This window comes from Apteryx mantelli, chromosome 3 (genome assembly GCF_036417845.1).
Source record: "Apteryx mantelli isolate bAptMan1 chromosome 3, bAptMan1.hap1, whole genome shotgun sequence".
Classification (NCBI taxonomy): domain Eukaryota; kingdom Metazoa; phylum Chordata; class Aves; order Apterygiformes; family Apterygidae; genus Apteryx; species Apteryx mantelli.
Window position 1 is genome coordinate 136,931,814 of NC_089980.1, and position 115,387 is coordinate 137,047,200.

The 115,387-nt window shown below is 45.1% G+C and overlaps 3 protein-coding genes across 3 annotated transcripts; 2 read left to right on the plus strand and 1 right to left on the minus strand.

The window, feature by feature from the left end:
- The first annotated feature begins 10,722 nt into the window (after positions 1-10,722).
- On the plus strand, positions 10,723-74,932 carry PINX1 (PIN2 (TERF1) interacting telomerase inhibitor 1). The gene is made up of 7 exons (XM_067294423.1): positions 10,723-10,754; positions 15,616-15,725; positions 17,701-17,793; positions 18,537-18,615; positions 22,334-22,423; positions 25,177-25,253; positions 73,159-74,932. The coding sequence occupies exons 1-7, from the start codon at positions 10,736-10,738 to the stop codon at positions 73,762-73,764; spliced, it is 1,074 nt and encodes a 357-aa protein (XP_067150524.1). The 5' UTR covers positions 10,723-10,735; the 3' UTR covers positions 73,765-74,932.
- Positions 74,933-81,861: 6,929 nt separating this feature from the next.
- SOX7 (SRY-box transcription factor 7) lies at positions 81,862-86,235 on the plus strand. Its single transcript, XM_067294867.1, has 2 exons — positions 81,862-82,184; positions 84,321-86,235. The coding sequence occupies exons 1-2, from the start codon at positions 81,962-81,964 to the stop codon at positions 85,217-85,219; spliced, it is 1,122 nt and encodes a 373-aa protein (XP_067150968.1). The 5' UTR covers positions 81,862-81,961; the 3' UTR covers positions 85,220-86,235.
- An 11,813-nt stretch (positions 86,236-98,048) lies between these two features.
- On the minus strand, positions 98,049-113,075 carry C3H8orf74 (chromosome 3 C8orf74 homolog). Its single transcript, XM_067294625.1, has 4 exons — positions 113,067-113,075; positions 112,729-112,921; positions 100,160-100,560; positions 98,049-98,222 (listed from the first exon to the last, which is right to left on the minus strand). The coding sequence occupies exons 1-4, from the start codon at positions 113,073-113,075 to the stop codon at positions 98,049-98,051; spliced, it is 777 nt and encodes a 258-aa protein (XP_067150726.1).
- Positions 113,076-115,387: the final 2,312 nt, after the last annotated feature.

Consider the following 115,387-nt stretch of genomic DNA (forward strand, 5'->3'; position numbering starts at 1 on the left):
TTCTCAACCCCTGCATCCTTCCACAGCATCCTGCGGCAATGAGTACCACAATGGAGCAGCTGTGATATGGGAGGAAATGGTGGCAAACAGGAGGCTCCTGGGTCGACTCTGCAAGCAGAAAAGCAGGTGGGTTGGCAGGTGCCTGATTCAGCACCTCCAGTGATTCCCTGCTGCAGGAGCAATAAGTCTGGGTCTAACCTGCTCATGCAGGGAAGCACTTGGTTTATTTAGACCCACTTTGCCAAGCAAACCCTAGGTAGCTGAGCCTGAAGGTGCATTCCTGTACCCTCATTTTTAAGAGAAGGCCTCCTGCTGTAGAAAAGGCACAGCCTCTTTACTTTGATTGATGGGCATAATTCACACTTCCCTTCCCCCTGTCCTACAGTTTGCAGCCCAACCCAGGCTACAAGCCTTGGGGATGTTACTGGTGACATTAACAAAAGGCTGTACGGAGCTGCCTGCCCTCCTGCCGCTCCAGAGTCATGCCCATGAGCCCTGTGGCTGCCAGGGTGCTCAGCTTTCTCATGGTATAGCACACTAGTGGCCACCACAAGGCCTGTAGCAAGATCAGCAGCAGTAAGGCAAACAGTTCTCAGTGCTTCATTGCCCTCATTGTACCTTGGTCCAAAACAGGGTAGCTGTATCCACATTGCTCTTGGGAATAATTCCTGGCTTTTGCTGACTCCTAAACTGTCTTTGGGCAGTGTTTAGGTCAATGTTAGTTAGTCTGGGCCAAGGCAACTGGCCCAAGGACCATGCAAAGGACCATGCTAATAATTGAACTGTGTGGACAATGGCATTGCAGGGCCTGAGCTCAGGTTACTGTTTTAGAATTGGTGCAGTTAGCAAGTCAAAATGATGTAGCAGGAAATACCCTAGCCACATCCACTACATTGTCTAATTAGATCCCCTTAGGGTCACCTTTGTGCAGAGAATCCCGCAGTACAGAATTGCTTACTTGCAATATGTTATTCAGCCATAGCTGTTGAGTAGGATTTAAAACTGGAGTAGTCCCAGGAAACAACGGTCACACTGCTGATATTTAAGCTGTATGGATGTCTGTTTAGCTGGAGTCATGGCTGCTTCTTTAACACATGCCTTCTGTTGAAGACAACATGGATTTCATGTACTTGGACAAGCTTTGAGCACTTCAGAGGCTGTTACTGTCACTTCCTACCCTGTTCTCTCTGCATTTTCATCTCCTTGCTGCTTGCCTTTCCAGGAGCTTCACGGGGGGGGATCACATTCTTCCAGTTTTCAGAGAAGGGAAGGATAAGAAGATGGACTGGATCCTACAGAGAACTGGCAGTAAATTGTACTGCTGTCCACCAGCCCAGGACAGCTCTGAGCGCTCCCCAGCCAATGTCAGCGGTGAGATCACAGGGCAAAGTGGCAAGTGTAGATTAGAGAAGGGAAAACTAATGTGTAATTAAAGAGCTAATGAGCCCATATTGGCTATTTTTAGTGCTCTATTATTTTCCAGTGGTTGCTCAAACAGTCCCGAAATGACAGTATTGGGTCAGTCTTGAAAGCGCAGCTACGCTTTGAAAAGTGAGCAATGTCCTTGCACGTTTCCCTCTTTATTTCTGTTTAGAAGCTGTAAATCTAATCTGCTGTGTTTACAAAGATGAGCCCTGCTGAGAATGTGAGCAATGTTGGTTCTGACATCTTCAGAAGTAACCTCAGTCCTGCCATGAGAACTTAGCAGACATCCAGAGCTAATGAATAAAATGGGCTATAAACTCCATGCATTAAAACAATTTAAAAACAGTTGTAGATCCATTTATTTTTTCACTATTGACCCCCATTTGCTGCTGCTGGATTTTGACTATGCCTCAGCATATAACTTCTGGTGAATAAGGTATTAAACATGCCTAGCATTTTCTCTTCCTAATGGAAAGTGATGAACTTCCCTTACATCCATTTGTGAATCCAAAAGTATTCAATATCTGGGGGAGGAACGTTTTTTATTTCAGTAATTTCATCATGAATATTTTTTGAGGATCACGCTGAACTAAACTATTGGGATTGGTTACATGCTGCTCACCTACTCCCTTTCTTGCTTCCCGACCAGATGAGCAATTCTCATGATGAAAGTATCATTTGCTTCTTTATGCCAGGTGTGTGGAATAACACTTGAACCTTGCTGGCAGCAAAACATTCTGTGTGAATGAAATTTGCTGCCTAGCTGCTTCTCAGAAAATAAACACAATGATGGTGGAAGGGAACTCATTTTGAAATTGGAATGAGTATCTGCAGGAAATCCTTTTTTTCTTTCCCCTCTCATTTTGAGCAAAGCAAGTGAGTGTTTCACAGGATTAAATGGGACACTTTAATTTGCAGAAGAGTAAATGGCACTTACAGAGGAGTAAATAGCATAGGATTGGGTTTGTGGTTAAGACATTGCATTGGACCTGAGGAAATATGGGTTCTGAGAAGGCTTTCTGAATTACATAATTCATAAAAATGATAGACATGAAGAACTGGATGAACTGGAGAAGCCCCTGGGAAGCCACCTAGCTCATCTCCCCATTCTGCAGTAGGGTCAGACCTTCAGTGACACATTTGACCGTGATGCTCTTTACCTCCAAGAAAGGCAATCCCACCACCTCTTAGCCAGTCCCAGGGTTTCTGGTACCCCAACCACTTTCTGATGTTTTAAGTTAAGTTGATTTCTGCTTGTCCAGATCACAGTGGACAAGTAGAGCAATTGTTCATCCTCATCTCCAGCAGCCTGCACCAGAGCTCCTGTCTGCTTTTCATTTCTAAACCAAACAAGCCCAGTTCTGTCAAGCTGTTCCTCAGACTCCCCTTTCTAATCATCTAATTGTCCCAATTCCTATCCTCTCTATCTCCAATTCCTCCCAAATTTACTTAAAGGGCAGTGGCCAGATACAGATATGGTGCTACAGCTATGGCTTCTCCATCTCTAAGTCAAGGTACAATTATCTCTTCCGACATAGGTGATATTGCCCAGAACTAAATTTAAGTCGTCCTTCTGCAACAGCATTTTACCATAGATCTCATTTCTTTAGTTATCTTTTATTTCTGCTCCTTCCTCTTTCTTTTTTTTATTTCCTCCCAGTGCTGGCTCCTTCTGATAATTCCCAATTCCTGTTTGTGTGAAATTTCCCGGGCTTAGGGTTTCAGTCTTTTCCTGTTGCTTGTTACCTCATCTTTTTCAGGTTATTCTTCCACTTTAAAGTGATCCGTTGAATTTTGATACTACTTCCAAACTGCTTGCTGTTCTTCTATGCATGGATATCAGTAGATGGTCTGTCCCACACCAGGTTGTTCAAAAACTACTGGCTAGACACATTGTGCACGCATGCTACGGACATACTGTCTGGAACATAAGTCTGCATGTGGTATGGTGTTGAAAGTCTTTTAAGCCTTTTTTTTTTTTTTTTCACTAGAAATGCTCAACCTGTGACTTTTTGAGCTGCAAATAGCTTGTGGGAAGGCCAAGAGCAAATCCTGTACTGGAACTTTGCTACGTGATCGGCAGCAAGTTGATGCTGCTGTGGAGGCTGCTGGGATGCCCAAATCCTTGGCTGTGGAAGGAAGTCAGCACCAGGATCTGACACCCTTACGTCTCCTTGGGACCCCATCATGCCTCCTGGGGTTTCAGCTCAGACCTGTCCTGTCCTGAGGCCAGGGAACTGTGAAGACCTCCAGTCCTTTCCCATCTGTGGGTGACTCCAAAGCTCTCTTTACCCTTGGTTCTCTGAGGTGTGGGCCATATGTCTGTGGCTCTTGGCTAGAGAAAAACCTCACTACCTTAGTCACCAAGGCCAGCTTCTTGGTCAGAGATAGAAATTAGGTTGGTTTGTTGAGAATTGCTCCCAGCAGGTCATGTAGGCTGTTCTTCATCACTACGTTGTCCTCCAGTGGCCAAATATGGAATTGATTATGTAAGAACTTCTGCAGTATTTTCCTAGGGATTGGAGTCAAGGTAATTCATCCATGATTCCCTGACTCAGTCGTTACTCTCTTTCTCCAATGATAATGATTAGTGGTTCAGAGATTATTTAGTGCCATTTTTCAAAAGTTCTAGGCTGAGCCTTATCCAATTTACAAACCTCCAAGTGGATACATTTCAGCCCTCTCTTCCTGTCCTCAAACCTGCATCGTTAAATTGCACAGAATATTTGCTTGGGATTTGGGGGAATACTAAAACAAGAAACATACAAGTCCCTCATTCTCTTGACACTGCTTCATACTGGCTTGTTAATGTCCCATCTACATTAAGCATTGGCCCAGACTGACCCATTCTCCTCTTAATTCTCCTAAACTCCAACCCTATTTGTTGACAGTTGCATCCTTTGCCTGCTAATTTTATCTGTAGCTGATGGTTCCTGAAGGTGCATCTGTGCAAAGACTCCTGACCAGTTTGTAGAGCTTGCAGTCCTGGTCCATGTCTTCGTTTCCAGGCCTCCTCCCAACCTCATCTCCTGTCTGGTCAGCCTGGTCCTTACTGGTTTCTGACCCTGCCTCCCTTTCTCTCTTCTACACTAACCTGCCTGATGCTATTCTCAAGCTTTGAACTGCTGTCCATATCCTTGGGATCTTGACCTTCACTCCATCTCTCAGCTACACCTTGGCTTGCTCTTGGAGCCTGCTGACTCTGACACTTTGGCTTCTTGACTTCCTCCTTTGGGCCAGTCCATTTGGGACCCTCTGGTGTCTGGCCTCATCCTGCCACAACTACAGCCCATAGCACATGCTTCCAACCCAAGTTCAGTATGGTCCAGCCATGAAATCTGACCACCCAAAAACCAGCTGTAACAGAAATAACTCATAACTGTGACTATTGACCTGAGCCTAATCTCTCAGTAGTATCCAACTCTTTAGCACTCCTTTATTCTTTAAAATATCTCCACAAAAAATGCAAGCTGCTAGCTCCTTGACTTGCCTCAGTTTCCCTCCCTCCCCATAAACCATTGCTGCTCTTTCATCTGCTACCTATCTCCTTTCTCTGTTTGGACAACAAACTGCTTAGAGCAGAACTTCAGTCTCACACCCCATAAAGCCCGGGTTAATGAATAGTAATAACAACAAAAATAGTAAAAGTAATAAAAAAAAACACATTGTGGTCGTGGATAGAAGAAAAAAAAAAACTGTTTTTTTGGCTGCTGCCTCTTTTGCCCACACTCCCTCCAGTGTTCCCTGCCAGGCATTGCACCCTACTGCTCAGTTCTTCGCTGGCAGCATTTCTAGCAACATCACCCCCTTGCCTAGAGCCAGTTTCTGCACCTCGCCAGTAGCTGTTCTTTGAACCCCTTTGTCTCCTGGCTGCGGGCACTCGTTCTGACATCTTTTGCTCCACGGGTCAGATGTTGTTAATCTCTCGTTCCCTGCCTGGCGCTTGATGGGCAGCTTCTCTGCTCTGCTAATACAGCTTTATACCACAGCTCACATCTAATCTGCGTGTTCTTTTGAATCGTTGTCCTAAATCAAACGTGTCTTTTCGTTTTAAGGTCTCTAGGCAGTCCTTGTCCCCAGTCCTTCCATCACACCTCTCCCAGGACTTGCTCAATAAGCATTTCCAGTCTGGCCTCAGGCCATTATCACACATCACAGGCTGATTTGCCTCACAAATGACCTGTTGCACAGCCAGGATTCACATCCTGTTTCTTCACATGCCTTTCTCCTCCTTTTTTGCAACTTTTCATCTTTTCTTTTCCTGGATGCATCTCCTCTCCCTCCTCATATATCTCTGGTTGATGGGGCATTTGAATGGGTCAGAGAGAAATGGGTGTTTTGATGGGTGCTGGTTCTTCTCCAGTTGATCTCACTGTGATGTATTCAGGTCTAGACAACTCTTGCAGGCATCTAGTTAGTGTTAAGGGACCCAAACCCTGCCTGCAAATGCCTGTTTCTCTCTCCATCAGCTCCAAAGGGACTATAACATGTCTAATGTGACCAGCTGCTCATGGACCTCACTGCGGTGTCCTCAAGTGGCAAGTGACCAGTGTAGAGCTCTTTGTGGCATTAGCACATTGCTAGTGCCTGTGGCTGCCTTTCTGCTGGGCATGGGAACGGTCTGGATTTGGATAGAGAAAGGCACTGAGCCATGGCTCCCAGCAATATGAGAAGTTGTCACCTGCTGGATGCTCACTCTGCTCCTGGGAATAGTACAAGAGGGTACAAACCTGAAGGCACAAAGATCTGAGAGGGAAATGAGCCCACTGTGCAGACACCACATCCTCTGGTGGATCTCTTAACCCATAACTGAGGCTTTAGCAATCAGGCAAAAAGTACCACCAGCTGAAGATGCATTGCAGGGGTGAGGCAGGAGGGACTGGGGACAGTGTGCATATTGCAGGGAGCAACTCAAAGAGGAGTAGGCTACAGAGCCACGAGCCACAGTGGGTACTGCCGTTTTCCTGGCATAAACAGCTTTCCTTGCACTGATGAGTTCTCCACTAAGAAAGGAAGAAAAGAGATTAGCCTGGAGGAACACCCCCATATCTGGCCTATGAATCCCACCCCAGTGCTATCGTACACAGTAGCCTGTTTTCCTTGAACAGCAGGTTAGAAAACAGCAGAAAGAATTTCACTACTGCCCTTGGGCAAACAAAATGTTTTGGGTGAATATCCTATTTAACCTGCTCCAGAGCTGGCTGGGAAGTTTGACTCCCTCCCTCCTTCCTTCCAAGGATCTCCTCTGGGTGGAATGAGGCCACCAAGGTGGGAATCAGGCTCCAATGTGTTTATAGGCCGGGCAAATATTACACACACACACATGTATCTGCCATTTCAATTTGTCTGTAGTGTTGGATGTGCTCAGCCCAGCTGGATCCTGTTCATCTCCTCCAGTCTTTCACTAAGACCAAGACACTTAGAGCTGAAAGCGGCATCAAAGGAATTCCCCAAAGCTCTTGGGGACTTTGGAGCTGACACTGCCAGTGCAGCACAGGCTGAAGCCACCATGAGATCGATAGTGATGTACCAGGAGGAAAATACCCGACTCAAATCTCGGAGCCCTAAGTGATTTTTGCAGTGCTGGCTCCTGGGAAACACCTCTTCTCGAGTAAGTAACGCTCTTGGGAAGATTCATTGGAGAACTCTGAATGTAATGTCCCACCAGGCATCTTTACTGCTTTACTTTTCAGAGAAGAGCTACACTTCAACCACTCCAAGAACACTGGAAGTAGGATTTTCAGGATATTTTTTTCAGGATTTTTTTTGATATTTTCTTAGATGGTTATGACCACCCATATTAGCTGATCTTCTCTTGGATGAAAACATACTGGAATAGATAGACACACACATACGTATATGCATGCATATATGTGTGTATATATATATATATGTATGCATATATATTCATACCTTTTACTCAGGTATGTAATTATGAAATACAGCAATTGCCTGTGGATGGAACATTCTCTTTTTCCAGTGTATTGCCTAATTTCATTGCCCTTGTGCATGTTCACATGCTTAAACGTGGGATTAGAACCTTAAATTACTAATTCATAGGAACACATCTACACATCTGCATCTGTGTAGAACAATTTGGCCCCTGGACCTCAAGCCTATTTTAATGTAAAATACAGTGATCAATAATTAAAGCAGGTATGGTTTCATTTATTTGTTGAGCTGTGATTCTTTGCAAACAGGGGAGTAATATAATGATGGAAGTAGAAGTGCTTTGATGCTGTTGACTATGAAGTTTCAAAAACAAACAAGCAGCAAATCTCAGCCTCAAGGAGTCTTTTAGCTGAAATTACTTCCAATCTTACACCTTCACTGATTTCTTTAAGACCACAGTGAAGCTCACTCAAATGTGTGTAATGCTGCTATCTATTGGAGCAATAAGATATTACACCAACACTCTCAGCTAAGAGACTTTTACCTCTGCAGAATGAAAAATGGAAGCAGAATTTGGCTGGTGTGAAATGGCTAACCCAGGAAGGTGGCTGTTAAAACACTTACTGCATGGATGACACTACAATTTAATTGATGGAATAGAGACCTCGGAGAGATAATTCATAGAAATGGCTATTACTGTGGAGTACTTTGGTCAGAAAACACAGGTAGAAGGGTGACCGAGGTGAGGATACAACACCTTGTATTTCAGATCCAGACACTAGGTAAAGAGTGGCCCTTGCCGAGAGTCTCCGGGTGGTAATGAAAGGGGAAGAGGATCCTGGTAGGTGACCTGGAAGCGCTAGAAGGCAGACTGGGTGACAAATGATTTTTGAGAACTAGCAGAATGACAAAGTGGGTGGTGACAAGAGATTTCATCTAGCCTTGACTTCCACTAGGAAGGTACCAAGGAGGAGATTCAACTTTAGCTATTTGAAGAATCAGCTGGGTATCTAAACTCCCCCTGTGTCAGCAGAGAGAGACAGCCACCGGGAGTTGAAGTTAGAGACCTGCCTTGTACACAGTTAAGGGAGTAGATGGACCCTGTTCTAGACTGTCCAAGCAGGTCTGTGGTGTATATGATATTTTTTTAGTACAGGAGGTAAAGCAAATAGAAAGAAGGCTCTTCTAAGTGTTGATTCTGACCTCCAGGGATTTCCTCTTGGAAGAAAATTTTAAGTGAAAGTGACTTGAAAGCTACTAAGGCACCTGGTAATTTCCAGGTACAAATGATGATTCCTCTTCAAGGCAGGAGAGAGGAGCCAAATAAAGACGATAGATTTCAAGTAACTCAGTAAGCTCAGAGAATCACGGGGCAAAATAAGGAGCTTGGTCTACGAATTAATGGCAGCTAGCCATTCCTTAACCTAACATTGATAAGAGCATCAGTGCATAACACCTAGCTGTAAGCTGAAGGAAACAAGCAGAGTCAAGGCCAAGTCATGCAGACTGTATACAGACATATAGTATAAGGGACAAAATGTGAAAAGTCAAGGCATGGAATAAGATACAATCAGCAATGAGACACCTTTATATAATGCAGCAGTCATAACAGGAAGACCAAGGGCAAGGCTGATCCACTACATGGCAGAGGGGGCACGACGTGATTCATCCATCCAGTCTTCACTAAAAGAATTAACAGCAATCAAGTGGCTAACACAATTAGCAACAGAAGCAAAGGAAAAAGATCTCTGTCTCAGGTAGCAAAGGACTGGAAAGTATTTTACTTATTTTCACATCAGTCAAACCTGAAGAATGTGACCTGAAAATACTTAAGAGAACTGACAAAACTATCAGGTGAAAGTATGTATTGTGAGAACTTGTATAGGTTGGATGTGAGATTAGAAGATTATGAAAGGGCCAGTCTGATACCTTTCTTTAAAGAGGGAGCGAGAAAGGAGGAACTGGGGCAGTCAGAGCAGTCAGTTTAACAGGAACTGAAGTTAAACTATTGAAATAAATCAACAAATTATTTGTAAGGTTATAGACTTGCCAAGAACAAATCATACTCAATATTTTCATTAGTGACCTGACTTACAGTACAGAGTACACTTACTGCATTTGCAGGTGACTCCAAGCTGGGAAAGAGACAGCAAAGACACTGAAGGATAGGTCTGGAATTCAGAACAACATGAACAAAATAGAAACACAGTCTGAAGAAAATCAGTATTGATTCAGTAGGGGCAAAAGACAGCATTAATCCGCTGCATGAACACAGAATGCAAAACCCCTAATTAAGTAGCGCTTCCCTGAAGGGTATATGGAGGTTAGAGAATAAAACATTGAAAGATGAAAAATGTAGCCTCAGACAAAGAGGAAGCAGCCTACAGCTCCAGTAAGTGCTCTGAAGAACTCAGCAGCAACCCCTGTGTCGTGTTCTGGGTGCTATATTTCAAATAAGATGAGAAACAACTAGAAAGGGGCTAGAAAACAGAAGACATGAACAATCAGAGGGCTCCAAAACATGACCTGCAAAGAAAGACTGCTAAATAGGGGTGGTTTTGATTCAGTAAGTAAAGACCAAGGAGGCGACGTGCTCAGTCTTCAAATGCATAAAAACTTGTTGCAGGAAGGAAGGAATGAATTGTTTCCACATCTAAGGTGGGTAAGGCAAGAAGCAATGTGCTTATATTACAGCGAGGACAATCTGGGAAGGGAGGGGAGGAATCTCAGAATCTTAAAAATCATGAAAAGGAGATAAAGGCACAGTTTGCCTGAAGAGCAAAAGCTTCGGGAGGGATGTGAAGGAGATGTAAGGCAAGACAATGTCCTCACAGCACGATTCACCCTGCATTTGACCAATTTTCTAGGTAATTTCCCCGCCCTCCCCCAGCCCCCCTCACAACGGGCTCTGCCTGTGGAGACGGCTGAACGGCCCCGCCAACCCTCCCTCCCCAACCCTGAGGGGGCTGAGGCGGCTTTGGCAGCTCCCTCCCGTGCTCCGAGGCTGCCCGGGGCCCTCGGGACCCCCAAGGCGCCGGACAGAGGCCGCCGGGCGGCCCGGAACCTGCGTGGGGGCCGGCGACATACCGCTCCCCCTCACCGGCCGCGTTACCGCCCCCCCCCCACGCGCGAGCGCTTCAGCTGCCCACAGAAACGCCTGTCTAATATCCACAGCGATATGCGCGGGAATAGCCGATATTCGACAAACTACGTATTTTTTTTAAGGTTTACCAGTCGGAAGATAGGTTTACACCCTCTCTTTCCCCACGACTGAGGCTACGCTCGGCTGTTTTGTAGCTTTTCAAGCGGGCCGCGCCTCGGCCGCCTTTGACTGAGCCCGAGAGCGCCGAAGGCCCCCGCCGGCCTCCGATGCGGCGAGCGGGCGCCTCGGCGGCCGCAAGGGAGGGAGGCCCCCAAGATGGCGATGCTGGCGGAGCGTGAGTGGCTTCCCGGGGCTCCCCGGGGGAGGGGGGTGATAGCGCCTGCAGCGGGGGGTGATGGCGGGAAAGGGGGGGAAGGAGCCGTTAACCCGGTGGGCAGGGCGCTACCACTGTCCTCGCTGGGAAGGCTTGTGCTTCAGGCTAAGCCGTTTCTTGTAAGCCTTTCGCACGAGGGTGTTGCTGAATGAAGCGTTTGCGAAGGTTTTCTGTGCTGTTACGAGCCCCCTGAGTAATTTTTTTTTTCTCCTGACACTGGAATCAAAAAGGGCTTTTGCTCTTACCTCTGAGATGCTTGAAGGCTTGGGCTCCCTATATCTAACAGAACTGATTAAAGCCCTAGGGTGAATATAAATAAAAATAAATCAAATATAAAAAAAAACCCAAATAAATCAAATATAAACAAAAATAAATCAAAACCCGCCTGGATGCGATCCTGCACAACGTGCTCTAGGTGACCCTGCTTGAGCAGGGGGGTTGGACTAGACGATCTCCGGAGGTCCTTTCCAACCTCAACCCTTCTGTGATTCTGTAATATCCCGGTTGATAACTCTTCTTTGGGTGAAATTCATCTATTCAGGACACGGAACTCTCTTGGCATTGGCCCGAAGTGGGAATGATTTTTTTTTTTTTTTTAGAAACAAAAAGCTTTTGCTGCCTTGTCTTTCAAACTCAAGAAGCGTTTCTGTAAAGTAGCTTTCTTTAGTAAATGCAAAACTGTGTATAAATCTCTCAGCTACACACACGCAGTATTTCATCTTATTAACAGAGAGTGCAAAAATGACACAAATTTTTCTAATAATAATTATAGAATACTGCCTTCGTGTAGGTTTTTCTGTAACGGGTCTGGGATACTTGTGTGTGGTTGTTGTTAATGTTCTTAGCTGGTATTGGTAAGATGAACTGTCATCAAGACACTCTGAAAATCAGAACAGAAAGTCTAATAAATTTGTTTCCATAACTGTAGGAAAGATGGACACAAGTAATAATGGCTAAATAGAAAATCTGGTTTTCAGTTTCCATTGGGAAATATAGCTCTGATTTGTTGAAAATAAAATTGTTTTTTCGTATGTAGCTTTCTGATTATTTCAGATGTAAACTTTGTTGGTACCATTTTTGAGAAGTTCTTTTTTTTTAATTTGACGCTGCAAGTTTCAATGTTGTAATGCTATGTTAACGCTTCCTGGATATAGTGAAAACCAAAAAAAAAAAAAACAACCCACCCTTTAGGAATCAATTGTCTTAAAAACAAATCTAACTACTGAGAGCCAACTTTGTAAGAACCGTAAGTTTTTGTTCATCACTTGCAAATGCAGTAAGGCTGTGTTATACACTTGTATTTTTGTTTGTAACTCTGGATCAAGTTCAGATGCTCATATTAATCCCGAAAGAGAGTTTGGGGGGGGGACGGGGACAGTAATTGGTTTTACTACATTTGTGAAAGCATATGCATTCCAGGAACCTAAAATAACAGCTAAATTGAGAAAGGGTAAAACCAATCACTGTGTGCTTATGTACTTTGAATTTTAAAAGCTTATCAGTAGCAGAAATGGGCAAAAGGTTAGTTTTTATTTTTCATTTATTTTTAAGTCAGAGTTTTTAATAAACTTCAATAATTAACTGTCTGTCTTAGTGGTGCTCATTTTGGGGGGAAAAAAACTATATTGATGGGTTTAATAGCTTGGAATAAAAAAAAATCCCTGTCTGTGGACTGTATCTTTTTCTTTTCCTGGTCATTGAAGACAAAGTCAACCTATTTATTATTGTCCTTGTTATCACCATATGTAGGCCCACAACTCTAATTTGGATGGGAACCCATGATCTCAGATGCTATAGAGACGGCCAAAATTAGAAGAGGGGGTACTGGGTCAGATAGATTTGTGAATGAAAACATAGAATTTGGTCATTTGGGGGACTGAACTGGGTGAGCCAGAGCTCTTGAGTACCTCCTAGCTTACTTTCAGAAAATTATAGTTTAATTCCGTGTCTGGTGCCCATATTTGTCTGGGCAAAACAGTTTAGTAATTGATCTTTTCCAAATAGTGGGGCCTCTGGGTTAAGAGAGAAACAGAAGTATCTAAAGAATCACAGAATCACAGAATCACTGAGGTTGGAAGGGACCTCTGGAGATCATCTAGTCCAACCCCCCTGCTCAAGCAGGGTCACCTAGAGCACATTGCACAGGATTGCAGAAACGACACTTTTCTCCACTGGATGGTGCTATTTGCCCAGAGTTTCATTAATATCTCTAGCATCGTTTTTTAAGAGCAGCCCGGAACATTGGTGTTAACTTCAGAGCCGAACTTTTTGGCTGGAAGAGAGTAGATTTTTAAAAGACCTCTGTGAGCAAACATCTCTGACAAATTGTAGGCTAAATACCTTTTTTATCATTTGTTTGAAGAGGGTTGATGATTTTATGATTGCTGTATGTGGCATGAGATTGTTCCTGATTTTTCTTAAATACTTTTGATAGATATAAGCAACTTTCTTTAGTTTCCTGCAACGAGCTTATGACATTTGAAAATCAGACTCTGTTAACATGACAGAAATGTGAGGATTAATCCCCTTACAGTAGTCACAAGGTTTGAAGTGCACAGATTAAAAGTGCTGGGAAGAGGAAGGTCTCTTAAAATTTCAAGCTTGAGAAATCTCTGCATTAAGTCTCCTTGTGTTTTGTTACCAGGGTTCTCCTGGGAGTAAAACGTCTTGGGGCTTGTCTACGGAGAGATATGCAGGAGAATGAATCAAAATTAACTTTTAAAGTGGATTAGTTGAACTACATCAAACAATGCAGTTTGGAACTTAATTTAAATTCACACATTCAGTTGACATGGATTACCTCTACTGCACAGACAAATCCTTAGATACACACTGTACTTTACAAATGTGTGAATTGCATTGACTTTAATTTCTTGGGATTTGCAACCTCACCACCCGGGGAGCTAGTTACAGAGAGCAACATAGCAGATGAGTGTACTGAGTATGGTGTTATAGATAGATTAAAAAAAAAATTTGACCAAGTTGGTTTTAGTGACTCAGTGAAGGAGAGCTGTTGCTGATTGAGAGATTTTGAACGAAGGGACTAATTAAGAAATACAATTGAAAAGGAAGGCTGCTGCTCAGCTGGGGAGCATGACCTTCTCTATTAAATTGGTTCTTTTTATTAACCTTAATGTTGTCTGCTTCACACTCAGCTACTAAAGGAAGCAATGACCAAGATTTTCCCAGTTTCGGTAGTCCTTAACTTTTGGTGCTCAGCTTGATTGATATCTTTTTAATTCATTGCCCCTATGAACCCTCTGAAACTTGAGTCCCTAGAAATCATCTGTATCTTGGGTGAGGGAAGATGATAAAGCATGTGAAGCTGATTGCCCCAAGTTCCTAGCTGACTGTCTCAAACACCACAATAAATGAGTGAAGTGAACCACCTAGCCAGAGGTTTTGTTCGCAGTGGAGCAGTTGGGAATCCTAATTTGCTTGGGCCCATATAAAAATCACAGTCCCCAGTAGCACTTTACCACCTTGTGTTACCAGCACAGGGTTTGTAGTGGATGTTTGTTTCTCTGAAGGCTGCCTGATGGAAACAGGTCAATCATTTGCCTATAGAGAAGTGGACCAAATGAGCGCTATATGGATTTCTATCACAGCACTGAGTCACTTATACTGTAAAATCTTTTTTGTAGACTGTTTGATGTTTTATGAAATTCTTTATCAGACTCTTACTTTTTAAGGGACTGCCCTACTGAGCCTATTTTGAGCTTCAAAGCTTCAGAAGACTGTTAAAAAAAAAAAAAAACCACCATCATGCTTTCTAGTAGTATTGATTTTTATTTAAGAAATAACCACGATGAGGCTAAAAATAAATTGAACATTCCTATAATATTCTCTCCCTCTAGCCCAGATTGTAAGTACTGCATTTTAGGGAAAGATGACTTCCTGATTATTATGAAAACATCTCGATGGACATGGGTTCCTACTGACTTTTTGTGTCCTTGAGTTAATCGGTCATATTGATCCTCTATTTCCCATCTTGTTAATGAAGTTTGTAATCTTCCTGTCTCCCATTCTTTTCATCTTGTTTTATTTAAGTTCTCTTCCTGCATATGTTTAGGTGCACACTTAATGTGGCTGGTTAACTCTATTAACTTTTCTTCCTTGATTTCAGTGAAGCTATTTATAGTGATAAAGGCAAACATATGTATATGGGCATGGGGCTTTGCAGTTATTCAGTAGTATATTTAGGACAGAAGAGCCCAGATCCTGAGGATCTCTGACACCTGCAATAATTTCCATTGACTTTTGCAGGGTTTCTGAATAAGCCATTTTGTGGCAAATCCAAAATCTGAAATTCAATAGATTTCTGTTCTGTCATTCCATATCTGTGGTTAGGTCTTATTTTGGGTTTGGCTTTTTGTTATGAAGGCAAATACTAGATCTCCTGTATTCTGGATAAGAGGAAGGATGGACAGTAGACACTTGTCAGAACTAGGAAAGCCAGCTTTGACATCTCTTCTCCTATAGATTACCTGTTGAAGCCAAATGTAAAATAAAGTTCAAATGGAACTTAGGCCTGTACTTTTAAATGACAATCCTTAAAGCCTTTGCTAAAGTGCAGCCCATCCCCAGGGATCACAAATTCTTTAGCTATTTTCCTGTGGCATTATTCACATTAATAATAATAATTTTCACTGGACTTTTTTGCAATACATAGTCTGGTAAAAATAGCACCCCAAAACATGTTTGATCTGGCATAGGTTCTGTTTTTTGGAATGAAGGACTTCTCTTGAATTGATTAGAGATAAATAATAAGCACACTGTAAGCACGGTATAAATGGAGCCTAACTTTTCCTTCCTGCTGTAGCCCGTAGAAGGCAGAAGTGGTCTGTGGATCCACGAAACAGTGCTTGGAGTAAAGATGAATCTAAATTTGGCCAGAAGATGCTGGAAAAGATGGGCTGGTCCAAAGGAAAGGTATGACTTAAAGGAGAATTGTCTAGCTGAGAGATTGTCTCTAAATTGTTTCTGAACTAAAAACGCTGAGAAGAGGAGAGATCTGGGTGGAAGACTTGCAGGTGGCTCCTGGTCCCAGTGTTTAAACAGCCATATTCTTTTCATATGATTTATTCTTGAAGTCTGCTGAGAACGCAGAGAAAACTTGAGCAATGTTAATTTTGTATAGTTTTTTTTTACACAGATGCTCACTAACTTGTTGCTTTCCATTCCCCACTCCCCCCAAACGAGATAATGTCCCCCAGTAAAAGCAGGAGGGGGGGACATAAAATCAGGTAAGTATTAGAGAAGACTTTAAGTTGCCTTTATCCCCTCAGTTCTCTCCCTGGCCTTTTGTATTGTTTAAAGCAACCAACCCCAGGATCTGCTTTAATCTTTCACCTGTTTTTTAAAGGTTACTTCTGATGCGTTCCCTGAATGGCTGAAATGTAGTATGTGAGCTTTTTTCTTTCTACTTCCAGCCTATACCTGTGGGGTGAGGGGGTGAAGTGACTGGCTTTGGCGCTAAGAATAACTCTCTAGGTCAATGCAAACATCTCAGCTCTCCCTTAAAAGCAGTTTAGCTTTCCCAAAGGTGTCTCAGCAAAGCTGGGAGTTGGGCTTGCATGTCAGCGTGTTTTCAGGTCTTGCGTCACTAATGAAATGCACAAAGAAAATCCACAATATATCTTTAACTCTTCTCCTTCAACTCTTCTCCCTGCCCCTTTTAAAAGGAATAAAATTAGGACTATTTTCAACTCTGTGAATACATTAAAACTCACAGTGACAAAAATAAGCCTGCTCTCGGATTTCTCATTGTAGCCTACTGTTACCTCACAAAACTGGCTTATATTTAGTACATATAAATCTTCTGCTTGCCTTTAATTTCAAAAACAACCAGTGGTACCCGATTCAAAGGCTACCAAAATCAAGGAACTGGCATTGGTTTCACTAGACTTTAGACCAAACTGTTAAAGTATATGACTGAGAACTCTCTTGCTATGTAAAGGTGCATGCAAGTTTGTTTTGTGTGTAAGATGAAAACAGATGTGTAACCCAGAGTAGAAGAAATACTGTTCAATGTTCTGTTTATATTTTAGGCAGCCAGCTCATCTCAGCGTAAATAATGCCTTTGCCGTTACGAACACTGTCAGGGTGTGGAAGGAAGGCCCTGTGTTGCTTTGTGTCTATCATCTCCCCTCATCCTCCTCACAATAATTTTCCTAGCTTAGGCTGCAGGATCTTCCTTTCCAACAGCTGCAGCTGTACCAGAAGGTTTTATATCCCCATTTCATTATGAACTCAGACAAATGCTTTGTCTTTCCCCCCCGCCCCCAATCATACAGATAAAAAAGATAATACTGGGCCCAAAGATTGCTTCTGAGATGCGAATGCTTAGGGTTTTTAGAATAGACAGAACCAACATTTGTTTGCCACCATTTCTTTACTAAGTTGTGGGTGTGAGTGCTATAGAAGATGTTTTTAAGGTTCTGTTAGAAGCGTTCTGATCTGCCCCGCACCCCAACATAACTTCATTCTGCAGTATGAGCTACCCTGTGCCTTATAGCTGTATGTTGTTACACAGCTGCCTTCCCAATGGCGACTGTATTTTTGGTGAGACATGTTCATTTTGTGTAGTATTTTGTTTTAAAATAGTAAACACTTTGGAGTTGCCTGGGAATGTCAGGTGGCTTCCTGATTAATCCCCCAACTACATAATGTTGTTGCTATTTTAGTGTTTATGATATTTTGCTGGAGGCTTTAGTAGTAAATTAAAAATACTTAATATCTCATGTGTGCTAATGCCTGCAAATGAATTAAGTTGCAGGCAAGCAAATAAATAGTAACTTGTGGTTTATTGCTGTATTTCATTACAAATTGTCTTACAGTACAAAAGCTCTAGTTGCTTAGTCACTGCAGAAGAATCCTTAGGCTTTTGCCCTTAAATCCTCCTTAGGGTCTCGGGGCTCAGGAACAAGGGAATACAGAACATATCAAGGTTCATGTGAAAAACAACACGCTGGGGTTAGGAGCAACCATCAATTACGAGGTGAGCACTAGACTCAGGTAAGAAAATGCGGCTCCTGTTTCAGCTAAAGCACAGTCTTTGTAATGGGACTTCAGTGAAATCTGCTGTCACTCTTGGTGGCAGCATACACCTGTGAACATCTCTGCCGAAACTCTTGACCTTCAGTTTAGTTATGCTCTGTTGGGTGTTTTGGGAGAAAGTGGCTATTTGGGAAGGTTACAGTGAGTACAGGAGGCTGTTCAGAGAACAATTGCTTCCTAGCAAACTGCTGAAATACTTGCTTCCTCTGTGTCTCTTCTATGAAGGCTGCCTAGCTTAGCTTTATGCCTTCTGCCTTTCTTTCTGGAACAGTCACCTTCCTGAGCAGAGCTCAGGTATATAGCGAAAGCAGAATTTGGTCCTAAAGGTGCTGGACTCTGAGTCAACATCTCAAGTAACACTGTTGCCGGAAAATCATGTTAATGTTTCCTGCCTACTGTTGAAAACATCTTGCCCAGACTAGGGCACGCAGAGCCAACAGCAGCTCAGTATTGTTTGAAGACATGCGAACACAACCCCTATCAGTTGTGCGCTTTGGAGTGACTGTAGCGAGCTGCTGTTAGTGTTGCCAGCTGTGTAGTTTCAGAGGGTCGCTTCCACCAAGAAGGGCTGAGTACCTGCACTTAAGTTACTTCTCAGAGTGCAGAATCCTAATACACTTTTTAGCAAAATTTCTGTTAGGACTGAAAGCTCTTGCCTTGTATTCACGTGGGTGATATTTACAGGACAACTGGATTGCTCATCAGGATGACTTCAACCAGCTTCTGGCTGAACTGAATGATTGCCATGGACAGGGTGAAACAGGTAGGTTCATGCTTTGCTCAGTCAGATGCTGAAAGCTTGGCAGGGTTTCCCTTCTTTCTGTCTTAAAAGGCTAGCTGGGACCTAATCCTTTGGGCTGCTAATAGTATCCTTGCTGAGGCTGACAGCTCCCCTTCTTCCCCCTCTCCCTGAAAATCAGTGGGAGCAGAAGGACGTCATCCATGATCACGCTAAAGTTTGACTGGATGTGTAAATCTTAGCGTATTGTTTTTGCTCTGGGTCAGGCTCCTGTTAAAGGCTTTTTATTGAGAAAGCAAACATAAAATTTTGAACTTGTGCGTTTTACCCAAGACTGCAACATAGGGGACCTTTTGCTGGGCTGTGCTACAACAGCACTTGTTTCTTTGAAAAGCAGCCAGAGCGAGTATGAAAGCTCACAACAAAAACATCCACCATTGCAACACATTTGCCTTCCTTCAGCTAAGGAACTGTCACATCTGGCTTGCATGCCCTGGCGGTTTCTTAAATGCCTACTTTTCCTGCCCTCAAAGAACTGCTTTTTAGCTTTTGACTCAGGGTTACACATTTCTGTTTTGAATGTGGTATAATGTGATTTTTCTAGCCCCGATGTAGAGCACACAAGTGGGGAAACTACACAGCTTCCCCAAAAGACCTATTTATAAAGTCATCTAATTTTGAAAAGCTCTTGGTGTATGTACAGTCTGACCTTTGTTTAAAAAAATGAAGTAATGCTTAACTGGTGGGTGTAAGCTTACAGAAAGAATTGCACACATCAAAGTTGGTTTATCATCTCTCCTTTAGTTAGACTGGTACATCTCTCAAGTTCAGACTCTTAACTATATCTGAACAAGCCTCTGTGGAGTGTCATTAAATCAAGCGGATCTGTTTGGACATAGCAGCCTGTTTGCATGCTGCCAGTGGCAGAATTGTCACCCTAGTGAATTCAGCAACTGGAGAGCAGAAGGTTTTCTAGGAGAGGGAGGGTAGAAAGAGGAGGAGGAAAGTCAACTACAAGAAGGATCAAATTAGTTTTTTAGGGAAAAATTTCCTTCCTTGACTCTTGTAGTTGGTGACAGTCCAGAAAACCAGGATTAAAATTCTGGATCTAAAGCTTAAAGATTTTTTTTTAATTGCTATGTTAGTCATCTTTGTGCACTGGAGCCCTAATTGTGATCTGAGGCCACACAGTGCTAGGTGCTGTAGTTAAAGTCCTGAAGAGGTAAAATAGCATATCGTATGGAAATTCCAAAAGTTCCTGTCTGTCTTTATGTATAAATCCTGCCCAAGTTCCAACTTGAGCTAAGGGAAGATTGGTTAGGTGTAACTGGTGGGAAACCTGCAAACTGATGAGCAGAGAGCTGAAATGACTTGCCCAAGGACACAGTGAGTCAGCACAGAGGCAGGTTCATTGAGCAAGGCTGACTTGTTCCTAAACCTGTGCTGTATTCCCTGGGTCATCTGTACTGATGCAAAGTGGCCCCCTAAAGCCATATTTCTCTCTGTAGGGAGTTATTTTTTCCAAGGTCTTTTTAGCAACTTGTGACAAGAGATTTCCGTCACTGAGGATAAATTTGGGTGCAAGTTCAAAGGTCCCAGTAAGATTCAAGTCTGGTGATTTGCAGACTGCAAGCATTGCTCTGAAACTTGTTTTTTGGCAATTGTTTAAGCTGGCAAAACTCATCCAGATAACTCTGCCTGCAGCTGTGCTCCAAGATCAAATGTTATATAGTTGGCCATCGTCCAGTTTCAATTCGCATTAAAAGTCAGCTGAAAAACTTCATTGTTCTTAAACAACTGGTGTAGTTGCCAGAGTTGGATTGTAATTAGAAATCGGGAAGGAAGGGTCCTGTGGGCGTTCATATGCCAACATTGAAATACCCTTGATCTACACAGCAATAGCTTTCTTCACTTTTTCTAGCCGATCACCTAGTGAGGAGGTTTGGTTCCTGCCTCTTCTGCTGGGATACTGAGTGATGATGGTTGTGTCCCCTTCCCATTTGTAAAATGGCATAAACATGCCGGCCACGTAATGTGCTTTGGAATATTCATCTGTAGGAAACTTGCTATGGAAATGCCAGGGAACTTTACTGCTGTGACTGAATTGCTCTGAAAAGTGTGCTAATATACCTGCAGCACTTGCTCAGCTTGTCAGAGGTATTAGCAGTCACTAGAAGAAACAGTGATAAACCTCTTATTTGCAAACAAGAGCACGTTTCTATGCTCAGTAGTGAAGTTCCTCCTTAAAGCACAAGGCGGTGCTGGTGCCCCGTTTGCTGTAAGAAAGAAGTGCAGGAGGAAGCCCTGCAGAAACCCACTGCTGGGTAATATTCCCTTCAGTACAAGTGGATCAGAGAGCAGACTCAGAAGTACCTCATCTCTGGTCAGGATATTTTACCTTGTGATGCTCGCTTTCCCCATAGACCCTTTTTTTTAAAGGATTTTCCAAGCTGACTGCAGATTCTGCCTAAAACTGGATTTGCTAGCCCTTCCTCCTCTCATTAGGGTTTAGTGTGTAAATGCAGGAATAGATCTGAGCCTGCTTTCTGGCAGTAAACTCTCCCACTGCAAGCTGCAGATTTCATTTTTAGCTCAATGACTATCATCAAGTGGCACTACCTATCAAACCGTGGAAATCTGTAATTCCAATGTCAAAAAAGCTTGGTCTGCAGAGCATTCAGGCGTGGAATCATATGAAAAAGGTGACTCAACTTGGCCCTTAAGGTATGGGTTGATTTCCCTACCCATCCCAGCTGCCGCTGGGAGAAAAAAACATCACACCCGCATAGCTTTTTCTGAAGTCATTGAACACAGAATCCCATAATGCCTATTCCTTTTCAGGACAGCACCAATAAAGTAGTTCTTGTAGGACAGCAGGATACATTCTTTCAAGACTTTCTTGTAGATTAGCAGGCTCTGTGGATGCAAAGAGTTCATCTGTACCAGAAAATTAACCTGCCAAGGCACAAAAACTTGCTTTCTCTGCTGTTAAATAGTTAGACTAGTCCTTCACATGGTTTTGGCCTGCAGCAACAAGTGCTCTCCCAAGCGACTCCTGAGCAAAATTTGGGACTTAGCCGAGAGAGGTTCATAGACCATTCCCAGTGGGCGGTTTAGATGCAGCCCCTCTGTTCTGGAAGCTAGGATACATAATTAATACAGATATGGTAGTTTGTTCCAGTTGGCCTCAGGGATATTAAAGCTCTGCTGCTGTTTAATTTCCTTACGTAGATGTATCACGCTACATCCGGATAGAGGCACTTTGAGTACTGCTAGAAGTGGAAGGCCTATCTGCTGTGAGATAGATAGATAGATAGATAGATATACACACATTTTTTTCTATCCACTCATGTTTACTGTTTTATTTTGTATTGCCTGTTTCTTACAGCTTTCTCAGACTCTGGCAGTGGAGATGGTTTTGTAACAAACAGCACAATAGACCCTGACCTGATTAGTCTCTGCTCTGCTCATCATAGAAATGATGTTAAATCAGACTTTGCCTTTGACCTAAAGTACCTATATCTCCCTTTTCAAATTACATTAGGTTGGAAGTGAGAAGGGAAGAGAATGTGGCAAAAAATCATGCAGTAACATGTCTTAGGCAAGACTTGCCATGCTTTCTTCAGTAATATGCTGTGATATGTTATTGAGACTTAATTCTGAGGTGGAAAGTTAAGTATACTGATGTTTGAATTCTGTGGTTAGTGTTTCTCTAATGGAGTTGGAACCTGTTTTTTTTTAGAGTCCTCAGCAAGTGATCAGAAAAAATTTAGTCTTGAAGAAAAATCCAAATCTTCCAAGAAGCGTGTCCATTATATGAAGTTTGCGAAAGGTAAGAGGAATTTTGTTGTTGTTTCATAACCTGTAGCCAAGATTAGAAAAACACATATGTCAAGATGATCTGTTACCTTCTGAAGTCTAAATTTGGCAAGTAAAATCTTGGTTTAGAAATACCCCCTGCAGCAGCCTGCTTAAAGCTAATACACTGTTCCTTTCTTATTTTGGACAACTTTGGATAGCTTCAGGCTAATAGTGAATAAATCGATTTTTGCCTGTAGGAACCATCAGCTAAGCAGAGGAACGATAAATACTCTGGGTGATGTGTGGGGGCAAGCAATGAGAAGGGGGATGCAAAGGTGGTAACATTTACTTGGGCATCTGTACAGTACTATCCTCTGCAATCTCCAATAACCCCTGCTAAGAGATCATGTGGATAAGATCAGTGATCAGATTAAACCTGAATGCAGGAAAAGGAAAGCCCTCTTACGTCTACCAGATAATTTATTGGGTGAATTAGGACAGGAATCAGTGGCCAAAAAAAACTATATCAAGAATTCCTGGAGTTTTGTGTTTTCCTTCTTAGAGAATGATGGCTGAATACTTAGCTATCCCTGATTTCTGCTTTTGACCATTGTTCAATCACTTACTCTTTTTCTCTGCTGGTTGTATTCCCATATCACACAACCATGTACACATGGTGTGTATATATGTTTTTCTGTATATGGATAGGATCAGAGCTGTGCTATTTTCTGCTAATGGCTAATTTATTAAGCTTAAAGTTCTATTTAATGTTTTCCGATAGCAAATACCTCTGCTAAAACAGAGGTAATTTACTTCTGAATGGAGGCCAAATTCTGGTATCGAGGCTTGGATTTTTTGATGAAATAATTGAACCTAGAAAGTTAAAGATGTTAACATGACCCTGCCACTTTACAACATTAAACAATTGAATTGGTTCAGGGTTTTGAGTACGGAGACCATAGCCTGTTTGAGGCAGTAGCAAGGAGGATTTATTTTGATTTGGAATTAACTTTCTACTAAATATAGACAAAAAAAGAAAAAAAGTAGTTTGAGCATGTAAAATATGGAGCAAGGCTTTCATCTTAACAATGTCCCTTATTTGTTTGGCTGCGGTGTTTCTATAAGGTAGGTCCCTGTTTGACTGTAGCCTCTGTGGTGTAAAACAGGGAAATTGTCCTTTTTCAGGGCAAGAGGAAAAGTTATTTGAGAAAGGCTAATGTTGTTGTTGTGGCTCATGTTGTTAAAGTCCGATCCTGCTTCCTTGCAGACTAAACAAGACGAGCTCAACACAAAAGCGGGAGAAGGGAGCAGCAATGATAAAAAATACAGTTTCCGTTTCTGGTGCTGTTTTGCATCCTTGCTGCTGGAGGAACATAGGCACCACGCATAGTCTTAGCAACCACACAGGGATCTGCTGAATATGCACCAATACAAGAATGTTTAAGATGCTGATTTCAACTGCTTTTCTAGTAGCTGTTCCACTGTGATGCTGCAAAAGATTTGGACAGTCAATTAAGTTGGGTTTCTGTTAAAGAAAGCAAAAAGAGGAGGATTACATTCAATAAATAAATAAATAAATGCAAAGCAAGCATGAGATGAAAAGAGGAGTAGCAGAAATGCAAGTCTCATGTTCCAAGCCGTGGCCAAGATAAAGCTGAAAATAGCAGAGATACCAATCTCATCTGGCTCACTTGGGTAAGGACATCTCATGGAGGTTACTGCAGTGAGACATCAGAAATTTGAATAAAGCTTTTCTCCTCTAAGTCCATATATCTGCTTACCATCTGTGGGCAATTCTCAGTTTTCTGAGGAGAAAAAACAAGTGGAATAGCCAGATTTTTATTCTTTTATCCACTACTAGTGCTTAGTCTGTTTTTGAGGTCAGTGATTTTGGAATCAGACAATCAAGTGGAGTAAGATAAGATCCCAGCAGACTCTTTGGGTGATACCAGTAGACCTGTCTGGACTATGTTTTTTCTTTAGCTTTTGCTGACTTTTTTTTTTTTTTTAGGATTTTCTTAGACAAGCTGTGAACAACTGAATATAGAGGCTTTCTCACTGTGGGCCCAACTAAACTTTTGTTGACATCTCAGAATATCATATCATATTCTTTTTCTTCCCCCTCCCAGCTCCATGTCTGGTATTTGACCAGCTACACAACAGAGAGATAGGAATAATGCTCCTACTGGAAATCAGAGAAATTCTGTTTCACCCTTGAAATTATTTTAGTCAGGATAACCCAGTATGTTGCAGAGATGGGAGTTTTGCTTTTCAGAAGCAATTTCATGAATCAAAGGAAAGTCCCCACTGAGCAAAGATAGATTTTTCACTATCTGGAGGAGACTAACCTTGTCAGAGATAGGGAAATCTCATGAGAACCCCAAGACATGCAGTTTCTTCCTGAATTCTTCCTGTGTATAGGGAGATACAGCTTTTCTTTCCCTCTAGAGTAGTGCAGGCTGCTTCCCTCCTTTGCTCTGCCAATTACAGGGTCAGGTGGGGGAAAACAAGGACTTGTTAACAAGTTTCCCTGTGGAGACACACCAGCAGGCTGTGGCTGTCCCCTCACCAGCCTTTTTTTCCATATATTTCCTACTGCACAGTGGAGCCATACATTTCCTGCTGCATATGGACAGCCGTCCTTAAGTTTCTTTAACATTCTCCTCCTTTTTCACCTCCAAAAACAATTTCTCTAATTCCATGGGTCATACTTTATGTTACCAAATTTACCTGGGATCACCAGATGTGAAAATTGTGTTTTTTTTCCTCCCTTACCTCCTCCAGGTAAGGATCTCTCTTCCCGCAGTGAAGATGATCTCTCCTGCATTTTTGGGAAGCGACAGAAGAATATGAAGGCACAGGTAAACAAGAGGCTTCACCTTTCTTCTGAGTGTTTGCATGTTTTCCCTTTTAACAAAAACATACTTGTCTTTCTGCTAATAAGATTATCATACACATCAAAAACAAGGGATCTTTTGCCTGTGAACTCACTGTTTCTAGGTGAAGGCTGCGCTCTGGAGGGCTGTGGTCTGAACTCTTAGAGAATAAGAGTGTATTTAATAAATGTTTTTATGAACTGCTGTGATAGAACTTCTTCAGAATCAATTAGGAATCTCCATTATTTTAATTTTACACTGTTTGGCAATATACAGTGCAAATTAAATAAATTTTACTTGATCTGAAAGTTCCGTAAATATTACAAATACAAAATTTGGCATTCAGCAGTAACTAGCCAATCCCAGCACACAGCCCTTATTTTCACAAGGTTTGGGGAAGGCTGAGCAGCCTCAGAGGTTTGCTCGTCTTTGAACAAAGGATTCAAAGATGGGCTGAACAATGACAAATATTAAATGAAAAGATTCCCCAAGTTTGCATGTAATCCGATCAAGGTTTGCAGTAGCATTTTCTGAGCGTTTTGCACTTGCAGAGAATAGGCCTGGTATATTAGTATACAAAATGTCAGATTTACACTGGGACACGACTATTGTGTCCAAAACATTATTTGGAAAAGATAACATCTACAGAAGGAGAAATGAATATGCTTCTAGAATTGTACTGCTGATTTAAAAGGTCTCTGAAGTCTCTTACAGTTAGAGGAAAAGACACAGCCTGAAAACTTGAATGGAAATTTCTGAAATACATGCTGTGTTCCCAACACAATTCTCATTGCACAGTACTCTTGAAAATTGTTAACTTCACAGAATCACAGAAGGGTTGGAAGGGATCTCTGGAGATCATCTTGTCCAACCCACTTGCTCAGAGCAGGGTCAACTAGAGCAGGTTGCTCAGGACGTGGTCCAGTTGGGCTTTAAATATCTCCAAGGGTGGAGATATCTCCACAACCTCTCTGGAAAAATATTTATACACATTGATAGGATTCCCCCCAAAGCCTTCTCTTCTCCAGGCTAAACAGTTTCAGCTCTCTCAGCCTTTACTCATATGTCACATGCTCCAATACCTTAATCATCTGCATGGTCCCACTGAACTGTCTGCAGATGTCCATGTCTCTCTTGTACTGGGGTGCCCAGAGCTTGTCATAGCACTCCAGGTGTGGTCTCACCAGGGCTGAGTAGAGGGGAAGGATCACCTCCCTTGACCAGCTGGCAACGCTCTTCCTGATGCAGCCCAGGAGGCTGTTGGCTGCCTTTGCTACAAGGACACATTGCTGGCTCATGGTCAACTTGTCTGCCAGGACCCCCAGGTCCTTTATTGCAAAGGTGTTCTCCAGCTGGTCAGCCCATGACATGCATGGGGTTATTCCTCCCCAGGTGCAGGACTTTGCACTTCCCTTTATTGAACTTCATGAGGTTCATCTTTGCCCATTTCTCTAGCCTGTCAAGTTCCCTCTGAATGGCAGTGTACCCGTCTGGTTTATCAGCCACTCCTCCCAGTTTTGTATCATCTGCAAACTTGCTGAGGATGCACTCTGTCCCATCATCCAGGTCTTTAAAGGAGATATTAAACAGTATTGCATCCAGTATAGGCCCCTGGTGCACACTACTGGTGACTGGCCTCCAGTTGGACTTCATGTTGCTGATCAGAACCCTGGGAGCCTGCCACTTCAACCATATTTCAGTCCAGCTCTCTGTCAGCTTATCTAGTCTGTACTTCATCAGCTTGTTTATGAAGCTGTTATGGGAAAGTGTCAAAAGCCTTACTAAAGTCAAGATAAACAACATCTACTGCTCTCCCCTCATCCACCAGTCAGCCAGTCGGCTCATCTGGAAGTCTTATCAGGTTGATCAGACATGATTCCCCCTTCATTAATCCATGCTGACTATTCCCAATCACCTTCATATCCTTCATATGTTTGGAAATGTTTTTCAGGATTATTTACTCCATCACTTTCCCAGGGATTGAAGTGAGGCTGATCAACCTGTAGTTCCCTGGATTCTCCTCCTTGCCCTTCTTAAAGATAGGAGTAACATTTGCTTTATTCTGTCCTCAGGAACCTCCCCCAATTGCCATGACCTTTTAAAGATTTTAAAGATAATCAAGAGTGACTTCTCAATGACATCAGCCAACTCCTGCTGCACTTCTCATCAGGGCCTGTAGATTTGTACATGTCCAGTTTGTTTAAATATTCCCTGACTTGATCATCCTCCACTGAGGGTAAGTCTGCCTTGCCCTGGACTTTCCTACTGGTTTCAGGGACCTGAGATTGCTGAAGGTCGGTTTTAGGAGAACAGACTGAGGTGAAGAAGGTGTTCAGTACTTCAGCCTTCTCCATGTCCTTTATGACCAGGTCTCCATTCACATTCATCAGTGGATCCGCATTTCCCCTCGTCTTCCTTTTGCTGCTAACGTATCTGTAGAAACCCTTCTTGATACCTTCAGGCTTAGGCAGTGTCTCTATATTTCTTCTGGGTCAGCTGTCCATGTCTCCACCTCCTGTATGCTTCATGCTTCTGGTTGAGTTTTGTCAGGAGCTCCTTGTTCCTCCCTGCAGGCCTCCTGCCACCTTTGCTTGTTTTGCTTCTTGTTGGGATGGACCATTCTTGAGCTTGGAGGAGGTGATCCTTGAATATCATCTAGCTCTCCTGGTCCCCTCTTTTCTCCAGGGTGGTCTGCCATAGGATTCTTCCAAGTAGGTCCCTGAGAAAGCCAAAGTCTAGTGTCCAGAGGTGCAGGGTTGTGATCCTGCTTTTTGCTTTTTTCCTTCCTCTCAGGATCCTGAACTCCACCATCTCATGGTCACTGCAGCCAGTGCTGCCCCCAGCCTTTACACCCCTAACAGTTCTTCCTAGTTTGTAAGTATGAGGTCCAGCAGAGTGCCTCGCCTTGTTGACTTCTTGATCACCTTTATCAAGAGGTTATCTATCATCAATGCACTTCAGAAGCCTTCTGGATTGCTTGTGCCCTGCTGAGTTGTCCCTTCAGCAGATATTAGAGTGGTTGAAATCCCCCATGAGGACGAGGACCTGCAAATGTGAGGCTTCTTGCAGTTGTCTGAAGAAGGCATCATCTACTTCTTCTTGATCAGGCAGTCTGTAGCAGACACCCACAATATCACTCATGTTGGTCTGCCCTCTAATCCTAACCCAAAAGCTTACGACTGGCTCATCATCTGTCCTCAGAAGAAGCTCCACACGTTCCTGCTGCTCTCTCACATAAAGGGCAACTCCCCCTCCTCGCCTGTCCAGCCTGACCTTCCCAAAGAGCCTGTATCCGTCCATTGCAGCGCTCCAGTTGTGTGAGCTATCCCACCATGTCTCTGATCTCAGTGAGATCATAACTCTGCAACCGAAGGCAGACCTTTAGTTCCTCGTTTGCTCCCTATGCTGCGTGCAGTAGCATACAGGCACTTCAGAGAGGTGCCTAGCTGTGCTGATTTCCCAGAAAGGGTATAAGAGCTATCCCTATAGTTCTGTGTAGTAGGCACTTGTGTATGTGGACATGCTTGGGGTGGACCCCTTTCAGCCCTGTTCTGTTGATTACAAGGTCCTTAACTGTTTGCATCGCCCCACACACTTTGCTTGCCAACCTGATCTTCCACTTCCTCACGTGACTGTTGGCCATCCTTTCCCTCCTCCCTCGTTCCTAATTTGAAGCTCTCCTCACCAGGTTAGCCAGCCTGTTGGCAAAGATGCTCTTGCCTCACTTGGGTGGATCCTATCTCTTGAAAGCACTCCACTGGAAGCCAATGACGTTGAACTTTGTGGGAGGAGAGGGATGGGGGGAGAATGTGCTAAGAAATCCTGGGTAGTAGTGAAAGTAATAAAATGTTTCTAGGCTGTCTAAATGCTACTGGAATGACAAGGGAGATTGTGAAGAACAAAGAGTGATTCATTAGGAATTCTTCACAGGAAAGGTGTATTGATACAAAGTATTTCAGTAGGATGTCTGGGATTACACTGTTTGAAGGATTCGATCTTGCCACTATCCTATATAGTGCTATAATTGCAGTGAATATGGTGTAGGTTTGTAAATTATTAGCAGGACAGGGAAAAGTATCAAATCTGTGTTTTCTGAGTACTGTTCTCTAAACTACAAAAATACAGTTACAGTTAATTAAACCAGGAGGAGGCTGAAAGAAACGTAGACAAATTAAGAACTGTCCTGTCTTGTCTGCCACTGTGGATAACAGTACAAACCTTTGTTACAAGTCACATGGTTTGGCTAGAAAGGTAAGAGCTTGGGAAGAGGCCATCAGCCACAAGAGAACCCGTCTTAACTTATTGCTGTCTTGAAATAGGCACTTTTGGACTTGAAGTCTATGAGAGCTATAAGAGGTCTTAAATGCTGTAAATAAGGTTTCACCAACAGACTCCTCTTGATTAACATTTCTGATCAGACAGAATGTCCATGGATCTACTTCTCAGTTCTCTTGCTACCAGATCAATATGAAACAAGACAAGCTGGGATTTGATGCAAATGAATAGGAGACAAAACTATGGTTAGGGCAGTAGATTTTGTCTACCCACAAGCTGTCCAAATAATAGATCTTATTTTCTCTGCATCTCCCCATCTTTGGAAACTAAAGATAAGTTTGGAAAATGCTGTTGTATCTTCAGGGACTTTATCCTGCAGAGCATTTGTTTCTCTGGTGATAGAAGACACTGCAGATTGTGTGTGCTTGTGCCTGCTTGTGAAGTGTATAACAACTTGTGCATGATTTTACTAATTCCTTGACCAATCTGGTGGCTGAAGGTTTAGGTGCAGATTTTTCTCTTTCCCTAACTGAACACTAAGCTAATGGTTTGAAGTTCTGACAAAAAGTCACAGACTGTTCCCTGTTCAGTGCCCAGATTTCCACGTGCAAATATAGGCAGGAGGTAATGTGATTTGGAGCTGCCTTGCCATCTTCTGGCTACCGTCTGCTGCTAAGCAGCTACTAGGAGAGAAAGCCAGAGGCAGCACAAGTGCTCTCCTTCTCCTTCTCCTTTCTTTTTTCTTCATGGATCAGAGATCTGTGGAAGAAGAAAAATGCATTGCTCAGCCACTTCAGCTCTGAGCAATTTCATTTCATTGCACCCATGAACTCTTCTTACCCTTTCTGGCATGCAGAGCCTGGTGCTTAATGTGGCACTAACTGCCTCGTGAGGATTTGCAGTGCTGTTCGTTGTGTTTATTTGCATTTGGTTTTGAAATCCCTAGGCACTGGGCATTTCCCTGATGTGACAGAGAGAGCACTGCAGGAGCAGGAAGGTGCTGTCATTCTCCTGGAAGCTAGTTTTTCCTATCTGTTCCTGTGCAGAGATAACATAGGAAGAGTCCTGGTGTCCATCAGAGCCCTGGGGTATGCCTTCAACCTGTGGTAGTCTCTAGTCGCTTTTAACTGCAGCTCCTGCAACTGCTAGTAACAATTGTATGCTGCCATCTCTGTTCAAAGCAGGTGAGGACAGCTTCCATACTAGTGTATGTGCTAGAACTGCTGTTATCAATAAATCCAATTTTTAAAGCTTTATTGCAACAGGGATGCTTGCATTGCTCTCAGGAGCATGAAACGTCTTTTTGTTAAGGAGTTTAGTCACATTCCCAGCTATAGTTGCAACTGAGATGGTGTATGGAAATGCCTGTTAGGTATTGGTCCTGTAGATTGAAGTCCTGTCTTTAAAGCTCTTTCCCAGGTGTTAGATTCCTCTTCCTTTTTCAGAGATACAGTTAGAGCATCCAGTACAGATTTGATTTGGACTAAACTCTAGTTGGACTCACTAGTCCAAACTAGTGAGAGCTGACTAAATCAGCTCTCACTAGGGATATCATTCCACTCTCGATCTTTTGACAAAGATATTCACTGTAGTTTTTTCCCCAGATTTCTAATTGTTTCAGTCAAGGATCATGACTATTTTGGATATAACTTTATGCAAATGTGCAGGAACTGCTTTTCATAGAATCACAGAATTGTGGAGGTGGAAGGGACCTCTGGAGGTCTCTAGTCCAATCCCCTTGCTCAAAGCAGGGTCAGCTAGAGCAGGTTGTTCAGGGCCTTGTCCAGCTGGGTTTTGAATATCTCCCTTCCTTGAAAGCCTCCAATTTAAGCCTGTAACAAGATCAAGGGGATGGATGAAACAGATCATCAAGGAGCAGAGAACATTTTGGAATAAGAAAATGCTTACACTATAAATGGACTTGGTTGGGTGGACATTGGCAGTTCTCTAGGCATGACAGACATGAAAGTTTTTGAAAGATTCAAGTATGTATGTCGTTGTCTGATGGCATTAAGGCCATCTGTGAGGGTTATGAAGCTTCTCTTACTTTGTAAGAGATGTTGCATCCACTGCTTCTGAACTTTTCCATATGTACAAATGACCTAACTGGTAGTAGATCCTGGCAGTAGTATTATATTGATGCTAATCAGCACTGTGGTGCTAGATCTGATTGATAGGCTGGGGTTATACCAAGCTTAAAGAAGAAGAAAAAAAGAAGAAAAAAAGTAAAACTCAGGAAACTTTATCTGTGCTTATGGCAAAATGGAAACCAGTGGAAGGACTCAATGCCAAATAACATGGTCAGGACACTGACCCAGCAAGATAATCCTGCGCTCCACTGAACTCTGTGTCAAAAATATGTCCCCTCTGAACTGCTGTTGTGATAAATAGCGTCTCAGCAAATCGGGTATGTCAAAGAGACACTGTTTAGTGTCATATGCAGTCTCTCCTGGTATGATCATCAGCAGTCTCTTTATGGTTTTGACCTGTGAAATGCAGAATCTTGGGCAGGAGACTTTTTGTGCTGGTTTAAGCTGAGCTGCCTTAACTGGAGAGCCGATCTTGGACCCACATTTTAATTGGCTCAGTAGCCCAGGACTGATCTAGCTGATGGATCTTCTCTCTCTGTCACACTGACACCCGTGCAGTAAGTGGGGATGTTGAAATTTGGATTATCTACCTTATCAAAGGAAGGGGGAGTTGGCTAGAGGGTTGTAAAGATTGCAAAAGAGTGGAATTGCAAAGGATAGGGAAGGAAATTCTATTCACCATAAGGGTTGAAAGGAGTTTCTGTAGAAGTAATAAAATGAAGACACTACTTTAGCTATTGTTTTAATGGTGCTGGAATATGTGTTATTAATGTTAGGCACTTGCAACCTTTAATTCTCCTGAATGTTAAACATAAAGTAACTTTTTTTTAATTTTTGATAAATCATGTGTCCAAATAAAACCTCCTTAATAAACTATACAGAGACCTTTCTAAAAAAATACAAATTAAAAATAAAAAGGGGGGGAAAAAACAATGGCTGGGCTTAGGAGTGGACCTAAATTGGAAACGTCTGCAGTTTTTCCCAGGGAGAGTAAGTGATCGAAAATATTGAATTGTAATTATGATGCTCTCTGGAGACCTGCAGTGGGGACCTATTTTGCAGGGTAAGATCTGCCAGACTTTCCCCCCACAAACTTTCCCTCTAATTTTCTCGCTTGCTTAGGAACACTGGGAGCTGGGGAGACAGAAAAACAAATTCCAGTAGTTCCTATCTGGTTGAACTTCCTGGAACCCCCACTATTTTTTTTGCTTCTCAGAATTTCCTTCCTCCATCCAGCTGTGTTTCCTGATGAAGCCTTATCACTGGAGAAAATACTCCTGAGTGAGACTGAGGATTTGGGAATGAGTTACAGACAGTCCTAACTTGGTTGTTGAACAACATGATTCTGGCACTGATTTTGCTTTGGGGCCTGGGGGAGTAGTTCTGGTTTGCTGGCGCATTTAGAATAACTCTGTATGAGATGCATAGAAAACTGAATGTTTTGTGTCCATCTCACTTCCATGTCTTAGCCCATTTGGTGAGTAATCTGCTTCCTCCAAATTTCTGTAACTTGGGTGTAATCGTGCGTAAGTTCCCTTAAACCATCTAATCCAAGTAGCCTGAAAGTCTCAAGTTAGTGGTGATTTCTTCCGCGTTAGTCATTAGAAATGTAACTAACCACCCTCTTGCTTTTATTTTTTTTTTTTAAATCAGGAAATTGTCTTCTGACACATTTTGCAGAACTTCCTCAACTGACTTGCATTTCCCAGCACTTATCAGAAAAGCTTGTTGGCTAATCTTAAGGGACATAACTGAAAACCCATTAGAGTCTGGCTCTGCCCCTGGCTCGCTGAAGCTGTGGGTAAACTGATGTAATTCCCCGCACCTCGACTTTTTCTCTGCAAAATGCAAATGGTGATATTAATGTTTGTGGGCTTGACAGTTGTGACTTTTAGGCAAGTCACAACTTCAGTCTGTTATTTTTTCTGCCTGAAGCAAAAGTCACTGCAGAGGTAGTGTAAAAATTAATTTACTGTTTCTTTTTTTTTCAGCACTTTTAGGGTACAAAAGACTGCAAAAGAGGAAAGTTAGTTAAAAATTAACTTGGGTTATTATTATTCTGCTTTGGAAACGGCAGCTAGCATGAGGTATTTGGGACTGAGACGCAGAATAGAAAAAAGACATCAAAAACCTGGAGCGAGTCCAAAAGGACTCAGTAAAATGGGCAACAGGGTTAGAGGGCATGTCCTAGAAGGAGAGAGTGGAGGAACTGGATACGTTCATCTTAGAAAAGAGGCAGAAAAAGATGACCTCGCTGCCTATAAATATCTGGGGGCTGGGAGGAGGGAGGAACAGAGGAAGGGAAGGGATAGTAATCAGGGTAGGCAAAAGCCAAGAATGGGACTGGGGGCGAGAACCTTCAATTAGAAAAAGGAAGACATAAGCTTGCTCTTCGGCAGACTTCCTCGTAGTGATGTCAGCGGGACCGTGGAAGAGTCTCCTGAGGGAAATCCCGGCTCCTTAGGAAGCAAAGCCAAGAAAAAGCGAATTTAACACTTTTAGACCCTTTGGAATAGGGAGAGAAGAATTGGTTTAGATAAAACATCTCCCAGTAATGAAGCTTGGTTTCCTGTGGTTGTGCTGTGCTTGGATTCTGTGGTGTCTAAAGGAGATGAGCTCATGTTGAAATCCCTGTCTGTGTGCACTCTGATCTGTTGGCCTTCTTGGACCAGCCTGTTTTTATGAAATATTTTAGAGTGTTAATATCTTTGAAATCTCTAAGCTCTTGTCAGGTTGGATTAAAAAGTTGCTGGGGAGACAGGAGTATACGATGTACACGTGTTTGGGCAGAATGATCATGGAAACCTTGCTTCCTTAAGAAACCAGAACAAAAATATAATTGCTGCCAGTGTGTTCCAGAGGAAGAAGGTAGGCAAACCCTGAGACAGTGTTTTTCACATATTTCATTCTTATTTATTATACATTAACTATAAGAGAGAATGCTAGCATGTTAGAGGCACTGTTCCTAGAAGTTGTTTTAATTTTTACCAGGCTATTGAGTTTGTCAGATTTGGTGTGAAAATTTAGAACCGCATGGTGCTTATTCCTGAATATGACTTGGCCATTTCAGCTGAGAAGTAGGTAATGCTTTTTGTATCATTGGGAAGAGTAAATATAACAATACTTTACCCCAAGAATCAAGGGAAAGGAAAACCTAGGTAACAAAAGGTGGGATTTACCCCACCCAGCTTTATTAGTATAAGATCTAGGCATCTTCTTCAGGCTCCCTCCATAGTGGTGAAGCATAGGTGCCCACACAGAAGGATTCACTCTGTCAAAAGATGGTAAAAATGTGCAAAACTGAACCCTTCCTGGAGGTATCTGCTTCTCTCTTCACTGATTGTAGAGGGCATCTAGTCATCTAACAGTGAGGTGCATCCTGTCCAAAAAGTCATATTCTGGACGTGCCGTTTCAGTGCAAAAGCTTACTAAAAACTTCCTGTAAACTTGTGATTACTGCTTAACCCTCTTGAATCATCCAGTTCTTGTGAAGGCTGCATTTTTTTCTTTTTTTTTCTTTTTTTTTTGTGTGTGTTGGACCATGGAAAGAGACTGGTGAGCTAATGGCAAAGTCTGCGATACAATGTAATGGTGTTTTTATGCATTTAATATCCCCAGGAACCTGATTCTGATTAGGAAAGATTTCTGTGAGCCTCTAGTTTGCTACTACTTTGACCAGCATAGCTTATTCACTGCAGGTTTTAGATGCATGATTTAAGAAATAATTAGACTCTGCTCCCTTTAAAAACAATTACATAGTTTTCCTTGACTTCAATGGGAGCTCTCTGCTTTCTGCAGCGTAAATGTAAAAGGATATCCATAGGCTTTTGTGTTCACCTGTTACAGTCTTTTTTTCTGTCCATTTGAACCACTCACATTCAAATTACCATTAGCAAGTGCTTTTTACTAAATCTGTAGTATTGCAGTTACTTCTGTGGCCTCTCTAGTTTTGCTGTACTGCATGGCGTGGGCTGCTAACTCTCAGATAGACCTTTTTCCTAAAATCACAGATTCCGTCAGCAGTTAGCAGTACAAGGCCTTTGCCAGTACTTATGGGCTGACCAGTGCAGGGTAGCGATACAAACTCATGCGGACAGCATGACTATATAGTTGCAAGGCTAAATGTATCTTCATTGTATACAGAGCGGTACGGGTAGAGTGAATCTTCGTCTGGCAGCACAGATTAAAGTGCATCTAAAATGCTATTGCTCTGAGCTGGTAACTTGCAACAACATACATAGCAGGTCAAAACAATATTGAATTAGGCTCAAGGTGTTAATTTGGGCTATATTTTTAATACTTCTCCATGCAAGTGAGATTGTTCCAGGAACACTGGTAAAAATTCCTTTGCCTAGCATGGTGTCCTAGAGGTGCTTTTGATAAAAGGAGGAAGAGCAAAGTATTGATGTTTTGTTGCCTATTCTATAAGCACCTTGTTAATCAACTGAGGATAAATTATTGCTGTTGAGATACTAGCAGAGAGAAAGAGAGAGGAAGAGACATCTCCCGATCTGGAAGAAATGGTGCTTTTTCTTCTCTCTTCATTGGTGAAGAGCCTTGCCTCTAGCGTTAGTTCCTTGGGGGGGTTGTTAGGGACTGAAAGAAAACTGGGGGGAGCTCTTTTGATTTATCTTCTCTCCTTCCCTTTTGGTCACTTCGATAGGCTTAAAGAGCCGAGTTGGCTTTAATGTGTTGCCATTAGAGACCATGCATTAGCTGGAATAAACCATCATGCCTCACAGTGAAAAATATCCCCTTATTGGCTAATTAATCAGTCAAAGGGGAATGACATGGCCCTCGGCTTGAGGGACTCTGCTGCACAGGTAAACAGGTCGTTGATAAATGGTTTACCCACAAATTCATATATCAAGAAAACTTAGTCATTTTTTAACTACACTTTGTGTGAAAGCTGCGCTGCATTTCTGGAGGTATATTTTTGCTGCCCTTGCTTTTTGCATTGTGGGTTTTTTTAGGTTGTGAGCATTTTCAAGAGGAAAAGCCCAGACAAAACTTTCTGTTATGATTGTTCTTCTGTTTTCTGAATCATAAAAATGTCCCCCTTGGGTTTAAAGATAAAAAAAATCATTCTCGTGGCTTTGTATTGAAGAAGTTGAGTGGGTCTCTAATCGTAAAGTCTGATAGCTTTTTGTGATTTTAATATACTGAGACTGTTCAGTGGGTCATATCCAGTCCTCAGACATTGCACAGACAAAACTGACGTCCATAAACAGCCCTTGCAAAATAATTGGTGAAGTATAGGGAGCAAGGTGCAGATTTGAGTTAGCAAAAGGCTTCATTTTGCCCAATTCAGTTAGTACTGGCCTTTGGCATCTTTATGCTGAATTTTATCATCTGTATGGTGAATAACACCTTACCCTGCAAATATGATTCCTGAGCAGGATTCTTCACTGAGGGTTTTATAAAGGGGAGAAAAAAATCCTTAAATTTTGCAGTTCTAAATGAAATTGCATAAAAATTTGATCTGGAGCCACTCTTACACATAGTATGTGTAAATAAGGTTAAAGCAGTGTAGCCATACAAGAAGCCGTAAAACAGTGATGGTAGAAAAAGCAAAAAGGCATAGCTGTTTAATTGGGTGCACACAACAAATCCTTTTTCTTTTTTTTTTTAATTACAGCATGTATACTGTGAGAAAGTAACAAGCCAGTACCTAGGAATATGGGCTCAGGTACTGGAGAACAAAATTATCCTTAATTTTATCTTGTGCAATCCCTTCTTACCAAACAGCCCTTGTTATTGGCCTGCACTTTTATAGGACGCCTTTGTAGTTGGCTTTCCTTTTAAAAATATTTGGCTGATCAAAGACTTTTCTTTAAAAAAAAATTCCAGCATAGCAGTTCAAAACAAGGAAAAAGTACATTTTTGATCCTATCACAACAGGATTTGTATATGGAAGTGTGAACTAAGCAGGTGGCTTCCTGTTAATGTTAAAGCCAGGTGTGCAGAGGGGACACATTTTTGACAACCAGTTGATCTAGCAGGCTCCTACCTGCCCTGCTTTCCCTCATATCCTGGTGTAAGCGTGTGCTGCATACTCTCTCCTTCTGCCGTGTAGCACAGAGCCGAGGGGATGTGCACAAGGAAAAGGGATAGTGTGAGATGGATGGCATTTGGGACTGGTATCTTGTAGAAATAATACCATTGTGGGAATGAGAGGCAAATAGCAGCGTATATTCTCTCTCAGGTATCAGGCAATAAAATATATTTTATTATACTCTGTTGCACAAACAAGGTCGGATCCACTCAACTATCCTGCAGAAGGATTGGAAGCTCATCGTGTGATCTTATTTTTGCTAATTTTAGTTATAAAACGGCATCTAAACTTTCACCAAGAGTGTCTTCTGGATTTGGCTCGTCAAACTGATTGTGCTAGTTGGTTCAGATAGGTTGAGCAAGCCAGAAATTGGAGGAGAATAAATGATTCAACCTGAGAATATGCTTAAAATCAAAGAAACAAGCTTTTCCATTTCCATTCCATTTTTTTTGACTTCTCTGCCGAATTATTCTTTCTTCAGCTGTGAGCATTTGCTTTTTTTCTCTCTCATCAGGAGAAATATCTAGTGCTGGAGTGTGGCTTAAAGGTAAACTTCCCCAGCAGGGTAACTTTGAGATGCCTGGCATGTTTGAAAAGTTTGGCGCTTTGGACTTAATTTGGGCTCATTTGAGTTTTATCAAAGCAATAAGACAAGGTCAAGAAATCCCTTGTCTGTGTTTTTACCTACTTCTGCAGCCTCACTCTGCCAGCTCTCATTCATCCCGGTGTGTTTCCACTGAATGATTGTGTTGCTGCTATTTACAAAGGCAAATGTCACCTGCTGACTCCTGCCACTAATCTGGCCGTCTGCTAATGATTGCATGTGTCCCTCAGTTAAGACAAGAGTATGATGACGATCGTGCAACAGGATAGTAGGTAACTTTTAGTCTCTGTTTACTTGAGCATCATCCTTAAAATATGTCAGTTGCCAGTGTCTTGATGGTGCCTCGCTGTCCTCCAGCACACAATGCTTTTTTGGAGGGATCACAGTTTCGATGCTGACGATGAGTATTGTCCAACTTTGACTGCTAAGCCAGTGCGAGCTGGGTTTTGTGTTTTGGGGGACAGAGAGCAGGGAAGCAAGGGTCTAGCATCTGAAATAAGGAATAGAAAAGAGAATGGAGAAAAGCTCAAGCAAACCTGAGATTTGCTTGGTTGGAAAGTGTTTGGGCACCATACTGTGCAGATTCTGAAGTTTCCATGCATGTAATAGTGTCTGAACTCTTCCCAGCACTGGATTAAGTGATGTGACGTCTGTCTGTTGTGTGTGGTTTGTTCTTTCTGTCCTTGGGGGAAATTGGTTGTGCAGTCAAGTGTTTTGATTTGGCAGATTCTCAGTAATACAAACCCGCTGGGTATTAGTGAAGACAAGTTGAAGTGTGCTCTAGCTTTGGAGCAGAAGATGATGCTGTTTATGATAATTAGTTTCTGTGCAAGTTTGTTGCACAGTCTGCGACAGACCTCCAGAAAGTTTCGTGTAGATGAGCTTTCACCTCCTGGTAGAAAATTCTGGTGTGCCTCAGGACCTAGATTCACCAGGGCTGTGTTGGTGACCAACTCTCACTGACCTCAGCGGAAGTTAAACACTAACATTTTGCTGGATCTGACCCTTACCACTGAACACTAAGCTTTTGTGAAAGGGGCAACACCAGGGATGGTTTGACCAAGCAGACTGGAATGGACTGCGAGTGAGAAGTGTGACTATCCGTGGGGTTGTAAAGTTCTGCAAATTTAGTTTTTTACTTTTGTTATTATTTCTGTTTTGCTGAGTTTTATTTTGAATCAGCCGTGTTCTCACCGTGAGCTGACTGCCTCCGAGTACTGGGCCGTGTTGTTGACAGGAGCAGAGTTGAACCTGGCACAGGGTCACTAGATCCTGTGTCCCCTGTGTGTTACGGATTGTGTTTTAACAAATGAAGAGAAGATCAAAAATATTGTTTGCCTTAAAATCCTGTTTTCCAGAATACTGAAGAAGTTAAATGTTGCTCAATACTTGAATACTTGAAAGAAAATGATTTTTTCTAAATACTTTTTCCAAAGAAAGTTCTATAATTTTGAGGGGGAGAAGAAAGCTACCATAGTACAGCAAGATAGTCAGAGGCTAAAGCTAATTAGGAAATGTATTTTAGTTCCCAGAAAAAAAACGATCTTTTTTCTTTGGAAAGTATTATAAAAATTGTTTTTTATTTAAAATAGATAATAGATATGTTTTGCAACAAATATTTGTGATGAGAGAAATACGAATTACTACAAACATGTTTTGTTTAGATCAGATATTTCTTGCAGGTGCTTTTTTATTATAATTCACAAGACCACTATATCTCCTAATGGAGGAAAGAATCTTAGATGGGAAAAAAATCATCCAAACCTAGTTATTTATCATTTCAGGTAACCCTTTGTGTATGTATTTGTTTTATCTCTCATTAATCTGAATGTATATATTTCATACATGTCATATATTTCATTGATTTCTAGGAGAAAAAGAGGAACAGCACAAGTAATTAAGCAGGAGTATTTTTGTCACCCTCCCCACCTCTAATCTACTCCTTTAACTCTTACCTGGATTCAAAAAGCACTTTAGTCCTTTAACAGATGCTTCTTCAAGTCATGCTTTCAAAGCTGCCTGGAATACTCCCTGGGTTTACCTGTTATACAGTTAGAAAAACAGAATTTCTGCAAATACTAATGTATTGATACACTAAGAAATCTGGTATGAAAAGTGCCGCAGAAAGCAAAGATAACTTTTTGAATTCTGTTTTGATGCAAAGCGTATCAGGTGCTAATAAGTCTATATACCACTGCTGTCGCATTCAAACAAAAGCTATTTCCTCCACTAATGCAACAATTCTCAAATTACCTAAGGGCTTCAAATCCTTTTTTACTTGCTTGGCTCAGCTCTTCCTTGAATCAGGTCCTTAGTAAACAACATATTTAGCCCAGTGGTTATTAAACTTTCTATATATCTTCCTTTTTCTATGTTCTCAATCTGTCCAGTTATAACATCAATTCAAAACTCAAACTGTTCCATGAACACCACCATAATAGTCTGCTTATATAAACCTTTTGGTGCTACTCAGCTTAAATCTGGGGCAGTGATAAAATGAAACGTGTGACTGTCGGGTTATGCAGTTCTCAAGTTTGCTTCTACCTAAAAACGCTTATCTTCATGAATTGAAGAATGACTGTTCTTTGGGGAGCAATCCAGCATTGGCCAAAGTGGCCGGATTATCAGTCTCTTAATATTTGTGATTGTGGTGATACTGAAAGCTTAGGCATTCATTTACATTTCGTCTTAAAAGCAGTGAGAGTGCTGGGCCAAACTTTGAGGTGATGAGAGAATATTGTGTAATCTTACACGTCAGCAAGCGACTGAAAGAGGAAGTTTTTTGTTGGAACTTGCACACTAACGAGGTAGAAGTCAGGATGTCCCTATTTTAACTTATGCCTTGTTAAGCCTTCTATTAATCACTGCTCTTTACGCTCCTCTCTCCCAGCCCCTTGGCATTTTTATGCCAACATGGATTTGCGCGTGAGATTTGCGTGTCATGGACATCACCCTGCAGTGGACCGCAGGAATGTAGTCATCCTACTACACTTGCTGTGCAGCCTTGGGTCAAGTCTCTTCTCTGCACTCCAGCTTCCCATTCACTAAATTTAGAGATGATCCACTTGCCTCATGTAGGTGGTATTAGCCCAGTTTGTGTTAAGTGTGTAGTTCTTTGTTAGAAAGTGCATTGAAATCTTTAGATAAGTGGGAATGTTTAAATGCGACATATATCATGCATGTGCAGTTTCTCATGTGAGTTCCTTCTGGAGAACTGGAAGAGTTGTTTGAAGTGTGCTATATGTGCTTACCTATTTACCTTTTGAACTTTAGAGCCACAGTGCCTGTAAAAGCTATATTGTGGGTTTAGGACATTGTAACTTTTAATTAAACTTTCAGAGATTCCTGAAGCATGACTGTCTCCAGCTTTTCTGAAATACCTGCAAAAGTAAGGGTGTTTACATAAAATCTGGATGGGAGGAGGGAATGTGCTTCAGAGCACCAAGTTACTTACACATCTGAGGGTGAGGGTATGTTGCGCTAGCTGGATTTGTGAATCTTGGAAAGTCGAGGTCAAGCAAGAAGTGAAGAAGTACCTACCTGCAGGAGTGTTTGTATAATTGGTTGCTTCTGGTAAAGTGAAGTAGCAGCCCTTGTTTTGACAGCTAGTACTTAATGTATCATTTGGACTGCTGATTCTCTGACATCCATTCATTACAGCAGACCTCCTCTGACCAGTGCTTACCAACCAGAGCACCGCAGGGTGTTTTTTTTTTTTTTCTTTTTAATAAGCATAGTGTTTCTCAGTTACCAAATGGCAAAGGAATGCTGTGTGTAGCAACTGCGATGGATCGCATCCAAAGGCGCAAAATATGGCCTGTTCCTTTTTCCTCCGTTGTCGTAGGGAAATGGGTGTCTCCAAGAGACGCCCATCGGTATAGCCCTTGCTCTTCAGCAACAAAAGTCTGGGTGTTCTGATTTTAACACTTGCTACTAGAAAACAGAGGTTTGTCACTCCTGGCAACTGACTTTACAAAAACACCGATAACAATAAAGGGCTTCATGCCCAGTCCTAGCTTGTGCTTGCTTTCTGGGAACCTTCCAGCCTGGTGGTGATGCTGCCCCTCCGCATTAACCCGCAGAGCTGGCCCTGGGTGAGAGAACTCACAACATGGTTTGTAGGAGGTGGCACAGTAGCTTTATCACCTGTCTGCTCCAAGATGCCTTCTGTACCTCAAAGTCTGGTAACTCTACAGGCTTGATAACATCCAAATCATACAGTACAGAAGCTTTGCAGGGCTTCTGCAGATGTTGTTCAAATCACAGTTTAGAATTAAGTTGCATTTAATCCTGAATCTTCTTTCTCTCCTGTAAGTATTAATGGAATAAAATGCTCATCACCTGAGGACAGAAGAGCTTGGGTAAATTTTTCTGTGGGGCTGTACAATTTTTCTGTTCCCAGCAATCTGCCCTGCTGCAGTCAGCAGAAGAAAATGGTGTACGTATGCCTCAGCCACTCTAGTATAAGTGTGCCTTCCTGGCTCAACCCATGAGTTAAGTGGCTTTGCACTAGTGATTGATTTACAGGTAGATGTTTTCCAGTGCTGGTTTTGTGCTGTAGGGAGGACAGTAACCTTCAGCAAAGAGATGTCCAGAGAGCTGGATCTGCTGACGTGTTCAATTGCCACAGAAAGATTCACCAGTACTCACCTGTCAAAGTCCTTGGACTAGCACTGAGGCAGACCACTATGGGGCAAATTCTTGAAAGAACATGAATAGGAAGGTAGCAGAGATGGCTGAAGGGGCAGGAACCAGCAGCTTTCTCTGAGTTAGCAAGGTTGGCAACTAGGAAAAATGAGCTGGAGCTGATTTCAGGCAACAAAATAAAGAACTCTGCTATGGCATCTCTAAAGTACTTCTGTACTTATTTTTCCGAGAAGCTTTCCTTTTATGCTTAAAAGTTTTGAACTGTAAGCTACACAACTCTCTTGTGCTTCTTAGTAACCAGTTTCTCTGGAGCCTGTATTGTCAGGCTGGTAACAGAATTCTCTCTCTTCCTGGGTCTGAACTCCTTGAAAGAAAACATGAGGTTGCTCTCAAGGTAGAGTCATGGGGTTTAATATCTCTTAAGGGCCCTAACACACAATCATCTTCAGGGTGTTGTGAAAGAGGTACCCACTCTGCTTTCTTGTTTCGTCCTTCAGGTTATCTTGTTGCTGTGGAGACTTGCTGATAGGTATAGATTCAGGAGAGTATTCTTCAATTGTTTCAAAGTTAAGCTAGATGCCTAAAGTAGAGTGGGATTAATCCTGGCTGAGAGGTTGAATTTAGTGGTGTAACATCTAAGAAACGGGGGAAGAGAAAAGCACCAGCAAAGGGCCATTTAGCCCATATTAGGTATGACCTGCGCTTTTGAGTGTCACCTCTCTCCATTGAATATGATGATTTTGGCCTCCAAATTGAAAGCCTCCATTAAGTGTAAGTCCTTGGAATGGATTGAGCTTTGGATACTGTTCTCCATATCTATCTATCTATAGATATAGATAGCTACATAAAAAATACACTTTCTCAATTCTGTATAGATGCTTAGATAATGCATTATGCTTGTTGCAGTTTCTGTCTTACAAATTTGGTACTGTTAAAATGCATCAGAACAGAGAATGTATATAGAACCTCAAGGAACCTTGCAAGGGACCGCATGAATACAAATTATTCTGTAAATTGGTGTCATTTCCTAACTTCACCATAGAAAGATGATCCTTCTCTTTGTCTTTCTGAATTATTTTATCTGCCTTTATAAATAAAAATGGCTGTACATAGGAGATCCAAGCAGGAAACCTTCTTAAGGCAATAGTTTTATATGTCCAGTAATTTACAGTCGCCTTTTCCCCAGTGTGTTTCTCAGAATCGGTGCCCAGTTGTTATTTAGGAGGGCATATTATTCACTTTTTTCTAACATTTGGAAAAGCGGGACATATTACTCATTTGGAAATCGCACCAGCTCCTTTATCACTGCCAGTCATCGTCAGCAACGCTACATTCCCTGCTTGACATGAAGGAGGAGGCTTGCCCTGAATAAATATAGTAGATAAATGGTCTTTCTGTTCCTCAGAAGAATTTGGGCCACTTCTCAAAGTTGGTGCCAGAAGTACAGTAGCAGAGTGGCATGGTTAAAGTTAATTGCACTCAGATTTTAGTTAAAAGTCTAACTAGCTTGTCAGCTTTGAATTTATATTTTCACAGTTCACTAGGGAGTGATAATAGAGAGGCTTTGATGTAGCGTGCTGCTTTTTGCTTTGTACCAAATGCTCCAAAGTTTAGAAAATAAACCTTTTTATGAGAGTGCGTGGGGGAGAGGGAGGTGGGGACGGCATCTTAAAGCTGGCCAGAAGAACCATGGTATACTCTCACCACGGGGCAGCAGGGGGATCGTAGCTGCGTGGCTGGCACGTTAAAGGAGATTTGCATGGTGCATCAACCTTGGGCTCTGTCTAAGAAGCAGGTCATCAAAGATGTGTTAATTAGCAATCACTGGAGACTGTTGCTGAAGCAGTGAAACTGTGACTGCACGGAGTACTAACTGATTAACTCTCTGACATCCTTGTAATGTATTTGTTAGTCTTCTACACTGAGGGAAACTGAGGCATGCTGTGTTAATTGCTTAGGCTTCCCAAGGCTGTCCTGAGCGGCAAGTTTTGGGGAGAACTTAGATTTCTTGAGACTCATTCAGAGCCCTTAACACTAGACTGTGGCTTCTCATACAAGCCAAGCCTCTCTAAAGTAATCTTTCCGAAAGAAGTTGGGTTTAGCCCTAACTGGAACCAAAATGTCTTCCCCCCGTTATTTTTGCAAATTGTTGGAGAAAAAGGTTTTTGATGTATAGAGACTGGAAAAAAATATTTTGCCTCCCCCATAACCAGCTGGGAAGTACCTAAGCTGCTTGATCATCTTTCAGAATACCTAAACACAAAGCTATGTTGCTTGCCATTGAAAAACATAAATAGGGTATGCTGTATTTTATTCTAATATTGTTTGCTATCTTTCTTTTCAGCGGAATTAAAAAAAAATCTTATTACTAGGGTTGATATTGCCTCCCAGGCACCTATTATTTATTTGTAGGGTGGATCAAGTTCTTGTTAAAACCATTTTAAACGCTTATAAAACAGTTTAACGTAGCTTTAATTCTTCCTTTTTGTCAAATAAAGCAGGAAAAGAAGTTATTCCTCTTTACTTGCCTTATCTGGCAATGTGCAAACAAATCACTGAGCTGTTGGAAGGTGCAAGTGGTTTTCTTACAACGGTAACTAGTCCCATTCTCCTCCTCCTGTCACAAGGAAATGATTTCCATCACCTAAATCTTGTTGCAAGACAGACCTTGTCTCATACACAAGCTTCTCCTAGCAACCAGGAGTTTCCCTCTTGCAGTAGAGACTAACTGTCCTGAATGCTTGTTAATGGAAATAGTCTCCCAGGTATTTTAGGCTGATCCTAAGGAGGGCTATTGAGTATCAAGCCAGTGACCTTGAACTCTCTCTTCAGGAGGCTGCCAGGCTCTGGAGATCTGCTCACCAAGCTGCTATTTTCACTGCAGGCAGTTTTGCAAAGCGCGTTAGCTGCATGCAGACATGGATACTCGTAGTTTTTTACGGAAGTTACGCAAGCGTAGATCGCTACAGCCCAAGTCGGCTAACAGGAATGCGGTCTAATCTTGTTCTGGCTAACCCCAGTGAAAATGGGGTTGTGTATTGCCAAAACTATCGGAGCATCCAGTTGCTCTGAGGAGTCCGACAGGAACTCCAGGCTAGAGACAGGTCTGAACCGTCTGAGTGGGAAGTGACTTTCTGTTTTGCAAGCCCTGCAACATTGATTTCAGCACCTGTCTGGGATGGTTCGTAGGTAATGTCATCGCCTAGAGGAATAGCTGGGTTTGTTTGAAAGAAGCGTTGGCTTTGGCTAGTTCTGAACTGGAAACCGTAAGAGGAACCATAGAAGTCCATTGCCTTCAAAATAGTCTTGACAGAAAGTATCCCTTCATAAGCCAAACAAGACGAAATGTTTACTTGTAAGAACGATTATGGCTCTAATATACCATACATCAGGTGACTTGCTAAATTTCAGTGCAGTCTGCATTGCTTTTAAGAGTGCTGTATTTAATAGATCACACACAGCTTCTGTGTATTTGAAATAAGTCAGTTTTGCAGTGGAAAGAGTTAAACATAGTCCAGCATATTTTTTTCAATTAGTTTTTAATAAAATGTACATTTGAACTTTAATTATACTCAGAATTATAAAAAGTTTCACCATTACTAGGTGGCAAGCAGTGCGTTTTATTTGTTTTGTGGGGGGCTCTTTGGGGGTTTTTTTTGGGGGGGGGGGGAGGATTGACAGAAAATTCTCCAGTGGCTTTAAAAACTTCACGTGTTGTATTTCATCAGTGTGCTTTAACAGTACTTGAATTTTAAAAAATCGTCAAAACTTTGTTTTTTTCCTACAATAGGACATGCGTGGATGTCGCACGAGGGATGTTTAAGTATACAGTCAGCTGAATTTCATGTTTGTACTTAACATAAGTTTGGGATTGCATGTTCTTGCAGACAGAGAGTGGAGCTGGCTGCTGAGCGTGGATGAGAGTTGGTTGTTCCCTTAGTCTGCGTGTGTTGAATTGGATCAGACTGTGTCTGCTGGAAGCCTTTATATAACACATTTCTTTTACAATTAGGAGCTTGATGTTTACTTCATGCTCTTTCTGCACTATATAATGTCTTTTCTCAATGCAGAATGTATTATACCAAAGCTAGTTCAAATATTACTGTTTGTGTAAGTACTTAAAAATTAGAAAATGCTGAATCTGAGATTGATCAAGTAACTTGATTCCCCCCTAGTTCCGCAATAAGGTTACTTAGGCAGTAATAGTTGTTAACTACTTAATTATATACTGTCCATTCCTCTGGAAATAGCACTCTTATAATGAACAGCTATTCAGTATTTTGTTTTCATTTAGGGTGTGGCCTTGGGCTTTATTTACTACATACTGTTCAAACACTGCTCGGAAGACAGAATTATTAATATTCTTGCTGGCTTTCTACATTCTTTGCTACAGTAGTATCTAAATCCTTTCTTTTCTGTGTTTCCTCTATGTTCTGGGGAAGAAATCGGGTACTTCTAGAAGGCAAATCGTTATATCCTGAAGCTGTAGGATGAGTCAACCTCTGGAGGGGCCTGGGCAAGGAGAATTCCTTCCCCCCACCACCTGACCCAGTCTTCTTAATTTTGCTGTGAGACGGAGAAGGTGCAATCCTTGCTTGGTGATGGGGATTAGGGCTCAAAAGCTATATCTATTCTTAGCAAACTTCAAAGGCCAGGGTACCAGCCTGTTCGCTGGCCTCCAGTTGACCATGCTGTTAAACTGGGAGCAGAGTCCCTGGCCAAATAACAGTTGCAGGCAATGCCCAGGCATGTTTAGCACAGGACAAGATCTCTTCTTAGGAGGTATTTTGGGTGCAGCTGCCCCAGTTTGTAACATGTAGTATAGATGTTGTCTAAAGTACCCACTGATTTTAGGTTTGCAGCTTGAGGCATCTAGGACCTCAGCTTTTTTGCATTAATATCTTCAGATTATATAGGATTGCATGTATTCACAGTACTATTGCTGTTGACTTCAAGTAAAGCTCTGAATGGTTTTCTTATTGAGGTTTTCAACAGTTACCAATAAAAAGAGAAACAGAAATGAAAGGCTTGACTTCATGCCATGTGCTCCATGGCCAAGACCAAAGTAGAATACAGTTCCTCCGGTCAGTATTCAACTATCTTAACCACAAAGCCATCCTTTCTCTTCCCTGGTCCCTCTTGTTCATTTTGCTCTATGCATTTTGCACCAGATGAGACGGGGTCCTGTAGCGTGCCGCCTCCTTCACTGTAAACCCCTGATCCATCTCCAGACCAGTCTGTCTTACTCACCAGATGAGAGGAGGTCCTATGCAACAACATAACGTGTAGTTACATAATTGAAATGGTATCAGTATGCAAAAGCACAACAGTGCTGAAACCAATGAGAGCTAGACACCTAAGTATTCATGTGGATCTGGGTTATGGTGATCCCTAAAGCACCCACAGATTTCTGTGACTATTTGGAGTGTTCATTTCTTCTGAAAATTATCTCTATTGTAATAGAGATTTAGAAACCCAGATTCACACACCTAGACCTGAAAGGTTTTAGGTTTTTACTGTTAGTGAATGGCAAGAATAACTCTGAAATACTCAAGAAGAAAGTGATTTTGATATCAGTCTGGCTGCTTTGTTGTTGGTTGGTTATTCATGTGAATGTTTTTTCATCCTTCCATATATTCCTGGATTAAAGAAATATACCTTCTTTTAGATGATATTATTCATGACTGCACAGTGAGAAGTTACTGTGTTGTTCGGGAAATTATGTTTCAGGGAATCATGTTGGTCAAGTCACCATTCATTTGGAAGTCTGTTAAGTATCCAGCATGTCTGTTTGCATAGAAAACAGGCAAGCTTGGGATTTTTCTTCCTTTTCCTATTTGGTTTCATTTTTGATGCACTGACATTTCTGCCTTTTTTGGGTTACGGTTTCTTATATAAGTACAGTCAACTCACAATGGGAAATGATATAAATATCTGGGTAGAAACTCATCCTCTGAAGTTACTCTATTAATCCATGCCATCAGGGATGCTTCTTATATATGTCACCTTGTGAATGGTGCAGGTGAGAAAATGGAGCATGAAAGCTCTCCGTTCAAATAGTATTGTCTATAAAAATACTGAGTGATATTTTTGGACATCTTTGGCTATCTTAACTCATTTTATGTGCTGCCCATGTGTATATAATGTACACATGCCTGGTGCTTGCCTACTGCCTCATCTATGCTTGTATGTGCCTAGAAGTGATTGTAAGCACGAATATACAGACAGTCCCTGTCTTGCTAGTGTGGTTTATTAATTAGATCTAATTTGTTGCGCTCGTTGGGAATTCCCTATGAACACTTCAAAGTGCTTGATGCAGATATTTGCTTGCTAGCATGTGATTCCTGGTGTCATGTGGCTAGAAGACTTCTTGAATCTGCAGAAGTACCTCATTTGTGATGAATAAAGCTACATAGATACAAGAAGCTTTACACACTGATAGTTGGCTGAGAACTGTGTTAATTGCTGTGTTACGCTGGGGAAGGCAGTGTTTCTCAAGCTCTTAATCAAAGGACCACAGCCCCTTTGAGAGAAACATCCTGCAGACTATCTTACGTCCAAGTGTTTGACAGTTGGGGGTGAGCAAGGTACCGCAGTAGTTTATATTGAAGCCAAATTATATTATCTTACAAAACCCTCACTTTACTGTTTCAGTTAGCTTTTTAATTAGGTACTGACTGCTGTGGGGAATTGGTTCTTGCCTGTGTGTGCCAGCATGCGGTGATTCATCCCCATCAGCTGAGTGTGAAAGGATTGTACGTGGGGGGTTTTGCAATCATTCCATGGCCCACCTTCTAGTGTCTTGCAAACCAGAGTGCTAACGAGTTCGGTATAGAGGAGGTAGAACTGGGGCTTGTCCTTTCATTCGTTTTTCCATGAAAAGAGCATTTAGAAGATTAAAAAGGAATATTGTGTGAAAGGTAAGACTGGTTGTAAAGGCAGCAGCCGGCTTGGAACAACACTTGGGTTCCAGAGAGAAAGCATGCCTGTGTGCAGAGAGGTGGTTATCTGCTGATACTCCTAGCTGTGATTTACTTGGTCGCAACTGAAGTATTTCCAAAACGTTCTTCCCATTTCCTACCTTCCACGGAGGTCAAATGTTTCAGTAGTTTCTGACTTCCGCATTTAATGTAAAATGCCTCGCATTTGTAATGTAGAAACGAAAAAAAGTTTGGACCGCTCTGAAATATCCCAAAACATTCATGCTTGTCTATCCAGAAACTATTTATGTATTATTAGTGTGGAGTATTTTAAGAGCAACTGAGGGAGGAGTATTTGCAGCTTAGGTAAAAACTTCTGTTCCAAGGTGCAACAGCATCAACAGTATGTTGGTGTATTACAAGATGCTACTCCAAGATGTCCCATGCCTGCGACACACCGTACACTTCTATTCTCCAAATTTCTCAGACTCCACAGTATGAATTCCGTTTTGGGGAGTGGATAGGGGTAGAAAAGGAAAGCTTTGTGTTTCTTGGACAGCTGCTAAAGTTAGTCCTGGAGAGCCAGAAGCTGCTGAAGTTTTCTTCCCTTCGGAGCAGTTCAGATACATGTTATCACACATTAACTTATCTTGATTAATTCTGCAGAAGATATGGGAGCAGTTCCCTCGAGTTCTTGTGAAAATGAGAGGGACGTACTATCTCGCCATCATCCTCTCTTGGCGTCAGAATGTCTGTCTGCTGGCATTACTTTAAGCCAAGGGCAATTGCTTGACATCACTTAAGCTTCTGAAGATCTAGACAACGGGAATTTGGCACTCCAAGGGTGAATTCTGAAGCCAGTTTTATCCATTGGATGGTATAGGTCATGTTGACACACATGCTTTATTACTTTTACTAAATCCTCAAGGTAGACTTCCCCAGGTGAAGTAGCAGCAATTTCAAGGCATGCTACTGACCAATTTAAGCAGTTTTTTGGCAGAAATGGGCAGATGCCGCGCTTTTATCTAATTGCATGCTATTTCTCAGCATAAGTTTGTGCTTATGGTTACTGTAAGAGAACAGGTCTGATTTTTTCAGAGTCTGAGGTAAATTCTCTTCTGTGTAATTGTAAGCAAAAACTCTACACCGTATAGAAAGCCAGAGTTTCAAACCATGATTTCAGTACACTGGTGTAATATCCATGTAGTGCACATAGATCTGTGCAACCTACATGTCTTTAAAACACACCTTATTAAATTATGTGGCCCTTGACTCATTTTATTTGATGGAAAACTTTCTTTAGATTGAATTTATTCTTTGATGTCTGCTGTTTCCTGAAAACTTTTAACTCATCCTGATGATCATATTTGAAGTGTCTTTTTTTTTTTCTGTTTGCCTAAAAATTTGAATACTTTATTTCCTTCTAGGGAAATTTCCTTCTATTAGAATTGAGCATGAAATGTTGCTTTTTTCATCAGGAAACCTTTTTCCGGTGTGTTTTAGGCTTTTGCTTTGATCAAGAAGCAAGTTGCCGTTCAGACCATCGATATTTGCAAAACCCCCTATATTGCTTTTCCAAAGGAGACAAGAAACATTTTCGGAAGTTCATGCAGAGTTTTGTTTCTTCAGACACCAGCTCAAAAAATCAGGCTTTGCCAAACAGATCCCCTGAAATGGCTGTTGTCTGTCTTTTTCTTTTTTTTTTGCTTTTCATTTTTGTTGTTCTTTGACAAGACTATCTTGGTAGTGTCAAAAAAGACCTCACTTAACCGAAACAGCAGCGGTTAACAATATCCAGTCTCTGATCAGTGTTTTTCTCCTGAGACTTGCATGAGTTTATTTTGCCATTCTTGAGAGGTGGTTGCTTTTACAGTCAACTCTGCCTTTGATATTACAGCTAAGTAAAGGTTCTAAATTTGGCCTGGCTGTGTTTTCTTTTTGAGGATTTTCTGGGCAAATGTTTCAGCTCTTCCTTTCCTGTTCTGTCTGATATCTAAGGATAAACACACACAGACGCATGCACATACATACGCATACTGTTTTATCCAGAATGCTGTATATAATGCTATTGTTGGTTCCAGATTAGTCTTAAAATAATTGATTCATTTCCATTTGGTTCTGAAGGAGTCCTTTGCATTTTTGGTGCCATCACTGTAGGTTTTGTCTTGCCCAAGGATCATTTCAGCCTCTGGACTTGTGAGTGCATGGGCAAAAGTCTATATGTGAAGTGCCTTGCTTTACATCTCATAAAGGTTTCAACATGTGATTGTGAGGATGTGTTTCTGCTTCTAAACATCCCCTTACTTTCTTCTTGAAGTAAGCTCAAGCAATTAAGATGTCTAGAACACGTTAAAAAAAAAAATCTCTAGAGGTTTTTTCTTTTGAGGTAAACTTTTAGCCAAGAAATTTTGATTTTATGTACAGTGGATTCCGTATTTTTATTTTGTTGAGTAAATTTTTTTTATTATAGTAGAGTTAGAGAGGAATGGCAGAGTAACTTTGAGAAATGCTGCTATATCAACTTCTTCCTTTTGAAAATTTTAATCGACTTCAGTAAGATTCACAGACTAAGTTTTGGTATTCCATGGAAGTAGGGAAATGTTGTTTTCACTTTTTCTTTAGTGAAGAAACTGAGTCAGGTTTAAGGGTAAAATATATCAAGAGCACATTAATTTTAAAAGCAAAACATTAGAGGCTTCTTAGTTTACAGAAAAGGCCTACTTACACTGATGAACCAATATATGGAGTCATCATGATTATAACTCAGTGGCTTACAATCATTTTTTTTCTCTAGATGTTCTTCTGTGTAGGTAGGTAGGTCTTTAGTCACCTGGAAAGTTAATATGTTTAAGGATCTTGTGTGCTGTTAAAAATGGGGCTTAAGTGTTCTTTTAAACTTTACCTGAAGTATCTTGTCTGTATTTCTACAAGAAATTAGTATCAGAAGTGAGTCTAGAAATCAGAAATCAGGAACTACCCAACTGCGTTCCTGGGGCATGCCTGTCTCTGCTGTGATCTCTCGCACAGTGGTGAACTTCTCCCCTGTTTTTATGACACACCATGATATGTATGTCTGTTTAATAGCTGCCGCAGTGAAATGTGTGTTTTATAGAATTCTTTAAACATATAAAATGACCATAGTGCTGCCAGCTTTCTTTCTTTTCTGGACGAGAATGGATTCGGTTTTGGTATTTCACAAAGGCAACAGTAGATCATCAGCAGTTGTAATAATGCTGTATGCTGAGGGCTGGGGAGGAAAATAAGGGCAATGGTTGATTTTTCTGAAGTACGTCATATGGCAATGGTATCTAGGTATATGTTGAACACTATTTGTTTTTATATATTTTGGTAGATGAAAGTGGGGCTTTGTGGAGAGACTGAGAACTTGGTTTCTATCTGGAAGTCATTTGTCATCTATATCTGTAAGCCTTCGTTGAGGATGCTTCCTAAAGTGGTATTGATATGTTAACTATGATATGTAACTGGGAGTTACATCTAGCTGGTCATGGTGATGAGTGTCAATGCTGCTCGCTATCACTTAGGCCATTGGTATAGAGCCAGAGATGGTGGGATCTTATTCCTGGGCTTGCATTCCTGAAGTGGTTTTCACAGTCCCTGGAAGATGAAACTGTGTCACTGGATGTCAAAAAGTGCCATATATACATAGGTATGGATGTATGATCCTAGCAGCATTGCTTGCCCACTGGAGTGGTATTTGAAGAGAATTTAGTAAGAGAAGTTGGACGGCATGGGGTTCTGCACAATCTCATCTTCCATCAGATTAGGAAAAACCCTCTAACTTTGTGAAATCCCTTTCTTAGACCAACATGCTGCTGAGATGTCGAGTCCTTTTCATCTGTGGATGACAATGTTTTAACAAGGAGCGACACCAGTTTTATACAGGGTGGAGACTGAAACACCCGTAAGTGAAATAATTTGCCTGATGTAGGCAAGTGATATCAGGATAGGAGATAAACTGAGGTCCTTGAAGTATCTGTCTAATCTCTCCTCTGCACACTAAGAAACTGAGGTGGAGGGACAGAAGTGACATAAAAAGAAGAAGGGAGCAGTTAAAAAAAAGGAATGAAAAGCAAGCAAGGGAAACCCTGGAAAAGAAATTTTAATATATCAGTATAATTTCTATATGCAAGGCATTCCTCTTGCCTGCTAATTGGTTTTATCTGCTAGGGGGATACTTCTTTCTTTCATGTAGTAAAGATTGCTATTTTAACTAGTGAGATATGTTTTAAAATGTAAGTCACACTGGGTGTGTCAGAGGAGATGAGATTATGCTGAGGATACAGAACATTTTAGGTAGTTTTGAGTGCACTCAAAAATCCTATCATGAAATTTTTCACAAAACTTCAACCTTCTCGATGTTCAGCAAACCTCTTACAAACAGTTATCAGAAATACTTGAGGTTTTTTTTTTTTCTTTTGCTTAAGCAAGTTTAATTTTTACTGCCAGTCTTGGTGGTGTCTGTTCTGGAGAGTAGCAGGAAAAGCTGATAAGGGCATAGGACAGAAATCTTTGTGCTTATCTCACTGCAACACATGGAGCTGAGAGTGCATCCTTTTCCTGTCCTAGGACAGGAGACGTAAACTGACCATCTCCTGACAGCAGTGACTTCAAACAGAGCCTCTAACGTCTAAAGGGTATGAATCTTCTCTCAACTTCAGAGGCCAGCTAGGTGAAAGTGGGTCACTGGCTGTTTAGAAAGCTGTTTTTGTGCCAGCAAAAAAAAAGAGAAAATTCTGATAACTCCTGGGTCAATAGACAACTCTGTGTACATTGTGCTGCCTTTTTTTTTTTAAGGGCATAAATTCAGCATGCCTCCTGATTGTTTGTTTAGACTTCTGCCAGGAGGTGAATTAAGTAAAAAGGATTTAACTGGTTTTCCTAACGGACAGTTTCATAAAAATCAGGGTTGTGCTATCAGATTTGGAGCCAAGGTCAGACAGAAATTGTCCTCAAGAAAGGAGTTATTTGGACAGTGAGTGTTTTTATATAACATCATCAGAGATTTTCTTTTATGTGTGGTCTTTATTTGACCTAGAAATGAAGTGAAAGGTCTAAGTAAAAGGTGATGTGAATGAGAACCTTCCACCAGGACTGTGCAGGCTTCTGTGACTGAAACGCAGGATCTTAACCCAGATCTGTGCTGTGACTCTGCATTAGTAACTGATCCTTGGAAAAATACATGTGCAGTTATGAATTGGTTGAACAGGCTCACCTCTGTTATGCTTTGCTCTTAGGTTTCTTCCCTAATTGTCTGCATTAAGCTAGGCACAAGAAGTCCCAGCTTGCAGTTCTTCTTCTGGCCAAATTTGGAAGCATATGTCAGTGGTCAGGACTGGAAATCCAGGAACAAAACCAGGAGTCCAACATCACCCGTTGACACTGTAGGTTTGGGGCAGATTGCTTCACTGCTTTCTGGGCCTTGGTGTCCCCATTGGTAGAACAGCCCAAGTACTCCATGGTAATGCCAAGTTCAACATAGAGGATCACGGTGGGCAAGAGACTGTGGAAGTGCACAGTATTTCTCTTCTAATTAACTGCCTGCCTGGCACCCCAAGACTTATATAGTACGTGTGCTCTGAAGTATACCTTCAGGTAAGTGTGGCGCCAGGTCTTCAGTTACCGAAGGATCGTGGGACTAATGCAGTGTGCCCAGGTTTGACAGCAGTATAGCACGCTGCCACATCAGCTGAAGGTGCAGCCTTATTATTTGAATGTGTATTTATTGCTACAGCATTGGCATGCCCTGCTAGGAGCGAGTCTCCTCATCTGTTTCGTATGTTAACTTTGAGACCTTGCTAAGGCTGAAGAAATAGGTATGATCTCATCCTTTCCCTTTGTTTCAGGATGCAGAACGGTTCCTCTAGATTGATTGTTTTTTTCTTTTGTTTTTGTTTTTTTTTTTTTAACAGTCACTCCTGGTAAATGTGAGAGCTGTATGAATTATTAGCATTAAATCTCAAAGCTTTTCAGGTTTAGTCTGGAGTTTGAGGTTTACCACGTCCCAGCTCATAGTCACATAACTTTGGTACAGGCTGGTTTTGATTGGAAAACCAGCAAACTTTTCTCTCTTCCCTCCTTCTTCCAATCAGCTTCCCAGCAACCCCCCAATAGCTTCCTAAATGCAGCTAAGGTAGTACATACTGGCTCTAGGACCTTTGAGGGGCAGTATGGGTGGGATCCCTAGAGTATAGTGTGATTAATCTCATTATAATCTCAACTTTCTAGTTCCCATGAATTGGATGCAAATTGTACCCTGAAGAGTTGGCTAATCTGTCATCTCTAGCAAACTGACAGCTACCTGTCCAGGACTTCTCTTCTGATATTTAAAAAATCATCCTGGAACCTTTCATGTGTTTATCTTTCCCACACTGATATCAACTCTCCAGGATTCATGTTATATTCAGCTCTGCTTTAAAGACAAAAGCACGTCTGTAGTAAAAGTTACAAAATCTTTTCCTGAAACACTGTGAATCTCAGACTGGATTAAATTTGTTGAGATTAAAGTTTTTCTTCTGCCTTTGAACTGGTGATGGACCAAAGGCATATATATTGGTAGCTATAGACTCAAAATCCAACTGGAGGGATGGTGAGACTAATCTTCTGAGATGGAGAGCAGCCTGAGCTGGGAGTTCAGCTCCAAGCTCATAGCTGCATCCCCTTTTCTTCAGACAGGAAAACTGGAAACTGGTCTGAGCACTGGGTGTGGAGATCCCAGACTAGAAGGGAACGTACCGCACCTTGTGCATAGCTCACCCTTCCCCTAGACTTTGCAAAATTAGATCAGCTTCCTCTCCATGAATCAGTTTTACCTCCTGCGTTAGCCATGAAGTTAACAGTGCTTCTGGTTAGATGGTGCAGTGTAAACTGCGGCACAAGGTGCAGAGTCAGAAATTTGGGCAGTAATTCCCTGCACTCTTTGTTATTTTTATTTCTTTGCCACTAGCAAACTCCCCTCCTTCCCAACAGTTTGGTCCTGTTTAGGTCTAACACTGGTAAAGCGCTTTGAGGCTTTCCCATAGAAGGGATACTACTTATTGCTTAACGAGTTTTATTAACTGGACAATAACTCTTATGCAAAGTTGTGTAAGGAAACTTGCCGTTTGCTTTGCAAAAAAAAAAAAAAAGCAGCTGTTGGTTCAGCAAAAATATCTGTCCTCTCATGAGGAGCCTGACCTGGAATTGTAATTTATCACTCTTCCTCCACCTCGCTTGGCCTCCATCCGAAAGGACACGTTACTGAGTTTCGATAATTCCTGTTGCATATTGCACAGCTCAGGGAGGCTGTCATTCATCCCTCAGACTGCCTCGGCTGCGGCGGTGTGTTAGGAACCGTTGTTACGTGAGTCGCGTCAGCTTTTCCGTGCCCCGGGACATTTGGGAAGCTAACCCCACCGTCTCCCACCCGCCCGCCAGAGATTTCATGACTGTCGGTAAATTCCTTAGTTACTTGAGAAGCCGTTGCTATAGAAAATGTCCTTTTATGCGTGTTTGTACTGGCTTGTCTAAATGAGTGTCAATACCGGCATCTGACTGGGCAAAAAAGACCTGTCAGTATCTGCCTTCTGATGTTAACATTGGCAGCAGCTTCTTGTAATTGTTGCAGAGAAATAACTCTGGTGGCCAAATTCTTTCAAAATTCAGAAGTTAACCTGTGTGAATATTTAACTCTTTCATGAGATTTCGAAATCCCACCCCTTCTGTTTCCAAGAGCTTCTCAGGACAAGATCTGAAACCATCACTCGCTTGTGGGATGCAGTTATTAAGTACTTCTTTCCTGAATTCTGTGTTTCTGTAAATTAGTATGTTTTTGTTCCTAAGAAGTAAGTTTGCAATGGACTTTAAGGACTCAGCAAATCCATCACCTTTTCTCTAGGCAGGATCGGCTCTGCTTGTATCATTCTTGACAGATGTGCTTAAAAACCCACCAAATGGGTGCCTGTCTTCCAAGAACTCCACAAACTCTGCACAACCTGTTCTTGTGCTTAACTCTACTAAACACAGGAAGGCTTTCCCAAATCTTAAACTGCACCTCTTCTGCTACTATCTAAGATCATTATTTCTTTAGCATGGGGAATAGAACATGGAGATAAGATTATTTTTCTCTTCCAACCTTTGACATTAAGGTTGCTCTAGAAATTGTAAACCCCAACTCATACTTTCCTGCTTGTGGTATTGGTTAGTGTTTTTATAGCTTCTGGCACAGCAGACAAAGATGTGGCTGGCATATTTTCAGCTTTTTTCAATTGTGAGCCTAAATTACCAGCTACCTACTTACAGCAAGTTTGACCTGGCTAGCCCTTAGCGTGAATCAGGGGAAGACTCAGACTTACGCCTCTGGATCTGTAGTGTAGTATCTTAACCATTGCCCTGACCCTAGAACAACACATTTTGCTGTGTGTCTGGCCTTCCCTCTGAGTATCTAGTAGGGAGCTGATGCAATTTTAAATAGCTTATCCAGTTTGGAAAGTGTGTGCAGTAATGCAGTATTGGGTAGGGCAAGTTGAAAGGGAAGCTTGCTGTGGCTTTGGATTATTAAGTTCTCTTGAATGATTGGATATGCCTTTGCTGATACAACTTGGTCCTCCTTTTCTCTACTGGTCACCAGTCATCTACATCAATATAAATTCCCTCCTCAGCTCTCCTTTGAAGTGAAACAGGTAATTCCCTCCAAGCAACCCCGCTCTGCTGTTCTGGAGATAGTTTGCTCCAGGGATCCTGCTCAATCAACAGCGTGGACAAGACTGAGCCAGGTTTTGCTCTGTCCACCCGATATAGCCCTCTAATGCCATTTGAGCAGGCCTTAAACTCCCAAACGTTCCCCTTGTCCCTTCAGAGGATGTGTAACAGGCACCCTCAGTTTCGTGCTAGGAAAGCAGTGTTGGGGCTGGCTTGCGCAATGTTGAACAGGGTCGTCAGCGGGCTTTGCAGCTTGCAGAGGGCTCTGCTGCTGCAGTTATGCTGTTACGGGTGGTTTAAAGCTAGCTTGAATACACATACACAAAAAGTATATCAAGAATTCCCAGAGCAGCATCCTGTGGTGAACTCCTTCTGAACCGAAGCATAAAGATAAATCAAAATTTGTACTTTTTAACTACTGTAGACGTGCAGAACACATGGGCAGAGGCAGTTAGAGAAAAGAAGAACATGGGCTCTCTCTAGAGAATTGAATCTGTCCTAGTGACTCCAGGCAAAACAGGATATACAAATGGTTCTACTTTGCTGCTTTGTTTTAATGTTGATTTGTTTGTAGTCTGCCCAAGATACTAATTGGTGTTTTACAAGTATAAAGACAAAGGTGTCTGCCCTGAAGAACTCACTAACGAAAAACACTGCTGTACAGTGTTAATACACAGTCAAATTTTCTACCTAATGAACCAATCGCTTTGATAAAATCTCTACCTCCTGGTGAATTCTCTGCTTTGATTTTCCCCTCGACTCCCATCTTCTTTTACACCTCACTTTGTTTTCTTTTTCCCTTAGCTTTAAATTTTGGGGGCAGTTTGTGCTCTAATCAACATTTTACGGTGTAGCTCCTCGAAAGGAAGTGAATCACCTCTTTCATTAGGAACAAACAAAGTTGGTCTGATGTTGCAACCGTATGGATATTAAGCTGAGAAATTGGAAGACCCTGGCCTGGCACAGGATTTTAAGAGCAATAGTGGTGCAACATTAGCTTTTAATCCCTTCAACATGCTGCGGTTGATAACAGGTTGTAACATGGAAGTTGGTGCCTGCATTTGCAAAACTGAGAGTAATAATCCAGAGTAATAATTGAACAATTCCTCCTCTTTAGTGGTGTGCTGGCTTCTTACCACCTATGACTTTGCATGGGGTTTTTTTCTTCTTTTTTTCTTCAAGAGGTGTTGATTGCTGCAGAAATAGTCATGTTAATAGTTGCTGTCTGCAGTTTACCTTCACCACTTTCAGTTTTATGTTATTTCCCCTTTTCCAGAGGTGATTTCCTCTGCAGCAGAGGTGTGGGAACAGACTCCGTGACCACCTCCCATCTGCTTCAGCACAAAGTCAGCTAGTTATTTTAAATTGTCTTTAGTGGTGGGTTATGCTGTCATTAGTGTTTTCCTATTTCTCATTGAGCCTCCTTCCATGGTAAATCAACATCTACCTTTTAGTGGAAATCATGTTCTCATGAAGGAGATGAGATATGTCTGAGAAACCAGCTCAAGGATAATAGGAATGTGCATTAATGTTAAGCAGTGGTGGCACTCTTAATTTTACTGATGGGTGACTTTAATCAGTGTTAAAGAGATTTTCTTTTTAGTCTGTATCTGTGTAGTATACTGCTTTTAAAGGAGTCCAACTCGTAATGTATACCACATTTGAGATACACAGAACTATCTGTAGCATTAGGAGACTGGATGGACTGTTGAAATATGTACTGAAGGCTTGACTTCCTAATTTTTATTTTATTTTATTGTTTGTTAGGTTATTTTTCACCCAAGGGCATTACTGTCTGTTAATCAACATCACATTTCTTTTGTTATCATTTCGACTGCTTAAAGTACTACCTAATTTTTAACCCGGTTTTCAGGGAAATGAAGCACTGTGTGTCTATTCCCTCTTCTCCCACTAATTTCAACCAAATTTCACAGGGAGGTAGCAACGTTAAAAATACTAAGTCCCTATTCTCTGTGAAAGTAAATGGTCACATAAAGAGGAAAGACAAATTGTTTTCCCAGCCAGGCTCAACTGTATTATTAGACATCAGAGAGTCCACACAGAGGAAAGACGTTATGAATGCCCTAACCACAGGAACAGCTTCGATCAGAACTTACACTTCATTAGATACAGGGTCATCCAACCACAAGGTGCAAAGCCACAGGAAGCCAAGTTCCTTTGCTCATAGAACTACTATAACTTTTTCTTCAACAAAATATGCAGCTCTTGGAGTAGCCATGACCTTCATCTCTGTGTGGAATGACTTCTTTAAAAACTCCATAGCTCCACCCCCCGGCTTTACTTATGGCATTAAGTGTGGGGTAATGAAGGGAAGAAATAAAACTGAGCTGGCATTGCTGAGTCACTGCTGTGATTTGAGGCTGGCTGACTTGCTGGTGGAGCTCCTCTCAAGAGGAAGGGAGCACCCAGCTCTTGCAGGGAGCAGAAGGGACTAGCAGAGGGCTCAAGTAGTGGAAGGAGGACAGAGTAGTAGGAAGACTGACTGAAAGGAACTAAACCAAAAATAGAAAGCTGCTTTTAAGAAAGTCTAATTGGAGGGGGAAAAAAATCTTATAAAGCTGTTATGGCCTCTGCTCTTGCTGAATTCTAGATCAGTTGGATCTGTTGAGCAGGGGGGTCTTTTTTCTTCCTTTCTTTACACCCTCTCAGTGCTCGTTATCCAGCAAGAGCCTCTCTGCTGTCTGACATCCAGTTTCTCTTTCAGTAAGCTTAGGACATCCAAGTGAAAACTGCTCCAAGTCTTGCACTGAGGGTTTGAGACCCCAACTGACACCACATCTCTCTTCAGCAGAAGACAGCTTCCCAGGACACAGCTTAGGGGCTGGAGACAGCAGCTGTGACTTGCTCTGTTTGCCTCTGCATCTTTTCTTAACCGTAGACAGTAGAGCATTTGGAACAAATTGGTTCTTCCTTTAATCTGACGTCTTCTCCTGAGTCTTTTCACTTTTCTTCATTTTGCTGCTTATTCCTGGAGCAATTTGCTATTATGCTGTGAGAAGCATCCCATTCCCACTCCTTTTTCAAAGCTCCTGTGCCAGGAGACATTCCAGCTTGGAACACGCACGCTCCCTGGGATTGCCTACTTGGTAATTATTTGTATTGTTTTGTACCCACTCATAGCTTTAACCTGCAAGTCCCTTGAGGCACAGGTTATGTGTTTTGTGTGGTTCACTGGGCAAACATAGAGCACTTCACTCCCCTTAGGGCATTACATAAAGTGTTAATAATAAAATCGTAGGAAATCTATTTGGAATTATAGGCCCAGGGATTTTCTCATTGTCTTTTTGACATTACTGCTAAGTCTTTATGCAGCACCATAAGGCTAATACTTACCGTAATGAATGACATATGTGTCTTACAATTTTGACCTTGGTGAGCTTTGGAAGCAACCATCACAAAAAAAGAGATAAGGTAAGGACGAAGGGAAACTGTAAAGAAAGATGCGAAAGGAAGCCTATGGTTTGTGAGGTGCAGACATCACATGGAGGCAAGAAAAGCAAAGCAGAAACACAAAGGTCAGCCATGGAAAGCAAGCCAAAGGAAATAAAGTCTAAGGAGGGGTTTGAAGATGGAGAGTGAGGCTCTTTACTCCCAGGGGAGGAAGGTTATGAAAGCACTAGGGAAGCTTGGATAGGGAAATCTGTGAAACATGAACAAGCTACGTGTTTGTACCTTCAATGTTTGGGAAATCAGAATAGGGTGGCCTATGAGTTTTTGGTAGCAGAAAATCTGAGATAAGACCATGATTGCAAGGGAACGTTAAAAAATTAATGGGGTGAGGGTGTGGATATCTTTTCCTAGGCTGCATAATGAGTCCAAGGTGGCCTGAGAAGGGACAGTAGCCTGCTGAACAGAGTGAAAGGCAAGCCAGCAGAAGAGAAATGAGATGCTCATGGCGATGGATGTGACTGAGAACAGAGCATATGGCAAATTTAGCAGCATTAATAGAAAAAAGTGTGTTAAATTGGAGATATTCCCAGAACATCTTTTCCACTCTATAGTTTTGACCACCATCTTCTGATAACTGAAATATTTGGCTACCTGGTTTGGTTGAATAATAGGGAATTAAAAAAAAAAATCTCATCATAGGGATGTCTATCAATTTCTAAGCACAAGACTTAGCTTCTTCCCTTGTATAGTTAAGATTTGCTTTGGCATTGAAGCAGGCCTCAGTAATATAGCTACTGTAGCTATAATATAGCTACTGTTAGCTGTTCTGTAGGTTGATAGAGGCCAAAGTTCTGTCAAAGACTGCGGATTTCACAAACTGACCATGAAAAGCCATCATCTTTGTTACAGGTCACAGCAGACATGCTCTGTCTTGCTGGCTGTATAGGTCATGCCGGGACTTGTATTCTCCATAGATTACCTGTGAAGTAGCTTCAGCTGCTTCCTGACAAGTCTTGCACCTGCTTTGCGTCTGAAATAATCTGACCTGTTATTCTCATGCTCTCAAATAGGGACCATCTTTATTTGGTATTTCAAGACAAGATCAGACATTGCTGAATCTAAAATCAGTATTTCAGAGGATGGTTTCCATTGCTGGCAAACTCAGGAATGAGAAACTCAGAGATGCCTTCACATACTTTCTCCCTCCATTTTCCTGAACACTCTTTCTCCTTCCGTACATCCTGAACACCATCTTTCTTCTTCCCACTCAAAACACATTCTTTCTCCTTTTCTTCCCTTCTTTCATCCTTCTTTTGACTTCCTTAGCTCCCCAGACCCCCATGGAAAGGGAAGTCATAATTCAGGCATATAAGAAACCTCTGTCTACTTGCTTTGGCACCTTTGGCCAAACTTATTTTTCAGTACTATGCAGGTAGACAGTATTGAAGAGATGCCCAAGGGTCTTTACACTTTCTAGCAAGAGCACAAGAAGCTGAAATACCAGTCCCATAGTAGGAAGCCTCAGAACTGGGAAATATTTTCTGTTTCCTCCTGAAATAAGAGGATGTTTTTAGGCTTCTCCTGTTAGGACAGCAACAATTGCTGCCATTCCCTACTAGCTGATGTGGAGTGTGGGAATGAATAACTAAGAATAGAGGTTCTGTCCTTGCCTCCTCAAGCAGTTTTTCCATAATAAATGATGTCACATACAGAGTTTGTGTTGCATCTTGCTCATGGTTACATTCATCCCATCTTTCCTTCTTTTGATACTTTTGTTGCCAAAGTTAATTTAGATCCGAATTATAAGCCTTTCACCTCCGATTCTGAAAGTTATTAACTGCCGTGTGCTGTGTAAATACGTACTACTAGTAATGGTAATGTAGGTGGAAAAATAGCAAACCTTGTAAATCCAAATAAAGTCAGAATATTTTATGCCTTCTGTAAAGCGCTGTGCTCACTTTTGCTTTTATGCTGCGTGGCGTATAATATGTGCCTCCAGGAACTTGGAAGCTAAAGCAGCGAGTGAGTACAGAACGATACAAGTCTCTGCAGAAATGTTGCTCTGATAACTTGGCTTTTTTGGCCTACATTTCTCGGTGGTTATTATTTGTTAATTATGTTATATAGTGCTCACATGTGGGCTAATTGCTTCCCCAGAGAGCTTACAATCAAATGATGGACAGAACAAGGGCAGGATGTTACACATACCAGATAGTGAAAGGGTAAGGTAGGACACGGGCGATGTGGTTAGTTAAACACTCGTGTGTGTGTTTGAAAACTGAACAGGATTATGAAGCATAGAGTTGAAGAGTTGGGTTGGTTTGTGGCGGGAGAGGATGGGTGATAATTTGAATTGATCCAAGGAGCTGACTTGTTAAAACAGTTGCACGAGGAAGCACCAAAACTAAAGGGAGAGATGAAGAAAACATGGAGAAATTCATAAAAGAAGGCAGCAGAAAGATTGTATTTGGCATGGTTATTGTGGAGGTGGAACTCAGGGCTGTACCATGTGAATTCTTGAAATCAAGAACAACATCCGTTTAAGCCATAGGTGCACTACATGAGTGATCTTTCTTCAGGCCCTTAAAGACAAGAGAGAAGAAAAAATGTGTGTGCACATCAGTGCAGTTGTATTTCAGATGTCAGCTCTCTTCTCTGGTTCTTGCAGTTTGCCTTGCTTTTCTACATCTGTCTTTTAGACTGCACGTTTTCAGGCAGAAGGACTTTGCTGATATTTATGGTCCGTGCCACTCTAAATTACTATGTTCTGATTCATTTTCCTGTACTACAAATACTTTTTCACACCTGCATAAGAAAAGGAACCAAGTCATGATGAAGGCACACTTAACAAATAAGTGACTAAAAGGTGACACAAGAAGGTTATTTCTCAGCAGCTCCTCTGCCACTACTTGGGCTGAAAAACAGGAAATGTCTGTACCCTCACACAGAGGTCTGGCTTGATTTTGATTATGTGGATCAGTTCTCTAACATATTACCCTCTCAGAGCAAATAAGCGGAAGAGTTTCAAGTGTACATGTTCCTTTTCAGAAGGATTTTATAAGAGGAAGGGGAAAAGAGTGAAGGTTTGGCCGTTTAAACTGTCCGTTTCAAATGCTCCTTGAAGCATTCTTTATACATAGACTTTCTTTTCTACATTTATTACTAGCAAAGAAATAGAAGTGGAGTTTTACATAGTAGATACTATTTTCGGATTTCAGAATATATGTGGCTTCCTCCTCCAGAAGGTAAGCTCTGATGCTGATTGTGCTTCCTCTTAGAATTGCTACCAGACCTCCTTCTCTGGGCATTTCCAAGGGTTTTATGGCTTCTTTTCTCCCAATGGCTTATCTTGACATCTTAAATCTTCATACCCCTTGCCAATACCTTTGCTAGTATTCACAGCTTGCCTGGCCAAGCCCACTTTTTGTTTCTCATCTTGTCCATTCATTTGCTCCTTTATCTGTGGGATGTAGGAAGGAATCCTTAATTCAGCCATCAAGAAGGTTTTGGTTTTCTGAATCCTGATTAGAAGGGATTAACAGCAGCTCTCCCTACCACACGCATTTACAGAGGGCTAATGAAAAGTATCCAGGGAATGATGTGACAGTAATAAAACAACCGCATGAAGAAGGATTTGATTAGTGCTGAGTGTATCTTACAGTGTTAGTGCCACATGAATAATACCTACGGTACTGGAATGACTGTCCTGGACACTCAAAGGCATTGACATTCACAGTGTAGGGTACAGGCTGAAAAGATCAGTTTGCACTGACTTGATTATAAACCTGCCCCCCCCAAAAGTGTGACGTGTCTATTTGTTCTTAAGTGTCATAGCTCCACAGCGCATTCACGTAAGGAAAAACTAAGTTCTTTTGGTACTTGCCTAGTGCCTTCCACATCTGATATCTCTTTCCTTCAAGGATCCCAAAGCACTTTAGGAACACTCAGTGAAACTCGTAGCTCTGCTGCGAGTTTTATAGCATTGATAAGGCATGTTTTGCTCTTTGACAGCCTGTGCCATAGCTGGAGGGAATGACTCCTTCTCCAGGGTTTCCCTCCAGCTCCGTTTCGAAGCAGGGAACGTGACCCTCCCGGCCCTGCGCTCCCATTGCCGGACCATGCTTCCTCTGTTATTCAAGGTGAGAACAGAGCAGTTAGAAATGGTTTAGATGCTTCTGGGAAGATGAAGTCACTATGTTTGGATCTCTGCATCGTGCCAACAGAGAGATCCTAAGGGAAATCTCTTCCGTTAGTTTTGTTTATATTCAGTCTCACACACAGATGTAATTTGCGGGGAAATGCAAAGGAAGAGAGGTTTTGCTGACCTCAGCACTGTAGCTAGAGTGAAATGAGATGTCGCAAGGATATCTAAGTGCCTCTCTTTCAAGATATGAAAAGGACTTTTTTCTGCAGTGTTCTGACTTTTTTTTTTTTTTAACTCTTTCCCTGTGTGCCTTCAGTCTCCTCTCAGGTGTTATTTCATTGTGCGTATTCTCCCTTAGCCTTTCTCAGTCAGCCTTCTGCTCGTGGGTGCTTCTCACTGCAGTTGTTTGCTCACACTTAAGAGAAGTGAATGTTCTTTTTTTTTTTTTTTTTTTCCTGAAAAGGGTAAGAACAGTAGGAGGAAGTTTCTGTATTCTCTGTGCAGCACAGTGTCAGGGTTCCCAAGTCCACATTAGAAATACAGGTGTTGTAACTGTTAGAGCTGGAGGACTGACCAGGATCTGATAATGACAGCTGGAAAAAATCCCCATGACTATCATCAAGACTCTGGCCAAAATTCAATCTGCTGCACTTTTGCAACCCTGTTGCTTCCTGTTACACTGTTGTTTTCAAGCCGAAGGCAAAACCCGGCTTTTTTATTTGCATTACCCAATTATCCAATACGATGTGTTACAACGTATTGGACGGCTCCCGTTTCATTGATGGAAACAGGCTGGAATCCAATATGTGGTACAGCAGTAAAAATGTGCTGTTTGTATGACAAGCAAATGGCATTTTGGATACCTAGAGATTGCATCCAGCAAGTGAGACGGTGGCTTTCTATTTTAGCGGTAGTAATGTGTGAATTATAAAAATAAATGAAAATGCTAAAACTGGCCACTTGCTGGGATATGGGATGAGCTTTTGGCAAAAATATAAAATAGAATTACAGGACAGCCTGAGATACTCAATGCAGTTCTAATAGAAACACATCACCACTGAATTTAAAACTCAAATAAAAAATGGAGTCAGTAGATATAATGTAAATGTACCTGAAAACCAAGCACCTATAGATTTATACAGTAGACTGCAATGAGTGCTATTATGCAGTAATAAAACCTCCTCCCTAGAATACAGTGCTGCACTGGAACAGGTACCCGGAGAGACTGTGGAACCTCCATCCTTAGCGGTTTTCATGATTCAGCTAGAAAAAGCCACAGCTGACCTGATCTAGTGTTGGCGATATTCCTGCTCCAGGCAGGAGGTTGGACTAGAGACCTCCAGAGGTCGCTTCCAATCAATGATTCTATGAATAACCCAAAAATTATTCTAAGCAGGGATTTACTACAATAAAATTCCTGGCCCTTTTGATTGTAACAGGAGTAGCCTGACTGCTCTTTCTTTGTAGCTGCAGATGGAAGCAAACGTAGGAAAAATGGATCCTTGTATTTCCCTGGAGAAAAAAGTTGGATTTGTTTAAGGGTTTTTTCCTTCTCCTTTTCCATGAGTTATTTCCTAACCTCTCTCTGTGTCTGCTTTTACTGGATAAGGGACAGAGCTGACCTGATAGTTCATGTAGACTGCAGTAGTTAGTATTCAGCTGCAAGGTAGCAGGTGATTTTCAAGGTATTCTAGCACAGAATTTATTTTAATGGAATCAAACAGGAAATTGCTTCTGTATAGTAATTGGAACTTGTCCGTTAAAAAAAAAAAAGATGCTATCATGTCATGCAGCCCAGCCAAGTATTCGACATTCAGGATTTTCATTCCATTTCCCATAAGTGGAATCTTTGCTATATTGGCACTCAGTGTAAGTAGTAGCACAATTAAAAATTACTATGGCTACTTGAGATATCAGGGTGATTAAAATACCAGGGTCCATGAAGGAAGGAAATGGCAGGGAGGGACCTGAATGTTCAGCATTTCTTCATTAGTGTTGCTGCTTTTCATCTTTTTCATTTAAACCGTCTTTTATTACCAGGAATTCAACTCGTATCTCTCACAATGTGTCCTGTTTTAGGTTTTTAAAGCATTATAGGGCTGCAAGATGCTTCTGGAGTCCAGATATTCCATTTCCCAGTCCAGGCAAAGATTGACTCTACCTAACACTTTCCTGATAGGTGTTTCTCTGGGTTGTTTTTAAAGACTCCCAGTGGTGGAGGCTTCATAACATATATTGTTAGAAGATTTGTTCTACTAGCAAAGTTTCATGTTAGTGATTTACACCTGCTACTTCCTGTCCTCTTCATCATAAACACCGGGAAAATTGTCCCCTTCCTCTTTGCAGCAGCTTTTTCTGTACTGGAAACCTGTTATCATTAGCTCTTCATAAGATGCTGTCTACAGTATACCAGTCCTTAATCAAGGGAATTGAAATTGGTAGAGCCTCCTACGTACCAATTCTTATACCAGAATTGACTTCAGAACTGATGGTACGTGGCCATATTTATGTATGTATTTATTTTAATCCTGCTTAAACGCATTACGCTACAAGTCCTTGCTCACTCTCTTGTCTGTTTGATCCCAATCCAAATGTTTGTGCTCATACTTAACTTCAAGTTTTCAGCTCCTTAAAGCAAGGCACTGTCATCCTTAATGTCTGTAAACTCCAGAGTGACTCTTTATTAATAATCTTCTGTGCTTCTCTCCATTAGAGCTAGACCTGTGTTGGAAAGATACAGGGATGCCCTCCGTTCTTGCCTGTTAAGTTGTGTGCACCGCAGGGGGGGTCATACCGGTGTGGCTCTGCAGCGAGCATCTGGAGCAGCAGGAATACAACTAGATTATATTAATCTTATTGTTACGGTTTCTCAACGGGAAAGTAACTAATCACCATGATTTAGCGAGAGTACAGAAAGAGGGTTTTGCATTTTAAAGCCATGGATGATCGTGTGATTGCCTTGTAACACAGGCTGGAGGTATAGCCAGTACTTGCTTTATCAACCTCATTTTCTCTAATTTAAACGAGTCTGCTAAAATTATAGTTTAGCTCTATTCTGCTTTTATGCTCAGCTCTTCTGTGCTTTTCGTTTTGTGTCTTTTTTGTGAATTTGTGCTGACAAAATTGTTTGTGACGTAGTACACCCTTCTTTGCAAATGAGGAAACGACGATGTGAAGTCACCTAAGTAACTGTAGTTTCGTATGCGGCAGGTCTTAGACTGTATTGTAGATCTTTTGATTCTCCTATTTTAGGCTGTAAATGCTGAAAAAGAAACACTTACTGTCCAAAGAGGAGGGAAATTTCACTGAATTTATCCAAGCTCCTTCTGTTGCTTATGTACTGTCATCCTTTGTGAGTCTTTGTTATATCTTACTTTTCCTCCCAGAGTAGCACAAGAGATGAAGTTTTTCTTTTGGGGCCTTAATTCTTCAACATAAGCTTTTAAATCTCTAAAGACATTTAAGGGTTCAAATTCATTTGATTTTGTGAGATGTCTAAATATCATTCGACTTCTCACTTCTACTGTTACCAAACTGTTTTCACCTTGTGACATGAATCATTTTTATATATAATTGACCGCTATACCTTATTTTTTCCTTCACTAAATAACTAGGGCTGAAAGATGTTCTTAGAATATGATGCCTTATAGATGCAATCCTGATCCTGCAGGAATCAAGGGAACAAGGATTTCACTCTATAGGTTTATTGTACTAACTTAATGGTTAAATCAGCATTGGTTTTTTTTTTAAGTGAAGAAAGCAGGCAGAAAAAAACTGCAAGGTACTTGCAGTGTTTATGTCCTTCAAATTATTTTCCATACATTGAACCAATTACATAAACAGATGATATTTACAGGTGACTCCTGGCTACAACTGACCTTCACCTTTTCCCGTGCACTTCCCAGCCTCTCCTTGAATTTTCCTGTTGTTTCCTCTTAACCATTCCGCATTTCACACCATGTTTTGAGATGTCCTCGTTTCTTGCATGGGCCCATTCTGCCAGTTCCCTAGAGGCCAGTATTCGCAACTCCTTTTAACTTCATCCTCTCCACCTGATTTCCTTGGCAATTGTGGAACCTCACAGTTTGGAAGAAGAAATCTCCTCCAAAGTCCGGTCTTCAGGCCTCCAACCAGTTACTGCATGGTTGTTTTCCTTTTTCATGATCATCAGTCCTTTGGGGAAGGAAGTGGGAACACTTCTTCAGGAGTGTTTCTTTCTATTATCCTGTAAAACTAATTGCTTTTCAGAGACTGCAAAAATACACTAAACGTTTAATATATATACCATATTTTTCTTTGCATGTGTGTGCATGTGTTTGGGGGCAGACAGTGAAGGAGTTGCATAGAACTGTGTCTCTCCTTTTGAGAGGTCAGAGAAAAACCATGTTTAGAGTTGAACAGTGTTCCCATGGCTACTTGGACAGGTACGTCACGGGAGGGGGAACGCTTCTGGTATTTAACAGCCCTTCCAGATGATTTATGGTTTTGCATAAGCTTTTCCTAAACTGAGAGGTTTTCTAGGGTTGGCACCCCCTTGCTTGTCTCCATGCCCTGCTGGTTCTGTGCTCAGTGGCCCGTGGTTATTAAAATTCTTATCAATACAGGAGTTTCTGAGTGGGGTTCTTGTTTTCTGGGATCATGCATACCTTCTGAGCTCCTCAGCTTAACCAAAGGAACGTTTTTCTATGCCTAATGTATTTTATAAGAGAAATGTGTGGAGCTCAAGTAATATTTGCCTTCAATTACAGTAATTAAGTTGTCAGACCTGGAACTCACCAAGGGAATGAGAAAATCCTTTCCTGGTTGGCCAGAGGATAATTGGTCTTCTGGTCGCAAGTGCGTTTTACATATTGGGGTGGGGAGCGAGGCAGTTCTGGCTGGCATCTGTGGCCAAAAACCTGGGAGACTGTTTGTCATTTTGCAATACAAGGTGTCAAAATCCTCCTGTGGGTAGAAGAAAACAGAAAAGCGAGCGACCTGTTTAAGTTTGCTTTAGCAGGGCATCTATTTTTGATCCGCACTAATGCTGCTTGCTTGGGCTTGGGTTGGGACATGTATCTTATTTGAAAGACAGCAACTATAAACATAGCTCAAACCATTTATTCTGTGGATTCTGTCTTGTCAAACTTCTGCAGCTCCCCTTTCAAATGTAGACTATATATATGTGTGTGTGCATAGATACATATATTTTTTTCCCCCCGTGTTCAACATTTCTTTGCAGACTTCTTTGACCGAAGTCAAATAGTTTCAGTTACTGCATAAACTTACCTCAAGATACCCTGCAAGGTAGTCCTAGAAGAAAAGTACCTAATTTTTGTAAGTGCCCACACAAACATTACTGGAATCTCAAGTGTAGCATTACTTTCGTTCCACTGGAATAGCTCTCTTGAAAGCAGATGTATGAGGAAATCGCTCCTCTTAATGCATCACTAATGACACAGATTTTTTCATTCCTGCTCATGTGAGTAAAGGTTACTGGTCTGTAAGGAGTCAGTCCTGCAAAACCTTACTTACAAACTCCAATAAAACCCACTTCAGCTAGCAAGTTTAATGATGCCCTAAAGAGAGCCAGATCACTTATCTACACCATCATGCAATAACTATAAAGTGTTGAGATAAGTGGTTTTATATCTCCCAGTTTGCTGCTGGCCTTCACCCTGCGTATCAGTTTATGCCAGTGAATGTGGGTGTAAAATACAACTTCTCTGTTTTGGTTGTGTTTTATAGCCAATTCAGTTCACATACGAGATGCATGGGTATGGTGGATACTCTTATCTGCCTACACATTTATGAATGGGAAAAGTGTAGTATCTCCGTTATGCTCACCACGACTGACTGTAGTAGCTGTGATTGCCTTCTGTTCAAGACCTGTGCCCTGTAGGCCAAAACCCTGGTAAGGATTGTGCACAATTCCCACCCGCTCAGCTTTTCCCACCGGCAGGGTGTGCTTAGTTACCTGCAACTCACACATGACTTGAAAGAAAGCAATGTAAAATTTGGGAGATCTCCAGAGAGCCTATTTATGACTTTTGCCGAAGCAAAAGGACATGTCACAAGGGGCTTTTGGGGCTTTTCTTCTTTTTTTTTTTGAGTGCTTCAATATCCATGTAAACAAGTCTGAATTTCAGCTGCCTTTTTGGCTTGTTTGTTTTGTAAGTCACAGACAATTTAACAAGTTATGTATTTTCATCTCATTGCAGTTGTTGCTTTCTCAGAGTCAAATCTCTTCATGCCATACTTGCATTTTTCAGCTGAATGGCTGTAGTTTGCTTTTTGTTTTATATTTACTCTGTAGATACTAGATTCTTTTTATAGATCTTCACCTGCAGCTACAGTTCAGCAGCTATTTATTTTGTGCATGCAGAAACCTTGTAAGATCTAACCTGTGATGTTGTTTGTGCCATCTGATAACATTTGAAGCTGTTCTGTGATCAAATGGAGCATATTTAAATAACAACATCTAGGACACAATGACAGTGAACCAGCTATGAAACAGATATTTCTAAAGATCAGATAAGACGGAGGAGATGCATCAATGCTGGATTGTTCTGTGTATCTTAAGTTCTTGCACTTTGCTGTGGAAGTATTTCAGGCATGGGATTTCCTTTATGCCACAGGCTAATAGATCATATTGTATTATTTTCCAGGTTGTTTTCTATCTTGTAGAGACATGTGCCCTTGCAAAGTGGGTATAATACACTGAGTTTAATAGTATTATACATAAGCTGCTTGACTTGCACAAGCTTAGGTAAATAGTAAGAAATTCAGAACAACAAAGAATCAAATCCCCTTCCCTATCCTAAAGTACTGTGCTATATTTTCTCTTTGCCTTCCATACTGCCACCTCTTCTTTTTTCTAAAACTACACTATCTTTTGCATTAAGGGCTGCCTCTCAAATTCTGCCAAAGTCTATATTTCTATTAATTTTCAAAGTAGCATTTGATTTTTAAATATTTTTCCTGTGAGCATGCAAAGAAATAACCTTATGTTTAAAGGCGTTACTTGTGACTCTCACTCCTGCTCCTCTTTGTTTTGTTCCCCTGCAGGAGAACATTGCCAATTCCGAGTCTCAGGAAGAGAAGCAGAGAGACCCCTGGCTATCTGAGCCTGCAGAAAGTGCCAACACAGTGAAGAGTGTTCTCACAGTACAGGAATATTTTGCCAAGCGCATGGCAAAATTGAAGGCATCCCAAAATGAAACCGAAACAAAGTTAGACAATTCTTGTCCAACGGCAGACGAAGCCTTAGAGCCTTCAGAAGAACTGAAAACCAAAGCCAAAAAGAAAAAGAAGCAGCAGAAGAGAGAGGAGGCAGAGAATACAGAGCACAGTGAGAAACCAGAAGTGAAACAGCGTAAGATAGGTAGCTTGAATGGAGAGGAACTGGATGCTCCATACAACGAATGTCACCGAGGAAAAAAGAAAAGAAAACAAAAAGATCAACATGAAGGGGAAAGCATTAGTTGTTATGAAAATATGGGCGGTGGAGAAATTTGTACGGGAATATCTGATGAGGAAGAGTGCAACATAAAAGACTCTGAGGCAAAGCAAAAGAAGCGCCATAAGAAGAAACACAAAAGGCAAAAAGAGGAGGCAGATAAGTGTATTGCAGAAATGCAGAGAAAGAAAAAGAAGCACTGCAAGCAGGTTTAACCATTTAACAGTCAAGCTGTGACTTTGAGATGATTTGAACTTTATCGTGTTGGACGAGAAGCCGATGTAAACACACCAGCCAGACGTCAGGTTGTAGCTCAGTCTTGAGCGTGCTGCTCGGTGTCGAGCTGAAACCACAGATTGTGTTTAAATATAGCTCTTCCAAGGGGGTGAGAACACGGTGACAGGCCAACGCGAACGTCAGAGCCATGTTAAAAAGGTCTCCACGCGCGGGGCCAAGATTTTTGCATGTCTGCAGAGCAAATAGGTAAAAACAGTTAAGCTTTGTCTCTTCGAGTATGGCCCACTGTTCACCCTTACTGACTTTGCAAGAGCTATGTTTTAACGCAGCAGACCCTGTGCTGCCTTCAGCCCTGGTTTTAACCGCTGCGTAGAAGGCTTTGTAGGTTATAATTGTGAGAGCCAGTAAATTGCTATCCACTGCATCGTACTGACTGCATTTTTCTCAATCCAGGGAGAAAAAAAAAAAGTCGTGCTACTACTGCCTTTATTCTTAAAGCCACAGTTGTTTCCACTTGTGATAGCCCAGCTCTGCTTGTGGAAGCAGGAGAGGTTTTGCAAAGTTGTATGCAATTTTTTTTCACTGATTTGCTTTTATATATAAAATAAACGTTGTTTCTTCCCCAAATACTTAGTCAAATTAAAGGATTATGCCTGAGTGTCAGTACCAAAGAATGAAACAAAATAACTCCCTTTCTTCCCTAGCCAGTAGTTAACTATTGTCAAGCTAGTGTAACTTTGCAACAGAGCTGCAGGAGCTGTGCCTTTATTAGCCATATCTAAATCTTTGGTTCCCAGGCAATATTCATGGTACCTTCACCTTTATATAAGGGTTTAAAGAGTCAAGGTGCATTTCGGCATTTTCATCTCACCCAGCGACGAGTTGCCAGAGGAGACGAGTGAAGTCCTGCAATGGGAAGAAGCAGTCGCCGTCCTCGAGTCTGCTTCTGATCTCGCCTTGGCCACAGAAATTTGAAAGCGCAGCCCTGAAAGCCAGCGGGTTATCGTGGCGTAATCCGGGGTCGCCGACCAGGATTTAAATCCATTAGCTGTTCACTGCTGACTTTGGACCTGGCTGTGTTTCATCGCTGTAAATCTAAAGCATCCCGTTGTCCTGTTTTGCTGAATAAAATGGGTACATTTTTAATTTGCGTTACCTCTGTTGCTTAACACGGCTTGAAAAACGCCATCAAGATGCGGATTTAACGTGAACAAATTTCTTTAAGCTGTCTTTATTGTCCACTGAGAGAAACATAGTCGACAACACACAGTCCGCGTGCTTCGGGTGTTTTAGCTGCAGCTTAACTGGATTTCTCACTTTTTTAAAGATATCTTGGTGTGAAATGCAGCTTGCTTGCCCTCAGGACATGCTCCTTTATTGCAGCAAAATTACTGTGGTTTTACACTATTGTAAGAGAGGCCAAGATGCCTTTCTGTGTGTCGCACACTAAACCCTTGTAGCATTTGCTTTTCAGTGCTATACAAATATTAGCCATCGTGATGGTGCTGTGGCTGGGCTTGTTCCCTGGCTTCCTTAAACAATATATCACTTGACACCGTGAGGCTGCTCTAGGGTTCTGAATAAACTCCGTGCTTGGGGTGAAAAAAACCTTCTTGGTGGCAGCAGGCAGCAGAATAATTTTTCATGTTTCATGGAAGCATCCTAAGTATTGTGGGTCTCCTTAAAGCAACCCCTGTAGTTTCTTGGTCACCACAAATTAGGATTCTTGCTTGTCAGTAAAAGCCAAAATGCTAACTGCTTCCAATATTATTTTAACTCCTAGGCAGCTAAACTTTACAGTCTTTGTGGGATTTAAAGTTAAAAAGGTGCTAGTGAAGGAATAGGTTTTCCTCTCCAAACAAAACTGGGCTTGTTTGTTTGTTCGCTGTATTAATCTTCTGTGAGTTTCTAAGTGCTAATTCTTATGGAAAGCGTTTGGCCGGATTCCAGCGTTAGTCACAGAAAGTATGAAAACAGGAATAAATCTTTAAATTTATGGAGTTACTACAGTCAAGCACCGTACACCTAAGATTTAAATCTGGTTCAGATTTGAATTTCAGCTACAAATAGAAGATTCTCTACTTATGCAGGAAGAAGTGTGAATTTCACTTTAACCCAGGCAATGCGTGATTTTATTTATTTTAATGTGCCTTTAATATCTAGCTCAAAGAGAAATAATGTATACAGAGTATGGGTTGCGGGAAGAAAAAAGTATAACGGACTAAAATTTGGAAAAAATTATTTTCTTAGCCGCTCTTCTCTTTGTATGTTAGTAATCAACAAATTTTGCATTACTTGACAAAAAGTTCATCTTAGGAGATATTACATAGTGAAGTGGATGTTTTCAAAGCAATACATTATGTTTTGTTTCTAGCGGGATGTGAGTCCAGTTTTGACCAAACTCTGGTTTGGCCAGAAGGTCTTTAGGAAGCAGAAGAAAAAGAATTACGTCATTACCCAAATGGGCGAAATTAGCAGAACGCGAGCGCAAAGAAATGTTTTGGTTTTATTTCTGTGAAAATAGGACTTTTAAACAGCAGGGTCTTTCGTTATACATTCGCACATCGTAGCCATACGTCGAAGCACGAAGTTAATGTACCTCCAAGTGAAATTACCTAGAAACGGAGCAAAACGATAGTCGCCGCTCTGCCTTCGCTTCCAAATGGAGAGCGATGCGCAAGCAGCGTACGGACGCTGACGTGTTTTAGTAAGCCCAAATCGTCAGTGGCGTAGAGGAGAATTTGCTTTTACGCATTCGAGGCCTTATGCAGATGACGGTCGCCCGTGAGCTACTTCCATCCGTCGCCGGTGTGGTGGTGTCCTTTGCTCTGAGCCTCGAGATTAACTGCGGGTGCGAAGGCTCCTATACGCCAAGCCGCGTGATTTGCAATTGCGGCGGTGTCAGCGGCAATGTATATGCTGACTTTGGTGCTTGTATTTACCTGCAAGCGCAAAGCTGGAAAGCGGAGGCCGTGTAGAAGTAGTCTGCTGCCAACATCGGACCAAATTCTGCATGAGCCTCGTAGGCTTTTTTATGCTTGTTTTGATTTTACCGGTGTCTTGCTCTTCAGAGCCTTCCCTGGAGCCGAGGGTGGGAGATTGCATTGGTGGGCGCTGGGGGAGACCCCGAATCACTAAACACCATTCCTTGGATTTCTTTCCAAGACTTACTAGCTCTCTTGCTTTATCCTGGTCATGGGTTATTTCAAAGCGTAGATAGCTGGTACTATCGAGTTTCAAGACAACCCGTTAAGATTTGTGCTCAGAACCTCGTAGCCTTACTTCTGTGGGAATTTTAATCCGTTAGATGCTATCCGAAATGCAGCTGCTTTGTGAAATTTAGGAAGTGCACTTGGGGATCCATCCAGTTCAGGGTCTTTTTTCAATTAAAGCCGTTTCCCTTTAAGCAAGGAGATAGTTCTGGTGCTGGCTGCTTTCAAATAATAAGCTCACAGCGAAGAAAATTAACTGCCTGCACCAATGTAATTAACCAATTTTCTCTTGTTTAAACACACAAGATTGAAGTTCCCAAAGCATCCACCTTCAAAAGGCCCAATTTACGTCATGAAACCTCCAAACCTGCCAGCACTAAGAGGAGGAAGGAAGCTGCAAGAAGAGAGGAAAACCAGACAAAGTCGATTGGAAACACTGCAGAGCATCACGCCTATCTTAAAAAAAGATCTTATAATAGCGTGTCCTCGAACAGCGCGCGCACTGCTAGCATCCAAAGCGGTCTTTTGCTTAATTCCTCCCAAATCCCGGGCTCTCGGAGGTTTGTTATGGTAAGGGCTGTAAATCTTGTTTGCACAGCGTTGGCGGTGAGGAACCCCAAGGAAGGGTCAGCGCTCGCAAAGTGCCTGGACAGTAACCAAGACCGTCGTCTCCGCACCTCTCCCGCACGGAGACTTCGGAAACTTTTAGTGACGTGGGACAGGTGAATAAGGTGGAAAACATCTGGGGTGGCAGAAGCGGGAAGATTGTCCCAATTCCAAATTGCAACTCCATTTTTCAGCAAGTCAGAAGTTAAAAATTCTGCTTCTGAGTCACTCAAGGATTTTTTTTTCTTTTTTTGATCTTAAGCCCTTTTCCCTTGTGTTTTTTTTTTTTCTAACGAATTTTAAAGTGAAAGAGGGAAAACCTGCTGGTCCCCTTTAACCAAATCAAATCTCCTTCATTTGGGAGCTGTTAAAAACAAAACTGTGTTTAAAAAAAAAAAAGAGTAACTCAAGAAATATCCAGCATCACGACTGCGTGTGTGTGCTGAAGACTTCAGCATAATCTTTTTTTTTTTGCCTTCACTTCTCACCGCGGGGTGCACAAGGGGAAAGCTCTGGTTTCTTCTGCTCGCAAATAAACGTGATGCCAGCGGTGATCCGTGCGGGACCCGGAGTAGGGTCGGCTCTTCTGCCTCGGCGGCGGCAAAGGAACTGCGAGCTGCCCCGCTGTGGGACCCCCCCACTCTGCCTCTGCAAGAACTACCCCTGGGAGACGAGGGCTTCATCAATAGTTAAGGAACATGTGAATATCGAGCTAATTTAGGATTTTGCACTTTCTCACGCATTTTAATGTCATTAAGTGTTGGGGAGGGGGGGGTCACCGCGAGAACAGACTTGCTTGTTTGCAAGCTGCGTAAAAAACGCCGTAGGTCAGGTGCACCCCAAAAGTCGTTTAGGGGATGGTTTTTTTTCATAGCGAGGAGGGACTTGCTGGATTTCCTTGCTGGAAAGGAAAGCTGGATTCTCCGCGTGACCCCACGGGAGTTACCACCCCCCCTGCGGTCCCCATCCGTGAAATGGGGAGAACAAAGCTTTCTCCCACCCTTTGTCTGCTCCGTCTATTGTCGCGCGCGCGGCTCCGGCAGCGATTTCCCCGCTCTCAAAGCCCTGCGAGAGCTCGGCTTCTTCCCGTGCCCCAGATACAGGCGAGCGTTACGCCGGAATGGCGGAAGGTGAGCCCAAAAAGTAAAGAGGAGGTTTTCCAGACTGCCGCTAATTACCCCGAGACGGTCGCAATTAAAAAGGTGGCGTTTTCACGTGGCCCCAGCTGCCTTTTGTGTAACGCCGAGCTTGCTACGGGACAGGTTTAACCAGCATTTTCAGTAGGGTGCAGAATGAAACCCATCTTACTAATGCGGCGAGAATGCCAGGTGCTAAAGGAAAGGGGGAAAGAGGGGGAAAAAAAAGCAGCGGTGTTCGTTATTGTTTGCATTGGAGCGCTCCGAACGCACCGCGGGGGCCTCCAGGAAGGCGCTGCCTTGGCGAGCGGGAGAAAAATCCAAAGCGACTAATATTTTGTGTCGCTCGGCTTCGTCGGGGAACCGTCTCGCGGTCCCAGCGCGCGTCTCCCGAGCAAGTTTTGGGCTCCCGAAGCCTCGCGACAGCATCTGCGGCCGAGCCGGGAGCTCGACGTGGGTCTCCCGCATCCCAGCTCAGCGCTTTGGCATCTCCCAGACCTCCCATCCCGCCCTGCGAAATGCACTTTGGAAACGCGCTGCCATATGTCGGGTAACAGGGCTCGACTGGAATTAGTTATTTTTTTCCCCCTATAAAGTGATATATTACGCTACTCCCCAAAATTTTCCGGCCTCTGGGGCCTCAGATATAGAGGATATATATTATTTTTATAATAATAATTGCACGTAGGCCTCGCGCATCCTGACACCGAGCAGGGTAATCCCAAATACAGCATGAAAACTTGCAACTTCGGACAGTCTATGGACCGGATCACTTCAACACCTACTACAGGGGAATTGGGGGAAAAAAAAATAATAAAAAAAAAAGATCTTGTGGATTTTCTTCCCTTGGCTTTCCAGGAGGACGGAAAGTTCGGCCTTCAGCTTAGCCCTGCTGCTAAGGCCGGGCCAATGTCCCTTTCCGGATTTAAACTGAAGCCCCAATTCTGCCAGCACAAACCCGGCTCTTCCGGCCGGCCGGATCTGCAGCTTTCCGTGCAAAACCCCGACCGTCGCCCGGCAAAAGAAAAAGGGAGGCGGAGAGCGACGAAATCCCCGCCGATGACCTCTGCGGCAAGTCCCTTGTGCAAAAGGGAAACCCGCCGGGGAGCGGGACGGAGGGTTCGGCATCGCCGCGATGGGAGCCGCGACGAGGACGGCGACCCGCGTCCCAAAACCCGGCACCTCCGCGGCTCCAAAACGCGCGGCGGCCGCCGCTATGTGCCAGGCTGCATGTACGTGTGTGCAAAGGGTTTATAAATCTGTCCCGAGCTCAGGAAATCTCCCGCGCCTTGGAGATTTAAGAGAAGTCGCCTTCCTGTTGGATTCCCAGATAACACGCCTCTGATGGAGCCCACTCGCAAATAGCTTAATAGATTTCATCAGTTCCTTTGGGAAAATGTTGTTGTTTCCGCCCGGTTTTTAATCCGGGCTGGCAGAAAAGCTCGGGAAAGGGGCAGTTGCCGCGAAGGGCCCCCGCGGCGAGGTTCGGGGCGCGCTTCCCGCCGCTCCGAGGCCCCGACGCGCCGCCGGCGCCCGCCAAAAAAGCCCCAATGGCAGCAGCGGCTCGCCGCGATCCGGAGCGGGAAAGACCGGGAAACCCAGGCGGATCTTGACCCCGCGGAGCTTGCGTTTACCTACCGCCGCTCGCCATCGCCTGTAATCTGACCGGAGTCAACAGAAACACCCAGACACGTGGGCGATCGCTGCCTACCCTGCCCGAACCCGCTGCCGGGAGGGGGGGGCGGGTGGGTTTATTTATTTTTCCCCCCCCTCCGCCTTGCTCCATCCCGAGGGAAACGCCTGCCTCCCCGCGCCGGGCCCTGTCCCGGCCGCCTTTCTGGCAGCCCGGATGGGAAATCCGCACTCGCTCGGAGCCGCCCCGTGGCCCCGTGTCGGCGGGTCAGAGCCATAAAGGAATCGAGTGACTTAAATGCGGGTGGCAGGGGGGTCACTGGTGGGTTCCTGGTCCCCTGTCACCCCCCCGGAGATCCCTCATCCCACCCCTGGCTGCCGGGATGCTCCTCGGGGGTGATTTTCCTGCCCGCTCAGCACCAAAGCAGGGGATTAGCACTGGTTCCCTGGAAATAGCCTTGCCCAATGATGGCATTTTCATCCCAGCCGGGCTGGGGTGGCTTTGTGAAACGGGGGGATGTTTCCATCAAAGGCCACCGAGGCCACAGCAAGGAGAAGACTTCAAGGCGCCGGGCTGGCCCTCTACCTCCCGGTGCCCTGCAGCCGGGCACTGGGAGCAACTGGGGACGTCACGGCCCCTCTGGGCCATCCCCAGTCCATGTGACCCCGGCGAAGCTGGCGCAGGATCCCAACAGGGCTGGAAAACCACCTGCCAGCAGGTCCTCGTATGGGTCCCCTATGAGGGCACCCAGGAATCCCAAAAGGGGCAAAACTGGGGGGGAAGAAGGGGTGTCCGCCGTGCCCCCATGCAAACGGGCACGCCGGCGCTTGCCAAAGGCTGGGGAGGGGGCGCAGCCCGACCCCCTGCACCCCCGCAGCGGGGACCCTCCATCGGGGGCTCTTCTCCCTTCTCCTTTCGGCTCGGGGCCACCCCGAAAGCGCTCCACCTTGCCAAAAAATAACAAATAATAAATCTCTGCGCTCTCGTCCCTCTCTCCCTGCCCTGGAGTTGCAGGGCCTTTGGGAGCGGGGGGGGGGGGGCGAGGGGGCGGGCGGCAGGTCGGGCGAGGGGGGGGGGGGGGGCCGGGCCGGCCCAGCTCCTTCCTCGCTTCCCTTTGGGCTGCGCTCAGGCATTCCGAGGGCAAAAAAAAAAAAAAAAAAGGGAAGAAAAAAAAAGGGAAAAAAAAGAAGGGGAAGAAAAAAAGAGGGGGAACGCGGGGGAAAAAAAGGGGGGGAGGAAAAAAAAAGGGGGAAAAAAGGAGGCGGCGGGTGAGGGGGCCGTGCTGCCCCCCCCCCCCTCCTCGCCTCGCCTCGCCGGGGGCTGCGGGGCGGGGAGAAGTTTTCGCTCCCCCGCGCCGTCCTGGCCGGAGCTCGGGAGTTTGCAAACAAGGAGGAGCAGCCGGCACCTTCGGTGTCATTGGAGGAGGTTTTTTCCAAGGAGCTCATAAATACGGCGGGGCCGGGCGGGAGGCTGCGACTTGTGCGGGCAACCCGCGAGGGCAGCGCAGCGCAGCGGGCAGAGCCGCGCCGGCAGCGGTAGGCAGGGGTAGGCAGGGGTAGGCAGGGGCCGCGCCGGGCCTCGCCGGGCCATGGCCACGCTGCTGGGCACCTACCCCTGGCCGGAGCGGCTGGAGGGGGCGGCCGAGGGGTTGCCACCGGGGCCGCCCCCCCGCGCCCCGCCGGGGGAGAAGGGCGCCGAGAGCCGCATCCGCCGGCCCATGAACGCTTTCATGGTGTGGGCGAAGGACGAGAGGAAGCGCCTGGCCGTGCAGAACCCCGACCTGCACAACGCGGAGCTCAGCAAGATGCTCGGTGAGCAGCGGCGCCGGAGGAGGGGGGGGACTATTGGGGGTGGTGGGGGGGGAGCACCCCGCGGGTGGGCAACCGTGCATTGCACCCACCGGGTCACCCCGCGGGGTGCAAAGCCTGCCTGGCTCCTGCACGCACCCAGCTATCCCACGGGGTGCAAACCTCGTCCCGGTGTAGGGACCCGTGCACCCACCGGGCCACCCCGCGGGGTGCAACCCCTGCCTGGTTCCCGCACCCACCCAGCTATCCCACGGGGTGCAAACCTCGCCCCGGGGTAGGGACCCGTGCACCCACCGGGCCACCCCGTGGCGTGCAAAGCCTGCCTAGCTCCATGCTCCCATGCGGCCACCCCGCAGGGTGCAAGCCCCTGCCTGGGTCCCGTACCCCACGGGTGGCCACCCGTGCACCCATCACGCCACCCCGCAGGGTGCAACCCCTGTCCGGGTCCCGCACCACGGGGTGCATGCACCCACCCGGCCACCCCACGAGGTGCAACCCCTGCCTGGTTCCCGCACCCACCCAGCTATCCCACGGGTGCAAACCTCGCCCCGCGGTAGGGACCCGTGCACCCACCGGGCCACCCCACGGGGTGCAAAGCCTGCCTAGCTCCATGCTCCCATGCAGCCACCCTGCGGGATGCAACCCCTGCCCGGGTCCCGTACCCCACGGGTGGCCACCCATGCACCCATCGGGCCACGCCACGAGGTGCAAAGCCTGCCTGGGTCCCGTACCCCACGGGTGGCCACCCGTGCACTCATCGGGCCACCCCGTGGGGTGCAAAGCCTTCCCGGGTCCCGCACCCTGGGGTGCATGCACCCACCCAGCCACCCCGCGGGGTGCAACCCCTGCTCGGGTCCCGTACCCCACGGGTGGGCAGCTGTGCACCCACCTGGTCACCCTGGGCAGTGCAAACCTTGCACTGGGCCACCCCTCAGGATCCAAAACTTGCCTGGCTCCATGCACGCACCCAGCCACCCCGCAGGGTGCAGCCCCTGTCCGGGTCCGGCACCCCAGGACTGGGCACCCGTGCACCCACTGGGCCACCCCTCAGGGTGCAAAGCCTGCCCAGGTCTGTCACCCGGGGGGTACAGGCACCCATGCACCCCCCAGCACCCTATGCACTGCTGACCCTGCTGGTGTCTGGCACCCTGGGGCAGATACCGTGCACCCATCTGGACTCCTCTGGGCTGCCAGTGTCCTGGAGCCCCAGGAAGCAGCGCAAGGAGGAACCCCCAAATTTTCTTGGCCTCTCTCTGCTGACCCACTTCTCCCCAAAACTCACCAGCCCACCCCAATATTGCATGGCCAGGCAGGGGAGGGGTTCTGCTCTTTCTTTTCGGGAGTCACAACCCATTTTTAATACAGGCCTGTTCCCTACCCCTCATCCACTCCTTCCCACTTCTCCCCCTTCCCAATTTCTTCTATGAGACTGAGAGGGAAAACAGAGAAACAACCAGCCCAAACAGCCTGAGAAAGAGCTTCCTGCATTGCAACACAGCTTCACTGTCCACTCTCTTGCCCAAAGTTTGTGTTTCTCTGGACAGTTTTGCGGTGTTTTCTTTGGTGGTTTGGGTTTTCCATGCAGCATCTCTGCTTGTTAGTGTTATTTTTGCAGTCTCTTTGGCGATGGGAGGGCATCAAATGCGTCGCTCTGTATCCTGCTGTCTCCCCCTGCTCCTGCCCTGGGACAACCTTGCTGCGGGATACGAACACCCCCAGCACCGCTTGTCTTTGGGGCCATCGTGTGTTGGGGACATCCCGTATATTCGTTTTTTTGGAATGGAGAGTGGCATCGCTTTGCTCCGGTAGCCTGGAGCAGCGCGGCACCGTGGCGGCAGGGCTCAGCCGTGCCCAGGGACGTCCCAGCCCGTTTTGGAGCCTTGGGCTGGGGGGGTTAGGTGGACCTACCGTGGCATGGAGACCTGGCCTTCACACTTCAGTCCTCCCCTTCTTTGCTCTCCTGGTGCCATCTCCTTCTCCCGCCGGGTTTGCACGCTCCGTGTCCTCCACGCGCGGTCAACCGGAGGCCCCGTTCCAGCTGTGGGAGATCTCCCAGGCTCTCGGTTCGGCGTCGCGGGAGGCAGCCCCCCTTCCTGCCGCCGCCGCAGGCACTGAGGGGAGTTTCCTTCTCCGTTGCAGGCAAATCCTGGAAGGCGCTGAGCCTCGCGCAGAAGCGGCCTTACGTGGAGGAGGCCGAGCGGCTGCGGGTGAAGCACATGCAAGATTACCCCAACTACAAATACCGGCCCCGGCGGAAGAAACAGGTCAAGCGGATCTGCAAGCGGGTGGACCCGGGTTTTTTGCTGGGCAACCTGGCGCGGGACCAGAACGCCGTGCCGGAGAAGCGGCCCTGCGGCAGGGCGGCGGGCGAGAAAGAGGGGTCGGGTGAGTACTCGCCTCGCCCGGGGCTGCCGCCCGCCCGGGGGTACCGGGAGGCCCCGGCCGGCGGCGGCGGTGGCAGCAATACCAGCGTGGACACCTACCCCTACGGGCTGCCCACCCCGCCGGAGATGTCTCCTTTGGACGCCATAGACCCCGAGCAGAGCTTCTTCTCCTCGCCCTGCCCCGAGGAGCATCACCGTTCCCACCTGAGCGGAGCCACCTTCTCCCCGGAGTACGCGGCCACCTCGCTCCAGTGCAACCACCACGCTCTCGGCGCTTGCATGATCCCCCCGGCCTCCAGCTGCCCTCCCCTCCCTCCTCCTCCTCCTCCTCCCAGCTACTACACGCCTGCTTTCCACCCCGTCCACCCCCAAAACCTCCATGCCCACCTGGGCCAGCTCTCGCCGCCGCCCGAGCACCACGGCTTCGACAGCCTGGACCAGCTGAGCCAAGCCGAGCTCCTGGGGGAGATGGACCGCAACGAGTTCGACCAGTATCTCAACACCCCCGGGCACGCCGACCACGGCGGCGCACTGCTCAACGGACACGCGCCGGCGGTGCCAGCGGCCAGCGGCTCCCACGCCTCCGAGACCAGCCTCATCTCCGTCCTGGCAGACGCCACGGCCACCTATTACAATAACTACAGCGTCTCCTAGGCCGGCGGGAAGACCCGGCAGTGTTACGAGGGACATCCCCAGGAGGACGTCGCCTGCCCGCGTCCGCATCCGTGTCCGTGCCGGAAGGAGCCGCGGAGTCTCCTCGGTGGCCCGGGTGCGAGGGGTTTCGGCTGTCGGCGGGTGTCAAGCGTTGGGTCCCCCCGTTCCCAAGCGGGGATGCGATTCCCTGCTGCCCCAAGCCCTCCGGCCGCCTCCCTTTTCCCAACCCGCCACGCTCCCACCGCGGGCGGGAAGGTCGCCGGGAAGGTGGCGGCATCCGGCGGGTACCTGCCCCGAAATCCCCACGTGGGCAAAACCCCGCGGAAGCAGAAAGGGCAGCGATGGGAGAGGGCGGGGGGAGGAAAAAAAGCGACGGTTTGGTGGCACGTCCCGCTGGGAAGCTGTGTCTGCGGGGAGGGATGGGGGCGAGCAGGAGGGATCCGGTGGATTCCTGTCGACCTCCCTGCGAGAAACCGAGCGGGAAGCGCGTGGCGCTCCTTGCCGCCCGCCGGTGCGGATTGGGGCCGCTGGGGCGAGACTCGCTCGTCCTCCTAAAAAAAGGCACTGCCGCCAACTCCAATCTGTGTCTCGGCCTCCCCCTGCCTCCCTCCCAGGCTGGGAAAATTTATTCGGATGAGCACTTTGGAAAAGAGGTGATAATGTAGCAGACACGTTTCTTCTCAGACATCGTTTGAAGGCAAACACTTACTGTTTGGAGACGCGGGGCCCGACGCCTCCTCTAACTTCGGCGCATTCTTGCTTGTAATAAAGCTGTACATTGATTTATACGTTCCATTATTTTTCCCCTCGGATTTTGTATTGCTAGAGTTCTCTTTCTTTTCATAAAGATGAAGCTTTATTTTAAATCAGTTATACGACATGATTAATCTTAGTGTTTACTGTATGGCACTTGGTAATGATTAGTTAGTAGCGTGGCTATGATTTTTTTTTTTTCTGTTTTCAGTCCTGAACGTGTATTAATAATAATTGCAAATAATACTTAAAAAAAAAGAAAACCCACAACTTCACAGGTTTTAAGCTAATGCATTCTATCTTTTTTTTGTGTGTGTGACTCTATGCATTTTGAATGAGTGCGGATACAAGTTTGCATAAAATATTTAATTTAAATAAATATGTTTTTATACAGTGATTGCTTTATGATTTAAATTGCTGTAGCTATTGACAAAGTTTTCAAAGGAGAAACATTTCTTGCGTGAGTGCTATTTTTTTTAATTTTTTTGTTGGTATTTTCAGCCAAACTTTTCTACTTCCTTTTTTTTTTTTTTTTTTAATAAAAAAAAGATCTGTGGTTATCTTTACAAATTGTGGACTCCTTTCTAATGAGCTGCCTTGAGGCGTGAGCTGAGCATACCTTTACTTTTCCCGGTGTGTCTGAGGGGTAGCAAATCATTTTAATGGGCTGGATCCTGCTTTCGTCATCTCGTTACGGGGCCTCTTAGCGCTGGATACTGCGTGGATGTACGCCGTGAGGTTAATACGGAGTTTGCCTTTAGTGTGGCCGTGGACACAAACGATGCTGCTTATTTTGCGGAGAGAGCGCCCGTCTCCAGAGCGTGATTTTTTACTCAAGGTTAGGGCTGTCTTCCACGGTACCTGCTGGTGCACCTTTTAAGACCGCTTCGCGGTGCGAGGACCGCGTGAAGGGTCCTTGCTGCAAATGCAGGTCAAGGCTGTGAGTCTTGTGAAAGAGGAAATTTGGGGAGCTGGGAGGCTGGTGGTCCACAGAACGGATGGATGCTAGGCGGTGCCTTCAGGTGTAGCTGGCGAAGAGCTGCACGGACAGAGCTGGCCCCCTAAATATTTGGAGAAAAACTTCTTGTGGTCCTTCCTGTGGACCAACTTCATGGCCTGATGTTATCAGACAGTAGATTAAGCTTTGTCCCTGAAGTCCTTGAGACTGAGCTGTTGACCCGTACGCAACTGCAAAGGCCGTATCCTCCCAGTCAACCTGCTTGGCCCAGAAAAAGCCAAGGAGTGAGTTTCCCAAGGCACCCCGTGATGAGTGTCCATGTGCGTTGGCTGGAAGGGGTCTCTGGAGGTTGCCTAACCCACCCAAAGGTCTGGGTTACCTCCACAGAGAAGAAATCACTTATTTCTGACTCCGGGAGCCTGTGGTCACCAAGCGTGGGAAGCTGGGTGACTATTCGGGGAGGCATGGATATAGGCACCAGTCCTGTGCTCTTCCCTCTTCCCCTGGAGCTAGTCCTCCCAACATTCCCACCACCTCCCTTGCTGACTGCCCATCGGTTGGACACCCAAGTCCGCACTTAGCCATGTGCAGCTGGAATCTCTCTGTAGGTCCTGCTGTCAAACAGGTGCTTTCGTGTTTCCCAGACTGTGATGGCCCTTGCACCTGCGTAGCGTCAGACCAGCGCCACCGCCCGGGGCTGGAGCCAGGGACGCGATGCTTGGCTCCACTGTGGAGGTGGACTCATTTTACATCTCGGTGTAGGGCTGCCCAGCATCATTAAGCAACTCATGCAGGAACATGCAGGTGTGGGACTGGAGAAGTCCTGTTGTTCCCAATCCTTGCTCCGTCCACAAGCCCTGGTGGTGTCCCAGAGCAGTGGGATGCTCACGGCACCCGAGCCGCTGCATGAGGGTGCCTCCTCCGCCACCGGGGATGTTAAAAGCTGTTTTGTAGCCAGGGTGGTGGGAAAGGAGGGAATGGCTGCATGTGTCCAGACCCAAAGCAACAGGGACCCGGACAGCTGTGATGGACAGGGCTGATCCCAGCCTGTTGCTAGAGGAGCCTGCGTGGCAGAAGGTGTGAGTGCTCCTCAAGCGCTCCATCACGAAGGCCGCGTGGGCTGCAGGGCCGCGGCAGGGAGTCTCCTGGCAGCTGAGAGCAGAGCAAAAAGCCTTTAAATTGCCCTAGCGAGGAGGGAGAGAGCTCATCTGCCAGTGCCCCCCCACGAGGGCAGCTGAGTGTTGGACTCCAGCGTTCGCATTTGCACTCTCCGATGGGATCCTCCTGCCCCAGCACTGGCTGCAACCGCTCTCGGCAGGAGCCCAGCTCGGTGTGGGAGATTGCAACACCCCGAATGCGCCCGGCGTGGAGGTTCCCACGAAGCGCTGAGCCCAGCTGGGGGACGGATATGCCAAAGTCTCCACATGACTTGCACCCATGGAGCACGCCGCACGTGCAGGGAAGACAGGGAGCAAGCAGTGAGTCTGATTTCCCAGGGAAAAGGGTTTTTAAGTGCATCCCACTCCCAGAGCATCCCACTGGCATCAGAAAGCCCCAGAGCCGTGTTGCATGCCAGGCGCCGGCTCAACCCCCCCCCCCCGCAACCCCGGGCGACTCCTGCGAAGGGGATCTGTCCCCACTTGTCCGGACCGGAGCCACGCGAGGTGAGGCGAGGCGAGAGCGTGTCACCCTACACTCGGCACGGCAGCCACGGCTGCAGGTCCCGACCGGGAGCCGGGGCCCCGCAGGGCGTTTGGAGCCAAAGCCAAGGCGAGGTGCGGCTCCCTGGGAGCCAGGGCTCGCCAGCCGGATCCGGCAACACACCCAGCGCCGGGAGCAGCCAGCTCCCGCCTCCCGGCGGCTGGCGGGACACCGGGAACCGAGACGAGATTCGGCAGCGGAGCTGGACGCCCCTTCTCCAGCACGCTGGCGAACGCAACAGCATGGATGTCTCCCAAGCTTGGCACAAGTCAAAATACATTTTATGTATGTATATATATATATATATATATTTTTTTTTTTTTTAATTCAGTGCTTTAGGAATAGCATGAGAAGGGCAAACTTGAAGGGCATCCCCAAATTACTCTCCAGGTAGGGATGGTAGCGGGGTGAGCAGGATGGTGCTGGCACCGGGGTGCGGGGTGAGCTGTGCCCTGCCTAGCCCACCGGATCCCAGCTTAGCAGGGAACTGGGAAGAGAAATGCTGCTGTCAGAAAAATAGTAAGTGGCCAGCAGAGGTGGGAAGGAGCTTTTTTTTCGCTTGGAAATCAGGTGTCCTCCACCAGAGAACCGGTGACCATGATGGTTTATTGGCGCGGGGACATCTCCAGCTGCAGTGGGGCTCATCCTGCGTCTGTCCTGGAAGCGCTTTCCCCTTACTGCCCCAAAACCACGAGCCCAAGGTGGCATCTCCGCAGGCTGGAGAGTCCTGTGGTTTGTGGCCTGCGCTCTCCAGGACGGGCTGGGAATCGGCAGGAAAATCACAGCAGGCCAAACGAGAGCAGCAGTATGGGTTGAAACGTCCTCGAGCTGCGGTCAGGCTCCTGCTAGATTCGGCCAAGGCCAGGATCTCTCCGGGCCGAGAGGCGGCCAGGGCTCGAGCCCTCTGTCCCTCTGCATCCGGCCGGCCCCGGCCCCGGCCCCGGCCCCGGCCCCACGGGGCTGGCACAGAGCCCAGGTCGCGGCGCTGGCCGTCGGGAGCCAGGATGAGGTCACCTTCCCGGATAACGCCGCGGTCCAGGCCAGCCGGGCGCTGCCGCGTGTTGTCATGCGTTGGCCCTCCCGGGACGGGCGATTTCCTTTGAATCCAAGGAGCAGGTGGTGTCTCCTCTCCGTCAGCGCTCAGCCCCGGGGGCGGCGAAGCCAAAATTTTGTTCTAACCCCTGACGGGAGTGGTTTGTCCCTGAGGGCCTCTTCACCCCAACGTCTGGCCCCATATCCCCCAGCAGTGAGATGGCAGGAGGGGGGGGGAAAAGTCCTGGAAGGAGGTGCTTTAACCCGGGATTTGCCTGTTGCAGAGAGCATCATCGGGTGTAGCGAGAGCAAGGACCGTGCGCTCGGGCTGGTGCTTGGTGCCGGCTCATTTGCCGACGACAGGATGGGCACCGCCACGGGCAGGTTCTCGGGAGGCGTGGGGCTGGCGGAGCGATGGGAAGGGAGACAGCCTCCCTGCCCCTCACCAGGACAGAGGGACGGGGTCCAGGCTGGCAGGGGAGCAGTGGGAGAGACCGCTTGGTCCAGAGGTTGGGAACACGGACTTTCACCCGGCGTTTGTGCAGCCCCTAGCACGATGACTCTTCATCCCGTGGGAAAGCTCGAGATGCTGCTGCTAATTTGGCTCAAAGTAGGATGCAAATACCCGGGAAGGGAAAAGGTGGCAGGGAAGGGGGTGAAGAGACCTGACTGAGGTCGCCCAGCGAATCAGTGGCAGAGCCCAGAGGAGCCCTCAAACGCCCCCAACTCCCCCCAAACCCCTTTTGCCCCCCAACAACACTTTTCTGCTCATAAATGTTCACCTTCTCCTTTGGTCTCTCCTTGCCCCCTCCCGCTCCCCCAACCCACTGCACCCCATGGGGAGCCACGTCTGCTCCCGCCGGCAAGTGCTTTCCTCGGCGCTCGGAGGGCAGGATCAGGCCCTGCCTCCCGTCCCTCCAGAGGAGGGAATGAGACAAGCTGCTGAGTGGTTTCCTGCCCCGCACTGCCAATGGGAGCCGCTTCTGGTGTCGGGAGCAGGGGAGGATGTATCCGGAGCTGAGTGTTTCCTGGCAGATAAGGCCAGCCCCTCCTGCCGGATGTTATGAGTCCAGGTCCTACCTCCACGTTTCAAGCAAAGGGGCCGAGGAAAAGCCTGGCTGTTTATGTCAAGGAAAAATAACTTCTCCCTCCTACAATCATCTCGTACAATCCTACGGCTCCCTCAGGGCTACGTGCAGGAGAATAAACACGGGGAATGGGAAAACAGGGGCAAAGGCACAGGGTGCTGCAGGAGGTGGTCTCGGCCCCTGGGCAGACTGGGCAGACTGGGACGTGTCTCCCTCCCCTCCGGGGCTGGCGTGGGAAGGTGCCAGGGTAAAGGCAGAGGGAGGTGGTGAGACGAGTCCAGGACTGGATATTGCAGGCTCGGTTCTGCGCTCTCAGGTTCAGCATCAATCCGGAGTCACTCCGTTGTCAGCCCGCTTAGCCAAATCCAGAATCGCCTGCCCCCGCCCCTCTGGCACCCATCTGGATGAAAGTCGGCCTCCAGTAAGGAGCTGCTCAGCTCTCCCAGCATGTTGGTTTGGGACAGAGACTCCCTTTGAGGCGGGAGCTGAGGACACCAGCGCCAACTGCCCTGTCTCCAGGCCCGGGCTTGGCTCCATGTCCATCTCTGCTCTCCAGGGAGTTGGAGACATTGAAGGAGGGAGGGAGGTGGAAGATCTGGCAGCCTAGTGGGGCCCAGCCAGCCAGTGAGGATGGAGAGGCTGTGCAGTGGGTACAGAGGGAATAGCACAAATGGGGATCTTCTCCCAGGGACAAATTTATTTCCATCATTTTGCAAGAAGTTAGTAAAATGCAGTGCTGGCTGGACTCTCCTCTTTTAGATGGAGTTTGGGAGCACCTGCAGCCCTCCTGGTTCTGCGCACAGAACCCAAGCCAAAAGTCTCCCCACTGCCTGGAGGGTGGCACATGTTCAGGGACATCTCTGGAGAAGGACAACCCCAGAGACTTGTGAGGTCCCCACACTCCCCTTCACGTACCCATCACGGGCCAGAGGTCCTGGAGAACTCATCACCCTCAGACTAGCCCTTGAGAGTGGAGCCCATGGGTCTAGGCTAACACCCTGCAGCGTGGATGGACATTATGTTGTTAGATGCATGCTTGGGTCCATACCTCTCCTCCCAGGTGAAAACTAGCCTTGGTCAATGGTAGGATAAGAGGCTGCTGGAAAAAAAAAGGAGCAAAGGTTCAGCTGTTTGTACGATGCAGGCAACAGCTTTCCTCCTCTTCACGAGAGGACCTAGAGAGACCTGCAGCTATGTTCACACTAGTCAAGGAACCAGGACCGGAAAAATTCCAAACTCTGAACTGCAACTGTCCACACTGTGCAATTATCACAGACCCGGCACGGAGGTGCCCAGACCAATGAATCCTGTCCCAGCCCTGTGGCAGGGTTCACAGGGACACCCCAGGGAAGATTTGGATGTGACCACCTTGTTCGGGAGGGGAGTTTAGTTGAGTCAACTGACCCAAGTGGCCTCAGGGCCAGACAGTGAGTCTGAGCTCTAGCAGAGAGAGAGAGAGAGAGAGAGAGAGAGAGAGAGAGAGAGAGAGAGAGACCTTCCAAATCTATAAACACTCTTTTTGTTAATATTGAGCATTTTCAGTACCAGTGGGTGGCTGCTTATCACACAGTGCTCTTCCTTGGTGAAAAGCTTGCAGGTTCTTCCACTTTCAACATATTCCAGCACTGTGGTGAACTCCAGGGTTTTAGCAATCCTTTTCTGCACTCATCATGAGGATCACCATGGGCTTCCCTGAGGACTACAGACCAGGAACCACTCTTCGTCTTCGCAAGCCATGGAACCCGAGCTGAGATGAATCTTCAAGGTCTCGTACACAAGGTGTTGTCAGAGCCAGGATGAGACCCCACCACAGAGGCAGTGCTCAAGGCAACGCTTCTCCAGGGAAGGGGGAGAAACCCTGGCCTGTCAGGGTCACTGAGAGTTTTGGTTTTGGCGTCAGAGGAGAAAAACATGACAATAGAGAAGATCTGAGAATCTCCTGTCCAGGGTAGGTTGCGAGAGCGGAGCCCCTCAGGAACCTCCCCATCCCTTTTTGCTTCCATTTCAATGCAAGAGGGACAGCTGGTGGTCATGTTTCCCACCCTGTGGGACAGAGAGAGGAACCAAAGAGACCCTGAAAAGAAAGAAGGGGAGAGCCCTTCCCTACCTCCTCCTCAGGAGCTTGGGAATCCAGTGTGCCCCAGCACACTGGGAAGAGGGACCTGACTGGTGTGAAGGGCACCAGAGGAGGCATGTTGCTGCAGCATGCAGGAAGAGTTTAGGGTTAAAAAGGACCACGCTAGAAACCTGACCTGTGCCTCCCACCAGCTCTCCCACCGCCTGCATGCTCTCTTCCACCAGCACCCCAAAGTCTCCCCCATCTCCCCAGCCAGCCAGGACACTCCCAGGCTCCCCAGGCCCGAGACGTTGTTCTTTGCCTTTGATTTCCAGGAGCTCCCGTGCCTGCCGCAGCGCTTGGCCCCCAGAGCTTCACAACGAACAAAACATCAGAAGCCCAGGCTGGCGGCGCAGGAAGGAAAGGCGCTCACGTGGTGGGCTGAGTCACGCTCCCGCTTGTTCCTTGCCCCAGCATCCCAGGGAGCACCGGCAACTGCTGGCCACACCAGGCACCAAGGGGACGGCAGGTCCCGGCTCCTCTCCTGCCTGGCAGGCAGGGGGGCTCAGCTTCTCTGGCCAGCCAGTTTGGGGACTGCTCCTGACTTAGTGTGGCTTAATTCTAACACCAAAGTTGCTCTCTCAGCCTATCTTTTTGTGTCAATAAACAAAATGCTGCTACCGTTTTTCTGTGGCTTGAGGGAAAAAGGCTGGATTGGCTTCCCTAGAAAGTGAAGGAGTCCCATGAAGAGTCTCCACACTGCCCACGTGAGCATCAGTCAAAATCCAGGGAGGCCACTGAAGAACTTAGTTTAAAACAGACTCCTCAACACCCCTGCACAGGGACTAGCTATTTAGTTCTCTGTTGTCAGTGACGGACTTATTTTCTTGGGCATCACATGGTACCACAAAGGTTATCACAGCTCAAGGGCCCCCCCCCCCCCCGAGTAGAAAAAACCTGAGATCTACTTTGTTTCTGAACCCAGGAGCACCAGGGGCTTTGGCCCCGAGGGGAGGGTATTCCCAGCTCTACTCTTCTCATTCACAGGAGATAACGATATATATACAAAGGTCATATCAGGCCAGACCCAAGGCCAGTGCAACCCACGACGTTGTTTCTGATAACGGTAAGGAATGCATGTCTAAAGATGAGCGTAAGAATGGGGCAAAGGAGTGATCCACCCCAGAAACTCTCCCACTTCAAACAGCTTTCAGCTCAGGACTTTGTGACGCAGACGTGCGATCTCTGTACTGAACCACCTTCGGTGGGATTTTCCTCCTCACATTTGCTTGGTTGTGGGTTCAAAATTTTAGTACCCATCAGATCCCCACTCTATGGGAAGAACCACCTCCTTCCGTTGGCTTTGATTCTCCCATTTGCCAGGCTCCCTTGGTGCCTTTTTTCTCATGTTACATTATTCCCTATTTACCTTCTCCAGGCTGCTCATGACTTTGTAACCACATCCCACCCCCTTAGCCACTTCTTTTCCAGCCTGAAGAGCTCCAATCTTCCTCTCTGGGTGCTAGTTTACCTCAGAAGCACCGAGGCTTGATTCGATCATTATTCACTGCAGGAACAGTTGTCAAGCATTGGGGGAAGGTACTGCAAAGGGAGACTGATGTATTGTCAAGTTTCAACAGCTTTAAACTATCATTATGTAGGGGGAGAGTGGGTGGAGGAGACACTGAGGGACACTGGGTGGTGTCTGGGAGATGGGAGACAAGAATTTGGGGTGCCAGGGACAGGAGCAGGACTAGCTGGTGAAAGAGGCTGAGGAAAACAGCCAAGGAAGGAGAGGGCGGATGTGAGCAACCACGATCTGGCAATGAAGACTAGGGCTGGGACACTGTGTGAAGGAACGGAGCATGATCGAAAGGAGACACATTGGATGAGGAGGAGGATAGAGGAAAAAAGGACTGGACTAGTGGAAAGGACCTTCTGGAGTGGAGACTGGCCTGGGAAAGGGAAGGGAGTGTGACCAGGATCTACTGCACAATGCTGGGATGACAGACCTTGTAATATGGCCCAGGACTGTTAATAGAAAAAAGGCAGGATGGGGACAGATTGCACAGGATGGAGAAGGGATCAGGCTGCCCATGAGAGGCCTAGCCAGACGAGTGGGGCAGACTAAATGCTGCTTACGGAAAGCAGGGTCCCCAGTCTCCCTTTCTGCCACTGTCAGCACAGACCGGTGAAGTCCTCGGCAGATCGCGTGTCCCACGTGGCCCCTTCAGAGCTGGTCCAGGAGAGGCGACAACCTTCTACTGCTGCCCAGGCGGCATGACCATCCCTGAGGCCCTGATAGCTCACAGAGATGCATCTATGCTGGTAAAAAAAACAGTCCAGGGCCTCTTCTCAAGGCCTAAGCCCAGCTGGTCCATCCTTAGTGTTAAACTCTCTCAGACTCCAAAAGAGGATGACAGCACCCAGAGTGCCAACTGGGAATGACTGTTGGCCTGAGTTAGCCTTGAACCTTACCCAGACATTGGTTTGGCCTGGACCAAAATCATGCCAGGGACCATGCTAAAAATAAACGAGAAGGGGATCACAGAGGAGTGTGTGCAGAGGAGATCCTGGCCTATTCATTTATGAGTATAGATGCAGACTGGGGCCACTGGATAACGCTGCAGGATGGGATTTGGGTGGATTTGTCTGTTAGGTTCTTTATAACCTTAGAAAATCTTCCCATTTCCCTTCCCCCACGCACACTATAGCTGAAGAAGTGTATTACAGTCGCAAAGTTGAGTGCTCCAGTATTAGGAAATGCCAGACTCGAGCATGTTTGTGCAACCTCCCTGCTCCTTCCAGGTGCCAGGAGAGCTGGAGTTACATGAGATTCCGTGATGTGATCATGCAGCGAAAGGCCTTCATTGCACGATCACGTTGCAGGATCATGTGTGAACTTTTTTTTTTTTCTCCTCTTTTCCCTGGGACCACTGCTCCTTTCAGCTCACAGACAGATTTGGATGCAGCCACTCTATGTTTAACATTTAACTGAGTTTTCCAGGTCCCTCTCCAGCGATTGCAGAGATTTGGGCAAGTCTGATAAGTGTTTTAAGGTGAGATTTACTTCTTGGACATGCCCAGCTTGCTCTGTTGAGAGATCCCAGGGTAACCGGGCTCCCAACTTAAACACCACAGCAGAGTCGTCATTTAAATGGCTGAACCTAGACCACAGCCCCGAGGTAACGAGCAGCTGCTGGACTTTTTCTCTCTTCACCTAATGCTCAGCTTTCAGCTTTATCTTCTGCTTGCTCTTTGTGCTCTGCTGCAAAAGCAGAGGATTTGGGTAGCAATGTCTCCCTAATGTTTGTCCCACCAGTACCTTGGTGCTTCACAAACTTAGGTATTTCCTTGGACACCAGTGAAGCAAGGTGTTGGTTTTATTCCCTGTTTCACAGAGAAGATAGGGAGACATGGAGGAACTGCCAGTGTGTTTGGGATTCTGGTTGCCTGCCGACTCGTCCTCTGCTCAGCAATCCATGTCACAAGCTGAGCATCCAGAAATAAAAGACCTACTGCCAGTGACTCCAGCAAATTGGTCGCCTACCATCCCTCATGGAGAGTCTGAATGGCAGAGGTAAAGAGAGAACTGTTTCTTCAAGGCAACCTCTGCCCGTGTGAATGCTGAGAAAGACATCCATGCTCTTCCAGCATCCCTACCTCATTCATCTCATACTTTCTTGTGTCTTCAACCAACAAGGCAGGGATCCTAGAAACAATGTTTTCCTTCATCACACCTATCTGGTCCACCCAGTGGAGCAATCCTGATTTGGACACTGAATAGGTTGAGAAGTAGTAAAAGGCTGCATTGTAAAGCACTGGCACCAGGAAGAGAAATGAAGTTTGGGCAGGCACTTTTTGTTCTGTGTTCATCCAGCACCCTGCACACTAAGATCCGGGCTATGCTGGAGCCACATATCCTTAACAGTGGAGAAGTTGGATTGTCACTTGCTGCCGGAAAGAGGAGCAGGAATGGAGAGGTCTTTGAAAGAACAACAGAGGCCATAAAATGGTTTGTCCCTCACAGCCACACCACATCAGTGCACCGAAGTCCCAGTTTTGTAAGACCATGGGTGAATGGCATTATATAAATGCCAAGAAATACTGCTGTTGGCTCAGCGGCCTCCAGATTTCCAAGAACATAGTACATGATATCTTGGCATGTGCAGGCATAATTTTCTGTTCTGCCCCAGTCTGGCTGGCTAAATTAGACTTCAAGAGCTCATGCTGTGCTTTGAGTTAAGCAACCGTTCCTGGGACATGCTCCCAGCACTGCTCCAGCTCATTTATATGGAATAAAAAGACCAGAGGAGGGGAAAGGATCTTGTCTGGGTCCTGTGGAGGGTCAACCTACAATAACATGCACTGCAGGTCCTGGTAGGTCTGCAGAGCACTAGGGCATTTCATTACAGTTTGATGACCCTAAGACATGCCAACAACTCCATGTCCCTGTGGTAGCTGAGAGTCAGGAGGAGACAGAGCTAACCTAATTCTGACTTTGCAATGGCCAGGAGTTCGGGCATGACACCAGTAGCCTGACTGGAGTATGCCCAGAGATTCCTGATAAAATGAGGAATAACAAGTCCTTTGTGAACCTTTCACATTTGGGTCTCCAAATAAACGCAGTGTCCTCCCAGGAGCAATCCTCAGTGAGAACTGCTGCTGTTCCTCGCCTTGCTGATGAATGCTAGAAGTGAGGCCCAGAGCTGGAAAGTGTCTCTCCCATCAGCAAGATGCTACTGCCCGGTTCCCCTGCTGTGTCTGTTCACTGCGACGCTGACATGAGCGAGAGCAGAGCGGCACTGTATTTCCAAACTGGGATCTCTAGGGCTGCCTTGGGTTGAACACTATAAGATGTTGAAGAGAGCTTGTCCTGCTCTGTTACTAGCTTGGGACCAGTTTGGCTGTTGCCTGGGGAAGTTTTGAGGAAATTAAAAAGTAACTCCGGGAGCTGAATTCACAATAATTCTTCTATATTCCCCCCACTCCCCCCTGCTTCAGTCTCCACCAAGGTTTATCTGCTGTATCAATTTGTTTTTAGCTCTTTAAACTTTATTTAATCTAGTGAAAACAAAGCAGCATGGTGTATACGGGGTGTCCCAAAAGTCAACTCAGAGACCCAGAAAGGATAAACCATGGCCACAGAGTTTTTCTGGATGATTTCCACCAGGTGCCACGCGTGCCAAAACCTCCTCATTTCTTCTTTTTCCTTTCTCGAGGTTTAGGTACCTTTTTGGTTCAGACAGCAGGGACAAGAGGTGGAAGATTAGGAACAGGTGTTTTCAAGGCTAGCATCTTCTTCTGGAGTCTCAGCTCCAGGATTTCAAAGGTGGCCTGGATCTCAGCCTGAAAGATCTCACGTGTGGTTTCCGCCTCAACTCTGATCACCTCTTCCACCAACGTCTCCAGTCTCTAAAGGAGCAAACAGAAACACAGGAAGGTTGGGATTTCTCCTTTTGGAGTTGCTTCTTACTGGCAAACTGGAACAAGTCCAGCTTACCAGGATGGGTAATCCTCCTGAAACACATGGTGTTTAAGGAGAGGCTGAGACAGCTGGGTTTGCTTAGTTTGGAGAAGACAAGGCTCAGGTACCTAGTGGGAGGCTGTAGAGAGGACAGAGGCAGTATCTTCTGAGAGATGCACAGAGAAAGGATAAAACGCAACAGACACAAGTTGCAGCAAGTGAAATTCTGGAAGTAGTTAAGTGTGGGGACAAGGTCCCAGAGTGACCGTGGGACCTCCATCCCTGGAGATTCTTCAAAACTCAACTCAACAAGGTTCTGCTCTAGTAACCTGCTCTAGTTGGCCCTGCTTTAAGCAAGGGGTGGGGGTTGGACTTAGAGATCTCCAGAGGTCCCTTCTGACCTGAATTTTCCTATGATTCTCCTTTGTAAACCCTCCAACTCTCTTCTCTCCCAGCATGTGGGACTCAGCCCCCGGAGGCCTAGAGGAGGGTATCCCTTTCAAACAGGGATCCTTTGTGTAAGGGGTCCTGTTCAGCAGAACACCATGGTGAGTGTACAATGTCCCTGTCTCTTTGGGACCCCATACACTGGGTGGGTGGGAGTCACAGGTCCAGCCTGGTGCAACAGCTTATCACAGAATCATTAAGGTAGGAAGTGATTTCTGGGCTCCCATATGGGATGGGATCGAATCCATGATGGATCTTCTTTCAAGGCAGAGGCCCAGCTTTGAGGGAAAAAGAAGTGGGAACTGGTTGCGTGAATCTCATGAGGCTGAATGGTCCTTTCCAAACCAGCATTACATTACAAACCAGCCCTTCCCTGCTGACTCCAGAGGAAGGAAGAGAAGAAAACCCTCAACCCAGACCACCACCAGCAGCATCTTGCATGCCCTGCCTTCCTCAACCTCCTGAAAGCCCCAAAAGCAACTCAGAGAGAGGTTTTTTTTCAGTGTATGGGACTGACATGTAAGGGACTTGCTGTAATTAAAAAAACCCATTAGAGCTTCCTGGTTGTTCTTCCCTGCTGCTTTCCCGAGTTCAAAAGGTGATTTAGGATGACATGCTCTGCTCTACATGAACTTGCCAGCTATTGCCAGCAGCATGACGAGGCGCCCCTTCATTGTACATTAATTCCACTAGGCGTACGGCCCAGCAATCAAAGTATCTCATTAAAGTTTAATTAAATTTCCCAAGTGATTTGCTCCCGGGCTGGGAACCTGTAAAGCAAGCTGAAGCAGGTCTCTCTCTGTGTGTGTGTGTGTGTGCGCGCGTGTGAGTGTGTATGTGCATCTGTGTTTTTGGTTTTCTTTCTTTTCTGAGCATGTGATTTTTTTTTTTTTTTTTCAAATTGTTATCAATGCTTCATGGCTGGGGCAAGAACTAAAACCATAAGTGGCAATATAGTCCAGACTGCATGAAAAAAAAGCCAAATCCTACAGATTTTATGCACCCACAGCTCCTACTGAGATCACTGTTCTCCTGGAAGAACGGCAGGACCTTGCACCACAGTCTCTTTGTGGGACATAAGCAGGAGTTGCTGTGATGAGGAATTAGAGGAGTCACCCTCAGATAGATTAGTTTCTACAGTCAAAACTTGTCCAAAAAAAAAAAAAAAAAAAGGCAGAGGAAATCCAAACTCAACAGCACTGGATGGCAAAAGAAAGAGATTTCTATATATCAAAGACAAGTCCCACTGGGCATGTCTCATCCTCTCCCTCAGCCTCATGCATGAAATATTAGAAAATAAGGAGATAGAAAGGTCAAGTGATTTGCTCCAAGTCAGAGAGTGAATTGGTGGCAGAGGCTTGGAGCCACCTCCAACCTCTTTGGCCTGCTTTAAGTGCTGCACCCAACTGTACCTCTCTCAGTAAAAAGGGGGTTTTACCTCTCTGTCCAGCTTCTCGCTTGGGTCTTCCAGCTTTTTGTACACTTTCTCCAGGATGGTATCCTTCTCCACCCTCAGCATCTTTCGGAGATGCAACACATTGGTACGTTTTTGGGTCTCGGCCGCTGACAGGGCAGCAATTTGCTGCTGGTGTTTTTCAACCTCTACATCTATGCCAACCTCCAGTGGGAGGGGATGTGGGGGCACGCAGACCTCCAGGGTGGCGTAGCTCTGCTGCACCGTTCTCCTGCGGCACAGCAGGAACTGGTAGAGGTGGAAATGTTTGAAGTACGTGTTGAGAAAGTAATCACACAAAATGCCTGGCTTGAGTGGCCTCAGCTTTGGCTCGCACGCTGAGACTTTGTCCTGGAAGACTTGGAGGGCCTGGGAGATGGTTAGACCTGGAAAGAGATTAAAACGGCTCCTGAGGCCTGGATTCAGCCCAATGAAAAGAGAGAGGCTCTTCCAGGGGTGAGTCTCCTGCTTTAAGATCTTACTAACTCTCCAGAGGTGGCCAGCTCTTTCCAAGGACTGCAGAGGGAAACCAGGCAGCTACAATCCTAATTTAGAGACTTTGTATGTGCATAAAGGTGAGTGAAGGCAGGCCTAAATGAGGCTTCAAGAGCCATGCAGCTATCAACATACACTATTTTGGTACTCTCTCTTTGAAACGATGCAACTATTAACATCAACTGATGTTCATTCCATGGAAAAAAAGTAGCTTAACTTCCTCCTCCCCTTTATTATTTTTATTTTCATTTCCTGCAATTTTTACCTGGGCTGGGCAGAAGGTGGGAGGGTGCTGTTTCCAAAGAACTGTTAAACCAATTCTTGTTTAAGGATTCTCCACAATAACCCAGAAACCTCTGCCTAGAGGTGTATGGCTAGTAAAGTAGTTGGACGTGCATTTTGGTAGCTCAACATTCACCCAAGGACTACTCCCTTCTACTACTTTGCTCCACGGTATGAAGATGTACCTAAGTCATTACCTTCAGAGAAAGAAAACCACTCCAGGATGAACCCAGATAATTACTTACAGGCAGACTAACCAGGGCCAGGGCCCATGTTCTGCCTTTGTGGCGAACTGGCCTGGTCTGGCCAAGTCTGCAGAACTAAACCCTCTCCAGAACAAGGTGGCTTCATCTGAACAACCTATTGGGAATGGTCCCTGGCCTGTGCTAATTCCTGACCTATGCTGGGGACTCTTAGGACCTGCGTCAGTGGGCTCAGACCAAAGCCAAACCAAGGACTATGTTAACAACAACGTGAACAAATGAGCTCTGGTGGCCAGCCCGTGTCTTGACCCTGATGAATAGATGTATCCAGAAGGTCTCTGTTATTTCCTGCTAGCTGTAAATTAATCTCCAGATTAAAATTCCCTGAAGACAGAAGAAGGAGCCAAGGCTGAGGCCTCATTCAGGGGACTGCAAAGATTTACAGGCAGAGACATTTCTGATCCCTGCAGACTGACTGTGCACTGTCATGGCAAAAGTGGAAATTCTCCTGTATTTTTCCTTCGACTGGAGTGGATGGATAGCAAACAAAAGCAAATACTAAAACACTTACTCATATTGAAATAAGCATGAGCACAAAATCCAGTCACCCCCTTGAAACTTCAAGTGAGGTGGGGATTTCCATGTATTGGATGTGTTTCCAGATATAAAGATAAGAGTACAGCTGGTCAAACATTTTCCATTGATGATTTCCTTGCAGAAAACATCCTTCTAAGCAAAAAAAAAAAACAAAAAAAAACTTAAAGAAAATTCTATGTTTAGCTTAGTTCTCCTTAGTTCTTCTTAAACACACTTAAAAAGAAAACACATTTTATATGACTTTTTCACTTTTCTCTCCTGTTTAATGACCCACATACATAAAGGAGAAAGAAAGTGATGATTGACCCATCAGAGTGAGGTTGTTTGAATTTTTCAAGAAATGATGCAGATTTCTTTTTAAAAAAATAACCTTTTTCATAGCAAAACCCAAACTCCTGCAGAACATTCATAGAAAATGGAAAAATTGATATTTTTTTCATGCACTATACCTATCTCTTTTCATTAGCTGTAATTAAGAGTTTCTTGGTCAAGTTAAAATTCATTTTAATAATCAGATGTATCAGTTTTGAGGACAATTTAGTCTTCATAGTTTAAAGAGAACATAATGAAAATATAAAATGCCCAGCTCTGAACCTTTCTTATTTAGCAAACACTCTCAGCCTTTAAAAAAATAGATGAAGCCATAAGAGCTTAATTTTAGAGATAACATCCTGTCAAGATTCCTTTGGAATTGCTTTTACTGTATGTGATGAAGGATATTTATAACTTGGTTTCCTATGGAAATGTGGCTTCTGCAATCTCACTATTTATCTATGTCTGTTGCCCCCTCCCCCATTACTTTTAAATCTTTTGGCCGGTTTCAATCCAATTCGAGAGAGTGGAAGAAGTCCCAATGATCTGAAGCTCAGATAATTTCAACTGAATACATTTGGGCAGAATTCACACACCCAAAACTCTTCCCCCTCTGAGGATAGGCAACAGCACATGCTCAGTTCTACTACTAGACATTAGAGAATCTACACAGGCCAACCCTATGAGCAGTGCCTGGTCTGCAAGATGAGCTTTGAGGTGAACTCCTCACAGGATGACATTTGCATGATGCAGAATTACTCAGGACTGGCCAGGCTTCCAGGCGTCAATTCCTGGTCATGCCATAACCTGCTACATGACTCTGGGCAAATCACAACATCCTTCTCATCCTCATTTCTCAGCCTGTAAAACTGGGGATGCTTACGGCACTGAGGCGTCTTACAAGATTAAAGGATTGGGTTATTTGGCAGGTAGAAAGGGGAGAACCTGGACAGATGGGGTATTTATGTCCTCAAGTTCAGGAGCAGGATCCGAATTCAATGGAAACACCTAAAAGCAGGTGAGCTGAATCCCACCTCTAATGTCTATAAACCAGACATCAGCTTGGGAAGTAGACTCCCTTTAGAGTCAAGAGAGAAAAGTGAATTGCTGGGATGTGTATCTATCTCAGACACTGTCTGGGAGCTAAAGATCATACTCCATCCCAACATTTCTGATGGGAGCATCTTCTAGCATTGGAGACTGTTCCTAACACATCCAGTCTGAATGGGAAATATTTGAGGGGAAGTGAGAGGGAATTAAAACCATTACGCCTAACCTTGCAGCTTGGTAGTGTTTAGAGACTCAGTATAACAGCAACAGAGCTGGAAAGAGGTGGGGTTTCCATCACACAGTCCTTTCACAGTCTGTGCAGAGTTCACTGGAGGCAACACCAGCCAGTGAAGTTTTGTGAGGCAATTTCGAGATTTCCACCCTACTGTCATTTTGCAGTATTTCCAAACAGAAAGGTGTCCTTTTTCTCATTTCATTGCTTTTAAGTATATTCCTTCCAGATTATTAAAATATATTGAAAATATTATAAAGCCTGCTAAGGAACTCTGGCATTAATTGGTGAACAATTCTTCTTACTGACTAAAAATATGAGGTTTCAATAAATACATAAGACTGATAGATTACTGCTTTCAACTAAACAAAACAAAACTGGATCAGAGAAGAGGTGTTTTTCACAAAAATGAAAATTTTGTGAGAAATTTTTTTTTCTGAAAGGCTGCTTTTTGTCAAAGAAAGAATTATGATACTCTAAACTGAGAGAACAATTCAGATTGTCTAATTGTTTATTGATTTCAGCCAAGTCATAAAATGACATTTGCAGAATCGGCGAATACTAAAAATCAGGTGTGGAGACTACATACGTTTGGAGACGGTAGGAAATAGTGATCCCTTTCCCAACATTACAGGCTGAGTTATGTTAATGGCAGACAATAATTACCCATGGAGTGAGTCAGGACTTTTCACGGGACAATTACAGTCTTGCTTCTGCCCCCAAATCACTACATACCCTTTGACAAGTCCCTTAACCTCAGTGAGCACTGGTTAACATGTCTGCTGTACAGAAATGATAATTTTTCCCTTAAGGGAACTGGGAAGCTTAATTACTTAGCATCCGTTATGCTCCGCAAAATCCTAAAGAGCTGGGTGAATGCACACTGTTATTACAGTTTCCTCCAATTTGACAATAATGAGTTGGAGAGAGATTGGTGCCTTTTGGGAGGAATGTCTGTAGTAATAGGTTGAGCCTTGGGAGATGAAGTCATTGGCATGAAGATATTTGGCTAGTAAGAAAGATCCACAGTCCTTCCAGCAACACATGGCAAGAGCACAACCAAGCCTATTGGGGAATGGAGGAGAAGCCGTGTTGAATAAACTGATGTGGTGATTAAGTACACTATTCCCTTGATGCTTTTTGATGGGAAATGTCTGAAAGACCTGAATTTCAAGGGGATTTGGAGCCTGACGTCCACTGATCTCACTTGGAGGCACATCTCCCTGACTTTCTTCAGGCTTGATGTTCACGAATGAGTCATGTCACAGGAATGGTGTTAGGGGAATGACAGTCAGGAATTGACTGTGCACCCCTTATTCTGCCCAGGCATGCAAATCCTTCAGCAATCCCATCGGATGAACAAGAATGGGTTATTACTGAGTAAAGTGTCTGAGTACCCCACCAACTTTTTGCAAATATAGATTCATACACAGAAGTGGAACCTATATCCTTTGTGCATGTATCCAGGAGAAAACATGTAAGAAATAACTCCCCAAAACCAGCAGTTTTGCACACATTTTTCAGCAGGACAACAAGGAGGAGACAAAATCCTCATCGTAGTGACATGCAAGTGTCAGCCAGGCTCAGGGACAGTCTTTGTTTGAGGTGCACAGTGCAATACAAACCTGTCTCTGCAGCAATTAGCTCTGAAACAGGCACAGCAGTGGGTGATGCAAGAGGGGAAAGAATTCATCATCACTGTTTATTATCATGACTACTAATATTATACCTGGGGAACCGAAGGCAAGGGAATACTCCTTCGAATTTACGCTACAGCTCCATTCACAGCATCGGCAGATGTTCAGGTAGTGAAAGTGGCAGGAAAAGCCTCAACATCAATCATAGCATCACAGAGAAGTTTGGGGTGCTATTTATTCCGCCTAAATTTAGGCACTTAGGGTTACATCTCTGTTAGCCGCCTAAATACTGCCAGGCCCATTCCCTGGCCAAATTGCCATGATCTCACGTCAGCCGTACTATTAAACTCCCTATCAGGGTGGCACACCCACATTGCCTACTGGGAAAGTCCCTGGCCAGTGCTAACTCCCAAACGACACAGGAATTGCCTGAGTCAGTGCTAGCTGGCCCAAGCAAAAACTATGCCAAGTCTGTGCTAACTATTTAAGAGTGAATTATGGTGTTTCAGTGATGGTGCCATGGGGCTCCCCAGTTTGCTAGTAGAGATATAACCTAAAAGTCCAAGCCTGAGCTAATTTCCTCAAGTTCCCCCTAGCTAAAGGGGAGGGTTGAGGCACTCCAGAGGTGGCCTGGATGTCTTAAAATGAGACAACCTGTCCTTTGGAAAAGCATCCTTCATTCATTCTCCAGTCTTCAGTGTATTCTCCATAACATGGAGGAGGGGAGATAGAGTAGCGAGGCTGGGCTTAGCCAGTTCCCTTTTGTGTGTTTGGGCTAGGTTAAATGAACCCCAATATCACATAAAGAGCCCAGAGCAGGATGGACAACAAGACCCAGATTTGCTGATTCACCCTTGTGGTTTTACTGCCTGTGTAAATATTGTTGTTTTCACTGATCTGCCAGAGGACTTCAGCCAGGGTCCAGCAATGCCCCATGCCAGTTCTGTACAAAGAACAAAAAGGAAGTCCTTCACCTGAAGTACCTTACAAACTGAGGATTCAGGAGGCTGAAATACTGTGTGAACATATGTTAGGATATGGCCTCACTGCAACCACATGCTGGTTTCACTGAGTGTAACCCCCTAAGATTCAGTGGAACTACTCCTTATTTACTTCACTGTAAGTAAACTCAGGCCCACCAGCTGCAGCTTACTCCACTCCTTTATTGCACCCCCTTAACACCTAATCACACCCACATCCATGTGAGGTAGCTCTGCTGAAGCACAAAGATTTACCCTGGATTTACAGCTGCATTACGCAGAATGGAATGAGGTGCTGTGATTTCTGCCCTGAGACCTGCAGGAAAGGAGCAGGCAGAAGAGACACCAAAGTTCAGCTGCACAGGAAAGTTGCACATAGCACCAAGAATTAGCAGCACCCCAACGCTAAAGGAACAGGACAGCTGTAGTGGGAAGAGATCTCAAGCCAATGTTGAAGGTCCTGAGCTCCCTGCAGCTGTTAAAGTTACTTAAGGCTTAGGCAGTTTGGGCTGTGGTCACACTAGTTATGGGTAGCTGTCTGCAAAGCACCTGGGCCCCTCTGCACAGCTATGCAAGAGCGATTGAGAAGATGGAGCACAGCCCACAGGTCTGCTAAGATCCAAATTCTGCTTTCTGGTACACCCATTCCTCTCTCTAGGGCACAAAAAGCTTATATTTAATACACTTTTAATGCACTCCTAATACAACCTCTTGTGAGCCTGAAGTTATGTGGGGCTGGTATCTTCTAGCACTTCCAAGGTGGAGTCCAGCGTTTGGTCCCCAGGATAATGTCCATCCTGGCATCTGCTCCACAGCCCACTTATATGTATTACCAGGGGTCTGGAACCAAAAGCTGATCCTGATGTAGTAGTGTAGACCCAAAGCGGATGGATATCGATGAAATTGCTTAGGTATGAAAAGAGGGTTAGGGAAGCTGATCCCTCTGGTGTTTAAATCTACTCATGGCCTGCGGTACAGTACCACACTTCATGGGGAACAGCTGTGGCATAGTACAGAAGGACATGACTGGGAACCATGCCCCACATATGGCAACAGCAGGCAGAAGTCATGGGGTAAGTGGGAATTGCAGGAAGCCTTGGAGGTGCTGAAGCCATGCTGGAGGTTAGGTGGGAATAGGCAATTCCTATTCACATATTGAAAAGCTGGAGTGTAGCTCTCAGGAGAGTGCCACAGCTGCGTGGAGTTAACTGGTGCCACTCCTTTGGTTTCAGCAGTGGATCAAGACGAAGGATGAGCTACAAGGAGCTACTGAGTGGCTGTAGCAACACCCCAGGGAACGTGGCCATCCCTCTGCAGGCTGTGTCCTAGGCTGGGACATATCCTTGGCTACACCGATGCTGGGAAGCAAAACAGCAAGAGCACCGACTGTCTGACCTCCAGGCCAGATGACACCATCTGCATGTCTTTACTCATTCAGCCTTTAAAATCAGGCAGCCCCATCCAAACCACTGCTGAAGTTTGTGGTAGGTCCCTCTTGCCCACACAGTCTCAACTACCCTTTTCTCTCCCCCTCTCCTAGCTCCCCTCAATCCCTCCTGCACTCCTCCAAGTCCTCTTCCTAATGGGCCATAACTGAGCACATTGCTTCCTCATCAGACTTGTGCTCTTAAGCCAAACGGCCCTCATGGACTTTTGTGGGTCTCATCTCGGCTCCCTCTTCCTCCATGTTATGGTCGTACACAACGCAGACCTCTGCCCTTGCCTCCGTTCGCTCGGTACCTTAGAGCCCCCCTACTCTGCACAATCAACCCCCTCCGCTTGCTGCTCCCAAGGTTAGGATAGGGGCAGAAGGAGAGCGCAGTCTGCCCCCAACCCCACACCTCCACCTCTTTCTTCAAACTGCCAGTTAAAATGAGCTTCATCCCTGAGACATAATCTTGGCCTCCCATTGCATAAAGATAGTAAAGCAAGGAGCAAAGTCAGGGAATGAACCAGAAAGGTCATGTTTCCACTACTCAGATGCTTGATTTTTCATCTCATCTCATCTAGACATTGGCTGCTGCCAGGCCTAGCCCTTTCTGTGCTGCAGCCACGGCAGCTCAGAAGTGCCCCTTACCTTGGAGATGTCCTGCAGAATGGGGCAAGGCAGGAAAAACCTTCCTTCTCTCCAAATATTGAGCAATTTAGCCTGGCTTAAAATTACAGCTTAACCAAAGACACACGCTGTGGTTGCAGCCTCAGGGTCTCTGTTAAAAAGTCCTGCTAATCAGGGGCTAATCAAAGATAATCTCTAGGCCTGTAGGGGCAATATGGAGGAAATTCTCTTTAGAGCCCCACATCTCCCGGGGTCTCATTGCTCCTGTTCCCCCACAGCCTCCTCTTTCTGTCCCAGTAGCCTGCACCTCTGATTTCCTTCTTTGTAGGTCTCTGATTTTGTGTAGATTCAGTGAGAGCCCAGGTTGTCTCAGGACTTATTTTCTATTAGTACTTCTGCAAGGGTGAGTGACAGGAGAAAATACAGTAATAGAGCGAGAGCACAGAAGGCAGTTCCTGAAATATCCATGAAAATGCACCTCCAAATATTTGTCGGGCACTCACCAAATCCTCAAAGTTGTACTTTCCATTCTGTCTTCTTAAACTGAAAGATTTTTTTATTCCCCCTCCACAAAATGAGTTGTGGAGGTACACTCTGGCTCCTTCTCAGGACTTCAGTCTATCATTAGCATCACATGCATTATTCAGTGGGCTGATTATGAATGAATCAGCATAGATCCCTCCCCTTTGAAAGCTGAGAAAAGCTTGCAACTTTGTCAGAATGCCCCATGGCCCTTTCTGACCCAGCTGATTGCACAGGGAAATTTAATTTCTTAGTGATGTTTAATTAAAATTTAATCTAATTTGTTAAGAAGAAGTGGATGTCCTGAATAGATTTTTGTTTCAAAGAGAATGCTAAAAAAATGGTGCCCTGATCCTGTGTAGTGTCAGAAAAGTAAAGAAAGGCCACATTTCTGTTAGGAGGATAGCCAGATTGTAAGATATCTGGATCAGGAAGCACAGGGAGGTTTGGGGGTTGTTTGATCCATGACTGAAGTTGTATTATTTGCAAAACAAATAAGGAATGAATTATTATTAAATTCATCCTCTAATCGAAAGAGTCAGCAGGCAACAAAAAATCCCCACCTACATTATTAACCCTTTGCTAAATTCTGTCTAAACCTAGCAATCCAGAAGCAATTACGCAGTAATGCTCAGCTACGTCTCTGGCTGTGCTTCCCTTTTCCTCTACCTCAAAATCCGCCCTGCAGCAATTTCATCAAGCTGAGATCTCATCCCATGTCGAATGTGCTGAATGGATAAAGCCTGCAGTGGAAACAAGTTGTCTGTGACAATAATTCACCTCTGAAATCAGCATTATGCAAATGTGACCAACCCTAATTTGTGTGAACAGGCCCTGCATTATCTTATGAGTAAACAGCTCTGTGAGTGTCAGAAGACCAAATATCTCAAGCTTCCCTATGCAGGGTCTAATCCAGGGCAGATCAGAGCATTCGCTTCCGTTCTGCACCTTCAATACGGTGCTTAGGGCCTATGGGCTCCAAGTGCCATTCAGCCAGAGGCACCAGCTCTCTGATGAATTTTGCATTAGTGACATCTTAGTTTCATTCCACAGGTACACTAAAAACCCCAGTGGGCAAGCAGGCTTACCCAGGCAACAGCACAAAGCTCTTTTATCTCTCTTTGCCAGTGTGGTGGACATGGACCACCTTCAAAAGATGAGTGAGATGCGTATCACGCAAAACTTGGTACCTTGAGATAGTACCGTTCCCTGTTCTCTTTCCATCCTGGGCAGGGGATAAGAAGATAACTGTTCTTTCACTCATCTGTTAGGTGGGCATCTCCTGCTGAACGGTGTTGATGTGGCTTTGCAACTGGTTTCTCTCATTACCTACTCCATCCTTCTCATTCTCAATGGGGGAATGAAGGATAAAGGATCTAACATCCTCATTTCTCTCTTAGCTTAGCTTAGGTCAGATTCCTGCCTCAAATGTATCAGTTCAAGTAAGAAGGAATTTCAAAATGACAAGGAGATGGATGGAAAAACAGCCCACAAGGAGAATCAGCCTTATCACACTTTCTGGAGTGTAACAAACAGCGGAGACTTATTCTCCTTTGTATGGAAGTATTTGGCACATGTGAGACTGCATCTGGAGTACTGTATCTGGTTTTGGGCTTCCCAGTGTAAGAAAGACATTGACAAATTGGAAAGAGTCTGGCAGAGGGTCCCCAAGACAGCCAGGGGGCTAGAGCACAGGATTTATGAAGAGACACTGAGTGAGCTGGGCTTGTTGAGTCCTAAGCAGAAACGTCTAAGGGGAAATCTTACTGCTGTCTTCAACTGCCTAATGGGAGGGTATAGAGAAGGTGGAGCCAGACTCTTCTTGGATGTCCATAGTGAAAGGACAAGAAGCAATGGACACCAACTGCAACAGCATAAATCCCCATTAGACATTAGGAAAAAAAAAAAGCATCATGATGATGATCAAAATTGTAAGAGGTACCAGGGAGGCAGTGGGATTTCCATCTTTGGAGATATTCAAAATATGGCAGGGCATGACCCTCAGCAATATGTTATAACTTTGAAGTTGGATCTAACTTCAAAGTCACTCTGCTCCGAATGAGAGGGTTGGGCCAGAGACCTCCAGAGGTCCCTTCCAAACTGTAGCATTCCGTGATTCTGTCAAAAGCCTAGGACAAGTCCCAAATTGCAGGCTGTCTCTGCCAACACTGTCTGTAAAGAAAACTTTAAGGAAGTTCACACCAAGCTCCACAGTAAAAGGTGACTGCCCATCACTGCTCAGAGCTGTGCTAAGTACACACCAGACACACCCAATGGTGTGAAGTGACTGTTATCTCATAAGCAAACAAGCAAAGTATTAACTCTGATTTATTTCTTGGCAGCAAGTGGGGGCAAGAAACAAACAGCCTGATGATGTTTATAAATGGCCACAACAGTGCAGATATTTTGAAGTACTGAACTACTGAGTAGTTCTGCCCACTCTGAAACCTCTAAAGCAATGCAAACTGAGATTCTCACAGGTAAAGCCCTCAAGATACCAATATATCCATATCCCTGGTGATTTCTGGGGGATTCCACTACTGGAAGTGAGTAGAAAATGTCCCCTTAAGAATCTTCATACCTCTCACTAGAGAACTTGATGCTACTATCTCAGTGAAGACTCAGAGTTGGGTCGGGGGGTGACTTGCTTACAGCCATGGGAGAGGAGAGTTCACTGACAAACTGAGATGCTGATTTGGGGAGAAGAAAAGTTTAAAGGATATACTTGTTCGCTAAGAATAACCCATCTCTGCTGGGATTTGCAGCAGTGTCATAGCCAGGTATCCACAAAACACCTTACAGCAGAGCCAATTTCTTACTCTTGGCCAGACCATTATTTCTGAACATGGTTATAACATTTACAGGCAAGTGAGGGGCTGAATTCTGGGTTCATTTCAGTGGTGTAAAACCTAGTAGCTTCTTCAGCTTTAATGTCATTATTCTAGTTTTACCCTTCTGTAATAGAGAATATGTATTTAGAACTGATATCCAAGAAAGTAAGTCCAAAACAACGCAAGATGTAAGTAAAAACAGAAATAATGTTCTTTGCTGCCACACAAAGGATGGAAGTCTCAGTCTTTGATTTGACTTCTCACTTCTGCTAGGGTTTAGGTATACTTTGAAAAGGTTGAGACAAAGATAGAGGAAAGCGTCTAGATGGAACCTGAGACCAAAGCACAAAGCCTCATTGTTTGAGCTCAGAAGTAGCCCCGTGAGCTAGCAGGAACAGTAAAGTGCTATCCTCCAGGCTGAATGTCCTCCCTGGGGAAGGAAAATGTCTACAGATAAGCTTTCCAAAGGAGCAAGCTCTCACACACCTCAGTATCGGGGGTATCTGTGCGTTGAGTCAAGTTGCTTCTGTGAACCACGCTCCGGGAGCAGACCCCTTACTGCCAGCCTGCCCCTGGCCAGCTGCACGGAGAAGTGCAGGGATGTTTACCCGCTGCGCTCAGATCCCCATTTGGCAGGGGATGGATGGATGTTGTCATCATTATTACAAAACAGGGAAGCTCTTCAGCAGCTCACTGGGAGGTAGGGTGAGGGTATGATTTCATACCAATCACACCGGTGTGAATATGCCAGCAACCCTACCCGACTCGTTCTGCTGGGCTGCTCTCCCAGACATTTAGCCCAGAGCAAAGCAGAGCGTGACTGTTCCTGGTGTCCCCAGTAACCACAGCTCTGAATAAACCCTTCACTTGCAGGGCTGTTCCCAAGCTGGGGCAGCTATCAAACCGCCGTGGACTATTCTGCCTTTATTTACACACAGTGGAAATTGTACTCCCTCTCTGAAACAGTATCTGCCTGCTATGGCCTGGATTTTGGGCCAAGCCATCCTACATTCTTTACATAAGCACTTCTCTGGAGGCATCTTTTCCTCTCCATTGGCTGGGAAGACTCAACGTTTGCTACACACCTCGGGGTTTCACATGCTGGCCTGAAGCCATCCCCCGTTTCCTTATCCAAATGGGATGAGGCCATCCCAAGGGCTGGATCCGGCTCGCTGCCCACCGTGCTGTAGGTGCAGCCAAAGCACTGAGGGCTCAGAACAAAAGGAAAGTGCATTTGGGGTTATTTCTTCTACTGACGACCTTAGGGTGCTGGTCTCCTCTCAGCTTTCCCCTTCCTGCAGCAGACAGAAGAGGCAAAAAGCTCAGCCTCGACCACACCGGCTCAGCCCTGCCTCACCTTTCATCTCCTCGAGGAGCTCCTCCGCGATCTTCCCCACTGCGGCCACCGCCGCCCAGGAGAGGCCTTTCCTCGCGGCGAACATGATGCTGTTGTAGAGGATGTCCAGCCGGATGCTTCGCCGCAGGTCCCAGACTTTGTCGAAGGGCTCCCATCCCAGGAGCTCCCGCAGAAGCTGGCGCCCTTCCTCCCGCTAGCACCGAGGCAGAAAGCGAGCGCGGTACAGCAGCCCGCTCAGGGCCCCGAAGCCCACACCACATGCCAGATGAGACCCTCTGAGGAGCTTCCTCAAGGTGCCCTGGAGACTCCCAGGAAAGGACTACAAGGTGGACACCAACTTTATTCATCGGGCTATGCAAGCCTCAGGACTTGGGGTTGCTGAAAGCCAAAATCTCCAGCCTAGGGCTGCCCCTGCTCAACCCAGCTGTGGTGGGAGAGGAAGGTGGACCTCAGCCCTGTCCCCTCCCTGGTGGCCTGATGCCCTTTCCCTGTGGAGGAGTGCACCAGGGGGACAGGATAATCCTCATCCTAATCCTGAGGGCGTGGAGCATGCTGGGGAGAAGAGGGTTGGCAGATCATCTTCCCATCTCCATTTTAGCAGGGAGGAATGGGCAGTTCAGGCCGCCTCCACGCACGTGGTTGCCACCAGGCCACCTCCCAGCGTGGATATCCACCACGTCGGGGACACCAGTGCCTTGGAAACTCATCACATCCCTTTGCAATGGCTCGTTCTGTGGTTGTGAGGGGGCTTTGGGCATTGCAGGGAGGCTGTGGGAAGCCAGAGCCGAGATCTGGCTCCCCGTTAGAAAACACCACTGCTGTTTCTGGGGGTAAAGCATATACAACCAAACAAGTCCCTGAAAGTAGAAAGCAAAATGAAAGAAAGAACAAAAAGAAAAAGAAGGAGGGTCTAGAGTTTCAGCAGAGTTTCAGCAAAACAGCTGAGGGGCTGAACTTTAAATCCCATAAGGACACATGGTGGATCCTGTCCTGTTGCCCTGTTGGGGACTTTAAAGCCATTTCCCTTTTTGGTGAAGCCAGGAGAAACTCAGGTCACTTCCCCCGGCTTCAGCAGTGTGACATGTCCCCCAGGGCCATCTACTTCCTGATATTCCCAGGCTATTTTAGAACATTTGTATTAATAAAAGCTACTTTTATCTGAAGCTGGACAACTGCCCTCACCCCTACGGCTGATAGGAGCACCATCCTTACCGGAGTGGGTTGCTAGGTGGCACAGCCCATCTCCCTGGCACCGCGGTTCTACTCCTGGCAACGTTTTCAGAGGCAATCCAGCCTTCCCCGCAGCCAGAGCAAGCCTCTTTCCCCAGCCAAGTCACTCCCTTAAAGTTTACCGTTGGATGTCCCAAGGCCCAGAGCTGTGAATAAACCTCTGCAAAAGTTTTTCCAAGAGGGCAAAAGTTTGGGGGTGTGGTGGGGTAGGCAAGGATGCAGTTCTCCCTGTCTGAAAAGTGTTGGGCCTCGGATGGGCACAGGGACCTCCACCCCACTGGAGGAGCTGGCTGTGTCAGCCCCTGGGAGGGGGAACGTCAGCCCCATCCGTGCCTATGGCAAGAGATGCTGTGTGGCCAGCGTGGCTATCCGGGGCAGCTGGGAGCCTCATCTCGAGGTGAGCTGGGATTTCCCAGGCTGGACCCAGTCGCAGCTCCTCAGGGAAGTGTTTCTGTGCTATTTTGCACCCCCTTGGGCAGTTCAAAGCCTGACTCTAGTCAGCTTTCCTTTTCCCCGAGGTTCAACCCCTTCTAGCTTCTTCATCATGCTTCCCGCTTTCCTCTTAGTTTCCAGCTTTTTCCTCTTCTTTTCTCTGAATCCAGCAAAGTGTCTAGGCTGAGACTAGTGAATTAAACAGAACCAGGGCACAGGCAATGGGAAGGCACTAATCTGCCTACTCTGTTACCCAGGCCTTGTTTTGGTCCAGGCCAAGTAAGTCCCAGGCCCAGGCTGGGGGATAGCATGGGCCAAAGGCCATCTCCAGTCCCAGGCTGTTAGGAGGTCAGCACCTTGTTTTCGGGGGAGTTTAATAGTGTGGACATTGCCAGCTCCGACAATTGGCCTCAGGACCAGTAACTGGGCATAAGCACTCTTCAGTTTCCTAGTATATATGTCATCTTCCTGTTCTGTATCCATATAGCATCTCCAAAACTGATATATGAAAATGCTGGGGCAAGCAAACCATGGTTATCATTGGCACGTCTCTCTAAACTGAAATATTGGCAACTGTTTTTGTCTGAAATCTGAGATTAACCATTCTTCTGTGCCTTTCCCTTCCCAGTCCCTGTGTATATCTGAAAAGCTCATCCTGTAGTCATTTGTGTATAATTCTCAGAGCCCAAAGGACTTTTTCCGGCATGACAAGGTATATTCACCCAAAGGCTACCTGGTGCTGTTCAAGCCATATGTCTTCTGGTTCACCACGGCTGCAGATCAGGTGAGCTGGTAAGAGTTCAAGAGCAGGTTATGGAGTATGTGTTAGAGCACTAAGGGTCCATGGCACAGCTAGGAGAGCACCAGAGCTTTTGGTATCCTGCTCAGCAGTATCATTGCCATCACCACTCTTTGGAGTTTAAAGTGCTCAAAATAGCAGGGAACTGCTGGGATAGGTGAGTGGGAGAGATCTCCCCATGTGCTGAGATGACTGGGG

Bases quoted from the DNA above. Each gene is read 5' to 3' on its own strand.
- PINX1 (XM_067294423.1), top strand. The intron at 18,616-22,333 runs GTAGGTTCATGC...GTTTTTTTTTAG, and splicing joins CCATGGACAGGGTGAAACAG to AGTCCTCAGCAAGTGATCAG. The intron at 25,254-73,158 runs GTAAACAAGAGG...GTTCCCCTGCAG, and splicing joins AGAAGAATATGAAGGCACAG to GAGAACATTGCCAATTCCGA.
- C3H8orf74 (XM_067294625.1), bottom strand. The intron at 100,561-112,728 runs GTGAGGCAGGGC...ATCTCTTTCCAG, and splicing joins GCTCCTCGAGGAGATGAAAG to GTCTAACCATCTCCCAGGCC. The intron at 98,223-100,159 runs GTAAAACCCCCT...TTGCTCCTTTAG, and splicing joins GCGAGAAGCTGGACAGAGAG to AGACTGGAGACGTTGGTGGA.
- SOX7 (XM_067294867.1), top strand. From the start codon at position 81,962: ATGGCCACGCTGCTGGGCACCTACCCCTGGCCGGAGCGGCTGGAGGGG. The intron at 82,185-84,320 runs GTGAGCAGCGGC...TCTCCGTTGCAG, and splicing joins GGAGCTCAGCAAGATGCTCG to GCAAATCCTGGAAGGCGCTG.